The sequence below is a fragment of the Cebidichthys violaceus genome, unplaced genomic scaffold (genome assembly GCF_023349555.1).
Source record: "Cebidichthys violaceus isolate CVI_PGR_0920_01 unplaced genomic scaffold, fCebVio1.0.p SCAF_6, whole genome shotgun sequence".
In the NCBI taxonomy this organism is placed as follows: domain Eukaryota; kingdom Metazoa; phylum Chordata; class Actinopteri; order Perciformes; family Stichaeidae; genus Cebidichthys; species Cebidichthys violaceus.
The window spans coordinates 6,947,454-7,065,329 of NW_027176816.1; the positions used below are offsets into that span (position 1 = coordinate 6,947,454).

At 41.7% G+C, this 117,876-nt stretch overlaps 3 protein-coding genes across 10 annotated transcripts; all 3 read right to left on the bottom strand.

Annotated features, from left to right (window-relative positions):
- Positions 1–11,494: 11,494 nt before the first annotated feature.
- scn8aa (sodium channel, voltage gated, type VIII, alpha subunit a) lies at positions 11,495–55,693 on the bottom strand. Of its 7 annotated transcripts, none has more exons than XM_068733461.1 (28): positions 55,451–55,693; positions 54,968–55,024; positions 52,509–52,842; positions 47,256–47,374; positions 45,704–45,793; positions 45,402–45,530; positions 44,426–44,517; positions 41,281–41,481; positions 40,942–41,005; positions 40,627–40,768; positions 38,668–38,874; positions 38,298–38,579; positions 36,792–37,106; positions 35,123–35,258; positions 34,648–34,886; positions 33,274–33,447; positions 32,675–33,031; positions 32,046–32,519; positions 31,187–31,304; positions 30,775–30,929; positions 28,540–28,713; positions 23,484–23,606; positions 18,470–18,754; positions 18,082–18,135; positions 17,482–17,619; positions 17,277–17,381; positions 16,884–17,154; positions 11,495–16,767 (listed from the first exon to the last, which is right to left on the bottom strand). In XM_068733461.1, the coding sequence occupies exons 3-28, from the start codon at positions 52,785–52,787 to the stop codon at positions 15,608–15,610; spliced, it is 5,883 nt and encodes a 1,960-aa protein (XP_068589562.1). In that variant the 5' UTR covers positions 52,788–52,842; positions 54,968–55,024; positions 55,451–55,693; the 3' UTR covers positions 11,495–15,607. The 7 variants fall into 7 exon arrangements, with proteins under 7 accessions (XP_068589562.1, XP_068589563.1, XP_068589564.1 ...); XM_068733462.1 differs by lacking the exon at positions 55,451–55,693 and adding an exon at positions 55,147–55,407; XM_068733463.1 differs by lacking the exon at positions 54,968–55,024.
- A 3,530-nt stretch (positions 55,694–59,223) lies between these two features.
- Positions 59,224–96,640, bottom strand: dip2ba (disco-interacting protein 2 homolog Ba). 2 transcript variants are annotated; one of them, XM_068733467.1, is made up of 39 exons: positions 96,413–96,640; positions 80,219–80,290; positions 78,776–78,931; positions 78,502–78,627; positions 78,039–78,281; positions 77,821–77,949; positions 76,924–77,043; positions 76,456–76,653; positions 76,068–76,159; positions 75,882–75,992; positions 75,433–75,556; positions 75,088–75,197; positions 74,574–74,676; positions 74,190–74,254; positions 73,992–74,085; positions 73,098–73,217; positions 72,885–72,999; positions 72,389–72,528; positions 72,120–72,256; positions 71,667–71,747; positions 71,376–71,503; positions 70,892–71,006; positions 70,322–70,523; positions 70,124–70,236; positions 69,627–69,650; positions 67,768–67,848; positions 67,411–67,534; positions 67,104–67,225; positions 65,704–65,815; positions 65,205–65,314; positions 64,930–65,060; positions 64,613–64,781; positions 64,046–64,216; positions 63,703–63,764; positions 63,529–63,586; positions 63,331–63,405; positions 63,066–63,240; positions 62,715–62,838; positions 59,224–62,589 (listed from the first exon to the last, which is right to left on the bottom strand). In XM_068733467.1, the coding sequence occupies exons 1-39, from the start codon at positions 96,495–96,497 to the stop codon at positions 62,337–62,339; spliced, it is 4,770 nt and encodes a 1,589-aa protein (XP_068589568.1). In that variant the 5' UTR covers positions 96,498–96,640; the 3' UTR covers positions 59,224–62,336. The 2 variants fall into 2 exon arrangements, with proteins under 2 accessions (XP_068589568.1, XP_068589570.1); XM_068733469.1 differs by lacking the exon at positions 69,627–69,650.
- A 2,295-nt stretch (positions 96,641–98,935) lies between these two features.
- Positions 98,936–116,591, bottom strand: atf7a (activating transcription factor 7a). The gene is made up of 12 exons (XM_068733178.1): positions 116,544–116,591; positions 111,453–111,524; positions 108,050–108,146; positions 107,706–107,818; positions 107,131–107,295; positions 106,886–107,034; positions 105,356–105,449; positions 105,142–105,261; positions 103,054–103,203; positions 102,568–102,756; positions 101,963–102,068; positions 98,936–101,849 (listed from the first exon to the last, which is right to left on the bottom strand). The coding sequence occupies exons 2-12, from the start codon at positions 111,498–111,500 to the stop codon at positions 101,617–101,619; spliced, it is 1,464 nt and encodes a 487-aa protein (XP_068589279.1). The 5' UTR covers positions 111,501–111,524; positions 116,544–116,591; the 3' UTR covers positions 98,936–101,616.
- Between the last annotated feature and the right edge of the window lie 1,285 nt (positions 116,592–117,876).

Below are 117,876 nucleotides of genomic sequence, written 5' to 3' on the forward strand. Positions count from 1 at the left end.
GTTCATTATGACTAAGGCTGGGTGATATTCAATATTCTAGGTAATAGAAAGCTATCCATAGAATGTTTTCTGAAAATGCAATAAATAGATTTTATGAATTAACCACGTGGTAAAGTATATTTTTGTCTACTCCTGTGTGAATGAAAAACTACTAAAAGAACTGAATATTTTCTCATTTTATTAAAAACTTAGGTACAAAATGATCAGCTATTCTGAGAAATTTGAGTTAGTGTGTGCTTTCTATCAATTTAGACAAAGTAATTGGGTATCACAATATATGATTTCATCACAATATAATTCCATTAAAAGACAATAAATTATATTGAATTGTAGCAACTACACATATAAGCAGAATATTCTAACACAGACACTTAAAGAGAAACTGCACCGATTTAACACATCATAGTCCGTTTACAGGTCTTGGGGAGTTCTTCTGCATTGCTGCATACAGCGTTTTGTGGCTCCAGAGAGAGCTGCATGGAATCTGATGGACTGCCTCAAGTTACGATTCAAAATCAACAATCTCTTTCTTTTACATTCACGTAAACAACTGAGTGAAACACTATGAATGGCTTTCAGGAGATGCTCCCTGAAAATGTGTGCCATTATTGAACAATATCATGTATTTCCCCTCAACTACATACTTTGTCTTGGTCAGACAAACTAGGTCTGATTGAGCATCAACCTGACCCTCAGTCAGAGGTGACTTCAAAAGAAAGACTTTCTTCAAGTAATTTACTTTGACACATTAATCTATGTGTTTCATATTTTTGTATGTAAGTGACAGTGATGTCAGTAGTATTGTCTGACTTTTCACCTCCACCCTAACTGCTGAAAACAGATCTGTTTGTGCCCGTCCTGTTGTTGAGTAGTCTAACTTTTTATCCCTGGGGCTCTTTTTACTTTCTTTTTAAAGCTCAACTAACTACCATTTGTTCATCTCTCTTCTTCACTGTCACATGTGGCTCCACATAAGTGCATAATTGAAACACCCATTTTTCTGTAATGACTGTCAGGTTGATGTCAACTGAGAAGCAACATTAGTGTCATACGTGTTTCTCAACCCACTCATGTTAAGAGCCACGTCTGGTGTCACAGCTGAAGGCTCAGAGCCAAAAACACAAGAGAAGGAGCTGCCCACAAAGAGTATTTATTCTTCCTAACTACCCTCCATAACCTGGTGGGTCTGACCTTCAAACCAGTGGTGAAAAAACACATGACATATGGCCTAGCCTGCCTGTCCACAGGGCGACCCTAGATCGGGCCAACAGACCCCAGGGTAAAGTCAAATGAATGCATGTAAACATTTAGCCCCCTGCGCACTGTGCCGTGATCCCCTGCATGGGCTTAGGTGACCCCAGTCAACATCAATCAGATTGAACACAATGGGAAGAGGCACACGGGGCAAAAAAACGGGGTCAACCGCACTTTAAATAAGCAGACATGTATGGCATTGTGGAAGCAGATCGGTCCTGTTCTCCTGGTCATGGGTAAGCTGGGCACTCCTGCTCCCTCAACCGCAAGCGGCAATTATGAGGAACCCTCAATGCATGAGCTTTAGCGATGAGTGGATAATCTACTTGGGCGGATTTAAGACTAATCTGCCATTTCTGTTGTCCAAATCAAATCACAATAGGATACATATAGGGCTTGTGCACTGATATTATGATTTCAAAGTATGGACAGAAGGAGGCCGACTCACAGAATGGCCAGGGGAGTTTTGTAAGGATTTGGCAGGAATATGATATACGTAACAACAAGATGAAGGGCTTTTTGGGATTTAGTTTAGATAGCCCAACTGGTGTAATGGTATTTTTTACGTAGTATATATATATTAGTATATGTTTTTACTTAGTATACATTTCTATTGAGTATATTAGTATATGTTTTTACTTAGTATACATTTCTATTGAGTATATTAGTATATGTTTTTACTTAGTATACATTTCTATTGAGTATATTAGTATATTGTATGCATGCATAAGTACTTCTGCTCTGAACTTTGTTGAACTGCACCACTGTGTCTTTGTTGTGGGAAAGAAGTATTCTCTCTTGCCTGTTCACATAGATAACTGTGTTTTGAGACTGTTGTATGAGAATATCCCAGCGCCAAAGCCTTTGGGCCTCTTGTTTTGGTTGCTGGCCGTTTGTTTTGCTTGTTGTTCCTATCAGTCTGAGACCAAAAGTCTGAGACCGAAATGTCTGTAACATTGGCCATCGGCCCCCACCTTTGCTCATTCTGCATAAAGAAAGCTTGTTCATTTTTTTCGAGGTTCTTCCTCACTGAGACTGTACGCATCCTGATGTGATGATTGAACCTTTTCTGCGCAGAAAATAAATATACAGAAGGGAACCTCTGGTCTTTGGTATTCTTTATTTCAGCAGCAAAAGACTCACGCAAAGCGGGTACAGGATATTTTTTTCCACGACACTGGTCACCGCTTCTCCAAGAGCCCAGTACAAATTGTACGATGACAGTCCATAACCTCTTTCATACCGCTTAGCCAATCTCTACCTCCCAGGAACATACATCAAGTAAACAGACAGGGAATGACTGTTTTGACATTGGCAGGGACAGTATTGCCATATTTATCTGCCTTTTGATATAAGAACTATCAGCAGAGTAGATCACGTCTTCGCCGCTGTAACATGCTGCAGTTATGTTGTCATGCTGAGGTTTCAATCCACAACTGCGCCAGAGCAACAAAACCACAGAGCTAATGACAGTTAGCAAACACTAACTCCTGTGATCCTCTCTGACTGTCAGCAGGAGCAGTGACTCTGTGAAAGAAAGCACTGTGTCTGCATGGACATAAACACATGGAATCATACGCACACGTTCCCACACGTGTAAAAAAAAAAAAAAAAAAGATGTACACAAACGGCACGCTAGATGGTGTGTGTCCTCCGATGCAGGTGGCTGTCAGTTAAAATCTCTCGCTCTGAGAGCCCTGGCCCCTCATTTCATTACCACTCCTCCTCTCTGCCAGACACTTACAATCCCATTACCTTGTACAGCTCAGCTGTGAGCCTCCCTACACAGACACAAACACATTGATCCAATATCTGAACCAGCAAACCACAAGGGCAGACACAAGACATCCCAGGTTCACAACCACACAATCAACAGGAAAGGAAGTGCAAACGTCTTCAAAGCTAATTCAAATGAGTTATATCACTCACATTTTGTGTTACAAGAGGATTTTACTTGTGATTAACGGCCTCAGACAGAAGATTACTGCCATACTTTTGGGGTGCTGGGAATGAATGACACAGAATTAACTATTTCTTACTCTTTCCCCACTCCTGTTTCATGACAGGCAGATGTTTTCAAACATTCAAATCATAAAGACTGAATCAAAAAATGTATTCTCTTAAAATTCAGTGAGATGAACATTCAAACTGTTCTGAAACACCCTCCCTTGCTCTCTCTTCGCCCCAAGAAAATGACTTGAGGCTATGAAAAAGTACGATGCAATCACTTGGTGTCTGAGGTTTGAGACCACAGTTGTCCACAAGCATTTTTCTAAACTGCTTTAAATAGACTTCCTCGGCTGTACCACAACCATATCCACCCAAGCCGACTGCTCCACCACACCCTCCACCTCTTCCCCCAGCGGAAAAAAGGCCCGACTCCATGCTGCAGTAGCTTTTTGTTGAGTATTTAAGTTATAAGGAAGGAAGAAATCAAAGACCACCAGGTCTGTCTTCCATATGCATTTGCAGGGAAATGAAAAAAAGAGGACAAAAAGATGGAGTAAAGGAAAAGGGAAATGGGAGGCAACAACATTTAGTCGGGATGCGGAGAAAAATTCACAACTAAAGTGAGCTGCTGTGTTCTTGCAGGCTTCCTTAGGTCTCTCCCTCCTCCCCACCCCCGCTACCGTCTCTGCTTTCTCCGTCAGGGCCGAGCGTCCATGCCCCGAGTGCGCTCGCTGGAGCACAAGGCCCTTCAAGAATGGAGCCCATTCAACAGCCTGCCTACAGATGCTCGCCAAAACAGTCCTCCAGGCTACAGCAGGGAGCAGAAGAGGGGAGAGAGCAGGAAAGGGAGATAGGAATCTGATAGCCTATCATTAACAGACCAAATAAATGGAAGGAAAAATCTCAGGCTAAAACACTGCCCTCATGTTTATAGGTGATAGCCTTATTGTTTTGTCTCCTGTGGTGTTTCAAAGACCTGCTATGCCTCGCCAGAGAAGGTGTTTATTGTTGCAGATAAATTGTTTAATGTGTAGCATCCACTGTGGTTCACAGACCCTCAAACCCCAAGTGAGGCACGATCCACATAAGAGCACTGCATGAGAGTTTCTCTTCGATGTAAAGTAAGCTTACATCTTATGTAACATCCACCCTGTTGATCGGTACATTATTTGTCTTTTCATTCAGATGTAGTTTATAATAATGAGAAAAATGCAGTTTGTGTCTTGCGACTGTGGTTACCATCTGAAACAACATTTTTCCAGAAAATGAACTTAATGAACAGGATCAAGCTCAGCAGAACACTTCACTCGCTGACTCTGATGCTGCATCAAAGATCTCCCCCTTACCTAGCTGTCACGTGATGCGCGGTAAAGGAGTCCCCGTGTAATAGAAAAGGCACGGATCAATGCAATATTAATGTATCAATCAGCACCAAGTTACCAAGCAGCAGCTGAGAGAACAGCAGTGCAGCTCATGTAAGCATGACCCTCAGCTATATGATCCATGCACTGAACTCCCTATCTTGTTAGAGATAATATATATATAACGAATATAGACTCAAACATTTATACCCCTCCTCCCCGGAGGTAATGCCGGAGGAGAATAGTGAGTATGAGTTGAGAAGTCAGTGTGTGTGTGTGTGTGTGTGTGTGTGTGTGTGTGTGTGTGTGTGTGTGTGTGTGTGTGTGTGTGTGTGTGTGTATTTGTGTGTGTATTCCTGCAAGGACATTCCTCATTAATACTATATGACTGCATCATCCCAACATGCCACCAGCTTCTTTAACTGACCAAAATGGCCAAATACTTGCCTCTTCCATCAGCGCCTTTATCTCATGTCAGGCATCTCAAAGTCTTTGTACCTTTTAGGCTGCAGATACAAGAGCAGAGTTTCTCATGCTTCAGGTTTGGCACCCACATCAGATAGATTGAAAAGTGGACAAGATTGTCGAAAATTTTCTTGATGGATTTTTGTTTGTTTCCTTTTTTACAACAGTAAATTAAATGTATCAATATTTATATCTGCAGCTACCATCATAATCTGACAATATAAATGATAATTAAATAATGATTAATATTTGAAAGGTTATTACAATTGCTGGGGTTATAAGAATTTGAGATTTAAAATAAACAAGGCGTTAGTCTAGAAAAGGGTTGAGCAACTCTACACTGGAGGTCTTATTGAAAGGCTCCTCAACGTGATAGCTTAGAGACCTCAGTGCTGTGCTGTGCTCAAGTCTGACACCTAGTGGCCAATGCATGGAAGTACGCCACATACAGACACTTGCAAAGATTTAAAGCAAGAATTGAAAATATCTATGAGGTATGTCAATCAAATAAATAAAGAGGTGACTGTCTTTCGTCAGAAAATGATCTAGAGCTTGTAGCATATTTTTCTCCTGGTGTTCAGACAGCAATGAGTGCCTTGACAAGATCTGAACAACTGTTAACCATTTAACTTTAACAAGACCAAGTTGATGGTTTAAGTTGTTGATAGATAAATTGAGATGGAAAAGTCAAGGTGAATAGTCAGGTGTAGCAACTGCCCTGACAGGCTAACCTGTGAAGATTGGAGAAATTATAGCTAACCTTATATTATCTTGGAAATTACCTAGATTATGACTTCTGCTAAAGTGTTTGTGTATTCTGAACAGAGAATTCACACAAACCAGAGAGTCATTTGCAAAGATCAGAAATAGTGAAAATGTATTGAAAATATGTTGCAAAAATAAACCCACTTACCCACTCAAGAAACCACAAGAATTAGGTCATTTCAACTTTCTGCAACTTCTCATCGGACTAAACAGTATCAATTTCAACCATACAAACAAACAAAACCATGATGTGATGTACTAAAATTAAAAGTAAAATTATACATGCTTATTATGTATTGCAGAGTGAGACTCAGAGAGTGCAACTGAAATGTGAAGCCTGGTTTAGTCTTTTGATTTGAACGTTAACTTGTGAAGGGTCTGCATGGTAACACAAGCACATTGGGCTAGCCTGCTAACAGTGCGTACTTACATGGATCAGCTGGGTGGAGTGAGGTTAGATGTCATCTCAGTTATGTACTCTGCTGAACCTGTTCATCAGAATCCCGTCCTGAAACAACGTTCATAGCAGTCATCCACTGAGGCACAGGCTAGCTGTGGCAAAGTCAATAGTGCCACCTGGCTTACGAACACAACACTAGACATACCTACCACAAAGCAACAGTTTTTGTTTCCTCCCCTACAATTTAAATAACGTTGAACTGGAATTATAAACGGCTTAATATAAGCAAACGTTACGGTTCAAGCTAAAGCTAATTAGCTAGCTAAAGTCCCATGTGTCTGTGCGGGTCGGTGTTGTTGTCAATAGTTCTGGTTCCTTTTGCGTTCATCGCAATTGATTTGTATACAACAAAATATCTGTGACAACTTATAAGCTACAAGAGTTTACAATATGCATTTGTTAATGTAAATATTTGCAATTTTGACCATATTTGAAAGACTTAATTATCCACGACTTGTTTTGCTATATTTGCTGTTAATGTTACCTATCAGGTCAACTATTGCAAAACAAATGCAGAAAAAACGACATATTTATCTCATTAAAAACAAAAGACACACTGCCTGTTAGATAAGTAGGCCTACAGGTGAGCTGGTGGGGAAGAAGTGGCCCATGGGACAAAGAAGGGTCTGATGGGACAAGATGGAGCTTTCTCAACCTATTCCCTCTGTCGAGAAAAGGCCTGATTCCAATATTATTCAATATTTAGGTTATAAGGAAGAACGAAATCAAACCCTTCCTGTTCTGGTCTAAGATGGCACAAGACCACCTGCTGGTCTCAGTCATCAGTATCACAGATGAGGCTAAGCTGAGTTTCTTACATCAGGCCCCATCCTGGCCTTGAAATAGCTTCATAAATTGTCCTTTGTATGAGAATATCAGATGATGAAATCACTGCTAAAAAAAAATAAAAAGCAATATGTTGCATTTCATCAATACATCAACTAAACATTGTAGTTTGTAATAAATTAAATAAAAACTACATAACAGTTTTATGTTTTACTGTAAGGTTCTTACTAGACTAAATATCTACTCTAGTATTCTCAAATGTTCATCCAAATATCAGCCTGGAAGACACTGTAGCTGAATATACTCAATGGCTTATATTTCAAATATAAAAAAGTGAACATTACAGTTTAGGAGTCATTGTCTTGACGTCAGACACCACAACACCATTTCTTTACACCTGCTACCGTCTGAAGAAGTGAGAGTGGGCTCTGACATTTGAACTCTTCAGAGAGCACATGTCAAACATCATCCTAGTTCAGATCATCTTTGATTCAGACCCCCCTAATGAGGAAGAGGATCATCGGATGTGGGAGGTGACCTACAGTAGATGTCACACCCGGACACCTGATGTCTTTATAAGATGACAGTTATCAGTACTTGCAGTTTTGTCCACTCTCAGTTTTTCTTTAAAGTGTAGAGGGGTTTGTCTGTGGCTTCATCAATATTTCACTGCATGTGCTCCAGACAAGCAAGTACTCACTTCATTGGACACGTGTCACTGTCAAAGTTCCCGAAGGTGAGTTGTTTTTTTTACTTCTTAAGAAATGCAATGTTTTTGTATCTGATTGAGGAGGATAAACAGTGTGTTTGTGCTCTTGGTTATGTGTTGACTAGGCGACCCAAGGATGAGCCTACACGTGTGGTATATGTTGGTCCTTTTTCTCTGTCCGGGTACTAAAGAGATGGTTATCGACAAAACCAGACCAACAAGGTGTGTATTCAGTCTCTACCTGTAGAATTAAATACTGGGATGTTCAGACCTTAAGCAGCACTTTAGCAGATTTTATATGATTCCACAAAATAGAGGCATTCTGATAAATAAATATTTGACAGAAAATGACAGATCCAATAAATTTACTGTAGCCATTTCTACTGGAAAAAAACTAAATAAATATACTCAATTCTGTGAAATCTCTATATAAAAAATGCGACGTGACATTTAGCACTGAAATCGACTGTGAATTAAATGACTTACCCTCATCAACACCGCTTTTCTTAGATGGCATTCCTATCAGATGGAAAAAGGACGAAACATTATCCGAAACCTGAAAAGGCATTCAGAAGGGACGTTCACCAGCGACTTCACCCACTATCTTGATAAGATGAAGGCAAAAGATTTTGTGGAGTGGCTGGCTAGCATCAAACGAAAAGGGTGAGCTGAAAAGCAACATTTATACCATTATATACTGTCAAGCAGTTACAATGTTTGAGAAGCATATTAGCATAATATTTCCCCTTTTAAAGAGCGACTAAACATACCTGTGTAATTTTCCATCAAAATAAAAACGGTTCACATGTTGTGTCAGTATTTTAGATTGGATGCATGTTGTTTTTTTGTTTGACTTCAATTCCTTACATTTTTACCTGCAGGTGTCATGAAGAACTGCTCTGCCTTGCAGCAGAAGTTTAAAACAGCCCAGATTACATGTATTGAAGGCTTAATCCTTCTTTACGTCATCCAGCAGCATAAAAGAAGAAAAACGTAGAAAATATTGGTCAGTTTTTTTAATTTTATTTATTCTTCAATAAAAAGTACATTTCGCACTTTGCTGTTCCAAAATAAGCAATAAAGTTGTTGTTTTTTTATCTCATCTTGCATGTTATTTAGAAATGTCCATCTATGGGCTTATTGTTATTTAAAATGCAGTCATATTCAGATTCCAACACCTTACAGAGAATGCAGGCTTTATTTATTTGTTTGCCTCTTATTTAGATTTTCTCTGCAGTATGAATAAACTAAGATGCAAAATGAAAAAAATAACTTAAGATAATCGATTTAGGGTCTTTTTCTGAATGCATTGTGAATTCACGTGTATGTTTTCCATGTTGTGATGCACACAATTGTAAAATGAAATAAAATTTTAGAATAAAATGTTTTGTATTGGCATTGGAGATTGATCATAGGTGCTGTCTTATCTATGCTATCCAAATTAAATGAAAAGATGGAGCAGTATTTAGTGATCTGTATTAAAAAAGGATACATTTGATACATGTATCTGACCAGAGGTAGGTGCTGTTGTTCAGCAAATCAGAAGAGTCAGCCAGCCTAACACCTCAGTGTTCAACACAGGCCGAATTTGGGAATCTAAAAAAAAGGCAGTGTGTGGGTGTAAAGGCATCTGTTTGGTTTGTTTTTGCAGTACAGACTGTATATAGCATGCACTTTGTTCACACAAATATACATTGTTGCACAATATGGTTATGCAATCAGGCAAGCAGATAACACTGCAAGTAATGGAGTTAATGTTTAGAATAAAGGAGAGCTGGTGGATTTAAGGTAGGTGGAGAGAAACTGTGGGCTATTACTGGTGTGGTGGTGGTGTCAATAATGAATTGGTCGGGGGTTATTTATGTGTCTCATTGAGAAATGTGTGTTGTATGAAAGTGCAACTGTGTCTGTTTGTGTGTGTGTGTGTGTGTGTGTGTGTGTGTGTGTGGGGGGGGGGGGGGGTGGGGGGGGTCTTGGCTTCTGTCCATAGCCATGATTAAGAGCTCCCTCTTTTGGGCTCCAGAGGGAGACCTGGGGAGGAGGGGAGGGAGAAAAGGAGAAAAGGAGGGAACGCCAGCAGAGCACCGAAGACAACCCTCTGATCTCAGTGAAGGGTTGAAATGGGACCAGATAGTGGGAAACCCCCCTTTTACTGCCGGCTATTTGCACTTACTGCCTGTCTGACATTTACCAACAGGGCTGCAGCAAAATGGGACGGAGCATCCTAGCGTTGCATAGCAATGGATGAAGACTCCTTGTAAATTATGTAAAGCTCTCATTAGTGATTAAAGGACTATAATAATATTCAGTGTCGCTATCGTGTGTATAAAAAGCCAAAGCCTCGCTTTAAAAAAAGCTAATGCTGGCGCAGGAAAACTGAGACACGTTTAATCGTTATATTTAGCCACGTTCAGATCTAACCACAGAGAAACCACATGCTATGTGGCAACATTAGAAGGAAGGGAGGTGGAGTGAGAGGAAAGCGAGGAGGGGAGGAGTGTAGGTGTGGCTGTCTAAGAATTAGGTCGAGCTGCTCCGCACACTAAATACAAATATTACGGCTGGGTTAAATTCACGACAACTTGCGCTGTCATCTTTCCATCCGACCCCACCCAAGGACCCTCAGAGCCGGGCACCGTCGGTCCCGGGAGCACCACCAGCACCGGGAACATCTCCTCCGCATAGCGCGCAGCTACATTGGCTGCTGTTGTGGTTTACCCACGCTCAGATGCCGTTAACGAGCCTAAATTTTGGTTCGATTTTTTATTTATTTTTTTGAGCGTGGGAGCCGGTCTCCTAGGCAGCCGTGCATGGGCACAAACTGATGGCGGCACTGGGCCAAACTGGGAGTGTGCTGCTGACTCAGCCTCGACTGCTGCATTCATTTATCTGCACTGCAGTGCTCCACCACCTCCCTTCCCCATCTTTTTTCCTTACCTCCCCCCTCCCCTCCCGAGTCTCTCTCTCCCTTTCCACCTCACTGCACTCTCACACAACCATCCTGGAGCAGCGACACGATTTGGAGACGGGTGTCGCGAGTCAATAAGGAGCAGGTTTCCTATTTGCTTTCATGTGTAGATGATAGATAGCAGAGAGTCACATAGATTTGAAAATATCACACAAAAGTGAAGTCAAAATGAGTCCATGTGACTTGAAGGAGGGAGAGGAGCTAGGGGAGACAACATTTTGTGGTGTGACAAAAAAAGGAAAGGGAGGGTAGTCCATAGAGAATGTTCCATCTATTCAGTGTCTGAGGACAACTCCATGCATCATTTAAATACAACTCCACCTACTCTTCAAAAAGGGTTTCTTATCCACAAACAGATCAATATCGCCCAACATGGCTATTTCAGCCCTGTTCTCGTGCGGTTATCAGAGTGACAACTGTAATATAATACCTCTAGGCTATTTACTTTACAGTAGACCACAAACAAGTACATCACAGTACAGATGGACTGCATAATAATGGGGCTATAGTGCGTCTTCTGCCTGTGAGAGGAAAGTTAACATGGGGCTCTTAACAAATTCAATAAGTCCATTACATTTGAAAGGCTGCCTTTCATGACCCGGTTACCACAGTGCCACTCAGCTCCATTTCACAGGATGTTTTGTAATCCACTTGCAACCACAACAGTAAAATGATCTGCACAAAATGAATGGAGACCACTCATTAAACTGGACACAATGAATCTGAAATGAGCCTGAAGGAAAGTAGGGATTGTAAATGGAAAACCAACAAACGGGTTGTAACTGGAAGGCTGCTTTATTGGTAATAAAAAGGTTCGTGCTCAAATGAAGACAATCTTTCATATACTGTATTCTTACCAAGAGTCCAAGTGGTTGTGCAACACACCATCATATTGTACTGTATATCCTCTTTTGTCATGGTGTCAAATGATAACAACAGTTTGAAAAGCACTTTTAAATTTTTCAGCAAAAAGAAAAAAAAGCCCATAATAAACCATGCTAAAAAAGAATGAGTCCTATAATCAAATATTGATACAAAAATAAATTTCAGATGGAGTCAGAAACATTGAAGAACTAAAACAGAAATATAGAAGGCAAGCTGCTTTTTCACAAGCCAAGTGGGTGACACACATAGCACTAAGAACAGGACATTTTTGAGTTAGCTGTTTTTCTGTTAACATCACACACTGTTGAATATTAAAATGAAGTGGGGTGTCTGGATGATCCTCCGGCAGTATTTCTGACTCGACATCCCTGATAAATGTTGTGCTCACCCCCGAACCTCCACCCTCCACAGTTTGGACAGTTTTGTTTCTTTTATTTTTTCAGTGTGAAATTGACATCCAAATTTGCAGAAAAAGCAGAAAAAAGGCACATGCCATTGAGTGGAACACCGGAAACAAACTCATTCAACGAAAGAAACGTGAGGATGAGAAGCAAGTACATGTTTGTATGCATGTTGAGCTGTAATGGCACTGATGTGTGGGTATGGGAAAAAGGCCCTGGGGGTAGGAACCATCTCAGGGAAGAGTTCACTGGTAAAGTTGGTGGGCAGTGAGGAGTCACCTGTGTGTGTGTTTGTGTCCGTGACTGTGGGTGTGTCCTGTATACTCAGTGAAGGTGACAGATATGACAGTAAGTGAGAAATGTGCTGGTAACATTATCCTTTCATCATGATCAGGCTACAATCCATGGCAAGCAGTTCCAGTAACATCGCACATGAGCTATTCCCCAACATAGAAGGGTGCTGGAAACAACCAGTTTTAGACATCCACTGAACGTGTTGCACATAAATCAAATGTGACAAACAGTGTTCTTCTGTTTTATGTATATACATATAGACATATATGTATACATGTATATATCTTTTGTATTATATAATATCTATATTTCATTCAATTTCCGTCAACAAAGTGAAAAGTGTCTCAAAAAATCCAAAAGGTAACAAATGTGACAAAGGGCATAGCTGGAAGCCATTCTATATTATTGTTATTATTCATTTTTTGATTATTAGTAGTAACAATTTTAAAATTCCTTATTTACAAAAAACACAACAAAGCATGCCAATAAAATAAAAGAATATAATACAATATTTATAATTTCTCTCAAAAAGTTCGTTCTTTTTCAGCAATTGTGCCATTTACATCATAGCCTGCACTGTACATATATATGTTTTTGTGTTTTCTTTTTTGACTTTTTTTTTGCTCTTTTTTTTTTTTTTTTTCAAGTGTGAATGTATCATTCTAAAACATTACATCCAAGATGAACATGGATAAATTGGATGACATTACCCACTCCTGTGGTTCTCATTGGGAATGTATTTGGTTTCAGTGTGCAGCAGCCAAACTGATTTGGAGACCTCATATTGTAAACAGACCTCAGTTATTGTTACAGACAGGGGCTTCTGGTACAGGCAGTGTTAAACACACCAAATGGCAATATTGGTGTGGCGAAGGATGTCAGATTTATGTCCAGTCATCCACTTATAAATAGGACCATCACTCCTGTGTAGAAAAAGAAATGGCAGAAACACCTAAGGAGGCAGTTGTGTCTCGTCTACCACTTGACCTCAAGCCTCAGGTTTTTTTTATGAAAAACACCCACAAAGCTTATTATACAACATAGCTGCGTCGATGGGAGGCCTGCTGATGGATAATCTTGGCAAGTGTTTGCATTTCTACCTTCATCTCTGGCTAATTATTTTTGAAGCGGGTGACAGTACTTGAAAGCCTGCAAGTATGTGAAAAGATGGTGCGAGTCTGGGTCTAACACCACACAGTGTTTAAGAGGTCCCACAAAAGCACAATGATACACTGACAAACATGGGACTTTCAGCACTCCGACTCAGACCAAAGCACTGTTCTCTTCTTCTACTCTTCCTTTTGTTTCCTGTTGTCATGGCAGTCAACCTAAAACCCTGAAGGGAGGGGCTCTATCTATGTATTGGTCCACGTTTGAGTTATTTATCATCCGTCCACCTCCCTGAAATATTAGACAAAATCTCTTTGATTCTACAGTCCAAAACCACAAGCCCTTCATAGCCATCCACCTTTCATACATGCTAGGCACGACAAGGCATGTCCGTGGGACAATTCTCTGCTAACTCTGCTGTTTCAGATGGTCAGTGTCACTCTCACTGATCGAATCCTTTTCTGAGGATGATTGCATCACAAGGACATCAGAGAAAGACTTCAAAGGCTTTTTTTTCTAAAGCTGGCAACTCAAATTGTCCAAAAAAGCACGACCTAAAACATCATTCACTGGGAAATTCTGATGTGGTCTGACAGAGTACAAAAGAGGAACTTAAAATGAATGAATCATCTATCTAAATGCAGTTTCAGTTTTTTCCACTAGCCCAAAACAAATCAACAAAAAGAGCATCAAAACAAAAAATAAAACCATTTTTTTCCGTCCCTACACCTAGAACTACAGCAGTAGAGGGGCTACCTATTGACACTTGAGCACACTAGACCCTCACTGGTGCCAGTTATGGATTCCTTGGCATGAAACATCACCTGCTCTCACTGACGAAACAGGGACCACAGATACGTAAGGAAAGTAACTGTATGACGGATGTAAGTAAACAAAGAGATATAAGCCCCAGATTTGGCAACTGCCATGGCCCTCCAAATCTGTGCATCCTCATTGTGAGGATATTCTCTTTCCTAATACTCATACACTCCACACTCTTTCTATACTACTAACATTCAGAGCAGCAAAAAAAAACTTTTCTAGTTTGTGTTGTTGGCTGATCTGACTGAGACTCTGCCTCTGAGTGCTTACATCCTTCATTCACCTGATATTTCAATGAAGGGCTGAATTAAAAGATTCATCAATTGAAAAGCAAAACTAGTGAAGGGCAGGATCATATGACTATCATTCCCCCAATGTCCTATAAATCATTATCCAGAATCTTCATCTTCAATTGTACTTAATTCCACAGTGGACAGCTTCAAACTAGTCAAGCCACTGCAGTGGTCTGAGAATTAGTGTCTTGTGGGACTATGAATACTCATGCATGATTCCTGATCAAAACATGCCTTCATGCAAGTAATTTCTATGCATTGAACGAGCACAATAATTATCATTTATCTGGAACTCGGCGTGAGCAAGTCTCCCTCAGCCCAAGTCAAAACAATGACTAATGACCACTACCCAGTCAGTGTGAAAGCCCATGTAGAATGTGTCTTTTACAATGTCAGTACAGTATAACAAAGAGGGTATGAAAAGACTAGTGAAATGGGTTAAATGTTATCTTTTTTTGCTGCTCAAATAATGTAAAGATGCAAGTACACTCCACACAAACAAACAAAAAAAACGTTTTCAACGGTTCTGGGTTTCCCCTTCATTCCTAGCTAGTGTTTTCCTTCTTGGATAAAACTTGCTTGGTTGATTATTGTTTTCATCGTAATCAATATGGTAAACTGTGCTACAAACCCTCCTTTAGACTGCTAATACAGTTCTAGTGGGATCTGTATGATCCAGTCCCGTAGCATTGGAGCTTTGCTGCGTGGGTCCACACTCGGTGGTGGCAGGGATTTTGCAATTCTTCGATCATCTAGCAGAGATTTCTGTGCCTTGGCAGTTGGTCCCCAAAGAAATGTGTGTCACTGGCCAGCACACTGTAAGTCATTTTGTACTTGTTCCTCATTTCTATGAACTTGGTCATTATGCAGCAATGTTCCGTGGTAAACTGATTGTGTTTGGTTCAGCTGTCTTTTACGACATAAGAAACCACATTGCCTCAGTAGTATTGAGTCTGTAAACATTTTTTTTTTGTATGGTTTTTTTTTTCTTACTTGCAAATGATCACTTTTTCTACATTTTGTTGGGTTTGGGCTCAGAGTCTCATCTCCCTCTGTTTTATTGGATTTTGAGAGTCACTGAACCTTAACACTTGGATTCCCACTCATCTTTTTGGTTTTTGTCCTTCTCTTTCCTGGCCCACTCATCCTTTTTTTCGTCCTGCTTTTCCTTGTCAGGTTTGGTCACGCTGTCGTAGGAGGGGAGAGAGGCAGTGGATGGGGTGCTCTCCTTCTTCTCTTGGTTTGTCCCGCCATTCTCAAATTTGTTGTTAGTAAAAATGTGACGCTTGAAGATGATGCCGCGCCGGATGAGGTGGATGCGGTAGGCATTCTGGATAGTTCTGGCAGAGACATCCTCTTGTTTGCGGCGAAGAGTGGTGGTGATGGGTTCATACGACACCTTGGAGGGGTTGGCTGCCACAAAACGCTCCTCCATCTGTTGTCTCAGCATGTCCAACTCACCACTGTCACCCAGCACTCGCTTTGTGAAGGCAAACAGGATATCCAGGCAGTGAATACGATCGCCGCTCACCATGGGCATGTCCATGGCAATTAGTTCTATAGTGTTGGGCTTTGGCACACGAAGTGGGTGCTCCAGTGTGTCTGCAAAGTCAGACAGCTTGGCAAAAGTAATGAACTGAGAGGCAGTGGGGTCAAACTTCTCCCAGATCTCGTAGAAGGTCTCAAAGTCGTCCTCACTGAGTGGATCAGCACTTTCCTCTGTGGCCACGCTGAAGTTCTCCAGGATGATGGCAATGTACATGTTGACCACAATCAGGAAAGAAATTATGATATACATGACAAAAAAGAAGATTCCCACTGAGGGGTTACCACAGTCGCCCTTCACGTTTGTACCAGGGTTCTCCAAAGTGGGATCGCAGTCTGGTGGGTAGTTGAGAATCGGCAGTAGCAAGCCGTCCCATCCAGCTGACGTGGTGATCATGAACAGAATGATCATGCTGTTGCCAAAGGTCTCAAAGTTGTACAAGTCGTCAATTCCGGCTCCATGTTTTACGTAGCCAAAGTTAGACATGCCAAAGATGGAGAAGATGAACATGACCAGGAAGAGCAATAGGCCAATGTTGAACAGGGCTGGCAGTGACATCATCAGAGCAAAAAGTAAAGTCCGGATGCCCTTAGCTCCTTTGATTAGACGGAGTATACGGCCTATACGAGCCAACCTGATCACCCTGAAGAGGGTTGGTGACACAAAGTACTTCTCAATTATATCAGCCAGGAACATGCCTGAGAGAAAAGAAAGGAAAATAGACAGACGAAAGAAAGGGAATATCATCAGAAAACAACAGACTTGTTATTCTTTAGTTCCTTCCTTATTGCTTCGTGTCACTTCCCTCACTTACCGACAATAGACAGAATGACCACCACCACGTCAAAGATATTCCAACCATTGGTGAAGTAATAGTGGCGAAGGGCAAAAAGCTTTAGCAAGAACTCTGTGGTGAAGACGACAATAAAGATGAAGTTGACCCAGTAGAGGACGTTCTCTGTTTCGTCTGACTGATCATCTGTTTCAACCATCATGGTAACCATGTTGAGGCAGATGAGAATCATGATGGAGATGTCAAAGACCTGCTGTGTCACAAAGTCAAACACCATACCCTGGACCTTGTTCTACAAAGAGAGAGGACACAAAGAGGCAGATGAAGTTGAGATTTACTGAGGTTTCAACCAAAAGCATCATACTTTGAATAATCTGAACTCAAATAAAGTAACCCAGAGAAAAAAATATATACCTGTGGTCGAGGAATAGGTTTTTGTGGCTTTTTAGACCCCAGTTTTTTCATGGCATTGTAGTACTTTTTCTGTTCCTCTGTCATGAATATATCCTGACCTCCAAAGTAAAGGGATGAACAAATATTTGGTTATAATCACATTCTGACATTTAAACTGAAACTCCGAAAAGCAAAATAAAGGTTAAGGAGACAGAACGTGTCTTATCTTTTTCTTCTGCTGGTTGAAGTTGTCAATAATCACACCAATGAAGAGGTTGAGGGTGAAGAAGGACCCAAATATGATGAAAACCACAAAGTAGATGTACATGTAGATGTTGACTTCATAGTCGGGCTGGTCTTCCACCTAGGAGGGAGGCACAATGTTGAAGCAAGTGTGACTTATTAACCCAATTTTAAGAAACAATTTCACATTTCGGGAAATATGATTATTTACTTTCTTGAGTTAGATGAAAAGATCGATATCATTCTCATATCCATACAGTAAATATGAAGCTTTCAACAGCAGCATCTCCTAAGTTCACGTATTAACACCTATTTGCTTTTTCTGTACAAAAATCAAAGGCCCTGGTAAAGAAATGAACTCTTACTTGAAGTCAGTCGAGACTAGTCTAGTCTCTAAGCTAAGTTAAGTTAGCTAGCTGCTGGCAGTAGCTTCATACTCTTTTAATCTAACTCTCAGCAAGAAAGTGAACAAGTGTATGTCCCAGAATGTCAAACTCTTCCTTTAAGACCTGTGCATTAACAGTCTGGCATACAATGAGAGAAATATGCATTACAATATTTATTGAAGAAGCAATGAATGTACCTCTCTGGAATCCACAGCGGCGTACATAATGTCCATCCAACCTTTGAATGTGGCCTTTCAAAAGAGAGACATTACTAAATAAAATTGTAAAAAAACAAAATTGTAAATTGTAAATCAAAGAAACTCAAACCGAAACTGATGCATGTCCTGTAGTACAGCTTGTGCATGGAAAGAAACAAGTATATGAAGGAATGGAGAAACACCAAACAACAGTTTCAGAGTGCTGTGAAAGCAAATGGAGATTGAAGCAACAACAGACCCTCAGGTGAAGCACAGAATGAAAAGGAAAAAAACAGAAAGGTGCATCGGAAAATGAGAAAAGAAACCACGTTAACATGAAATAAGAACTGGAGTCAGAAAGAGAGGAGAGGAGGAGTGACACTCTCACCACTTGCAGCAGGGCCAAGTAGCCGGCTCCCACATTGTCAAAGTTGATCTTGACGTTCTTCCACCTGACCTCGGTAAAGTTTTGTTTCATGAGAGCCTCACACTGGGTCTTGTTGTTGACCACGTCGACGGAAAAGTATTCCTCTGATGTCTGATTGAAACAGTAGTAGTACTTGCCCGCAAACAAGTTCACCCCCATGATACTGAAAATCAGCCAAAAGATGAGGCAAACCAGCAACACATTCATAATGGAAGGGATGGCACCCACCAAGGCGTTGACTACCACCTAGACCAGACCAGGGAAGACAGGATATGACATGAAAACCAGGAAACAAACGCAGCTCTTTAAACCCCTCCGATAAGACACTACATACTGTTATGGCGTTACACTGAGTACTTTAAAGAATTGTTCAAGCTTTTGTTACAGGTGGCGATAAAAGCAGTAGTTCAATCCTATTGTGATTTAATGTAGTCAAAAATATACAAAGCCCACTACTGTGATTTACATACTGAAGTGTGGGAAATCAATAGGAGGAAGAGCTGCATGAGTCCATTTCTAGTTAGAGCAGCACTGATGTGACTCTGAGATGCTCTTTGATCTGTAGAAGCATGCATATAGAAGTGCTAAAGGGATACTCAATCTCACACACACACATGTACACACACACAAACACTCATACCAATATTTTTGAAAATCTATAAGAATCAAATGACTGATGTAAAATGTACAAAATACATAATTATTTGCGGGCATTTTGTGATTTCATAATTACATCCACAACACAGACTACTATTTTATGTTTTATACGTGGTAGAATAGTACATTGTGTTACACTGTACATGACATGAATGTCATTGACATGTAGTGTGTGGCACTAAATGTGCATGACAGTTCCTATGAATCTTATATGAAAAAAAACATAGTTCATGTACGGTAAATTATTAGAGCTATTGTACACTTTACAACATATTCAATCCTGATATTGTTTTTCATAAGGTGATAGACACTCATACACATACATACATTAAACACTCACGCATCCCAGTGGTTGTTCAATTTTTTTTATCTCCCCTAAGAATCACAAAACTGTTAAATGCTCCAGTTATTATTTCACCTTTACATATATTTCTGAAATAAATTTAAATCTCAAAATAACATGAAATAATAATGGGAGAATTTGACAGTGTTGTGAGAAATACAGTAGTTTAGGATTTAATATTTGGAGGAAATAGATGGGTATGTTTGTACGTATTTACTTAATAAAGCTTAAATGTCAGTAAAAAATGTATCACAGGTGTTTGCCATACCACTATGAAGTGTCCACTCTTACCACCCCAACCTTAGACAGTCAATATTCTTAATCTTACTGACCCTTTCCCATAACTAAGTTAAAAAAAATAACACAGCAATAAAATAGAAATCAATTTAAGTATAATAGTTCCCACCACCACCACCCTAAACTCTAGACCTTTCTAGCAATCCAATTTGACTTCCCGTAGATTTATTATAGCCAGTAATAAGCTCAGCACATAGTGAACCGCTCACTACCAGTGTTAGGCAGGCCGACCAGCAGCTCTCAGGCAGACAGCTGAGCATGCATGTCTTTGGCAGACTCGTTTTATGGAGCCATATTCCCTCCTCATTAAATACAGACAGGGAGGAGCTGTAGAGCAGGATTTTCTCAGCATGTACACAACCTCTACTGGCTGAATAAAAAAATTCTGCACACTGGTAAAATATTGTGTCTGATGTAAAATGCTAAAAGAAAATGACTTTAGGAGGATGTTTTTCAAATACAATTATAAGCCTAAAAAAACACTAATTCCTTCAGTGTTGCAATTGCACTTGCTGAGAAAATGACTCTTCGCTCAATCTGAGAAACAATTGAACCGCTTTCAAAAAGTCTGTTTAAAAAAAAATTAGGCCATGCTGTGTGGAAAGCATTCTCAGAAAGAGGGAAAATGGCTTTCAAAAATGCATAATGTGCATCGGCAGTTATAGTACATGCGTGTTACATGGTATTGTGCAATCTCAAGAACCGCTCAACTCAATATATAAATAAATAGAGAAATGTGTGGATAGAGAGATGGCGGCTAAAGAGATAACGGTTAAAACTTTGCTTGCTTGTGAGTCTGACGAGCCATTCTGATATTTACATGGTTTGTATGGGTGTCTGACAAATATCTACAGCCCAATTTTGCTGAACTCTTATAATATGAGTTGGCCTTCTCATTGTGAGGAAAGGCCATTAAAGTGATTGGGATTCAGAGGTTTCATCCAAAGGCCCCACGATGACTAATGCTTTAATAGATAAAACAATCAAAATTATTGTCATTTCAAAATCTTTGGTGCGACTTAAATGTCAGCAGGTTCGTCAGGAGAGAGGGGATTTACTGAAAGTGGGGTAAATATGGCTGGAGATGTTGTCATTCCTGTACAATGCATTGCTCAAAAAAAGTAAGACCGAGATTACAAAGCAGCATTATGAGGAAGAGAGCAAAGTTCGTAGTCAGAGCAGCCAATAAACATTGCATGTTAAGCAGTGTAATGTGTCCAACTGAAGCTGCACTGCTCTCTCGGCGCTGTTGAGTTGCGTTGGCCTCTACAATGCGTCGCACCGTAATACTCAACCAGCGAGGATATAAAGGTTTTCATCATTCTAATTCTCCAGAATCTCTTTTATATGGTGTCATCTCTCCATTCATGTAGTTCCCTATACATTTATTTATTGCGTTGACCTAAAATTTTCCATTTTCAGATCAAACAAAATGGTAACTCAATTGATGAACATATACATTAAAGTAGAAAATTGATACAGCAGGATCAAATTCTTTTATTTGTTTCCCTTTGCATGACTGGGCCACCCTCATCTCTCTTACCACTTACACCCAGTGAATGGGGTCATTCATAGGGGCACTGGTATTGGCATTATTACACTCTACTAAAGCAAATGTGCCATGATTTCCAACCCCAAAAATGACATAACAATTAACAGGTCTATTTCCTATCCCAAAATTAACAATCACACCTATAAAATGTCAGTGAGACATTCATGACAGCATCCATAAAGCCTATCCAGGGCCTAAAAGCATTGACGTCTGCTCATGTGCAACGGCATCACATTTTAGTCGCTGGATATCTAGCATGAATGAGACTCTTCAATAAATTTACAATCAGTGCACCCACTAGATTATTGCACAGGCCTTCTTCTCTTGCTGGTCTGTCATTTTTGGGACATTTTTGGGACATATAGTCATTAAAGGGGCAACACATTGTCGGGTTGAGAGTTTTGTCCGAACGCTGTAGTACAAGTCAACCTATGGGCCACCACCCACCCAGACCCAAAACTCAAAATCAGAGTTTAACTGGGCCTGTTGTTGCCTCCCAGTTTCACTTCCTGTGGGAGTGGAAGGCAACAGGAAGCCAGGGCCTGCTGTATGCACTACAGTATGTGGTGCCATGACATGACAGCATTAATGCCTTGAATGAAATGGCAGCCTAGCATATTTGCAAAGCTTCTGCCTGCATTCCCAAAGGAAAGATTATACATTAAGTGTTTAATATTGATGAATGAATTTACAGCAATAAACTGCCACCAGAATGGACTGTTAGAAGATCCATCGGTCAGATGGTACGACCCAAAGTGCTGCAGGTGGCAGAAGCTCAACAAATATTTTCCTCCCAAAGCCACAACACTGTGAGTGTGTGGTTTCTGTCTCAGTCCCTGATGTAGAAAGATCCTGGACAAGCAGGAGAGTGTGGTGACCCTCCAGCGGTCCGGCCCAGCCGAACCGTATCGAGGTGGAGTGAGTAGTGGAGGGATAACAGGGTGTGGAAGAAGAGGAGGGGGAAGGGTGGGGAGGTGTGGTTGCTGCACAGTGCTGCACATTTGGGGCTGAGGAGGAGGTTATGGAGGGGCAGAGGTGAAGAGAAGAAGCTCAAACTAGAAGACTAGGGAACCAGTCCAAGAGTAGTGAGTAGTAAAAGAGAATGAGATCAAGAGAGTTAGAGAGAGAGAGAGCGAGAGAGAGAGAGAGAGAGAGAGAGAGAGCGAGAGAGAGGGAGAGCGAGAGAGAGGGAGAGCGAGAAAGAGACAAGGGGGACTACGGGTGACAACAACCAGGTGCAACCTATTGCTACCACCAGTCACAAAGATAACCAATCAGATATTTTAGGAAGAGACAGCTGAAGCAACCAGAGGTCGCAAGTGATTTCGGCTCTGTAAACCACATCTATTACGAGTGGGACAGATTCCTCTGAGTGGTTGTTTGGCAGCTGTCCTGCATGCAAAGTTATGGTGTGACTGGTTGGGCAGAGGTTTTGGTGTCCTGCAGTTCCCTGGTTCCTGCTGGTTGTTCTCAATGCTAGATGCATTGGGATATGATGTGAGCTGGGGAGGGTTGGGGGTTATGGGAGGGTGGGGGGGGGGGGGCTGGGAGGGGGGGCCTGGGAGGGGGGGGGGGGGGGGGGGGTTCTTAATTAAAAGCAGTGGTTGAGAATCAGGCCAAATGAAGAGCTAACTGTTGATTTGAAAGCTATATGAAATGGCTTGTAAGTTTGCTTTGCTTTGACCAATTTCACATTCACTTTGGCCAATCAAGGAGAAACAAAGTAAGATGAAGTAACCAGAATTTCTAGTTTGTCACTAATGTGATGAGGCAGCTTTGTGATTTTGGGTAATTTTTATAATGACACAAATCAATTTCTGAATATTTGTTTTTGTTTTAAGAAATTCAATTGAAATGTATGTTGTTCTGCTGGCAATACAACTTTACTGTTACTTTACTCAGTCTCTCAGCTGCATCATGACTTGTTCCTTCGCTCTAAGAAAGGCATGGTACAGGATTGCGCATGGAAAGGTGACTTATTAGCTTTCATTTCCTGGTGGTAAAAACAATCCCCCCAAATTTTGGAGTTATTTGTCCTCTTAGTTTGTTTTTTAGATCAGTTCTAGCATGCTTTAAACTGTTGAATGGGCATGCGGAAGGATCAGCTGCTTAGCTTTGGATCTTACCCTCATCCCTTCAAAACGTGACAAGGCTCTGAGGGGTCTCAAGGCCCTTAGTGTCCTGAGTGATTTAATGGGCCCTAGATCGGAGTAGCCCAGCGCATTAGCTACAAGGCTGACTATAGACACCTACACAAAAACAGAGAAGCAAAAGAGGTTCCAAACTGTTAGAAGTGAGAATATTCACTAGGGAAGAGAGACGGCCCTGGCATAGGCGGAGAGTTGCTTGACATACACACATAAATCTATGCATGTATAATATTGCATTTATACATGTATACACTGAGAGAGAAGGTAAATGTTTAGTATAGGTCTTATGTGTGTAGTATTTTTAGTAGCAGTGCGCCATAGGGATTGTTTGTCTGTTATTTGGGGCAGTTGACGAGAAGTGAAAAGTCCTTTGTACCTGCAAGAAAATGTGTGGTTGAGAGAGAAAGAGAGGAGATAAGAGACATAAGACTCAAATAGAGGGTAAATTAGGCAGTAAAGAATGCAACATGATTTAGTAAAAATACAAGTGAAGGGGCTGGGAAAGCAGAGGAGTTGGGTAGGGAGGGAAGGAGAGAGGTTAACCTGTAGAAGCTGATAAAAACCCAACAGACTTGAGAGCCTTACCCTTGCCCCTCTAACATTGTCTCTCCATGTCGCTCTTGGGCTGAGGCATAAAATCCCATATAATTTAAGACAGACAAACTAATGGAACCTAAGAGAAAGAATACAAGTAAACATGTACAAGTGTGTCATTTTGTCATTTTCTTTCTCAGACATCAAATCAAATTGTCATACAGCATTTAGAGTCAAATAGGAGAGCCACAGTCACATGAACCACGCACAAGAAACGGGGATGGAGGTTAAGGGCAGACCGGATATAGTTATTAGCACTGGATGGCACTGAAAGGACAAAAATACACAGTCGAGTTACAAACAGTTGACAATAACAGCACACAACCTCAAAGAAACTGGTGCAGCCCCTCTTACATCTGGCAGCAGCCACAGAGGCATTGCTGCAGCCAAAGAACACTTCCTAGTGTGTTATCATTAGTTAAAAACACTCACTAAGTCCTTACATTATGTCATTCATTCCCAAAACTGTATATAATACCATTTACTGCAACATAGTAAATATGCAATACTCTTATCGCCATAATAAATCAATGTAAATTTAGGAGTTATGGTTTGAACACATATACAGAATTGCATTGTTAACAATAGAGGAAATGGACGATGGGGATTGCACTCAATAAGCTGCGCTAATGTTCTTCAAGGTGTTGTTAGAAGTGCAGGAAGGAATTAACCTTAATGAGGTCACCTTAAGTGTGTTAAGACGGCCATTACAGACTGTCTGCTCCACAGGGAAGCTTTGTAATGAAGGATTCTTTGGCTGAATGCAAATTAATCTAGATCAGGGGTCGGCAACCCGCGGTTCCAGAGCCGCATGCGGCTCTTCAGCCCCTCTGTTGCGGCTCCCTGAGTCTACATCCACACTAATAAAAAGTTTTAACAAACAAAAACGATCTCCGTCCACGCGGCGTTTCAGCATCGTTTTAGAAATGATCTTCGTCCAGACTACAAGCCTGAAAACGAATATCACGTGACTATTCACGTACATTGGGCACGCGGGTGGGGCTGGTGTAAACAGGAAGTAGATTGGTTGTTCAAAGCCGCTAACCTGACTTCAGATGGCCGCTCCGTAGGTCTGATAACTGGACACGCCGCTCGCTAATCACTCCAATAACAGCTGTTTCCTCCACAGACATGCAGACTTTAACTGAACAGCTGCTGCTAGTAAAGACAACAAGGTCAGCAACGCCTGTAATCAGTTGTCCATGTTAAATTAACCTGGTAGTCGATAGATAACCAAGGCTGTTGTTTGTGAATTTCCGGGTACGGGTCACGTGATAGGGGTGTCACGAATCAGGGAAGGACACGTCGTGACTGCTAAGAACCAATCAAGTAGTGAACGTGGGTGTCTACATCTACTGTGTCACTGAAAATAAAAAATGTTTTAATATTTTGTCAACTAAAATGTGACATCCTATTACGTCGCTGTCAAGCGCCTGACCCTCATGATTTGCAGACCCCCGCCCTCGGTAAACTATCAATGGATAAATCCAAAAAAAGAAAAGTCATTGAGGAAAATAGAGAGTTTAATTCTGCGTGGACGTATTTGTTTGCTTTCACTGCAAATGATGCCGGCTTACCTGTATGCTTGATATGTGCAAAAAATGTAATGTAGAAAGACAAGGCAAAATGGCTCTTTGGATAGTAAAGGTTGCAGACCCCTGATCTAGATGCAAAATGCAAGAGTGGGCAGTTATATTAGAATTAGGTCAAATAGAGAGAAATTTGCTTGTTCAAGTATCAGTGCATGATCACAGGAACTGCATCCTCAGGAAGTCTTTTAATTTTTTTTCTTCACTGCAATCCCAGTCTGGATGCTGGAGGGCTTAAACAGGGGGAGTACCAGTTCCTTACAAATAAGGAAAAATATCAACAGTGAACACATGTGAGCACCTCCAACCAGCCACCGACACCAACCGGTCAAACTCACCGCAAGAAGTACACAACATCCAAAGCTTACCAAAGTCACGGAGGGAGGTTTGTAACAGGCAAAATCTTCATTTTGACTGATGCCATTGTCCACATTAATTAAAAGAGACCAACTTTTCAACCATTTAAGGGTGGGATGCATCAAAACTATGGAAAGAACAGCAGATGTGGCAGCATGGATTCAGACTTCTTACTGTACACGTGAATGTTCATCGGGTCCAGGATGTCCAGGACAGGGCTTTACTTAGATATTGTTAAGTATTTATTCTTTGGCACAAAGCGCTTATTTAAATCAATAACCTTGCCTCTCGAATAAGTTTGCAGCTGTGCTGGTGGGAGACAGTAAAATAAAGATTTTGCCTTGATCTACACTACAGTGTTTGGGGTAATTGTCACCTTCAGCCTGACCCCTTGGAGAGCCCCCCTTAGGGGGGGCCTGGCCTCTGGCCCCCCGCTGGGCCAGCTGTGTGGTAGTGACCTCAGCGCCTCAACGTCCTTCTCACAGAGCTCTGCAAGGCAAGGCCAATGACATCTGGGGCTGTGATCCCATGATGACGACAGCACAAACCAAACAGAAATAAACCGAAATAAAATAAAAGGAAAAAACACAACAAAACAACGATAATAATCTGAGTGAAAAAGAAAGATGAATGGAGTATGATACCTATCACATTCACACACATCCTATCCTATCCTAGCTATTTTGTCGATTTGAACAGCCAATGTAAGATTCATATGGACTATTCCATCTATGATGTGAATTTTTATTCCTACAATGTAAGCAAAATATTGCAAATATATTACTTTGCAAATATCTGGTTGTGTTCTCCAGTTGCTATAGGCTGTAAACTGAACAACACAGTTGCTGACATTACATTTCTTGCCCTGTGCCATAATCAAATGGGTAACAGAAAGATACAGAAACACAAGGGCAATGAGGAGGAACACGCTCACACAAAGAGTCAAGCACATCCACAATCAAAAAGAATACAGGCCGGTCTAATGATGGTGCCCCCCCACCTTCTGAGTCCATGGCAATGATTTCACCTCACAACACAGGACGGCAGAGAGGCAGTCAGGCCCCAACACAACCCAGACTCATCAAGCACAAATCTTTCTTTATTTTTTTTTGGAGGGGGAGCGCTAGTGAAGACCAAACTTACCGCCGGCCGCCTGTCACCCACCATCATTACATCTCAGCACAATGTCACCACATACCTGAGGTTACACTTTCAAGAGGGAATGAAAGGAGAACAGGGAAAGAGGGGAGGAGGCGAGGAGGGTTGTCACTCTCCGTAACATGTTCACAACTTGGGAAACGTGGCGCCCTGCACTGTCCCAAGTGTTGGGCTTGACAACACACCTACAGGCAGGGATTCTACAATGGCAATAACCAGAATCAGCAAGGGGTGGTGTGTTTTTTATTTGCTACAGGCTCTATGTGTGCTGTATGTGTCAGCCATCACAATATGGTTTAAAAATAGCTGTGTACTGAATCTTTAGGAAGTCTTAATAAACTAATGTGTTATTGTAAGCTTTAAAAAACACTAAAATATCTAATGTGTGAATGTAGAAACTTAAGTGTGCATTGTCTATGGTATGTAATAAATGAATTGTTTGCTGCATGGAGTCTGGGATAAAGGAGCTTATAATACATCAACATGGCAACCTCTGGCCATTGATAGGAGTCCATTCATGGGTATTGGCTGAGGTGTTGGACACTGCGGAGAGGTGGTTAGTTCAAGGAGAAAGACAGAAATCAGGGAAATTCCTATTCTATCCCAATTTTGCCAGCATTTATGTAAAATACAACTGCTTTAAGTTTATAGCTACAAAAACGGTCGTCTAATTTTTTCCAGTCTAAGATTATAGTCAAAATAAGATTAAAACGTGGTGATATATATAACTAACAAAGAATAGATTGAAGAATTTTTCCCATTCCAGTCTTTCAATCTTGAATGACACAAGGAGCAGAGAAGTACACAGAGAGAGAGGACATAGGCACATATCAAACATCTTACAGGTCAGAGACACAGACAAAGACCTTTAACACGCTGCATTGCTCTGAGCATGATTGAATATGGTTGTAATATGGTTGTAATCAATAGGCTTGTTTATTGATTGACTCATTCTTGAAATAGACAGACTGAAGTTCTGTCTTGTAAAACACTGAACCAAAAAAGAGGCTTCTTACTGTAAACAACATGCCCTCTCACCTAATGCAGGCCATTAAGCAGATATTCAATTATTAACCTGACCACTCAGACCTAACCACACCCAACAGACAATTATAGGGGCAACACTTATAACAACATCATATCCTGCGTCCATATAGTATAAGCAAAAGACAAATTCTTACAGCAGAAATTAGCCTTAGCTCTGCTGCTTAATAGACTGTGTTTATCTTTGTACCAGTGTGTTGCTGCTGTACCAGTGTGTGGTGGAAGACGAAATAACTGCTCTTCTTCTCTAATCTACTTCACACAATACAGGAAACAAGAGCTGGACTTACATCCACAATGAAGAAATCCAGCCAACACCAGGCATTGGTGAAATACTTGACAAAACCGTAGGCGACCCATTTAAGCAACATCTCCAGGATGAAGATGTAGGTGAAAACCCTGTCGGCGTATTCCAAAATGATCCGAATGGTCTTCCTCTGCTCGATGTACACATCCTCAAAGGCCTGTAGAGAAACAGGAAACATTTGTCAGCCACGACAAAAACGGAAATATTACACCTAATGATATAATTCCACTCATGAAATTGTATACAGCACTATAGTCCGCTCATTGCTGATCGCTAACGGGGATTTACTGAATAAAAAATATTTTCTGTGTGAAATATTCCACAGTTAATAGGGGTCGGGGAAAGAAATTGATACAGCATAGTATGATGATATTTTGTGAGGCAATATTGTATCGATATACAAACGCCAAGTATCGATCTTTTATGATATAAACATTAATATTGCTGCCGATCTCTGAACATATGAGACATACAGCTTTTGAACTGCCCGTGGGAAGAATGAACACAACATATTCTGTCCATTTTTGGTTAAAGGCTCTGGTTTCCTTGTCCAATTTTCTCTTTTTGGAGCACACCATGTGAAAAATAACAACTCTGACCCAAGAATCTCTCCAACTGTATGGTCTTTCTCCCTGTCTCTCCCTTGTTTGTGTACATGTCACTGGAGTTGCGATGCTTATCGGAATACACATATGTGATTGGCCGAGATGCATCACGTGAGATGGTTTACAACGCATGTAATTGGTCGGTGTGTTTCGTGAACCGCTGAACGAGTGCCATAAAGCCTGGAAAATTTGCTCTGCTTAAAATAGAAGCACTCCGTCAAAATGTAATAATTGTCAATTATCTATCGGTTATAAGTCCAGGGTCCAGATACAATGGCGTCTGGGTATGGGCCGCAGTCCACCTAATAGTGTCCCCTGCTGTAAACATTTCAGAAGATCCAAGACTCCAGCCTTATATCCGCTACAAAGTGTCTTAAATCAGCAGTGAAGGAGCATTTTGGATTAAGAAAATTACCAGTTTGTCATGTGAACCCTGGATTAATTACACAATTTAAGCATCATAGCGTAAAAAAAAGTTTTACTGCTGATGGTTATCTGCCTAGATTAAGTATAAATATGTGATCTGGAGATTGTCATTAATGCTTTCTAGTCGCTAGTCTGATATTGATACATGTGAATAACAAAACCTTGTTGAAATCAGCAGGAGAGCTTGTAACGTTAGTAATGTTGACAGCAACAGCCGTTAAGTATGGAGCAGAGCCGTATGGAGGTTCCATTGTGTTACACTGTGGTACATTCAAGCTTCATTCGGCAAAAATTTGTTTTGTACGAAAGTAAATTATTACGTGATGATGATGTGTTCAAATGTCTTGTAAAATTTAGTTTTTGGTGTGAAACTCCAATAAATCCTGTTGTTTGAAGGAGATTATTTTTATGGAAACATGAATAGATATTAGAGAGGGAATTATGACCTATTTAACTTCCTAACACAAGCTCTAAGCAGCTTATAATACATCACTAAAATTACTAATGAAAAGATCTTATATTTTCTAATCATTTGTCAATCAATTGTGTGTTTTTATGCAAAATCACCACTATAGATGACTTAAATAAAGTAAAAGGAAATAGTTGATGATAATAATATTTTAGTTCATTCGCTATAGGTCTTTAGAAATGGACTGAAGTGAGATTAACCGAGTGAAAACTTTATATTATTAGATAAAACAAATCTTGATAAACTGCATAATTTGCAGTTGAAAATAGATAATAAATATATTGCAGTATATTGTATTGCATATTGCAAAATGTTTAAAATCACAATAATATCATATCATGACTTAAGTATGGTGATAATATCGTATCGAGGGGCCTCTGGTGATTCCCACCCCTAAAGGCTAATGTAGATTTGCAGCAGTCTTTGACTGCTTTGATTTCACATGTTTGAGAACAAGGCCCCACTCCAACAACAGGAATAGATCCCACATTTGATAAACGGTAGTCCATTAATCACAGGCGCTCCTGGCCCCTCCCCCAACCGTGCTGCTCGGAGACTGAGAAACAAACCATCACTGCCATAATATAGACACACACTAGTGCCTGTAAAGTACCTCCATTTTTAATGAGTCATCTTTATTCAATCTGTATCCAGTTTGTATTATATACAGCTATATGTTTAATTTTTTTATAAACAGACCTGTAGAAGGCCTCCTTACCAGGGCACCGCTACTGAGGAGGATCATGAAGATGATGAGGGTCTCAAACCAGTTGTGCTCCACAATCAGGTAGCAGGTTTTTCGCAGGAACCACCACCTCTTCCACCAGCCCGTAGTAATGTCAACGGCACAGCACTTATACTTGGCTACACATCCTGAGGACACACAGGAGGAGAAACGGCATTTGATATGGTTAGATAAGTTACATTCCTGTGTTTAGAATTCAAATTCAAGTCTTTACATTGATATATGGGTTTTTGAGGAATAAATAAATAAGAGTCTCTATGGGTGAGTGATCCTTCATAAAGAAACTGTCCTTTACCCGTATCATTGCCCTATCATTTTCAATGAGCTCAAGGGAGTCTCTGTGCTATGGTTTGTAGGTAATGGGTGCCTTGGGAGCATCTCATACCATCTGTCCAACACGCTTCTGGTTCCATGTATTCCTCCACCGGCTCCACCACCACCACCTCCTCCACGTCTGGCTTGATGTCAATAGTGCTGCCCTCCGACGAACTGGTGTCATCCAGCTGCAGAAATGCAGACAAATAAGCACGAACACACACAGACACAGATCCAGACACACAAAGAAACAAAGGCACAACATTTCAGTGATTCAGAAAAATATCTGTTTTTATGGCATGGCTAAGGAACTGCTAATTATGAAGATAGCTGGACTCATAAGGAGCAGTCTGGACCTGTCAGGAAATGCTAATTTCATGGTACCCTATTCCCAATTTGTGTTGGCTCAGTCTATAAAAGGAAAACACTTTGAGGACTACTAGATAAGAGTGGTATTTTTTCCATATTGAAATGGACATTATAACAATCTTGAACATCACATATTATTCACTTATACACTGACATGGAATATCAAATGGCAGATCATCTGCTCTGAAAGTTTTCTTAATGCATTCTATCAAAAGACATACATCAGCAGATATCCATTTCATCTGCACTGCCTGCTTGCTCCAGCCACTCTATATGACTCTATTGAGTAATGGAGTTATGTTAATGTCTGAACAGTGTAGAGTAGCCAGCCACACCCATGGCTTTACTGTCCTGAGAGAGGAAATTGCACGGTGTAGAGGAGTTGAGGCTTATAAAAACAATATCTACATGTTGTTATTCTAAAAGTAAAATAAATTAATTATTAAGTTTTGTTGTTAAGTATGCTGCAGATTTCAGTCTGTTTTTCTAATATTGCCTGTTTGAATACTTGTGTGATAAACTATTAGAAGTGAATAATATGATGTAATCCTCAAACTGACCTCTTTGCTGTTCTCGTTTTCTGACTCGCTGCTGAAGTCCTCTGTGTTGAGGTTTTCAAAATCAGACTCTCCCACAGCTATGGGCACGCAGACGGTCAGGTTTGGGTTGTGGATGAACGACATGTGGTCCTCATCGATCATATACTTGCCCACACTACTGCCAATACCGCTGGTGGTGCCGTTACCATTCTTGGCATAGTCCAGGTCACGGTTGATGTCCACCCCGGTGTGGTTAGCAATGCAGTTGAGCTTCTTGTCATACATGTCATCCAAAGGCTTCTGCTCGTCCTCCATCTGTGGTTTCTTCAGCAGACTGGCCATCAATATCCGCATCTTCGCTTTTATCCATGCAATGCCTATCTTGATACGCCTGACGGATATCTGCAGGTTGTTGGGCTCACCGTCGTCATCTGTCGCAGCCAAGTTGTCAGCACTGAATGAGCTCAGCAGCAAGGCAAGGAACAGGTTCAACACCTTTGGACACAAAATGAGAAATCAGTAACTGGATGTCGAGCGCTAATTTTTCCATCTCTGACCACATCATAATTATTTAAAGATGGGTTGGAGAGCCAACAGTCTGCTGTTTCTCTAAAAGAATAAATGCGCACCCTTAAAGTCTGGACACTCACCACCAGGTTACCGATAACCATGACCATCATGAAGACAATGAGGCACATGCCCTGACCCGCCACCTCCATGCAGTCCCACATGGTCTCAATCCATTCACCGCACAGCACCCGGAAGACGATCAGGAAGGAGTGGAAGAAGTCATTCATGTGCCAGCGGGGCAACTCACAGTCAAGAGAGATTTTACACACACAGTCTTTGTAGCTCTTGCCAAACAGCTGCATGCCCACCACAGCAAAGATGAAGACGATGATGGCCAGCACCAGAGTCAGGTTCCCCAAGGCTCCCACAGAGTTACCAATGATCTTGATCAGCATGTTGAGGGTAGGCCATGACTTGGCCAGCTTAAACACTCTCAGCTGAATGGGGTGGGTGGAAAGAGTAAGAGGCATATGAATTAGTCACACAACATTTTAGCTTTGCTAACTTGCTGCTTCACTTCAGGGAAGTAAAAACAGTACAAACATACAGGTATGTTGCCTGCAAGCACACACAGTGAATAAAGTAAATCTCTAAGCAACACAATTTGCATATTCCAAATGTTAAGATGCTAACTCCACATGCTTTCTTTATTAAGAGAGGAACTAATATGAGCATTTACCAATCGGAATGACCGCAGCACAGACAGGCCCTCAACGTCAGCCAGAGCCAGCTCCACTAAACTCAGCGTCACAATGAAACCGTCAAAACAGTTCCAGGCCTCCTGGAAGTAGTAATATGGATCCATAGCCACAAGCTTGAAAAGCATCTCCCCTGCAAATATCCCAGTGAATACCTGGCAGGTTGGAAAGGAAACAGATTTGAACAAATGGATTTGGCTCAACACCATATTTCACAAGAGATGTGAGAATGTGAAATATGATGGGTGGTGAAGTTTGTGATAGATATATTGTGATCCATTATCTGAGTTGTGTGCATTATACATGTTAAAGAAAAATATAAATTATCCCTATGGTAACTGCATGCTAATGAATTACCAGTTGGATAAATCGAATTATTCAAAGAGGCAGCACATCTAGCGTTGGTGTTGTGTGCGCATGTGTCAGCTGTATTCAGTAAAGGTGAAATGGCACTTCTGTGGTCTCTTAACAGCCCTAATAAATTATTGAGGTTATCCTCAATTATAGAAGTTGTATAATAAATAAACACACATGTATGTCTGTACATATATATGTGTGTGCGTGTGTGTGTTTGTGTGTGTGTGTGTGTGTGTGTGTGTGTGTGTGTGTGTGTGTGTGTGTGTGTGTGTTTGTGTGTCTAAGACAATGACTCATTGCATGAAAGTGATGGACAAATTTCCACCTATGCCACACAATGGCCTTTTCTAGTAAATGACTCTGAAACACAAATGGCAAAAAGCACATCTCTGCGCTGTTTCAATGTAAATGAATACCTTTCCAAAAGTGTGTATCCAAACACACACTACACATTGAGACTTGTGTCATTTGTGACACATCTCGTTTTAGGATAATGGAACAACATATATTAACAAATGTGATACTGAAAAGTAAACAATCATGGTGCCAGAGCTGAGATTTACTCAATGTTAAAGTGAAAATGGCCAGGTTGCGTTATCCAAGCCATGATTCAGGCACCATTTTAGAGCAGCTCATCAATCAAGCTCCATGAAATATTAATGCAGGCCTCCCACTAGTCAGCAAACCTGCAGAGAGGCAGGCTGGTCCCACTGAAACAAACAGCAGCTCAACACAACCAGAGGAGAGAAAGAGAGATAGCAGGAGAAGACAAGGGAACATGTGTGTGTGTGTGAAGAAATGAGAAATGCATGGATGCAAGAAAACAGCAGGGGGTTTGAGAATGTTTTTTTTTTCCTTTCAACTCTGAATCAGCAATGAAAGAGCTGTCAATTACGGTCCTAAAAATAACAGCTCCCTGTGAGCTGCAAAACAGAAGCAGAGGAGATTCTTAACCGGGGAATCAGAAAAAAAATGGAACAAAAAGATTTGCCACTCACCAGATTGCCTACAGACAGCATGTCTTCAAAGGCAGGGGTCATGGGGTAGTGCTCCATGGCCATGAAGAGGGTGTTGAGCACGATACAGATGGTGATGGCTAAGTCCACGAAGGGGTCCATGACAATCAGGTTCACAATCTCCTTGATCTTAATCCACTTGGGGGAGCACTCCCAGATCAGGAATGTGTTAGAAAACTTATACCAGCATGGCGGACAGTTTCGCTGAGACTCCTCCAGTTCTGAAGACATAGCGCGGATCACACATCAAAACCAAACATACCTGCGTGCTTGAGCATTCCACATGCAATGGTATCAAATTATAGACAAAATTGTATGCATTGTATGTATCTGGTACTGTTGGATATGCAAAGCAGATAAGCAGGAAATTCATGTCAAACTAATCAACCAATGAGAGCAGCCCTAGTTAAAGAATAATGAGAGAGCAGGTTAAATAGCTGGGTTAAAGTGGCAGTACCCTCCACTAGTGTGTTGGTAATGACGCTCATGACACTGTTGGCCCGCTCTTTCCGCCCAAAGGAGGTATTGAGCTGGTCCACAGACACCATCAGGGAGCCCGACAGCTTCTTCTTCACCTCAACCTCAGTAGTCGGCTGTCAGGGGGAGAGGAAGAATCAAGCACCCATGGAGAGGACATGAACACCATCCCGAATCACCACCGGTGGCCGGCGGAGGGAAGTGCACAACAGCATTGGCAGGAAAAAGTAGTTGATGATCAGATTTTTGGGGTGGGGGCATGTTTAAATCTTTTCTATATCAATGCTGGTTTCAAGGAAGATGTGTGTATGCTGTAAATGCATGCAGGTCTCAGCCAAAGTGGGAGTAGTGGTCTCGGGCTACTTGACCTAATTGTGTTTGAATGTAATTAGCTCATCCCGATTAAATAATAAATGGATTGTGCGATATTGTGCAAGGAGAACTGCCTCTGCATGAATGCATTTTCAGTCCTGACATGCAATAATGGAGGCTTTGCTGCCATTGCAATATAATCATTAGGTTATATATATAAAAAGGACTCCCAAATCTGGTCATTATAATGATACTTGCAAATTGATGCTACTGTATCTTCCTACTTTGAAACCATACAACTTATATTGCAACCATCAAGTCAAGAGCACTGTAAAGAGATCATATGGAGGCAGATAGTTCAGATCCATCCAGTTGTCATGCATGAGCATGCTCCAAGTCAAAGAGAAGGAGAGGAAATTACAGACACCATAGTCATTGTTCTGCTGTTTATGTCATGCTTGTTCTAATTTTGGATTTAAATCTACCATGCTAAGTAAAATGAGGCAAAGCTAATTCATTAATGTTGACCAGGGAGATTTTGGAAAACAGAGAAAGGTAAAGACAGACAAGGACAGCAGCCCTCCTTTTTTCTTGAATTATATATGTCTACGGTCTGATAGGATGGTGAGTGTTACGTGTGAATCTGCTTTGGGATATTAACAGTGTATAAGTGAAGCAGAATAAATGTCTGTGGCTCTATAGTGCTGGTCCCCTCTGTTTCCTCGGCCTCCTACTGTAGATCTACCCACACAGGCTAGCATAGGACCTGGATGCCTGGAGGAGGAACACATCAACACACTAGAGCATGTTAACTCATCATTGTATGCTGTTTGTTCACACAAATTGTGTTTCATTACACGAGTGTGTTAAACAGGAACTTGATGACACACCACACAGGAAGTTCTGTATTATATTAATCAAGCTTTGATGTTTGTGCCAATGCATGAAGGTTAATAGTATCATGTCTGTTTAATTAGTGCCTGTGTAAAAGTGTGAATAGGGTGCATATATCAATACGTTTTTTGATATGAACATTCAAAACAACATTCATCGTTCAAATCAAACAACAAAATTGCCTGGAAGTCACTGATAGACCCAGTTTCACTAACTATCAGGTTGGCTATAGTATATTCACTATAAAACATATCTATTTCTCCATCCTTTGTCTACTGTCGGAGGGCAGCATACATTGTTGGGGGAGGGGAGGCGCGAGTGCTTAGCCAAGAGATACATACGGACTTGCAAAGATGACAGAGTAGAAGATAGAGAGCAAGAAAGAAAATAAACGGACGAGAGGGGGGCCATGCCTAGTCAGGTCTACTAATGGACTTCCTTACACTGTCGTCAGTAGCTGCCTTATCTATTTTCACCTCAGGCAGAAGGCGTCCACCGGGCCCAGGGCCGATGAGCGACACCACGCCGTTGCAATCCACCGTGCTGTTCCTCTTCCCGTGAAAGCCACTGTAGCTGTTCCGCCGATAAGGGCTGAACAGGGAGCCGCGGCGCTCCTCGCACTCCTCCACCGTGCTGTGTTCATCGTCGGCAAACTCGTTCTCCGAACCCACGTCCTTACTGCGGCCCTTGAAACTGAAGATGCTGCTCTTGCTGTTGTGGCGGGACAGGAAAGGCGAGCCGGGTATGCTGAGGAGGGACTGGGGGTAGAAGAAGGATGTGGAGAGGAGACATTTGTGTGACTGATGTAGCACAGGGTGTTTCAGAATCACAATTGATTGCACCATAATTTTGATGCTGTTTGTCATCAGTTCTGGAGGTCATGATGAAAAGCAACATCTGTGGCTTGTGGGAAATGTCATTCAACCAGGACACTTTTCCCTAAGGAGGCATATTCTATTGGAGCAATCATGTGACTTAATAAACAAGAGGAAAATACATAATTAGGTCAGTGATATCCTACAATGTCAAGGTCACACACAAACACACAGGACAGAGATACAGGCAGCTGAAACAACATGGAGAGGAACATGAGTCATGACAACATCAATCTGAGCTGCTGCTAGAATTGATCCAAATATTATTATAGCTGCACGCAGAGTATGCTAGCTAAATTGGAGATTTGTTTTACATCAATCCTCTGTTAATAGGGCCAGTATGCCTTATCTTATTTGGTAAGTCCTGCACTGTAAAACACATTATAAGAGCCAGTGGAGCCCTAGTGGGGCCTATGCAAAGCTGCAGGATTGCGCCCTTTGAAACATTCATGTAATCACTGTGAATAATTCAGAACCTGGACATGTGTTTCTATATCTCTGGCCACTATATGCTCCTCTATATGTGAGTTCGTGCAACACCACACTGTACAATAGCAGCACTCTCAATCTAAAATATTCCTCACCTGACAGTCAAAAGGTACACAGCCACATTTAAAGCCACATTTTTTCACTGACATTTATTTTTTATTCACAAGAGATAAAAAGCATCTCTATTCCAATTCTGTGGCTCTGATGTTATGGTATCTTGTTTGGTTTCTTTTTGTGTTTGATACTAGTAATTATCACTGAGCCTCAAAAAAACTAAAGGATCAGTTTACCTAAACTATAAGTGGTATCTAGACATGCAGATAGTTTCACTTTTATTTGCTTAGGGTTTTGTCTGGGAGATTTATGCCAGCAACCAATTGCTATGGAAGTAAGTAGAATTCCATGTGTGGAACTCAAAGCATTCAAAAAGCACACTGAAAAAGTTGCAGGGAAATTTCCAATTATCTGCACATTAAACAGTGAAATAGATGTTTGTGCAAGTGTTTTTCAACTGACCCTTCAAATGATGCTGAATTGATGCTGATGGCTTAACACATCCAGACACATTATCCTTGTTTTCCTCACCTGGTTCATAATGGAAGACTTTCGACCCAGGCGATTATCAGGGAAACGGAAGCGGCTCCTCTTGCTGCCGTCGTCCGACTCTGACTTGACAAACTTCTCACTGTCGCCTTTCTCCTTCTCCTGCTCTTTCTGCCGCCACTTCTTCTTACGATTACGTCGCTCTTTTGCACTCTTGGAGCTGAGCTTTGACATCTCAGAGGAACTGCATGACAGACGCCCTCCTCCATCGTCCTCCACTGCGTCCTCCGACACTGTACCCGCAGAGGTTGCCATGGCAGCCACCTGCAAAGAAACAAACATCAAGAAAGTCAGAACAAAGAAATAACATGACTAAGGAATAATGTTGTGCTCTATTCTGCAGAGGGCAGACCTGGGCATCTTCCTGTTGTTTCTTGAGCTGCTCCAGCATGGCCTTGAATTCCTCCTCTTTCTGAATAGCCTCTTCCATGGTGGCCTGGTTCTGCTCCTCGTAGGCCATGGCCACCACAGCCAAGATCAGATTCACCAAGTAGAACGAGCCCACGAAGATCACCAACACAAAGAAGATCATGTAGGTCTTCCCTGCCGCCCTCAGTGTCTGTTGGGAGGCAATGCAGCAGATGTGAGGGTAGAGGGGATAGAACAGCAGAGACATTCATGACATCTGATACTCAACCTAAACCCCTGAGTCAAGCACATCTTTCACAGTGACTCATCAGAAATAAACAGAGTCAGCTGTTGGTGGGGAAAAGAGAAAGGGCACAAAGGCCTGATTGGGCATTTCTGGGTACAAAAAATCAACTCAGTGTAAAAGTCTGTGACTTCCTACAAATAAATGCCAGTGCTAATATGCTCAAATTACTTTGACTATCATCTCGTACAATGATGAATCGATACAAAACCATCTGTTCTTGGTCCACACAGGAATAATCGTATACCCTGTGCTCGTTAAGGTTCTCAGCAAAAGCCCTAGGTTGTGCTGTTCATCGGGGAGAGCCATGAGATAAGCATTTTGACCTACTTTTCCATGCACACTATGCCAGCCAGCGCACAGCCAAACAATTTCTGTGGACTGGGATGCTATCCCCAGTAGAGATGGTAAGTGAGGAGCCTGAGCTGCAGAGGCACAGCAGAACAAATGAGAACATTCTGGAAAAATCTTGAAAATGTTGTGTTTTTTTATTGTTAGTAGATGATGGTAGCCTTCATTTTAATACAGGAATCTATAAGTAAATAGAAATGTTCCTCATTTTGTTTTATTCACAAAAATATTCAATAGGTCCTTAGTGAAACAGAAGGACCCCACATTTAAATTGTATCATTCACCAGCCTCCTTTGGTTCCCCTTTCTAGAGGCAAACTATTGTCATCAGGGAGCAGAGCAAAAAAGAGAGGGCCTACTGGGATAGAAAAGTGAATTTACCTTAAACTTAAGTTATGAATGTAGTTAACATGTAGTGCTGGGAAGTGTATTCAACACATTTCTAAGAGAAGTAAAAATGATTGTCTTTTAGTCCCAGACCAAATCCCATGTGGGCAGGTTAAAAAGTCCTCAGTTGATGAGATGCTCTGCCACATTAATTTCATTTAATTTTTGACAAAGAAACAGTCAACATCCTTCCCAAACCCAGCTGCATAATCATGATTCTGAAGATAGACTACACAATAGAAGTGAGAGCCTGTAGTTGGGAGCTGAATGTCAAAGATAGGAGCACAAATAGAAGTATGAGCTGCAATGCTCCCATCAGGTCTCATCTCCCTCATTGGTCATACTGTAATCCTGAGCTGTTAATATTTCATACTTCCTTCCTTTTACTCTGCCGCGCTATGTGGAGGCAGGAGTGTGTCCACAGACTTTGTGTGGAACAGGCTGACAGATAGGATAGAAGTGGCCTGACTACTGTATGCAGATGAGGTGAGTCAAAGTGGGAACAAGGGAAAAATTAGAGGCAGAATGATCCACCTTTTTCTGTCTGAAAGGTGCAGTTGCAGCTTTCACATAAACAGTATGCACGACAACACGCATTAGAATGAAGAACCAATGGAGGGGCTGAGCTTGGATCAGTCTTTTCTGCAGGGAAACCCAAGACTCACAGGATATCTACTACCTAATCTTTGCAGTAATATGAAGCAAAGATGAAGCAAAAGCAGCAAATATTTGGCATTTTTGCTAAAAAAAAGAAATCACTTACTTTCATTGCTTTTCTACTGATCAACCAATCAATTAATCAACTAATCATTTCAGCATCACTATGCAAAATTACTGTTTAAAGGCAGTGGTATTTGAGAACTTGTATGTGTTGTATATGCCTCCTATGAAAAAGTTTAACTTTTTGACACATTAGCTTTACCAGCATGTAAAGGTTTTCCCAGAAGTCCTGTGTCATGAGTCGGAAGAGAGCCAGGAAGGCCCAGCCGAAGCTGTCAAAGCTGGTGTAGCCGTAGTTTGGATTCCTCCCAGCTTTCATGCATGTGTAGCCCTCCGGGCAGCGGCTGAGGGGTGGTGAAAGAGGAAAAAGAGAGAGAGAGAGAACGGGGCACCAGGCCCGAAAATGACTCAGCACTATTTACTTATAATGTAATCTGACTTCAGGCACATAGAGGAGCTACAGCAGGTCTTTGTGAGGATCGGCAGCATTCAGAAGAGGGGAGAGAAGGCAACTCACCCAGAGTCGGAGCTGTTCCCACAGAGAAGAGCATCCAACTGGCCAGGCAGGAAGTAGAAATTGGCTGGAGAATAAACAAACAGCCATAATGAGTCATTTCGCTCACATTCTGACGCAGCCACAGTTGTTTATTTTGCATCGGTCTGTAAATCCATTTAGACCAATTTCTGACTTCAGCTTGCACATACATTTTCAATTCAGCGCAGTTCATTTAAAACCAACTCTTTTTGTCTACCCGGTGCCAAAATTACATATTGTTTTGTCGTTCCAGCATATGGGCTGACTCATACTCTTAGATCGCTGCCAGCTCACCATCAGCGAAGCCTGATCTCTACTTACTGTCGTTCATGATGTACTCTTTCCAGTCGAAGTTCTTGGTGGTGATGTTGATTGGCCAGATTACACACTTGTGGCGCAGGTTGCCCATGAAGAGCTGGAGACCGATGAGGGCAAAGACGCTCAGGCAGAAGACAGTCAGGATCATCACATCCGAAAGCTTCTTCACAGACTGGATCAAAGCGCCCACAATGGTCTTCAGGCCTGGAGGACAGTCACGTACATAAACCACACAGGTGATGCAGGAGATGCTGATACCACAGGTATGAATCTTTGGAGTATCTACTTCTACTACAAAAGTTTGTAACTAATACTGCTAATATGTTCATCCCTTTTAGGGATCTATCACTGGGAAATATCCAGTTTTGACTGGATTGAGGTCGAAAGCTGGGAGTGGCAAAACTGTCCTGCTTTCATATTAAATTTTATGAAATATATATTTATTACATTTGTTTTATACATATTTATTACAAGTGTAACATTTACACCTAAATGTTAATTTGTTATTGTGCTGACCATCTGAACGAAGGTTGGGATTTCTATGAATTAAACTTAAAGATTTAAATTGTTTTACATATAGGTAGTAATACATTTTGGACAAACTGACAGATTACAAACATAACATCTCTAGAAACAAAACAAACAGGAAATATTTAGGAGCCTTCCCACTCCTTTCAGATTTATCCAGACAGAAAATATTGTAACAGATATGAAATCAAAAAGACTGTTTAACGGAAGAAATTTGTATTTCATTGCCAATGATGGACAAAGTGAACAAGAGGGGGAAGACTGTAGAAAAGTGAGAGGAAATCCATAAGGAAGAGAGCACAGCAGCACAAAGAGGGGCCATGAGAAGGACAGAGGCACAGGCAGGGGGGCTGGAAACCACATGCAGGTCATTTAAACTCCAAGGCTGAACAGGAACTACTCAATGCCAGTGCCAGTGTGGGCACTTTCTTGAACTGTCTTGTATAAGGTGTCATTAGGAAAGCACTGACTCCCCATGCCATGACCCTGCAGTCTGTCTCATTCACATCTTCGCTAAAACAAAATTGTTTTACCTTCTGGAACAGGCATCCTCGCTCTGGCAGTGTTTACATGGGTCCACAAGGAACGTGCTCTCTACAGGTACAGTGGGCTTTACCAGCTGTACATACTGTATCTTCTTGCAAAATATGGTCTAAACTATTCATAAAGGATTACACATTTGGAAAATCTAAGTAAAAACAAAATTTGCTTGGCAAAGTCAATTAAGAAAAGCATTGAAATCAAAACAACTTTTCTTATCTAGAAGTACATGACAGGATTTTATCGAGCAAAATAAATTAACAAAGTATATTCAAATATCAATTGTGGTATTATATTAAAATGCCCACATAACTTGTTTTTATCTTCTGAAATCATGCCCGCCCTTGCACATGAACTATTCTCAGACAAACTAAAACTTCCTTATAAAAGCTACATTTTCTCCACTCCAGTGCTACAGTCCTTCATGAATTATTGGAATAGTTAAAGGAATAGTTCAACATTTTGAGAAATGCGCTTATTCACCCTCTGGCAGAGAATTAGATGAGCAGACTGGAAACAGTTAGCCTGGCTCTGCCCAAAGGCAACAAAATCAGCCTAACAGAACCTCAAAAGCTCACTAATTAATATGCTATATGTTGTTTGTATGTAATTCGTACAAAAACAGAAGTGTAAACACAGCAGCTCAAAGTTTTACAGGGTGCTATGTGTTTCTGCAGCCAAGATATAGTCCGGCACATAACCCATCTCAAAAGAGTAACTGACATTTTGACGCTTTAGTATTTGTACAAATTAAACAAAGATCTACCAGCTCTTAGAAGAGCTGGTTTCCAAAGGATTTTACCTTTGGACGTAGGCTGGCTAGCTGTTTCCAGTTTCCAGTCTTTGTGATAAGCTAAGCTAACCGGCAGCTGGCCATCCAGAAATGAGTGGTATCGATCTTTTTATCTAACTATCTGCCAGAAAGCGAGTAAACATATATAAAAAAATGTCAAACTATTCCCTTAAATACAGTTCAAATCCAAAAGTCATCCCCTTTTTGTTTGCACTTAAAGGATTTCCTTTTCCATATTTCCGAATGAATATGCTGTTAAAAAAAAGCCGTCCGCGGTGGTTCTTTTGAGTAAGCACGACATCTGTTCCACATCCTCTATCAATAGATAGAGAGATGTGTGGTCAGTGTCACTCAAAAAGGTCAAGGGGTTATTCAACCATCCCATCTGCGTCCCCAACCTCTGCAATGTGAGCACACAGTTTCTTTTTCTGTGCAGTATATCATTCAAGTAGGTCGTAAAAAAGAGAAAGGAAAAGAAAATCAATAATCAAACTAAAAAACAAAGAGAAGGCAAATCAAACTTTCAATGCCATTTATCAGCCAAGCTCTTGGTAGGCTAATATTGTAAAAGCAAGTGACTGAAAAGCATCATGCAGCATAAGAGATATGTTCACAAGCTAGGCTTGGCAGTCTTCATACATAAATAATCGGTGTATTCTGTGGGATCTCTCTAAGAGCTATGCCATTTATCATATGAACATCAACGTACAGTATACAAGGTTTGTTTTTTATCCCAAAAAACATGGAATCCTTTATTTCCAATTAAATCACTAGTTGTAAATATGCAACAAAATTACTGATCTTTTAATTCAACTTGAAGGATTTCTGGCAATTTGAAGTTTCAGAAGGCTATGATCTATTCTTAGCTGATAAATATACCATGTATATTCACCTGATTTTTTTGTTTTTTCCTTAAAATGAGAAGATTCTATCAACAATTGTCTTTGCTACAGAACAGGGCATTTGCATATTCTTAAAGCTGGTGATAAAGGAGTGAGTTAAAGCTATTTCTGAAGAGAAACACAGCTGCCTTGGAAACGGGCCTCATAATGAGAGTGCTACTGGGGCAGAAGAGAGTGCAGACACTTTGGAGGGCCCTAGAGGAGACTGCAAAGCCTATCAAAAATGTATTAGTACCATTTTTGATAATTTTGGAGGAAAAATAAATCAAAAAATGGTTGTCTCCAATTCTTTTGTTGTTGCTTAAATCATAATTGTAATCATAATAATAGTGAGTAGAAAAGAAAGGGTGAGAGGATCAGCCTTAGTGTTTAAACTGAGTCTCACCTGGAATGACAGAGATAGTTTTCAATGCTCGGAGAACTCTGAATGTTCTCAGCGCAGATACATTGCCCAGGTCCACAAACTCTGTTATATATCTGAAACAGGGGAAGGATCACACACAGAACAAACACGATGACAATAACCACACACGCCAAGAGCACAACACCACCGAACCAGGAGGAAACGACGCCACTCACAGAGCCTGTCCACTGAGGAGAAGGGTGGAAGGTAAAAGGAAAGAAAGACACACACACCTAACACCGACCCCGCCCAACCATCCCCCGCCCCATCCTGTCTTACCTGGAATTACAGAAATAGTTTTCAATGCCCTCAACACCCTGAACGTGCGCAGAGCTGAGACATTGCCTAGGTTTACAAACTCTGTTATATACCTGCAGGATCAAACCACAGTTACAACAGCTTGTTATTTACATGAAGATATGAGGTGGAAAGGTACATTCACACACAGATGGGCTATGTGACAGCTCTACAAAGAATGGAGATGTATTCTACATGGTGGGAATCATTAATGAGTATGTATTTTGTCATATGGAGGCAGGTAAATCTGTATTATAAATACTGGGTGATATATAGTCGACGGGGAACTCTGGGCCTTAAATTGAATGTTGCAGACTGAAAGAGAAAAGGTGAATGAGAGGGAGAGTTTGATGACAAGAGGAAGATAAATCAGATGAATGGGATTGAGGTGTGGGCGTTGTCAGTGAGGCCGCAGAGTGTCGGATGGAAACCTTCAAATTCCAAAAGAGAAAATCTCAGATCAATGGAGGAAACACAGAAGATGGGTTATCAGACAGAAAGAAAGGAAAAAGCAAGAAAGACAGAAAGATGAACAACCATCTGTAGCACAGAAAGCTCAATTTCTTAACCCACCCTCTTTAACAAAACAATGGCAATATTTGTGAACGTGATTTCATTTCTATAATCCACTGACAGTCTGAATCACAAGAGAGATACTTACGCCATCGAAATGACCATGAAATCCAGCCAGTTCCATGGATCTCTAAGGAATGTAAACCCGTCTATACAGAATCCTCGTGCGCAGATTTTTACAAGAGACTCAAATGTATAAATTCCTGTGAATGTGTACCTGTAAGGAAAAGAATGTTGACAGAATCAGTTCACCAGGCTGAAAAAGCTCACTCACATCTATAAGTCTGAACCCTTAGAGGCTGTTTAAAAAATAGGGATAAGTACAGGATACATTTGGCAGTTAGCATGCATTTAATGTGTTGGGTGAATATATATTAAATGTGTACTTACTCTACTTGTTTTGACCACTCGGGAGGATCACTAAAGGTCATGAATATACAGTTGGTCAAAATAGTACACATAATGATCATGCTGAAAAGAGTGAGGAGCATGTTAAGGAAAATATGGATTATTGAAGCAATCACAAACATCATAAACCTCATCAAACCTCATTGAAAATGTAAAACAGCAATATAAAATATCTACAGTAGCTACAGTATGTATCTAATGTGATTTCTGTGGTCCAGTGAACCTCAACATCCCTCAATGCAAAGTGTTAATGTCATAAAACCTTCTCATAGCACTTAACAGGAGCTGGTTTTGTGTGCTCGCAACCACATGGGCCATTATTTTATCCATGAAATATTTAAATGGTATATATTTAGTGGAAATAAAATGGCATGAACAAAGCAATAAGATGTTTTAAAGCGGCAAGGGTTTCAGTGCAGAGAGGAAACAAGGAAAACCTCAGTTGGCTTTAAGCCTACATGAAGCCAGAGGTTCGTAATAGCTGTGGCTTGGGGCTAAGAATAGGAGGAAATTAGCTAAATAGAGGGACAAAGCAATAATAAGCATTGCTCAAAGTAAAAAAGGGTTTACTTTTTGTTATCAGTATTGCTGTTTCCCCAACAGTCACAAAGGGAAAATATCTACATTGCAAATAAATGTACATCTATCATGGTGGGAGGTGGAGAAAGCAAAAATGCTGTTAAAATTTGTCACCACATTATTACATCTTTCTTTTGTTATACTTCCAAATTTGGAAAGTTATTGTTCTGAGGATGTTTTGATAAAAATTGCTCTTGAATATTTTTTGCTTCCTTAATGTATGCTTTGATATTTTATTACATTGTAGTGCAATTTCCGTAATTAACAAGATATAAACTGAGACAATGTCAGCTGAAATAAAGTAATCTTTTAAAATAAAGATAATGCTGTTGTGTACAAACATACAGCACATGCATCGAATAAATATGTGATTTACTCCTGTTGGTATTTTATTGTAACAAAAGTATTTTGTTGTCGCTTGGTGTTTTTGTATTAAAATCCTGCTCTTCTTCTCTCTTTTGCTCTTTTCCTGTAGCATAAACTTATGATATTTTTGATGACCTATCATTAGCATTAGCTCGGGGGTGGTAACATTAGTTGCCAGCAGAAATATATCATGGTAGGAGGAGTGTGTTTGGATCTCAGTTGGAAAAAACTTCCTTTTTCAAGAATATGGCTGAGGTCTAGCGTTTCTACCTTGTCCTGGATGTGCGTTACATAACGGACGCCAACTGCCGTTTCACTGTGACTCAAGTTGTGACTGTGGTAAAAGTAGATATGCTGTCATTCATTTATCGTCGGACATGGTAGCTGTAAAGCCTGACGATAGCATTGTTGACATGCTATTAGTTCCTACCTAACGTCATACCAATTGTCTTCAGCTTCTCCTGTGGTTACAGTCACAGGAAACATCAATTGCAGTATGAGCAGAAAGACAGAACATATCATCATGAATAATACACATGAACAGGAAACTCTTTTGTCTTTGCCGTTAAGACACCATTTCAAAGGATATGCATGTATCAAAATTTTAATAGCTACTCGCCTAACCGGATTTAAAGGACTTATGAAGTACAAGGCAGGTGTGGCACTAAAACGGAAGATTGTCTTCCCTCTATTTAGCACTATAAATGTCTGTGGAGAGAGAGAGAGAGAGAGAGAGAGAGAGAGAGAGAGAGAGAGAGACACAGACAGAGACAGAGAGAGAGAGAGTATTAATCACTTAACAGTCAGATAAAAATACACATTTCAGCAAATTCACAATAAAACATTCACCATAAGGAACTGAATTTGATTCAAAAACAAATATGTCATCCTTTTTCTATATAGGAAGCTGCTTCTTTGCATACATATATCTTAGTATACATTAGTCATATACATATGTAGATAATATGTAAAAGATAATATGTGCATTTGCTCATAATGTAAGTTGTGCATATTCTATCACATAAAATGATCTGAACACATTTGAACAGAGTAAAAAATGGCTGCCAGGATGCTTCTGATGTTGGTATGTTGTCCCAGTCACTCAGTGCCGCCCTGCACATTACAGCTTTGGTGGTTTCAAGCGAAGGAAACAAGCAAAACCGAGAGGGGCGGACAAGCCTCTTTCTGTGGATAACCTCGTAATTGTTTAAATAAAACATGGCAATTTGCATGAAACTTTAATGAGATTGTGTGCATTTGCAGAAGTGATATGGGCCCTTGTGCTTTTAACAAGGCAACCCTCACTACATTAAGCCCTGCAGAGCTACCAACTCACTGCTGAAGGCTGGAGACAGTGGAGGCAAAAGAAAGAAGAGGAGACGGAATAATGGGAAGGGAGACGTACAGTAAGAGGCCTCATGGTCACATGACTGCATGTCATTTGTGCACTTCTAACAGAAATTAGGCACATGTGTAAAATGTTGTTAACAAGAAACGTAAACATCTTAAGAGAGGAGCATGGAACCGAAACGAGGAGGCTTTCTTCCCGGAGGACAAGACACAGTTCTGTCACATGACCTCCCAGATATTAATTTGACAACTCAGAACAAGCCAGTACAAGCTAGATATTACTCTCTAGTTACTATTATAGGTCAGAGCAGCAGCCTCTCCCAAGTGCTAATACTTTCAAATATACTTTAAACATTCCCAGTCTGCACCATGGTCACCCGTAATGACACCCATGGATGTGTCCCAGTTGCCGGTGGCATGATGTTTCTGTTAAATACAACCATTTCACACATATGTTGTGTACTAATGCATGACAAATATACACATAAACCCATGCACAAGCACATACACGACCTGACTTGTGCACACAAACCAGAATGCACAAAGCTCAAAAATGAACAAGCTAGGTTTATATCCACACACACACACATGACTGCTATATATGCCGGGAGTCTTTTTTTGTAACGCATGACTAAACTGCTGCAAAGCTACTGAAAATTTCATAATCCAGAGCTGAGCAAAGAGGAGAGCAGGGGAGAGGAGAGGGAAGGCAGAAAAAACGGGGGGAGATGGAGAGTGAATGAAGCAGGCAGGCAGGCAACAACTGTGGCAGCAGCAGGCTGAGGAGAAGCAGGGCGGAGGGAGCCAGAGCGAGGGAGCTGGGCAGAAGACGAAGAAGAGGGTGGGTGGGGGGATGGGCGGGAGACAGAGAGAGGGGGAGAGAGAGCGGCTTCAACACAGACGCTCCAGCCATCAGGCATAGCTGCAGCATCTGCATCCACGAGGGCCACAGCAGCAATTCAAAGAGCCCCTTTCTTTCCGCCCGTGTGGTAAATGGTAAATGGAGTGCATTTTATGGCCCCAGAGTCTCACATTCTCACACACATACACACACACACACACACACACACACACACACACACACACACATTAATGCAGCTGTGGCATAGGTCTCAGCTGCCGTGCTAGTTGCTAACCTGCTCATGTTTTCCCTGTTACTGCCATTTTACATCCACAAAGTCTGGTATCTTTGTGGGAGAAAATATGACTTTCTATGTATGTGCAACGATCTGGACACATGCTGATATGCTCCCTACACCACGATCTACATATTATGTTCTTGAAGATTAAATGCGCTCTATCATTACTTTATCATGGTCCTTCACAGTCATCTTTGACTTTTGAGATAATATCACTGTAATTATTCATCTTTAATCCACACAAAGGAGGACAGATGAGCAGATATTGCTGGTGGGGAAAAGCATTTATGTCCCTGATTTTACTTGAAATAAAAATGTTAGCACATCTCGTGAAGCTCTTTTTTATTTTTTGCACCTTCAGGTCTTCCCCCAGCAAAAACACACTTCAGTGAGTCTGGCTACAGCAAGAAGGAGAGCAAGTGTGCTCATGCATCCCTGCACATATCGTCCATTTCATTCCTGTCCTCACTTCATCTCTCCCTCCCTCTCTATCTCTCGTCACCTTCTCCTTGAAAATGATCTGTTCCGCCGGCCTCCTGCATTGACACCGGGCTCAATGTGGCCTGGCTCAGCTCAGCGTGGCATGGCCCTGCTCCGACCTCCAGCCAAGTAGGGAGGGCTGAACGCCAGCCTGCCAGCCCTCTGTACCAGCTATGAGACAATCTAAAGAGGCCACAACTGAACATTTATGAAGAGGAAGATGAACTGCTTTCCTTTACAGTTATTCCCCCGCCCTCCCCTAGGAGAAATGCATCCAGAACCTCTCAGTGACAAAGACATACAGCGCAACGTTCCTCCATCAAGGTCACCACCTGATCTGACGTCACGGCTGCTCAAGCTGCCAGAACCAAAGAAGAATCGGCTTTGGCATTAGAACATGACTAGATCGAGGGCCATAATTAGATTAGATTAGAAGCTGAGAGGACTGCTGGTAGAGCAGCAGAGACGAGGAGCCAAACGCAAGACGCACAAAGAGCCATGCATGACTCGCATTCATCTGTGGCAGTAATGCATGGACGTGTGTGGAGAAGAAGAAAAGTGAGTTGTGTGTCAGTCAGTCAGTGAGTTTTTCAACAGTCCCACGTATCGATGGAAATGTTTATGTCATCTGAATCGTGTCTCCTCCTTGTGCACTGGACTGGAAGGTTACATAACAGTCAGCGTGCACGGTGTAAAGACAGGGAGGTATGAGACAGTAGCAGATGGAGAGACAGATACCGTGTATCTGAAAGCGCGCGCGCGCACACACGCACACACACACACACACACACACACACACACACACACACACACACACACACACACACACACCACACACACACACACACACACACACACACACACACACACACACACACATATACCACACACACACAATATCAAACAAATCCGTTGAGCTAATGATGATGACTAAACAGATTCTCACAAGCTTGTTTTTTTTCAGGTAGGACCTGCTATATTTTAATATACACTGTGTGGACAGGCACTGAGTTATACAACACCACCAAAGTGCAGCAGCATTTAAAAGAATATGTGATTGGAGGAGACCATTTTGAATAGAAATGCCAATTTTGTTACATAATTCTTTGTTAAAAATAGAGCCCAAATGACGTTACCACGGTAGAAGATTTTGGCCTTACTCTCAGTCCTGTTTATAAACACAGCAGCATTAAACTGACCTCAGTACACTTAATGAATGCCTAAGTAAAGATGGCCATTTTATGATAAGATTTCTTGCTTACTTCTAAAGAAACAAAAGGGTTCCTACTGTTAAACACAGAATACAGAAGCACTACTTTGCGTAGATGGCTCAGATTTTCAAAAATGGCTGCAAATTTCAAGAAAGTTTTTAACTTTCCTGAGCCTTATATGTTTTATCATTTTTATTCGGAGGCCGTCTGGTCCGACAAGCGCAAGACACAGTGATCTGACATAAATACAGTCTCCTTTAACAGTTTTGGTTGACAGGTACACATGATGGGGATATTCAGGGTTTCTCAAGGTCATCCCGCCGTCCTCACACTGAGCGTCAGGGCTGACAGAAATCCCAGAGAGACACGCGTCTCATCGAAAACAAGTCCTCTCAGCCTGCTGCTGCCGCTTTTCTCTCCTGCCACAAATTTTATTTCTTTAGCAATTAGGAAAGTCTGTCATGTGGAACAACTGTCTTTCAACAGTTACTGCTTCTGACCTTTTCCCCAAAGCCCTGCGAGCACATCGGAGATACAGCAACGGCCCACTCAACAGCTCGAGAGCTCGACGACTCTCACACTCCCCAAAGGTCTTCAAGTAGGGAAACATAATTACATCCTGCAACCTAATCATGAAATTAAAATAACTGCAAACGCAGCACACACACGTAAGCCAACCGTCACAAACCAAACAACGTCTCGTCTTTGTCTGAGTTTCCAGCCATAATGTATGACTCACCTCTACGTCATGAGGCTACTCATCTACTGACCATTGTGTGAGAAATGAATTAGTACGTTTGGACTCGACTGATATAGTAGAACACCTGTCTATCTACGTAAGCATCAAAATTGGTGTGTATGCTGACTAATTATATGATATATACTATCACCAGGACCACATGTGCACTACGTTCTTGTTGCCGTCCCATTTCAATGACAACCATCTTGATCTTAATATGTTCTAAATAATGTCCTTGTTTGGCCATCTACCAAGATGCCACACAAGCAAATAAATAACTATGACTAATGAAATAGAAATGACCAATCTGAAAAACCACACCTCAACTGACTTTGCTATCAAAATTAAGAGCGGCACAAGAGACGAGTTGTGATGTAATGCAATGTAATCCTATTCTGGCAATATAGAGCTAGAATTATAGATGCTTGGCACGTATACAGTTTTAATTTGAGAGTTTGGACACCTGAGTTAGAGGGACAAATAGCATTCGTAAATAGGACTGGGTATCTATGGAGATTTTGTGATACCAATACTTGAGAAATATGGATTTTTTTAATACACATTTTTTTTTTCAGTGACCAAAAGAGGCCAAAGTTCTTTAAAGATACACTTTATCTAACCACAAGCTGCCTGCAAAAGAAAATTTGAAGACAATGTAATTTAAACAATAAGTAAACAACACTTTGAATCTGACCAGACATTAGATGCCAGCTTTTGATACTCTTACTACATTTTGGATTGTAATAGAAAGTAGTGAGGTTTGACACCCAGTCCTAGTCAGAAACATCCTTTGCTTTAAACAACTCTACTACATGTGGGTTGATAACATCACTACGCATGATGTGTGTGTGTGTGTGTGTGTGTGTGTGTGTGTGTGTGTGTGTGTGTGTGTGTGTGTGTGTGTGTGTGTGTTGCAAACTCACTCTCTGAGACTTCAGGTAGAATGGGTCCAGATCCTCCAGTGGTACCGCCACCAGTCCCTTAGGGATGTCCCCATAGATGAAGGGAAGGCTCTTCCCAGCCTCCAGGTCGCTGTTGGGCTTGGGCTTGTTCTCGTCATCATCATCGCGGTAGCTGTTGTCCTGCTTGGCTGGCTTCTTGTTCTTCTCCTCATTGATGCGCAGCTCAATAGTCGCAAAAGATTCCAAAGTAAACTTCTTGAAGCTGTCAGGTCCTGGCGGTGGAATAAGGGGTGCAGCCATGTTTTCATCCTGCAGCTACCTGGTCTTTAGATTTGTACCATCCACAGTAGCAGCTCTGCAGGAGGTGCAGACAAGAGGAAAAGTTAACCAAAATTCCACAATATTTTTCTTAAAGACCTATCACCTGGGATGTTGAACAAGTGAACATTATAATCTAAATTTAGCTATAAAATATAACTTTTCGGCCATGATCCTAGACTTTTTCTGGGAGCATAGAAAGATGTTTGGAACAAGTGACCAAATGCATAAGGTCAGGTCACAAACACCCAAATGCATGCATGTTTATGAAGTTTTGGTGTTAAAAGTAGAGAAAATCCAAAATATGTAATATGTAAATTAAAATGATTTCATCCCACTGATATAGATAACCTAAAGTACTACACAAAGTGGCTATCTGAATGTTGTATCCTGGCCAAATTATCTATTTATAATAATTCCAGTTATTAAATTGCTTGGTTTTCCTTTATCCAAATCAATGTCGATAAGAAATCCCAGGCAATAAATAGCAGCCCAGAGCAAAAGACTACAACAGGGAGACATCCTGATTGGATAGTTGAGAACACCATGATAGTGTTCTCTACAATGTTTGTACATTTGTCAATCCACCAGAAGCGCTGAGGATTTTTTGAATAGCTGTTGAAACGCTAACAGAAGTCCCAGTGTACGTAACGGATGTATAACTGAGTGGAGCCTTTTTCCAGCACACTGAGATGTAAAAGGGTATGATGGTTACATGACAACTTTTCAAGCTGCAGGACATTTCAGGGTCAATATACTAATGTGAGGCAGTGCTGGAGGAAAGATGAGGGAGCAGAGAGGAGTTCAGTGGGAACACAGCCACACCTGAACTTAGTCATTGACTAATTTAAAGATGGCTGCTATTTGATTTTGTGGCACATTTTCAACATTTAATTTCACCCTTAATCCTTATGTCCTTACACACAAACCTTTGTTTTTCAGCCTAAATAAGGAGAGCACTACATCACCCCTATCTGAATCACAAGGCCTGTCACTTTCCTGCTTGCATAACACAATATAATTAAACATGCGCGACATGTAGAGCAGATATCACACAGCAAAGACTCCACTCCATATCGGTGGAAAAAAAACACATGAAAACATGCAGCCAGGGAGCCAAGACGTCTGTTTTAAAATGGACCCCGGAACCTCGCAGTGTCTGAGCCTTCTGTTGCTCTGCTGGCGCTGTCCACTTCAGCACCACACGAGCGCGCGCGCACACACACAAACACACACATGCATATGCACGAAGCATACATGCAGGGTTGATAGAGAGAGACAAACATAACCGCTCTGACTGGAAAACCGTTTTGCTAGAGAAAAAAAAACCTTCTAGCTGAGCTCTCCCCTCGACGCCCGTATAGGCCTGCAGTTTATCCTCCCATTCTCCTCACTGTCAGTAAGTCATGGTGACAACACTCGTCTTGTTGTGTCTCAGTCTCGTGGGTTGCACATTGCTTACATTCACGCAGGCACATATTATTTATTTGTTTTAACATCTTTGCAGTTCTCATCTTCAGAGACTCAGGGAGACAGACTTGTTAACCGAACCTGGTAATTAGGAAGGAGGGCCCGTGGACACCATTGCGTGCCTTTGTTTCTTAATGTATTTCATTGACTAGAGAAGTGCCGCTCGGCCACCGAAAGAAGCAGGAGGTTATACATGCGCATAGAAATGGGCTGCTACAACCAAATTGGCCAAAGCAATATTGCTGCAGTGGGTGGTTTGTATGTTGAAATTGTCACGCTGTGGTAAACGCAACGGTGGATTTGTCAAAGTCGATGTGTGATGTCGATGTATCCAAATAAATCAAAGCGTTTTGTCGCTCTTGTTATTCAGCAAACAAAAAAAGAAGCCAAATTAGATTATTTCTGAGATATTCGGTGCGTTTTTTGCGCGTTGCCTTGAAAGGATCCGCACCACACCCGCGAAGCCATGTCGCCTGTCAAATCAATGTAGGCTCTATCTGGGCGCAAGACATCCCAGAGTATGGAGCACAACACCGGCATAAAAAACACACACACACACGGTCTTAAAATGAGGTTGAACATAACAAATAAGACGATTAGAGAACAGTTACGATGCTGCCACGCCAAAAATCACCTGGAGGAATGTACATTTCTTGGCTAATGATGGTGGAAGGAAGGATCGGGCTACTCACATAGCATCGAAGTCGTATGGTGTTTCAAGAGCACCATCCTGTAATCCAGAGTGTAGACTATATAAAAACAAAAAATAGAGACCAAAATATGAAGAAGAAAAAATCTTTAGTTTTGTGGCTTTTGGGGGAGGTGGGGGGCTGGAGCAGACAGACGGCGCCCTACCTGGAGCCTAACCTACCAGACATGTTCTCTATCAAAGGTCTAAGCGATGCCTCAGATGCTGGACAAACAGTGAATCCGATCAATTCCTTTGCGATCGACATCAACTGTTTGATACGTGTATGTATTCGTGCTCTGGTCCAGCTGATAGATGCTCAGCACGCGCAGACTCCCCCCCTCCCAAAAAAAAGAAGAAGATGCGAGGCAGTGTGCAGCTCTGCGACATTTACGCAAAGATACCGACAGCGAGAAATGATACCGTCACCGAAAAAAAAAAACATATGAACCGTTTTCTCAAACGACTATAAATAGAGGATACTCACTTTGTATGCGTTACAATAAATCAGGAAAGCCGTTGCAGAAGTGCAGATGTGGAAAAGATTGGGGAGAAACTGCGGTTGTCGCCATATTGCTGCTGCTATCTTCCCCCTCAGGGCGAGCAGTTTCCCTGCATAATTGATGACTCTCAGCAGAATGTAAGGGAGTGTCGGCAAGAGGGTTTCGTGAAAAACGTAAAGGTCATGGCAGCCTCTAAGACTCTAAGACTCAACGTATTAGTTCAGAAAATACACATCTCTCTCCGGGCTCGGAGATGAGCGTGGATGAGACTGCACAGAAATGCGCGAGGTTCTTTCTGACAAAACGCATCGGCTCACTTTGTGTTCAGTGTGGTGAGTTTGTAAAGCATTTTGCTCTCAGGCTTTTGGGCATTTCAGTCAGAGACAACGTCCACGAGGTACCTCTGATACCTGTTTTGAATACATCATAAGTTAAAATCATATTAGGTGACTGCAAATACGAATAAACGTTTACTTCGTCAAGTGCATTTATAACAATGTAAACTAATTTGATTCCATAATTTTGAAACTCAAAATCGGGACTCGGGATCCCCCAGTCAGAGCTGGCTGATGTGGCAAAAGGGAAGTTTGGGGTCCCCTGCTGGAGCTGATCCCGGATAAGCGGTTGAAGATGAGATGAGAATTTTGAAACTCAAAGTAATTGCCAACTATTTTAATGTATAGCCTCTGCATCACTCTGCTCTTTAATATAACAAATTAAATTATGCAAATAGGCAGTTTTTAATTTATTAATCTGCCAAATTTTGTTGTCTTTCAATCAGAGGGTTGGTGGTTCGATTCCCAGCTCCTGCTCTGCTAGTCTCATGTCAATGTGTCCTTGAGCAAGACACTTAACCCCAAAATTGCTCCCGTAGCAACACGGTGTGTAGATAGAACTGACGCTTTGGATAAAAGCGTCTGCTAAATGACTGTAAAGTAATGTAATGTCGTGTCTGTGTGTGGTGTTTGCGAGTGTGTAAATGAATGAAAGGTCTAACTGAATAAAAATGAATGTTTTGGTCCTATAATGTAACTCACCTTAACCTTTACTTACTGAAGATGAGAAGCTGACTCTTTCTTCTATCTGAATAACATTTAAAATGACACTATGTGACTTTTAAAAAATACAATTAACATAACATCCAAATAAAACAGCCTTGTTCAGGAGTTTTGCTTGACGGCCTTACTTGGCTCTTAGCTAATGGTAGCTAATGTTAGCAAACGTACAGTATAGTTAGTTAGCCTAGCTACATGTTATTGTGCTGGTTTTATGACTGTACTTGTGCTAGTGTTACGCTACATGTTAGCATGTAACATTAAACGTTGAAAGGTTGTAGGTCAAAAGTAAAACAAGAGGTAAACCTACCAGACAGCAGCCATGTTTGTTGTTTCCTGCTTGTGGTCCTCGACAGAGCCAAAGTCAGAAACAAGAATTAATTTGTGTCATTAAACAAAAACAAAAAAAGAAGTGTCCATACTTGCGTCATCTTTTTTTTGGTTTCTGGTATGTACAGCCACTTTTGTTAAAAGTCAATCACATCATCACAAGTTCCCACAACTTCAATTCATGTATTCAAATTCCTTGTTGTGTCAAACAGCCTAAAAACCAAAGATATATGTTTTATAATGATATAAACAGAGAAAAGCAATGAATCGTCACATTTGAGAAAGTGACACCGGAGAATTTGGGGCTTTTTTTTCCTTGCTGTGGACCTATTTTCTGTTGATTGACTACTTGATTAATTGGCTAATTGTATCAGAACTAATTTAGTCATTCTCTGTCAGAAAAGGCTCACGCACCTCAAATGCAGCTACCATCACACCACTGCACCCAACTAAGTAAAAACCAGGATGTCATTTCAAATATTACATATAATATAGTGTGTGTGTGTGTGTGTGTGTGTGTGTGTGTGTGTGTGTGTGTGTGTGTGTGTGTGTGTGTGTGTTTGTTTGTGAAGCTGTGGGCTTGGGACTTGGCCTTGGCAGGTCAGCCTCCAGATCCAGTCGAGGCACCACTGCGGCAGGACAATTGTCAGCAGCCTCGCGGTGCTCACTGCAACACACTGCTTCCACAAATACCTGTGAGTACAACCTGCTCTGACTGACCTGCACTCAGTCACATATATAACTCATTCTGGAGGTCATGATAACAAATGTTAAACACAGACAAATGTACAAGGAACAACAATCACAAGACTTAGGTAACAGGGATGTGACGTATACATCACACGTCATCTTGATTTACCATGTGTGTCCTGGGTGCAACCAGAGGTCCATGTGAGCAGGTGTCTAATTGTGTTATTTTAAACAGGTTCAAGCTCAGTATTTTTAACAGTGAAGGTTTTATACGTTGTGAAGAAGCAATAAAACGTGTGTTAAATGTAATGACAGACAGAGAAGCTGGTGTGCACATCACAAATGACCTGGAACAAACTGCACAGTTAGAGTTTCAGACTAAGATATGCTGCTGGGATTCGGCCTAGTTTCACCCAACGTTGTAGCTGTGTGATTTCCATTTACTTTTTACAGAAGTGTTCATGTTTGACATTTTCTCCTTCTCTCAACGTGTGTGTTGGAGAGTGTAAGTGTATGTACATGTATATCTGTTTGTTCATCAAGATGTTAAACATATATTGTCAAATACCAGTTGTTTTTCATCTCCTTTCCCACCACACATGAACAAGAGGTACAGTACAGTACGAACATGTACATTAAAAGGATGCCAGTTCACAGTAACTAATGAAACCAACCTTTGTTTGACAGCTGGCTTAGTTTGTAAAATCATAAACAGTCAGATGTATTCTGCTCTGTGTCCAGAAGTATCAGCGATTTCCGTGTGGTGTCAGGACTTCATGTGTTATCCGCTCCAGGACATCAAACCCAGATCCGCTCCATCAGTAAAGTCACAATGCATCAGGACAACAATGACTTCACGTCTGACAACGATGTGACACTCATGATCCTCAGCTCTCCTTTCAACTTCACTGACCACGTCCAGCCTGTCTGCACTCCTCATAACGTGACTCATGAGTTCATCCACAACTTCAGCCACTGTTTCACCACTGGATGGGGGAGCGCCTATTACAGAGGTCGGTTTAAAAACTTGCCGGCTTCTGTGACTAACACAGATTCACTGCAAAGGCGACAGGTACCACTTTATAACAAGACACATTAACCTTTACTGAACCAAGACGTCCTTTGGAAGAGATTTAGTATTGTGCATTTTATCTAAACATAAAATATTTACCATGTATTATCATAATACAATACATTTAATAGTATCACCATACAATACATTTAATACATAGGGAGAAAATATCTATAACTGACAACAATTTGAACTACACAAAAACAGCTCAAGCATTAAGGTACTGCAAACATATGTACTGAGAGCAAAGAAAGTAACATTTTCAGTCAAACAGTTGTTACTGATTTGTAGTAAATAGGATCAATAAAACCTGCAAAACCACTGATGTTGTGAAGAACCTGTCAGACAATTAATAAAGATACCCTTTAGTATTATTAAAGGACAATTTATTTTTTATTAAAATATGAAGTGAGAAGTTCAAATTATGTTTAATATGTTAATAAACTGTGCTGGGATGACATCACAGAGGGAGTCAATCCAATTTCATGGGATGAACCAGTGAGACTGCCCCCTGGTGGAAGGAAGAGGACATTTTTCTGTTTGTGCAGCAGCTGCTTCCTGAAGCTTCCAGAAATGTTGGGAGGGAAAAAAAGAAAGAAGGCACTAGAAATTCTGACAAAGGATTTTTTTTTTTATTTGACATGAAACACATCCAATGACAGTGTGACAGTGTTTTTTGTCAAGTAAGACATGTTAGAAGTTATCGCACCATTGACTAGTTCAGAATGTCTTTGCTGCAGCTCGACGATGCATAGTGAACAGACAGTTGTTGAGGTATACATTGTGGGCCCTTGAGGTTTTCTTTTGTGTGAAAGATCCTAATTCCATTACCTCACATGTACATTTACAGTTTGTGCTTAGAATAACTTTGGAGGTTTGAAACGCACGCCATTCCTCACAACTGGACGACTAAAATAAATATTAAAATGGAAAATGGTGGATATGTCGAGTTGCTTTGTCCATGTTGAGTTGCCTGTTAGAGGGTTTTCATCAGATCTCAGAGCTGATGAAAACTGGTGATGATGAACAATTTCAGAACCGAGCAGAGAGTGAAATGTTGGCATGGAAAAAGAATGACTTATTTTCACACAAAAAGGGCATCCAGGAAGAAAACGTCTTCGTTATGACATTGGAGGAAAGAAAAGTCAACTTTCCCTTATTGAATAGCACCAACGTCTATTGAAAAAGGCTTGAAGGCCAACATGACATTATAAAACTTTATTAAAACTTGTCGAAGTGAAACAGTAGCAACAAAGCAATTATCACACAGCAGCTCAGAAGCTCTCAAGTGCCCCAAATACTGGCTCGCCTACATGTCATCAGTGTGCAGTCACTGATGACAAGTGGTTTACTGACGTGTTGTGCTTTATGTCAAAGCTGCTTTTAAAATCAATGTTTGCAGAAATTGTGCCGTTTTAAAGAAAGACTAGATCAGGAAAATATTGATGAAACCCCTATAAAACATATCTGATTCCAAATAATTAAAATACAGTGGTGGCGACATTAAAAAAAAGAAGAAAAAAAAAAAAAAGTTCATTATTTTGGGATCATTTTCTTACAAAAGACAAACTTTGTTGCACCAGTAAAGCCAAGTATCACTGTTGAACTGGACACACACACACACACACACACACACACACACACACACACACACACACACACACACACACACACACACACACACACACACACACACACACACACACACACACACACACACACACACACTCCCTCAAGCACACAAAATGATATTGGAAAAGTGCACATTGTTCCTGCCAAAAATAATCTGAAACCTTTTTTTTCTTCTCTTTTGCAATGTGAAACCATTAAATTAACAATGCAGAAAAATGCTGTCAAGTATGAAAGATCAGTCAAGTTTTTATCGACAAAGTTCATATCCATGTACACATTAACACCAGTAATAATTGACCTCTAAAATACAGTATACAGACAACATCATCACCCTCATTTATTACCTCCATATTTTATATAGAAAGGAAGATTCTGCCATTTTTTAAATCACGGGTTCCTTATTGATTGTTAATTCCTAATTTATTTTATTTCAGTGTTACAGACATTCAGAAAGAATTGGTTTAAATGGTAACGATGAAATGAGAGTCAGGACCGCAAAGGTTTTCGCAAAAAGAAGTAGACACCCCCCCTTTCCTCTAAAACATGAGTTATAAACTGGCGTCTGATTCCACGAGTGAAAAATGGTGGAATAGTCCTTTAAATACACTAATAGTACAGCTAGAAATGAGGGATTAAACATAAAAAGTACTGAATTCCACAAGTTTAGTAAGGCAAAGTTCTGTCCTCATTCTTGATATCTTATGTATTCAAAGTTGGATCGTCCGTAATCATTAATGTCACCGTGATGAAAAGGCACTGACTTGCCTTCTGATGATCTACGTTTATCTAGTCGACTGTGACGCTAACATTAAGTGAAAGATGCTCTTTGCTTTAACGCGGGAATCTACACACAGACTGAAAGCTAGCGGCTCACTTCAGTTCAAGCCATGAAACTGGTAAATTATCCTCAACTCAAGGTTCACTCACCTGTTATGGAGCTTTCACTTGTATCACACAGTCCTCGTTAGTCTGTGATAAATGCACAAACTCCACCTTTTAGTTAAGACTACTAACCAACCCACTGCTGTGTGACTCCATGGTTTGTTACAGGGTTTTTCTTTTTTTTCTGGCCTGCATATTGTCATTGACTGCATTCAAAATTAGCATGCGCACCTAAACACCAGGTATAGCTTCTTCTTCTTCTGAAAATCTGTGCATTTAAAAAATGGTATTAGTACTTCACAATCATAAGAACTATCTAACGGACTGACTCACACCAAAATGTTTCTGCCCATCAAAGATAATATCCGGGTTTGTATGTTTAAGAAGAAAGTCTTTCTTTTCCCACACCAACAAAGGATTCAAGTGTATTTTTTAGGACATTTTGTAACGCGTGAAGGCCAACAGCACGTCTCCAGTATGTGATGGGAGCGGAGAGCCACGGTGCACCTGGTAGAGGAAGGTAATCTGTCAGGACCACCCCCCCCGTAGGGCTGCACTCACTGGTGGCACTGTTTAATACTGATGTGGATTTGCTCTCATGAAAGCAGCAAACATGGGGGGGTGTCCCTTTGAGACAGGAAGCGGACTCAGAGGTGCAAGGACTTAAAGTGCAAGAGGATGAATGTTCCAGCTCCTCTCAACAGTTTCAGTGCGCCATCCTGCCTTCAAGAATCAATGGGGGGTTTAAAAAAAAAAAAAAAAAAGCACACGAGGATGAAGAGTTCAGGATGAAAACCAAGGAATGGAAGGAGGGTGAAAGTAACTAAAAAAAACGTCTTTAAAAACATGAATTGGAGCCATGAGGGAGAAGTGGGATGCACGGAGAGAATGAAGATTAAATTTCCTCCATTTGACAAGTGGATTTACTATCAGGAGGACGGAAAATATCCGCCCCCCCTCAGTAGATCTCAGTGAACCAGGGCTGCAGCGATTGAGCAGGTGGAAGCAAAGAAGAAATGGTTTCTGAAGGGGAAGCGCGTTCTCGTTACAGTACTCGAACTGGACTTGCATTCCCTCATTGTTTGGTGTTGTGAATGTGTATCTGAGCTTTAACATCAGGGTTTCTACTGAATGCGCCCCGCGGTCCTTCTCCTCACGTCCGTTCTCGGAGCCTGGCTCAGTTTTTCTGCATTTTCATCAGTCGGTGAATCACATGTTGTAGGCCACGTAGATGGGGTCCAGTTGGTCTGCCAGGAAGGAGTCTCGCAGGTGCATCCTCTGCTTCTCTCCTCTGGAGTTGATTGGGATCACCCCAGGGTCCACGATGACCACTACCCCGACGATGAGGTGGTGCTCCTCAAGGACCACGTTGGTGACGAGGGGCACCAGGTCCAAGGCCTCCTGCTCCGAGCCGCTCAGCTCCGCCACCACCACCAGCAGGTTGGTCCACGTAAACACAGCACTGAGGAGGAGGAGGTGTTCAGTCACATGCCTTCTGTGTTACTGTGTGAACTACAGGCTACAGTCTTTCTCATTGAGTGGAGAAGAAGAACATAGTCGTGAAAGTGACCAATTGAATAACCTCACCTTTCTGCGATGCAGCGGTGGGCTCGGGACACCGATGTCTCGATGTCGATGGGGTGATAGCGTAGCCCCCTTAATTCCAACGTTTCATCAAGAGAGCCCACCACAAACAAGGCATCATGACGATCTGTGGCGTAGATGAACAAAGGTATTTGACTATTAATAGTTATGGACTTAACTAGGGTTAGATGATATGAAAACATATAGTGAAAAACCCTAAGCATAAGGGACTAGTATTATATAAATTCATAATGATAGCTTATGTTATCGATATCGTCCCCCTCAAGACAGAAAGGCCAAAAGAAAGGCAAAATGGAAGTGAATGAAGTCCACTTGTTTCAAATGTCCTCTCACCTCCGCTCGCATCCAGTAGCTCGGTCCTCTTGATGAAGCCCAGATAGCCTGTCCTGGCCCACAGCGTGTGGGGCTCCCCAAAGCTGAGTTTGGTGTTGAAGTGATCTGCCTGCAGGCTCTCCTCCCCGTAGATGGTGTAGTAGCCACTGGCACTGTGAGGGCTGGTCACCCAGATCTGAACCGGCACAAAACAAAAAGTTTGTAAGTTTCACAGTCAATCCAAAATGTCAGCATCCGATGATCCTCTGTGCCTCTATCCACTCACCTCCCCAAGATGTGAATCTCCCAGCGGGCCTCTGGTCTCCGGGTTGACTATGATGACCCTCACTCCTGGTAGGATCTAAGAAGAGAACATAAAGGGAGAGTTTAGCTTGAGAGATTATGCAACCACTTCCAATCTCTCTCTGGGTATGTGGCCTGTGAGAGCATCACAGAGTCTTTTTAGCCAATAATCAATACTTACAGTGCCAGACTCCATGAGGGGAAGACTCTGTGGCGCTCCTCGTTCCACCAGCCTCACCCTAAAAGGACAAGGCAAAAAGACAACCTGTCAATTATTCTGTTCAATCTGACCGACACACCATGTTTGTTTTTACCAGTCGGATCATGTGACGATAGCAGTTGTTTCCAGTCTTACCTGTCGTGTCGCAGCGACTTCATGTCAACATAGACGGTGGAGGGGTCTGGTCCAGCAGTGCCCTGAGGATGCAGAGCGGAAAATGAATACTCTGGAATGTAAGAAAACTGCTTTTTGCCTCATTTATCATTCAGTAATACATAAGGTTGATTAAAAAAAACATATTTCTGTAGCGTAGAATAAAGAAAAATGCACATGGTAAGTAAAAATGTGACAAAAATAACTGGGGGTAATTTTTCAAGATTAAACACTGTAGACTGAAAAATGTATACGACACCCTTGGATTAGTTTAATTAGGGAGCAAGTGGTTAGATAACTCAGTGTATGTCCATATGAAACTAACCTGCAGGCAGATGGCCAGGTTGACCCGGGAGCCGAAGGCGGTGCTGACGGCACGCGCCGAAAGGCCGAGATCTTTAAAGAGCTTGGAGAAGGACTGCGTGAGAGCGAGGCGAGGACGCTCCTCTGCTATCACCACACAGCTCCGCACACACGACAGGTTCAGACCACGGGCCTGGAGACACACACACAGCTAAAGATTATTCACACTTCTAACAGTTAAGTGTAGACTGAGCATGACACAAACATGAGCTTGGACATTTTTAACCAAAGTGAATTGAGATGTTGAGCTATGCTGAACCACAAGTACCAGATTTATGACTTAAGACACTAAATTCCACATGCCGTTAATACTTACTCCATTTAATAAGTATGCAATTAATCCATAAGTAGACTTGCAGCTTGGTTTGTTTCCAAAAAATAAATGAAAAACTGCGACTTCCAAATTTACACAGGTATTTATTAGTTACCTTAACAGCAGATAAGATTCTTGTGCAACCAATGCCACTGTGTTGTCGTTAAAGTAGTGACAGAAATGACATTTCAAAAGGGGTATGAGTGTGATTCTGACCTTCAGCATCTCTGTCTGGGTTCCCAAGCCTTTGGTGCAGAGCTCCATGACCGAGTAGGAGCAGAAGGTGTCTCTGATCTTGTACTGACTGAGCGTGCTCAGCCACAGAGGCAGCGAGCTCTCCAGCTCCAGGGGAGGGATAAGGATGGACTGGTGACCTGAGTAAACACTGGGCCAAAAACACACTGGCTACAGAAACAATACCACATTTACAGGAACAGCATTCTATGTGTACTACGATATTCAGTGTGAGTGTGTGTGTGTGTGTGTGTGTGTGTGTGTGTGTGTGTGTTTGTGTGCGTGCGTGCGTGTTTTACCTGGAGAGGCACCACAGGACAAAGCCCAGGCCACAGTATGGGTCCAAGCAGATGGCTATTTGGCGTGAGGAGTAGAGCTCACACTGTAGCTTAATGGAGCGGCACAGAGTGCTGATTGCAGCATGAGACATCTACCAAGAAATAAACTCGTAAAAACACTGTATGCCGTCATCAAACTCACACAATAAGAGCAAATCTGCTTTATCTAAGTCCCTCTGGCTGAAGCAATTGCTTCACGTTACATGCAATATGCATGATTAGTGAGAGTAATTTACCTTGACTCCGGTCAACATGCCAGTGGTGGACACACTGAAGTCCAGGTAGGCCAGCATCTCAGCTGTAGGTGGTTTATAAATGTTCGGAGGCCGCTTTCTGGGGAGATCATCTGTGAGAAGAGGGAAGTGGATTTTTGTTATTTTCTCACTGGACAAAATAAATCACACACTTGCAACTGTCTTACTGTTGGTGTTATTGTTTGCTATTGGGAATGCGTGAATGCGTTGCAACCTGGTAATTGCTCCATGTTTTTGTATTTGTCATATGCAGCATCACTCTGTTGCATCTTGCTGAAAATATATTTAGGACTACAGGGAATAGCTATATTTATATATTTACAGTAGGTTTCCCCAACATAGTCAAAGTTAGACAAAGTACAAACAGGACACCTTGTGGTCAGAAGGGGAACACGTTTTGTAGTCTCAAGTTTTTTGTGCTAAATCTGAGCGCTCCCAAAGATGTGTAATAACAACTGTGGTCAGCTGCTTAATTAAGCACCTGTATCGATGATCGTGGGCCACGTCTTGATGTTGACGCTGGCAGCAGCCTCCCTGGACCTGAGGATCCTCATAAGAGGCTGAGTGGTGAGGATGCAGGCTGCTTTGCTCACCTGAAACACCAAACAAACATATAAAGGAGTTCATCCAAGGATATAAAATACAAGGCTTTAACAGTGACCTCTGGTCCAAATCCTCCTTTCGAGGCATCGCTCATATAAAAAGGCATTTAATCATTGTTATACTTTATTGATCCCTGAGGTGAAATTCCATTTTATTTGCTTCCCTCCAGGGAAATCACTTATAGGGATCGACATCAGAGATGCTTCACTGGATCTGTTGGGACTCGGTTACTTCTTTATGGCACTTTGACAATTATAATAGATCGCTCTAGTGGTTCCTGAGAGCGATGTAATATTGACAAATTAAAGCGGTAAATAGGGTAAAACAAGTAACTAATAGATATTGTCATGAATCTTCCACAGTTGATTACTTACATGAAGACAATTATTTTTTTATACAACAAGTTTTCTGAAAATGTCAAAAAAAAAATTTGCAAATTAGCATTATCTTATCAAATATTTGGCAATTTGCATACATTTCTAAAACCGATATTTGGACATTGGATAAAGCCAGGTTCAAAATGTAGTTTTGTTTCATTTTGTTGACACATTAGAGTGACAGGTTTTTACAGAGGGGCTTTTGGAAATCTCTTTGCATCACTCACATAAATCACATAAATTATAAAATACTGTCAACAGCTATTTAAAAACGTCTATTCTCGACATGTTTTTAGTGTTGTATAAATCAGGCTGTGAATGATATATCAACAAACCCCTCTGTAGAAACCATCAGATTATAATTAGGAATTCAACTGGAAAGTTTGATGAATGTAAGTGCAAATGAAGTGGAGTGTTCTGCTCAGATTATGACAAAAAAATAATTTTGAGAAAACTGCCTATATGTAATGATATTACAGGTGAATAGGGTAAAAACTTGAACTAATATATATCACCATGAAACTTCCCCTGTTAATTACTTAGATTAAGACAATAACTTTTTGTATTACAAAGTTTTGGAAATGAGGCATTATCGAAAGCTCAATTTTGGTGAATTTAGGAGAACTCTACAGAACAAAGTAGTAAAATAATCACCTAAATGTGTATTTTGGATGTTTTCTTGAAAAAAAAAGACCTAATAGCCCAAAATGTATTAGAGCAGTGCATAAACAACAACATCTTTGCCTAATGGAACAGAGATGGAACAAATGCAAACGTATTCGTAATACTTGTTGTACTTAGATAATACACAAATTACTCTATTGTGCTTTGGTAATGGTTGATTGAACAAATCTGTGTAACAGAAGCACTATTAATTAGAAAACCAGTGGTGTGCACTCACATCGATGATCATGCGGACAGTGGGGAGAGTAGCAGCCAGGTTCTGTGGGTGAGGCGGCCTCACCGTCACAGGGATCACCCCCGCATAGAGACAGCCATAGAAGGCAGCTATCAGGTCAATACCTGCAGAAACAAGAGCAAGACAGCAACCTTGTGAACTGAAACACAGGCACATTAAACAGCTACTTGTTCACTGTATATCAAATAGTAAAACAAGGATCATCTACAATGATGAGGGGTGTGTGTGTGTGTGTGTGTGTGTGTGTGTGTGTGTGTGTGTGTGTGTGTGTGTGTGTGTGTGTGTTTACCTGGGGGATAAAGCAGCACCACATTGTCTCCTGTGTTGAGGCCTCCTCTCTCCATTAGGGTAGCTGTGATTTTCTCTGCTCTCTTGTGCAGCTGAGCACAAGTAGCGGTGCATACTGCCACCCCCTACAGAGAAAAGAGAGGAAGTACAGCTGAACTCACCCAACAAAATAAAGCACTGCTAGAACCATTATCAAAGTAAAAGAAAGACAGAAAATGATTTCTGTGTTACCATTAACATATGCGTATGTGTGTGTGTGTGTGTGTGTGTGTGTGTGTGTGTGTGTGTGTGTGTGTGTGTGTGTGTGTGTGTGTGTGTGTGTGTGTGTGTGTGTGTGTGTGTGTGTGTGTGTGTGTACCTTGGCATTGAGCAGCACATATAGGATGTGGTCCGGGTCAGTTTGAGCTCTCCATTGAAGAGCTTCAGACAAAAACTGGTGCTGGTAAAGAGAGTGATTAATGGTGGATTGACTTAATACATGTATTGCACACACAAAACAAAACAAAAAACAAAGCTACATCTGTAGCAAATAATAATCCATTACAAAATGATCCAACAGATAACACATAAAAGCTAGTCAACATAGTGGCACTTTATATATGATCCAACCAACAGCCAAAAATAAAGGGATCTCAGTGACAACAGATATATTTATTCAATTCAAACAGACTTTGTGTGGAATAGAGAAAAGAAAATCTCTTCGGTGACCTCTCACACAGAGGCACACAACAGGTAACTCAGTATGTCTATAGAATATTTGAGTGCAGGGTCATGCTGAGACCATCTGCAACTCAAGCCACTAACAAGCTTTGGGCTGTTAAAACAAAGGGTCATGACAACTTTGAGAAGATTTTTAGTGCCTCAGTGAACTATTTCTTTGGCAAAAATGCATCAAGGGAAGAATCCAAAAGCATTTTTTTTTTTAGAATTAAAACCTAATTAAATTCTAAATGCATATTATACAGATTTCTATTAATATTAATGCTTTTACTATTCATATCACTCTAATAAATTCACTGCTGCTGCTATTATTAGTGGTTATAATTTGTATGTATTAATCTGCTATTATTAGTGGTACTACTGCTATCACTGCTCTCATTAGATGTATCATTTCTGTCATATGGATCGACTATTATGTAATTTTATTGTGCTATTCATTCTGACCACATGACGTCTATGGCACCCTCCTCAGTTGCTCTCCCTGGGGTTTCTTCCTTTTCTTTTTCCAGTTTTTCCTTATCCGATGCGTAGGTCCAAGGACGGAGGATGTCGTAAGTTGTACAGATTGTACTCTGAGGCAAATTTGTGATTTGTGACATTGGGCGAAATAAGATTGAATTGAATATTAGCCTCTCGATAAGTAGTCTCAATACGCTGAGGAACTGACCAGTGCACAGGATTGAAAAAGACAAGACAGAAAGTCTGTTGAAGGCAGACGCCAATTAAAGCTAACACATAAAGTAACAAAAAAAGTTCACAGTACGATGTTCTCTGGACAAACAGACACAATTTACAGCGGTGTCATATTAATATCACTGGCCGAAGTCATCCTCTGTGTCACTCTCTCTCTCTTTCTCTCAGTCAGACAACAGCTCGTGCTCGGGTCAACAATGAATCAGGAGTCACATCATGCAGACCGTCCGCCCTGAGCACTCATCAAGCCATGCTACACATGGGAGCATCACAGTGAACACAGCGAGCAGAGGTGCACACGACAATGTTCCTAATAATACTTTTATGGGGGTTTATTATCATTATGCGTAGCAGTACATGATAAGATGGTCTTCAAAGGTCATATATGGTAGCAGACTGTTTATAACCACTTGCTTAAAGTCTCCATGACTTACTTAAAAAGAAGGACAATGAACTTTCATTCACTTAGATGAATGTCACTTAATTTACTGCTGAGCTTTAGGTTTGGTAGAGCTAATAGGCTGCTGGCAAACTCCCATCTTAAAAAGGTGATAGCAGATAGTCTGTTATGGGACACTGATGAATGTAAAGTGACATTTAACTTGATTCTTAGTGTATTTCTGTATATTAGTTTAAGTGTGTGGACCCCTGCTGGCCAAGGAACCAGCCTGGACAGTCATCTCTGTGCGTCGGGCCAAAGCTGCTGCTGGTGGCCATTGGGCTGTTGCGGCTGCAAAAGCACATCTGACTGACAGAAGCAGGAGAAGCAAAGACAGGTGGGGGCCCGGCTAGATAGAGCCTTACCATCATGGTGGGCCACATACAGAGCTAAAGCCCAACCCAAGCAAAGTTAAAAGGTAGAACAACAGAGATTTAGGATCAGACATCAGCATCCTTTTTCCCCCGACTGTTACAGGGTCATCTTTAAGTTGGTAAACACATTCAGAGCATTTACAGTTTAATTTAAATAGATTCATGTTTACAAATTATTATGGATTATAGATATATAGTAGATTACAAAAGTCTTGGTTTGTCTGAACAACAGTCCAACACATGGAGGTTATTCAGTTTACGATAATCTTAAAACAACTTCACAAATTTGGCTTTTTTGCATAATATTGTGTGTAATATACAGTGACTAGTAATAGCAACAGTATAAAGTTTATACATTTAGTCTTAAAGTCCAGGTTTTAAACTGTTGAAAAAGAGTGGTCCATTTTCATGATTCCATAATTAAACTTCTGTATATTATTCTGTCAGTGAGGTCAAAGTGGGGTTCAGGTTTGCATTGCAAACAGTACCTTTCGGATCAGATCCTGGTCCTCCACCACACCCAGCTCTCTGCCTGTAGCCTGGGCGATCCGCTTCCCTGCTACCAAGTTGCCGACCAGCATAGAAGCAGGGCCGACATCCACTGAACAGATCAAAGACAAGTGTATTCAGTGACAACATTGAATTAGTCTTTGCCATGATGTTATATGTGGTCTAGGGTGGACTACCTGGCTGTTTCTGGCGTGGCTTGGGCATGTTGGTAACACAGGTGTGCGGGCACAAGAGGATATTACAGGGGTGCAGGTTTCCCTCCAGGAAGTTCTGCTTGGTTTCACAGATGTGGATGCCTCCAAGGGGCGTCTTTGGGAGGGTGTTGGCCGGGACGAGCGCGAGGCAGTACAGGCCTACCTGGTGGATACTGTCGATGGCCTGTGAAGAAAATAGGTTATTGTTTAACGATTGCAAAGTTAACACGGTTATTACAAACTCTTATTTTACCCATCGTGCCTTTGAAAAGCACATCAGATCAAAGCAGCAACAATCGACACAACAAAATACATTACATCATCCAGTGCATTAACAAGGCAGCATTGTGGTCATGCACTACAGTTAATTGTAGCAACTGCAGCTAGCAGTGACCACTTCCTTTATTTTAAGTTTAAAATCATTAAAGAGATAAAGGTCTCAAGTGTAAGCTTGGTGTGCAGATCGTTCCAGACCAAGGACCGAAGTGGAACAAGCTTGTTTTGCCAGCCTCTGTACTGATAGGAGGAACTTTGCTTTGCGTGTGTTTTTACCTGCAGTACTCGACTCATCCACTGGAAGCTGTCTTCCTCACTGGCATCAGGCCGCTGCTCTGCCACAATCACTATCCTCTCATCATAAAACACCGTCACTGAGAACACAGCGATCCTGCATGAATGACAACAGAGAAATGAGCGCGTGCGCGCGCGTGCGCGCACACACACACACACACACACACACACACACACACACACACACACACACACACACACACACACACACACACACACACACACACACACACACACACAAAAACAGGGAGAGGCTGCAGTTTCGTTGTATAACATGCAATGACAAATAAAGAAATCTAATCTAAGTGTGTTCAAAAGATTGTTCAGTTTGGAGGGATATACAACACTGTAAATATTTAAAAAATATCACAAAATTATTATTCATATGCATCCATGCACCAGTATGTGGTGGACTTGTACACAAACGCAAAGCACACTGGCTCACAAGAAGCAGTCAGTGACTCACCGCCCCCTGTAAACTGTTTTGACAGGCTCCACTGCCAGCGCGGTGGCCACCAGGTCGTCTGCGTTGTGGCGTCGCCCACTCACCATCAGCAGCCCCTCGATCTTCCCCACAACAAACACCAGACTGCCCTGTGGAGCAAACAGTTCAACTCAGTAAGGAAAACCAAAGTCTCGGTTTATTTCTTCTTTTTAATTTCCGAAAGGGAAGTCTTTATTTCAGTGTGTGTGTGTGTGTGTGTGTGTGTGTGTGTGTGTGTGTGTGTGTGTGTGTGTGTATGTGTGTGTGTCTTACCGGTCCTACAAATCCAAGCAGACCAGTCCGGGAGAAGGGAATTTCTCCTATGGGCGCTCCGGCTTGGTTGACGGGGATCACCTACAATTTAGCAGATAAATCAAAGATTTGACTCAAATGCATACAGTAAAACTCACCCTGACATTATATGTTAATCAAAATATATTATATTAATTATAATTGGGATACCACTTAAGAGTTTAGATTAGAGGTGATTAATTGTCTACAAATATTCAATTAAAAAAATGTAATACACAAAAATACACCCAAGGGCTAGTGAGAATAATTGGGAGGATACGGAATAAAGACAATGCAACAGTTTCATGAAGACTGTGGCTCCATCTAGTGGATCATTTAAGCATGTGTTCTTACCCATCCATCCATTTTCTAAACCAGTTTATACTGTGAAGAGTGTAGTGGGACAGAAGCTGATCCCAGCACACACTGACATACCTCAAATGTGTTTTTGGTGACACCAGGCAGGCCGTAGTACATGGTGCCTCCAGCCCGAGAGTTGATAACAATCTCTCCTATTTCATCCGTCTTGCACAGCTGAGGAGGCCCATCGGGTTTCACAATGCACATCAGAGCTGAAACACAATAACCGATCACAGCATTATGTATGTGTAAGTACCTGAATTCTTATAAAGGTAAGATAAAGAAAGAATGCACAGTAAATGGGGCAGCTGCTATGCCAATTAAAGTCAACTCTGGTGGCTAACCTCCAGGCATGATGTGGCCCACATCCTGAACAGTGAGAGCAGAGTTTTTGTCCTCTGTGTTCACCCTGATCACCCCGTGGCTCAGTCCGCCCATGGACAGGATGGCTCTGGCTGGTAGTGGAGCTCCTCGTGCACCAGGTCTGCAGGGAAAGCACAAGGAGAAGTGATGGTGTGAGGGAAAGAATAATAATGGGTCAAGCCGGGAGGTAGCAGAAAGGTAATACATTGTTGAAGTCTGCTGACAAACAAAACAAGTCTCAATGTGCAGTGGTTTCAGTGGTTTTATCTTGAACAAGGCAGGACATGTAAGGACAGATGAACTAAGAAAAGTATGATTCCATGTCAATACAAAAAGAAATCCCCCCTCCTTAATTTTAAGACCCACTAAATATAAGTGACTTAATGGTGAGCATTGTGTGAAAAGCAAAACTAGTTTTGCCTGCAAACAGTATCAGAGCGTCTCATCCCGGTGCATGTGAGTATGCAGAGGTTGTACCTGCGTATGGCCACAGTCAGAGCCTCAGGAGAGGTGGCACATGGACAGATCACCTCGGGCTTCAGACCGTGAGACTGAAACACATTCAGGAAGGCATCACACGACGACACGGACCCTGATAACAAACAAATGGGATAAAACACAGGTTGAAATAGTCATACATATAAGTTCATACCACAGTAGTTCTTTATTACAAGGAGCCATGTCACTCACATGGGTTTGCTCCATCAGCCACAATAAGCATACGGATGGAGGACAGGCTGCTGTCCCTCTGGTCCTTGTGGGCCATCATGGCCCAGTGGAGGTCCCGGCACTTCACCAAGGCCACACGTGCTGTCATAGGGGAAGAGGAATGTTATATGTGGTGTACTTACAGTTTGATTCATCAATTATGTGTACATTTTGTGTACTGATTCTGCTCGACTTTTGCTGCCATGTTCCAATAATATTCAACATATTGATCTTCAACGTAGTCATCATGTTTAAGTGTCTACCAGGGTGGGCGGATTGATACAAAAATATTGATACTACAGATACCTGCGTTGCCGTTTTAACGATATATTCTAGTGTAAATAGAATCTAAAAAAAAAGATTGCATTTCATCAAAGAGTAGAACTTTCTTTTTAATATTTGGTTGTACTCTTTGCTTCACATGGCCAACAAATGGTGGCTGAACCAAGGAGGATCATGTTTTAAGCTATTTCACAGCTGTGAATGATGGCGGAGGGTCAAAGCTGTCAATATATTTTCAACAAATAAATGTTTGCACTTTGTTTATAAAAAAAAAAAAAACATGTGCACATTCAATTTACAGTAAAAAAAATAAAATATTTTTGTTATTTGTCTTGTGCTGTGTTTTAACAAGCCTGTCATTAAGTAATTAACAATGGAAAGCAACATGTAAGTACAAAAGCCACTTTTAATTATAAAAAGTATCGGTATCTGCAATTCTGGCCATGTATTTTTTGGTATCGGATCAAAAAAACATTCTGCGGTAATGCCCACCACTGGCATCTACTTTTATCATTTGAAAATGTACAAAATCTATCAAAAAATAAAACTATACATATATGGAATATAAAAGTAAGATTGGACATTGGCGGAAACCTTTGTGAATGTGGACCCTCTGCACCCAGGACATGGGACATGCTTTCATGACAGCATATGGCACTGTGATGGTGTGGATTCTGTTCATGACACTCTAGAAAAAACACACATATTGTCAATGTCACCTAGTGCTACAAACCAAAGTTAAAAAGGTGAACTAGTCTGAGTATACAGTACAAATTGTTGCATCCAGCTCACCGTTAAGACGCCATGCCACATGCCCATATCCTTCTTGCAGTCCAACACGTTGACCAGTGTCTCCCCTAAGACAGAAAACACAAAGACACGTCAGCGAGGATGTGTGCAATCAACAGCTAACTGTGTGAAAGATGCATTATCTTGGTAACTCAAACAATTTACATTTGTGGTCCATTAGAGTGCATATTCTCCCTAATCACGATCCTCAGCTAATCTTCTCCAAGGCGCTTCTCTGCTGAAGAGCTCAAGAGCTGAGCACTGTTTAACTTGTAAAAATCATTTAGTTCATCATCCTTACTCGTCCCTTCTCATCCTCACACACAGAAAGAGGGTTAGCGTAGGAGAGGCAGAGAAGCAGCAGTGGTGTAAGTTACTAGCTCTGACCTTCACAGTAGTTACAGGCTTGCGTCAGGGCTTGACAGTGGGTCAGCATGGAGATCTTGGAAACAGCAACTCCCATCACCGTTCCCTCCTTGCTTGCTTTGTACTGGTGGAAGAGACACACACACACACACACACACACACACATTTAACAAAGTTAAATAAGCATAATACCTGGAAACACACCAATAATAATAATCAAAAAAACATTTCAAATAAAGTGCATGTATAGCACTTTCTTTCAAACTTCTTTCTTTACAAAGGAGAAAGGTATTAATACAAGAAATCATAGTAGAGATTTAAAAATATTTTGAGTCAACAAAAAAAAAAAAAAGCACAATAAAACGCATAGGACAATATTAAACTGTAAGGGGATTATATGTTTTTCAAAGTCGTTTAAAAGATAACATGTCATTTACTTTCCCAAGTTTCTCATGCAGGACGGATGCAGGAAAATCAATAAAATTTTGTGGGCTAACCGGAGTAGAAAACTGTGACTGTATGCTCTGAAGAGTACCTCTATGTAGGCAGTGTCTGTGTTGGCGGTGGGGATGTGAGGCTGCCAGTCTTTGGACGGTTTGGTCAGATACTTGGTGTCTGTCACTACCCATTTCATCCTCGGCCATCCTGGTAAACATAATCACAAAGAAACACACAGAAATATTTGAGCTGACACAAGGCAAGAAAAAAGAAGTGTTTAGGTACACTCATTTGGAGCCGATTCTCTACAAGCAGAGTGACAACACATCCACCCGTTCACACACTGAAGCCCTTAATTGGTTATTCCCTTTAATGAGTGTGTACTCTAATGGCTCCCAAAGAAACAGACAGAGATGACAATGGTGCATTTGGGCTGACTGACCTTTGAACTGGATGATCTCTCCGTTAGGTGTCTTGGGCAGCCCTTTGAGACACACCTCGCTGGTCAGGGCCAGACTAACACCACAGCTGCCCAATAGGAAGCCAATCTGTTGGCTGCCTGCATCCTATGGAAAGGGACAAGGGACAAAAGACTTATGACACACATGGAGGGGCTAGTATACAAATACTGTGGCAATTAAAAACCACTCGAGCTGTCAATATATTGGTTTTGCAAATAATCCATATTTAAATATGACTATATGAGCAATGAGGCTTTATATTTACCATACAAAACGTGATGATTGGAGGCACATACATGGCATCATAGTGTAGTTAGTAAATAAAATAGCTTCTCATTTACATTTGACATAGTTTAAGTGCCACGAAATTCAGAAAAACTAAGACTGATTTGTATTTCTCAGTGATCGCCATAGAGAGCAACATCGTTACCTGTCGTGACAATGGTACCTCAATGGGCACAGGGATGACCTCAGCTAACAGGCAGCCATAAAACGCCACCCAGAACATGGCGGGGTCGCTGTTGGGATACACCAGTGCCACCTGTGAAACAAACAAAAGTTATTTTCCGCGCTCCTTAATACTTTACGTACAGAGTGGCGACTGAGAGACTCTTACCCGATCTCCAGGTTGTAGGACAGGTTCTGTCTTGGTGCCCAGTTTATTCAGCAGTGTGTAGGCCAATTTCAGACTGCGGCTCCATAGTTTTCCTGTGGAAAAAAAAAAGCCAATGATGATTTTAAAATATCCTGTTTATTTGTTTATTTACCATGTTGTATAACTGAACCAGGATAGTTCAAGTACACAACCCACTGTAGCTCCTGCAGGAAATGTACTGCACATGTAGGTGGTATTCTGCTCAAGCCAGCACATATTCATTTTCTCAAACCAGCTCATATGCAAGACATAACTCTCACATTTACATTTGGTGGACACAATATCATGAACATTAACTTTGTCGTTTACAGTCTACGTTATCCTTGCTACGGGCGGAGGTGGTGCTCACCGTATGTGAGTGTGTAGAGGGGCTTGCCGGTGATGTCCAGAGCAGTCAGGGCAGGGCTCTTGGCCTGGGTGGCCCCCCAGCGGGCCAGGGCAGCCTGCAGAGCAGGGGGCCAGTTACTGACAACTCCGAGGGGCTCCCCCTTCACCGGGATGATTTGACGTCCCTCTGGCTTCGGGGTGTTGGGGTCAGGCTGGGGCACTGGACAACAGCAGAGGTACGGATAAGAGGGGGAGACAATAGATGATTAGGAGAAGCCTTCAGCATGTAACAATATGTTGCAATATAGTGTAGTTAGGTTCAAATATAGAGATATTGTTGAACAGACCACGTAGGAAGGTGAAACTCAAGCTTGATAAACGTGCTCACGTGACTAAGTGAGTGCGTATACCTGCGATTATTTCAGTTCAACACATTTTTTTTTATTACAAAAAGACAAACATAATGCATAAGCACACTTTGTTGTCTCACCTTCTACAATTTCCTCAGAGTCATCTAGGAAGAATTCGCTGAGTGGTGGTCTTTTCGGCCGTTTGAGTGTGTTCAACAGCTGCTGGATCTTAGTGGACACCCTGCTGTTGACAGGCACGCCTGGACAAACAACAAGGCAACAGCCACAGTGAGAAACAACCCAAATAACACAAGCACACACCCACTCATGCAATTCTATTGTATCACAAATACTAATCTACTTTATCACTCGCACTCTCACACAGAACCCTCGGCACTAGCACGCAGTCGGGATCAGATTCAGCAGCAGGAAGGAGTCAAAAGGGAAATTGGTAGGAGACACAGATTGGACCATCTTTAGGGAAAATCAAGTATAGGAGGTTCTCTACGTCTAAACCTATGACACGAGACAGATATAGAGACAGCGAGACAGACACCAGGCTGGAAAGCAAGCTGATTTGGGGCTCTTCAGCGTCCCTCCCCCTTCCCCTCCCCCGATTTCGATTTATATTACCTTTGCTTTTTCCTTTTTTAAATGAAAGTCAAGACAGGGACAGGATTAATGGACCCAAAAGAAAGAACAAAACATATCTGTGATTAGCAACATTCACAACACAGTGAAATGAGGATAATGTTGAACAAGGGCAGATGGTTTATTGATTTGAACTCTCCAATCAGTTTCGTCACTGCAATGCTGTGAGCCACACACTCAACGCAAGACAGAAAACGTCACTTAAGTGCCATGATTAGCACATGAAATAGGTTTGACCTCCAATCTGAAGAAGATCGATAGCCAGATGACAGTAACCAAGTTCAACATGTAGAAAACTACTGTGATTTTTCTACTTTTTTTTAGTGGAAATGTACACCGACACCACCTCCGGACTTTTATAAAGATCTTGGCTTGAGTGAGTGTACCGTCAGCAGTCTCGATCATGCTGGAGCGGCTCTGCCCACGGCTCATGCCCCGGACGGCTGGAGGCAGGTCCACCCTGGACCCTCTCTCCTGGGGAGTGGAGGATGTCACATCTGGGGGGACGCTGTTTTCTGGAAGAAAAGAGAATGTGAGAGTCATGACTGGGAACAACAGCCAACAAACACTGTTATTATTGGAGCTATTTGTCAGTGAAGTTTACCAATGCGTGTGATGGCCAGTATATCAGCCAACAAGGAAGCAGCAGGTTGGGGCTGTGGCTGGGGCTGTGGCTGGGCCTTGGGCTCTCCATGGGAGAGGGTGGAAGACGCAGATGAGGACGTGGAGGAGCTTTGGACTGAGCGGTTGATCCAGTAATCGGGGCTCTGCAGGCTCTGAGCTAGCACTGCACTGAGAGCTGCCTTCCTGCGCAGTGAGCCCTCATCCTCTGATGCAGAAGATGTGTCTGATGGGAAGAGAAAATCCTGAATATTTAGATGTCTTTTACACTATTTTGCCCCAAAGAACACATTTATAATTGTCTAGCCCTCCTTGAAAAGGGTATCAATAGGTAGAAGTCAGCTACAGAGCTGCATCCCTACAGTTGGCAGGGATACAATTACGTGTTGAGACACGTAATTTTCCAGAGGGACAGCTACCCACTGGGTGTGATAAATCTAGTTTACCTGGAGGTGTGCAGGTATCTATGGGAGACTGGACAAAGGCTGAGCGTCTCTTGGTGGGCATGGGTAGCGCCATCTTCTCTTCTTTGTGTTTGGCCAGTGCTGCCTGCACAGCCTCTGTATGGATGTCTATATTAACAGCAAGAAAAAAAACAGAGAGGGACAAATAAGTGAGGTAGACAAACAGAACAAAAGAGAAAAATATATTGAAAAGAGTAAGTTGATATTTATTTAATGATTTTGTTAAAGTGTGTGTTTTTTTATGTACGCTGTTTACCTGATCTGTAGCGGTCGTCCCTGGCCCCTCCACTGCGGTGTGCGCGGTGGTGTCTGGAGGCTGAAGATGTGGAGGGGCCCGGGGCCTCAGGACTTGGGCTGGGGTCAGCACTGTGACCGGGGGAAAGCTGTACATCTGGCAGAGACAGATCCACGTCTACGGAAAAGAAGCAGGTATGTGCAAAGTCAACGAAAACACACGTAGGGCAACAAAGAAACACAATCTTTCGGAACGTTGCACACTCTTGCTTCACATAATGCCATTACAGCTTCGTGTAGGCATAAATATTATATTAAACTCAGAGAAGTTCTCTAAATTTAGCCTCGCTACAGAGCCTCTGAGCATGAAGTGAAATAAGGACATGTACTTGACGGATGTTACTTATACTGTTAACGCAGTACATGAAACTAGGCTAGATTCAGGCAACTATATTTTTAGTCAACTCCTCTCAGAGGGCCTGGGCAACACAGTCCCTGTGTGGACTATGGTTCAGAGGAATAAGGACGCCGGGTGGGACGGGTGCAGGAGGAGGAGGTGACCTTAGCAGCTCCAAAGCTTCCCAATACCTGCCTTGACATCCAGGGTGAACCCACTAACAACCAAGCTAATTTAATTAAATACTAAATATAGAAATTATCCATATGGGATTTAGATTCCTGCAGTCCTTTTTCAATTCCCTGTGTGCGTACTCACTTCACATGTATCGTGTGGTAGCTCAAGCCAAAACAGGCCAAGGTTAAACTAGCAGGAAAGGAAGTTAAGTATTCCTCTTTTTAAAATGAGCTTACAGTGACACATCAAGAAAAATCTTTCGTGCCAATGCTAATGTGGTGCAATTCTTCCTGAGGAAGCTCCACACCCTCATGTGAGTCAGCTGAACATATCATCTTACCAACGAGGTGACCGGCTCACAGTTGTACTGTGAAACTCTGGTACTTCTCTACTTATGTGACTGCTTGACAATGGTAAATTGGTTCACCTCTGAGCCACACAGTGGTTCTGGGTTATTCTGTGGGTTTTCTACAGCGCTGCCATTTTTAGAGAAGTTGTTTGATGTTACTCTATGCTTTGTTATCAACTGTGCAATTCCAATTTTAGCCACTAGAGTGCCACAGAAAGCCAGAAATTCTCTTTGACAGTTTGGACAAAGAGAATTACAGTCACACTGGATATTCAGTGATGCTGAAAAACTTAAACCATACTGTTCTTTCTATGTAATTCTCCAGACAGATGGGGGGAGGACCATTAGCTCCAATGATACGTCCAGCTTAGCAAACTCACGACTTGATGAGTACTTGTGATGCAATTACTTTAAGTTTCCGCATCTCAGAATGACCAGCACCAAAATGCTGACAGGAAGATGAAGATCACGCAGGGAAGAGAGAAAGAGTGCTTAGAAGTGGAATAAGGAAAAGCAAAGAGCAGAAGAAGAGTTGGCCTTACTTGGCAAATGGGGGACATATGGGGCCAGCAGTTTGGCTCTCTTCTTCTCATAGCCCTTCTGCGTGATGTCACCTAGGAGAGAGAACAGCGACGCCACACCGTTATGTTAGTCATAATTATCACGCAAACACCGTACAACTGCGCACACAGACACACACAAACATAAACCAGATGAAGTACACACAACACTCCTCTGACACACACACACACAAACACACTAATAGCTAATACGTGAGCCGGGGTTGAGTCATAATAACAATCCTTTAAACCAGATCTACTAAACTACACATGTTGACGGCTCAGTCCATTTGCAACTAGGCAAGGAGATAACGCCATTGTTTAGCCTTACATTAGCCCCAGTGAATAAACATGATGAGTGCACAAAAACCTCCTCCAGGCAGCGAAACCCAAATATGATTACGGCAACTAGCAGATAACCAAGCGTGGCAGAGAACAATGGCAAATCTGAGGGCTATCGGGAACATTTGGGATAGCAAGCGGAGCAAAAAGGAAGCCATGTGAGCCGGTTTCACATGGGACTCTGCGATTTATCTCCTTCACCCCCCCCCCCCCTTTTTCCCACTGTAAACTCAGCCCCACCCCTTCCTCATTCGGCCTTGGACTCCCACTGCTACCAGAGTTTGTTGGAGAGCAACAGAGGCAAGCCAAAGTCTACTTAACCGGGACCCCAAAACACACAGTCAAACATGCATGCAAGACACACCTTATACAGGTCAGTAACACACATACCACACACACACTCCCCTTGTATACACAAACAAACCCCACTACTGCAAACTCTCTCAGTTATTCTTCTTCCTGTGTGTCCAGTGATAAGACAACCATATGCTATGTCAAGTGCAAATGTGATAAAGGACCGCTCAGCCTCAATCCCGGCACCTTCTCCACACTTTGACCAGCGACGACAAGGAAACCAGACAACTCGGAGGACGAGAAAATCAAAGATAACAGGGAGGAGAGGGTAGTGGGCGATGAGGTGATAAACACACGGTGAGAGTCACTGGCAGAAGCCAGAGCGAACACAGATCGGTGAGTGTATGAAACAACAATGGAAAGAAAATGGGGGGGGGGGGGGGGGGGGCAAAGTTCAACAGCAGATTGGAGGGTGGTGGGCTGGATAAGCCGGCACTGGGGTGGGGAGTCCCATGTGTGGGTCAGATTGTGTGTGTTAAAGCATTCTCACACTCCGGTCACTATCTGGTGTTTGCCTGGAAAAACAACTGAATCAAAAAAACAAAACAAAAAGAAGCTCCTTTTAGGATTGAGTATGTAGATTGGCAGTGTTCGAGTTTAACAGACTTCTATTTCAGATCCTTCCCATGCAGGAAATTCTTGAAGTTTCACAACACTGTGAAATCATGGGAAACGGGGGGGAAGAGGGAGGGAGCGGAGGGAATACACATTGTTTACAGAGAAGAAAAAAACAGCAGAAGTCAGAGACAGTTTGAGAGAGCGCACGCGTGTGATTAAATGCTGAGTGCTTTGTCATTCTCTGCTTACTGGTAGAATAGATATAAACACACTTCAATCAATGCAGATGCAGATGCAGATGCATGGATTTAAGTGTGCATTTTATACCACTTTGAGCTTTTTGATAGTTCCAGCACCTTATTTAAGACAAAGCCGGGTGAAGCGCTGGTTACCCTGGATCATTCTCTGCATAAGAAAGCTCAAATGGGGTGACCAGCAGTCAGCTCTGCCTTCATGCCTGGGTACACACACTGGCCTTACATTTAGTTGCGATGAAAAACACAGCAGCAAATGTCCGTTCCAGTCACTTTTTCTTAGTTTGTCCTTCTCTTAGGCCCGGGCTACGGGCTAGGAAAACACTCGCAGACAGACATGCAAATACAGCAATCAGCAGCAGATTGATTGTGCTGGACTGGAACGTCATTGTTGTTGGGAGATGGGGTTCTGTCAAGCCTAGTCCTGGTGTCACAAGTGGTGCCCGGAGGGGAGGAAGGGAGGGATGGAAAGATGGAGGGAGGGAGGGTCATTAACACAGACAGAGCAGAGTCTGTATTAGTGTGAGGGCATAACAACAGGCGTGGACTGGCACGACCACACTGGCTTTGTAGCCGGCAGTGGGCAGAGACACCGAGGGCTCTGGGTTTGAAAGAGTGACTCTGACAGCTGCTTCAAAACAGAGGCAAAGCTGTATGTTTTGAGAGCAAGAATGTGGTGTTTTGAGTGCGAGCATGAGTAAAACAGTACAGTGACTCTCTCTGTGTGTGTGTGTGTGTGTGTGTGTGTGTGTGTGTGTGTGTGTGTGTGTGTGTGTGTGTGTGTGTGTGTGTGTGTGTGTGTATATGTATAATTTGAGGTCGGGGGACAGGATATGAGCGTTACCCCACCCTGGGTATGCGCTGCCAAAATCGTCTCCCTGTGTCTGTCTGGAGAAGGAGGAATGTGCTGATCGGAGAACATCATGCTAACAGAGAGGGCCAACTGGACAGGACAGCTCGCCCACTGGCCAAAAACTCCTCTGAGGTGCAGGAAGAAACAATATTTGTGTGTGTGTACATGTGTGTGTATACACAGCTGCTGCAGGTTAAGGGGTGCTACAGTACGCTACAGGAGTGAATGCTAACTGAGCCCGGAGCAGAGTTGCATTACAAGCCTCCTCTGTGAGATGTGTGTCAGTGTGTCAAACCGGGATCATGTGCGTTTTTGTTGTCCGGGTCAACATTGTAGTAATAGTAGAGGCAGGTTTAGAGAAGCGTGTGTAAAAAATGTCTCTTCGACGTATAAATTCAGTGACAACGGTCATCTACTTTCTGTAAGCAATCATCGTGATCCTTCCTCCTGTCACACAGGCGTTATTAAAGTGTGTCTTCATCAAGTTGGTTGTGTAAACAGGGCCGACCAATGTGGCCGTTTCAGAGCTTGTTCGAGTGAAGATGACGGTGACCCTCTGACTCTTCCATTAAACTACTGCTGTTGACCTCTGACCTCAGCATGAGCCAAACAGAGGGCTGATCCTCTCACAGCTGACAGCAGAGGGGATAAACACACGCATAACCAGCATTCCCTGTCACACCGATAATTATCGTAGAGAGCTACATTATGACAGAGAGGGATTTTACAGTACAAGTCGTGAATCCAGGCATTATGAGGCCAGTTTTAATCTGCACTGGCATTCTCCAGCACATTAACAGCCTTTTGTGTTTGTGCTGTTCGCTCACCGTCAAATATATCTTTTAAGATGTATACAAATCTGCTGCTAAATTCTTGTTAATTCTGGTTTTCACAAGTGACTTTTTAAAATTTAAGCATATATGTGCTTGTTCCAACTTTGCCTTGAAAGAGTAATTTTCAAACTTCCCGAGATGGATTAATTAAACTGGTGGGTCTATGATATTAGGGGCCCACTACATTCAGATTATGGTTTACGTGAAAGGAATCTATCTGAAGCATTAGCTGTCCAGATGCAATAGTACTTCAAGGGTACTAACATTATTGTCTTAGTTGTTTCCATTGGCTTCTCCAAGCAGCTGATATGTTGAATCATATGACACACACAATCTCGCTGACACACTTAAAATGTTGTTTCTTAGGTCTCTATTAACAATGGACTGAATATTTGGCCTTCTCAAACAAACCTACAGAGAAACACAAAACCACATCAATGGTGAATAAATGATGAGTAATGAACAGCACACAGTCGGAGAGGGCTGGGAAGGAAAGACTGAGTTATGGTTATATACACACGCTGTGCGTGGGGGGGCTACACAATGAAACTCCTAACCCGAAGCACCTAAAACCAAGACTCCAGGTCATTCCTCAATATGTGAAATTAATATTGGAATTTGAAAGGATTTTTTTTTGGTTGGGGTTAATAATCTGAACAAACACTTTCCAGCTGCCACTATCAGCAAACAGCACTTTGGCAGAAGTCTCAGACGTCTACACAAAACTCCAACAACAAAGCCAGTGTGCTTCCCGGCTATTCTTTCAATCAGAGTAACACTTGCTGCCAACTTCTATACTGCGACGCAGTGCTCCTTTTACTTCTTAACTGATATGACTTGACTCGTGAAAAACTGTTTTCAATTTTAGAAAATGCTTCTTTCCCATCTGTTTTGTGGTCAGAGGACATTTTCTTACATTTTAAAGCCCACTAGCAATTTGAAAAAGCAGGAGTGAAAGAACCTTTAGTTGTTTTTAAAGTATGCGGAAGCACCCTGGGTTATAGATGAAAACACTCCCAACAGGGAACCAAAACGATACGAACGAAGAGCCAGCACGGTATCCAGGGGGTTTCAATACCAGTCAGAGGTCTCTGCTGGGCTAATGTTTCCTCTCATAGACAGAGTGATGAGCTATTAGTTGATGCCATCAGACAGGAGAGAGTGTAGACTCTACTGAACACCTGCCCATCCACCAACCTGCCCAACACACACAGGAACAATCAGATCAAAGCCAGTAAAGTACAGCAGAGGTGTTGTGGATACTAAATAGCTTCAGGAATCAGCTGATTAGCTCCCAGCACCCTCAACGTCAGTAAGATCGCATACGAACAAAAGACACTGAGCCAGTTTTCCGCTTCTGGATGTGGCAACAACATGGATATTTTTATCTCACTTAATATGGTTTGTCGCTTTCTGTTAATTTTGCAAGCAAAGACCACCTCCTCCTTGCGCGCGCACACACACACACACACACACACACACACACACACACACACACACACACACACACACACACACACACACACACACACACCACCCCCCCACCCCCCCCCCCACCCCCCCCCCACCCCCTGGTGGAGTACTGTAATTACTGTGGTCAGATTATCTGGAGGCATCCAGCTCCGGTTAGAAGCAACATGACTGTTTCTGTCGCCCACCATTTCCTCTTGCCTCATAGTATCAGTTCCTCTCCCTGCAGGCTCACACAGGTTACTGAAAAACACATGACTGTACGCAAAGACAAAGTCAATGAGAAGAACTACCTACATTACACAGATAGATAAATAAATGTTGTGAGAATCTCCCAGCGTTCACACTTTTGGGTTTTATCCTTATCTGCAATCTGAGATTACATTGACCCTAACAGATTACACCGCTCCGTCTGGACATTAGTGTGGACTTCAAAAGGATAGCTGACATAAATGTCTGAAGTGAGGCTGTCCTCCAAGCCCGTAACGTAGAACTATTTTCTAACTCTGAGGTCATGGTCGGGTTTTTAGCCAGCGATACAAAGCCGTCTTTGTTTGTCAGTGGTTTATTGTCTTGTGATAAATGAGATGCTAAAATGCAACGCTGTTACAACTCAATCTCACGAGATAGCAACAAGAGAGAGACGGTCTCGTGTAGGGTCTTGGTGAGCACATGACAGCGAGAGGACACACAGAGCAAAACCACAAACAGAAATTCTCACACAAAACAGTGACAGTACTTACATTTACATACCAAAACACACAAACACAGGGGCTGAGAGAGGAACCAACGTCACCCACAGGATCGTATTTATAGAGCAGAAACACAAAAACAACGAGCAGGCTGTGCTGAGCACACGGGTAAATAGCACTCGGCAGGAAATGCAAATGACTGAGTCTGACACCAAGGCCATTTCATGGCACCTGGACATTAGTTTAAGTAGATGTTACAAGTTCATCTCCATAGCTCATGCTCTTCAAAGGAAGCAATTAAGACAAGAAGAAAAATAGTAAATTGACATACCCCAGATTTGCATTCTCATATACGATTTATTCTTTAATTTTTCATTTTAATACTGTGAACTGGCGCTGAAACAATTTGTCAAGAAACATTTCATCGTTTCATCTTAAAATTTAGAGGATTCGCTCCTTATCTTTGTCTTAGGTGATGGTAAATTGAGAACCTGCAATGAGCATTTTTCACATTTTATAGACTAACAACGAATTTATTATTAAAGATAATAAAAAGCCAATTTATTGATACATGAAAATCATCATTAGTTGGAGCCCCACTGTGAACACTGGTTTGATCAGGTTGTATGCATTTTAAGACTTGTTTTGTCAATTGTCATCTTCACAGTATCAAAACAAATGCAGAGAATTTTGTTAATTTATCATTTTCAATACATAAAACAAAATGTAAATGACCAATCTGTATTAGGTTGGTTGGTTGAAAATGACCAGAAGACTGAACAGGCCTCCACAGCCTTGACTGTGTCTGTTGGGACTCAGCAGCTGAATCACAGTTATCAAATATCAGCAACAATCAGGTCTCAGCCGAGGGGATCATTTGTTCATGTCTGGAAAGAGATTGAAACATTTATACAAAGGCCTCTCCACTCCAGGACCAATGTTTTCCACTCCAGCAGTTTTCCAAAAGCAGGCCTACAATTCCTCCGGGACCCAGTTAGCCCCATGCGGGGGTTTTCTGGCAGACACGGAGGATGAAGTAATCTCTAGATGGAAGAAGAAATCTTCTTGTGAAAAACTTAAAAGAGAAGAATAAGCAGACTGAGATCTGCATGTTGTCACAGATCGGTTCAATTGGAAAAACTCCAATGTGGTGTAACAGCTGATGATCAAAGATGTGTAACACCTGTGTTCGCCATCGCAGAAGGTAACGAGTTAAGGGAGTGAGCAGCACAGCGGATGTAACAAAAGGTGTGTAGGTGGTACCGAAAAATCTAAGTGAAACCATGTCAGAGGCACTGGCAGGAAAACAGCAAGGTGGGGCTTAGAGGAAACTAGAGTATAAGATGAAGACAAAGACTCACAAGTACATAACACATCAAAGTCACAATCACATATTCCTTCAGCAAAGCCTCACAAACACCTTCATCACTGTAAGACACACGTCATGCATACAAACAAGCACACGGACACACACATGCTGGCCAATTTGAAAATCAAACTCAAACACCTAATCGTTTCATCACATTAGACCTTCCTGTACGGGATGAAAACACTTCAGCTCGATTGTGTTACTAGGGTCAAAATAAAGACTGGGCTATATCCACAATCAGACTGGACAGTTAGCATCCTGGAGTTGTTTTTGCCAAATAAATAAAACTAATGTTCCTTCCAAGCTTTTAAAGCATTCATATTCTGTTTGAGTGCAGACTGAGCACTGCCCTACTTCCTCCATTACTTATAATACATTGTGCATTTCATATTGGCAGAGACAGCACTCTTGAGCCAGCTGTGTGAGTAAAGTGGAGTTGTGAGCCAGGGTTCAGTAACAGCATTGAGAAAGCCAAACTAAAAATGTCTTCCATAATCCAAGGCATATCACTGATGCCTGACTCCTTACCTTACATCACAATTTGACAATCACCTCTCATCAGTGCTGCTCATCTTTCCATATATACTTTCACACACTGATTTGGGTGACAGTATTTCCCAACAACAGATGTGCTGTATAATCAGTGATAAGCTGTTTTATAGAAACTCAGAGGAGCACATGACTTCATCAAAGTGATAAGACTGGTGAGCAACTGCAGACGGTTCAGAGCCGACGTCAGACAACGGAGGTCAGACAAGTGGGTCGTATGTTAGTACCAGTAGAAGGTTAAAGTATTTAGTTCTCCAGTCGGGCTGCCTTTAATCACACCTTAATGAGCTGTTAGATAGCAGATTGCATGTGTGTTGTATCACTGTGGGTGCACACCTGAGTGAGACTACCTAAAGTCAGAGGCCAAATCCCAAATCGATTCCATGTCAGATTAGCTAGCTCCCCTGCCGCTCACTACATCATCTGTCACTATGCATGAAAAATTGCTTTAGAATAATAGTGATTGGAGCGCATTAGTAGCCGGGTGGTCACAGTGCACGCCATCTAACCACAGTGTCCTGGGTTTGATTCCAGCCTTGGGTCCTTTGCTGCATTCCATACAGTTCTCTCTCTCGCTCTCCACCATAAGCACTGTAATAATAGGATTAAGTAGTCAGCATTAATATTATTAGTAGCACCTGTGCTTTTTTTGTACTATGACAAGTTAAAACTGTCTGGTGTGAGAAAAAGGCCTATTCCGCTGTATAACTCGACCTGTGCAAGTCATTTTGTCACTTTCTCTTCTAGCTTGTTTATTTTAAGTGTAACCAGGTCAGTAGGGCGACTCGGACTTCATTCATCGCGCTGTAAATAACAACAGAGGAGACACTTATGTAGACCGAGGCGTCCTGGCTGGTTACCTGCATGACGGACCAGTGTTTTCGGCATTGCTGGTCTCCAGAGTGTGCTGAGCAGTGAAAGCGAGTCAGCGGTATCGGGTTGCACTGTGGTGGTGTAGTAGTTCAGAGTGATACAGGGGTTAGAAGTGTGCAACAGACCTGGTTCACTGAGACTTACACATCAACTGAATTGACATCTGTCTGTTCTGTCGTCCACATGTTGTCCAACACCTGCCATACAAACTGAGCTTGGCTTAGCAACACCCTGTCTATGTCTCATCTCTCGTAGACATATGCACCAATGATGCTCCTTCACTGCTTAATTGCTCATGGGTGATGGGTTAAAATAGGACATTAATATAGGAGGGATTTTAACCAGGCAGCTGACTCATTAAATCCCTATTATGAGCTCATAACAAGAAAGGGGGGTGGCCTGTGAGAAACACTCCCATCCTGAGGTGTTGAGTCTATAGCTGACACTAAAACCACTCTTCACTCTGTGGACAGCTCATGGTTCCTGACCTCCCACTGCCGCCCACCGCTCACAGTCATTAAACAGCCTGTCATCATGATGGGCATCTTTCGCCGCGCTGAAAGTGTGGGGACGTTCAGCAAGTGTAAAAGAAAATGTGGTGTAAAATTGGTCTGTCAAAGCTCTAGAATACACAAACCTTTTTGCGTCAGTGAAAACACTTCACATGGAAGTGAAGGTGCGAGGTTCCAGGGTGATGTTAGTGAGGCGGTGTTAGCAACAAGCTACTCGCTACAACAAAGGCAGGTTAGGGGATTAGGTGGGGGAGTACTGACTGAAGGAAAGGTGAGAGACTTAAAAGTGCAGCAATTAAAAGCTGGTTTGTTCCGGATCCGGAAAACACTAATAAATGATCGCCATGTTTTTTTGGAGGGAACGCAGTCTTACAGGCACACTCTATGCTTTCTATGTAACCACAATTATTCCAAAATGGCTGAGTGGTTTTAGAAAACGATGTACAAATGTACAGTAGTATGAACATAGTTGTGTAGAGTCAGACATGACGTTCTCACACACAGTTTAAAGAGAAAGCTTTGATGGATAATCTTAGGATATAACTTTAATTCTAAAGGCTGTTTCATCACAATCACAGCCAGCTGATTATAATAACATCCAAACAGCAGTCATCAGTGTGTCGTCAGCATCTGTGGGAGCATGTAGCACAACACACACCTGCTGTAGATCGAAGGCCTCCCACTGATACAGGAGTGTGTCGATACACTGTCACTACTGGCTTATTTTAGGCCCCACAAACCATCTAAACAGAGTTAAATTCAATGCTAGTATGACTAAATGTAGTCCAATATTCATAACAACAGTAATGACTATATAGATCACACTTAACAGCAAACAACCAAAAAGCAAATCTCCAGGAAAAGACTGTCGCTGTTATTCTAAATATTAACCTAATGCGTCCATTCAGGGCTATGAACATACAATACATACAACATTGTCCGTGCTATTGACAGTTGAGGACTAAGAGGTTGAAGCCCCACCCATTCGATGTGTTTTCATGGCATTTGTTTTAGTTGAATTAAAGGGGTCGACGACTTCAAGCCAAGCTCCAACACAATGTGTTCTGAGGGGCCAAGAGTGGAGATACACATCAGCTTCCTCTACTTCTTCCTGCTGCTACTTTTTTTGATAACCCTTTGGCTCCGCACAAGAATAAAGGAAGAGAACTATTCAAATGTAGGGCACCAATCCAAAAAGAAAAGAAATACAACTACCCAATAAGTGACCGACGGAGAGAGCAGTTGACCTTTTGGAAACTTTCATTGTACACATACAGTAGGACTGCTTTACCCCTGAGCTCTGGTTTCCCATCAGCCCTTCCTGTGACGCAGGCCTGCGCTCTCATATATAGAAACTGACCAGCTGCTGAGAAAATACCCTGTGTTCTACAAAGGCTGTAATGATGAGCTGATCAGCTGAAGAGCCCAAATAAGAGACAGAAAGGGACTTTTAGCGACATGATTTACAACAGACAACAGATTTATGGTCAGAGCTCTGGTCATTTACCCAGTCATAGTTACTAATGTTTTATTACTAAAAAGGGAAAACAATGTCTTTAATGATCCAAATATCAGAAACATCCCTTTAGCCTCCTTTAAAGGACCCCTCTATTCTAAATCTAATACAAACCATGTTGACATTTACAGTGACATAATAGTAACATGACCAAATATTCACTTAGATGAAGTACTTAAACTCATAGCAACATTTCACCAGTAATAATGTTAAGTATGCACAATCTTTAGGCAACATTCTAAGAACATCTAAAAGCACCGGTATGATGCTTTAACAATTAGCAGACCTATAGCAACTCTCACCATGAGTCAGACAGCCGGCTGATTGGCCGAAGGAGGGCCGTTCTCATTTGGCCGCGGTATTTCCCACACAACCCACGGACGTAACAGTGACCCACATGTAGCAGCCAAAGCATCTAGCGGTTGGATGTGCAAGTGTTTGCTACTGGCTGCCTGTCTACTAGCCAGGAACATTAGCCTCAGCGAGAGAGAAATGCACACAATTAGGACTGACTCCTTGGGACTTCGAGAGGGTGGCCTCCGCTGCAAATAATGGCGGAGCTTTTGTGTCAAAGAGACGCTTGTTTTCTCCTCCTCAGGCATGAAAGCGAATTTGTCTTGCCAGCCAGGTCTATTTATATTCACAAGAGCATTCTTCAGCATTAACACAGTCACATGGCCCGCCAGGCAGCGGATAGCCCTGGCAATACATTTGAGGGACTTTGCATCAGCTCCCACAGTCTGACAACAACAAAAAGACACAACAAGATTTCTGTTTTGCTATCAATGAGTTCGTCATTTTAGCCTAGGAGGCTATAAATCAGTCAATATTTTGTGGTGTGTCACAGCCTGGGCCCCTGACTGAATGACTGCAGGCCACAAAAGCTCAGAGCAGTTGCGCAACGCAACGTCAGAGAGGAAGCGTCACCGTCACCGTCAGCCCAACTGGGATTACAGGTCGGTCAAGCGGTGAATCAAGGTGGTTCTTGTACACAGATGGGGATCAAACTGGGGTTTGATATCACGAAAATCCCCAGTCATTCTTTACTTACGATGAGTCACAGTTTGCATCAAAACTGAGTAAACAGCCCGGTGAGACAAGAGGCTAAAACAGGTTCTCTCACTTTGTGCTGGATGGATGTGCCCCGAGAGAAGAGAGGACACGCCTAAATACAGTGACTCACGGATTTACAACAAGCAGGACAACTGTTGCAGTACAACAAACTGTAAAGTACATAGGTAGGCTACAATATCACGTCAATAGATGAAGGATAGTACTGAGTGTAATAGACTGTAGGTAACTACATTAACTTGTCTACACAGGTTCAAGCGTGTAAATGTGATTAAAAACAAATACAAATAGTTTTGTTTCACCAGATGAACTTCAATACATAAGAGTGGGAGAGTTAATTTCATGGAACATCAGTCTGAAGGTTTTATATGTAATACTGCATACATTTAGCATACGCTAGCTGCCATATTGCCAAGCCCTGCCTGACACCACATGTGAGCTAGTTCAACAAGTTGAGCATCTTCTACAGCAGAAAGAGATGTGCCGGTCTGGAGGGGGGATGAGTGGGATGTCAATACATCTCTTGGCTCTAATTCAAAAAAGGAGGCCGGTTGGCTTTTTTTTTTTTTTCTTCCTATGCATGCCTCAACTTCTACCAGGGCAGCGTAAAGAAGTCACGCTTACCAACCACACACACCCACACCGCTCTGTGAGGGCGTCCTGATATTTAATGAGAACATGTGAATAATTCAGACTACAACAGGTCTGGAGGAGGAGGAAGAGGGAATGCAGCCATCATTAACTATTCACAGTATAACAGTATTACAACACAAATTTGAACGCGCAAACAAACACACTAACACACATTAAGAAAGACCTTTGCCAAGACAACCATCTGCTTGGACCTGAGGCCCTGGCTCCGCAGCTACAAGGAAGATGATTTGTCCATTTTTTGGGATTCTTGACTTATTGGGCACTAACAGAAGAATAGCCAAACATCTATATCTCTCTACAACAGAGAAATAACACACTGCTCAAAGCTCATTTAAATGCAGGGAGAAATTATAGTGGCAGGTTTTAAGTTCAACAAATCAATTTCACTGTTTATCATCAATCTTTAACAATGATTCTGTTACAAAACGCTCATGAGGAGGTGTCGTAGTTCACAGTTGTTACTATGTCTAAATGCATAAGAAGATCCTTTTTTTATTACAGCATTGTGTTCCAGTAAAACACTACAAAACACACAGGAAGTAGTCAAGTAGTCTGTAACTGCGATGTTCCTGATTTGCTTTGTCTGGGGACATTTGTTGCATGTCATCATCCCCTTTCCACTTGTTTCTAGTGTCTCTAGATGGTCAATTCAGGTGACGTGTTCTAACATTTGGTAGAGCTTGTTGCAAAAAAAAAAAGCATGTTGTATCAGGCCTGCAAGAGCCAAATGCTGCGAAATTATTTTAATTTGAGAAAAGATTTCAGCTTTTCAATCAGCGTGAAAGACCCTTATTCCTCTTTTAGACCTCCAGCTTGTAAACAAGAGCTCTGCACCACATGAGCTTCAGTTTGAGGAAGTATATCACACGTCTGTAAATCGGTCTCAAAATAAGCACTTTGTCCAACTATTGACCAAAACAACAGTTTGCTGTGTGTCCTGTTAACACAGAGAGATACAAGATATCCTTTCACAGTCTTCCTCCCTGGTTGGGAAGATAGTCTTCCTCAAGGATCCATCAGTCTTCGTCCTGCAAGTCGTCACTGGTGACTCGGGTCAGGAAGATGGATGGCTGATACAGATTGGGTCCATATCTGTGCAGTCATCCTCTGCCGTCTCTCTTCATACAAAACTGAGCCAAGCCTGCTTCTGTTGCATCTGAAAGCTGGCTGGCTGGTTAACTGGCCTAGAAAGGAAGCAACTGGTAACAATCTGGTCTCTCTGTCTGCACACACTGATCCCAGATGCTAACAAAGAGTAAAACGTTATCGCTTCATAAACACAGACAAGCATGTGCACCAGAGTCAGTGTTCCTGAGTATTAAAAGAAGACTTCATTTCAAGTTGTATTTTAATGGCAAAACTTGCCGATGACCACCAGCTACTAACTCACCGACGAAAAACTAATCTGTGTTGAATTCTGCTTGTGTCAGTAACATCAGACTTCTGTACAACATGCCGGACACATGGTGCGGGATGTCAACCAGGTAGGCTGGTTCCAGGGAAGAACCAGACATGACCTTCTCCCGCTGGCTGGCTCAGCTGAGAGATTGCACGGTGAAAATGGTGAACCCGTTCCCTCAGTAGTAGTACACACACACACACTACACGTCATCTTGTCAAGTATGACCAGTCACCAACCCCTCCCTACTCATCCTATAAAAAGGCAGCTAATTCCAACGTGCACACAAAGACTGGGTTCAGCTGAATGGCCTAAATGGCAGCGGAGCTCCTGGCCACGGCGGCTCAGACCAGCTGAATGGTCCTCATTGTGTCCCCATGGTCACAGGGGGCTAGCAGAACTGGGTTGTTTTTTAAGAGGCCATTTGGCAGGCCTGTGTTCTTATTCGAGCAACGCAGGAGCAGGCATTTCCACTTGGTTCAGAGGAGCACTTTGTTATGGAGCCAGAAAAATTGCCCATAAAGGTGATGGCATGCCGCAGTCCTGAAGGGGAGAGCTGGCTTACATACACATGAATTTAAAATATTGCAAACCTTAAAAATGTTTGGCTATCATTGCTAGGTGAGACAACGATTTACTCAACTACATTCAATACTACTGCAATCCAGAAAGCATTCAGCGGCTGTGTCGTCAGACAACCAATATGTGGAAAACATACAATGAGTAAACATGGCCGCCTCAAGTCTCATATGTTCCTCAACAAGATAGTGTCTTCATAACAGTTCCTGATGACAACTACATTACCACATGAGAGAGACCAAAATAAGTGATGTTTTTTACTGTAATCTATCACCACAAGCACATTTAGTGTCAGACTTGATGATTTCAAATACATATTCAGTAAATCAGTGCCTCTTAGTGCCTGGTTGGCATCTAAAATATGTGCTCATCAACAAAGGGGTGGATAAAATCCTATGGATTGTGATGTAATATATTTCCTGGAAAAATAAATGGACAAAGTAATAATGTTTAAAAAAAATAAAATAAATAAAACTTGACAGAAATGTCTTTTTCTGGCTAATCCAGCTAATTAAATACCTTCTTCACAGTATGGCAAAAGCCATCATTGGCCACAATACTATGAGCGATGCTAAAGGGATAGTTACTACAGTATAAATAATGTATAAACAATATGGCAAAATCATAGCAGACAAAATTAAATCTATCTATCTAAATTACACACACACACACACACACACACACACACACACACTATAAATGTCCTATGATGTAACTGTGGTAAATGGTCAGCCTGTAAGTTTAAACCCTTTGTAATAAATGGCATAAAACATCCCAAAAGCAATATATAAGCTTTCAATATTGGCTGACATAAGCTATAAAAAGGCATCAATTATACACCCACTCTATTATTCTTACAATTAACAGTAATTAGCTTGTAAATATGCATTCATACATTTTTTTTATGGCAGTATGACACGTAATAAAACTGTCAATTGCAAACAAACCATGTCTTACGGTCTCATTACAGGCATGATTGGAATGTTTGATCTACATTTGTATTAAGAGTCTTGCACAAATGAATATCAAATACTGGGTATCAGTTTCAGAAAACATATCACACACTCCTAAAATAACCAGATGTCCATCAGCGCGGATAAGTCGACACATAGCGGTCGCCTCGGCTGGAAGAATGTAGCCCAGGTGCCGTGCAGGAGGACAAGGGGGATGCTGTCATTGGGATGTGACAGTGGGTGTCAATGGGTATAGAGCAGGACAGGGGCTAACAGCTGCCCTCGGGGGGGGGGGGGGGGGTTGATTGCACTACGCTTTGGATGAATGAATGGTTGAGATATTTGCAAACTACACTAAATAGACACATCCATCACTCACCTAAATCCACAAGGGCAGGGCAGAGCAGACATGGCGTACACCTGACACAGGTCTCACACAGGATTGAGGGGAGTGAAATCCATGACTAGCGGCGCACGTGGGTGAACCTATAATTTACAGTTATAGCAGGTTCACGCAGGTGTGTAAGGCTCTGTGTGTACATCTTGTTGATCACTGAAGTCACACGCTATGTTAATTACTGACAGTCATTCATAACAGTCTGCGTCTTTATATGACAACAGAGCAGATGATGACTGAGAGCCCCGTCATTACACCTCAACACTGGTCACAGTGACTCACACCTTTTACTGCAATAAAACATTTTTTTTTCAGCTGAAACCTGAACACTGGAGTACAAAGATAGTAAATCATGTTCAACTGGACTGGAAGCCATCAAGTGTTCACAGACGAATTAAAAATTCCCACCATATGAAGAAGTACAACCAAGATGACAGGAGTAGGGTCAAGCAGTGATAGCCAGACCTTGCCTCTGGCCATCCAGACAGCCACACACACACACACACACACACACACACACACACACACACACACACACACACACACACACACACCTTTGGTTTTTGACATTCAATAAGTAAGCAAATGAGGAGTTTTAGTACAGAAACGAGTCTTTAAATCGACGTTTTGCTTTGAATGGTTTGAGATAAAGCAGACACGAGGAAATGGATGGGAGCCTTTCTCTTCCTCCTGCTGCTTAGCATGCACTGCTAGCTCGCGTGCCCACATTCTGTTAGCACAGAATAAGCTAGCTTTAGAGCCTGACGTGAGCTCTCAGTCAAGTATTAAAAACTGTTAAGTAGAATAAAGGGAGGACATGTACTGGTTTAATCGATGCTGGTTAGCACGAGACAGCTGAGACACATAGCTAGCTTGAAAATCTGCTATAGCATCCCCCCCAACACACACACATACACACACACATCAGCCCCCCCTCCCCTCCTTTACCTTCAGACAGCTCCAGATCCAACTCCGCCACTTGGTCTCTAACCTCTTTGGGTAGGGCGGACAGATCCACGCCGCGGTCTGCCATGACTTCGCCGATAAACACGAGTGTCGTCTGGTTGAAAAGGAAGCAGCCCGTAGAAAAAAAATAAAATAAAACGCCTTCCCTCAAGACACAAAACAAGCATCAGAGTGGGAGAGACGGTCCATCCGCACGGCTTGCCCCTCCGCCATAATGGGAAAACTCACCAACGGCAACGAGGGGTCACGTGACTGCTTTTACCTCGCCTGTACGGTAGTTCACTGCGTCCCAGAGAAAAACATACACACCGAAACTGTTGCTCCCCCTGGCGTCTCACTGGCAGAAACACACACACACACACACACACACACACACACACACACACACTTTTTACTTACATAGCGCTGCACAATTTCATCCTGTTACCCTCACTCTCATTTAACTTCCAGTGGATCTTGGGCCCCTTCAGGGAATCCCTATGGGTTCGCACACAGAAAAAAGTTGAACTTAATTATTTGGCAAGATAATAAAAGTGCGTGTAAAGATTATTCACCTTTACAACTAGGCTGTGGCTTGCAAAGGTGGAAAAACAACCAGAATATTTTACTTAAACCCGGATTAGGAATTAGGAAACTGCCCAGGGGCCCCAGACGGTACCAGGTTCACTGTGTGGTACTTTGATTAATTGCACACAATAGTAGTTGGCAAATAATAATATTAACTAATCATTTCAGCTAGACTGTTATGGACACACTAACTGATGGACACTTAAAGACTCATTTTAGCCCCATAGCAGGTCCATCTGACCCTTGTCCTACTTGAGATGAAGTACCTAACTTCATGAAAAAATACTTACAAAAAGCCAATGTGGCATCGTGATTGTAACCATTATAAAAAATAAACATACCCTTCCAACCACTTCCTCTGCAATTAAGGGCTGCTTACAAAAAGTTACGATCGTGTTTTCCTCATAAGAAACATGGACATTGTCTTATAAGGACAACAAGCTTCAAAGCAAACTTGACATAACAGCATAATTGTAGGCCCCTGTGTCACTTCTGTGACTTGAGTACAGTATAAAAACATCAACTTAAAAGCAGGGCCATAACAAGGATATAAAAAATACTGCGTCAAGAGTCCAGCCTCTAAATACACACCACCGCTACTCAGAAAACGTTATATATTTTCTACAGGTTGTCGTATTTTGTGTTTCTACAAGACCATGTTTACATGCTGTTAAAAAAACTGGTAATTTTTCTCGTACTTGTATTCCCCTGGGGTCCATGTTTACATCTTGTCAGCTGGTGTCATTCGAATATACTGCAAGCACAAAGAAACTGGGACACATTCAGAATGTTTGCGTTTAAATGGTATAAATATTGTAGTCGACTATGTGTTGAATCGACGTAAGGAGCCTAATTCGACTTCCAATCTCACAGTCTAATCGTCGCTGAGGGAAAATGTGGTTATGAAATAAAGGATCATACATCATTCATAAATAACATGGCTATTTCAGAGTTCTGTCTATATTCTCATCATACATCATATACATTTAGAATTTATGAACGTTTTTCTGTCAGTGTGCTACAATGAGGAAAATTAAACTAGGACCAAAAGTTCTATTTACAACCACGAAAAGCAAGCTGGACAAGAAAGCTTGTGTCTCTGTCTATTGATCTCCACTACGTGTCAGTAAAAAACTACACACACAACAGTGCAGTCCATTATTGAGAAACAACAAGCGATAGTAGGCTAACATGTATCTCAGCCAATAATGTTGTTGATATTATTTTTCTGTAGATACACAAAGCTTAGACTACGTACGTAATTAGTTGGGGACACTCCTACTTGTGTAGTTGTGACATTACAACTTGTTTAAAGGCACCATCTCTGAATAAGGGCGGTGTGAGTTTCATGGATTGAGTGTTTCATATTTATAAAGCACTTAGACCTGAGGAAGCGAGAAAAACTCACTTTTTACAATATTTTACCTTTATAGTAGATGAATCATTTCATCTATCGGTCAAGAAGTTGTCTAATTTAAACACTTTGAGTGTTAAAAACAACAACTACAATCAGTCTATATGATAAGGTGAACATTTTTAATTGTAGAATATAGCCTCAGGCTGCTACAAACCCCAAAGTCCCAGAAACATACAGAGGACATGACCTCTGTGTCCTCGCATTAGCTACGGCCCTGCTTCAAAGAGTGCTTTAAAACTACAACAAATATTATAGTAAAGGAACCATAGTACTTATAATGAGTTATTTTGCCCCTCTCTATGTAGTCATTAATCACAATATAATCATGAAGGTCCATGGACACTGGGTACAGACAACTATAATACAGTGTCCCAACATACAGCATATTCACCGTCTTTCTTATCACTTTCACCAAAAACTCACTTTCTCCAGTTATGTGAGATTACAGCAAATTTAGAAAAAAACATATTTTCGCTGTTGTGAAACTAAACTGACAACAAACAAACCAAACTTTGTAAATGTTCATTAAGTATGTAGTTTCTTTAATTAAAACTGCAGCACTGTAAGTGTTCATAGTATTCCACTTGGACATGCATGGAAAAGTAAATATATTCATATAGTACAGATATGTACAGTACAAGGACAATTTTCGAAATTATCAGTCCAACAATGGGAGTGTGAAAAACCATTAATATACTATGCAACTTTCACATTGTATTTTTCATTAAATTGCTCTTTTCACAACAATATGCCAAAAGACTTTGTTAGTTGACCAATTAAAAAATAAGTTAGAAGGACAGTCAAAAGACACGACCAAATTCATCTTTAAAGATATAACAAAATCACTTTTTGAAAGAGGACTAATGATGTTTTTTCTGTAGAAAACCAAACAAACAAAAAATAAATCTCTGTGTTAAAGAAATTAGTTTCTATATCCATCAGTACAATCAGAAGCGTTATGACAAGGGTTGTATAGTGCTGAAAATAGCACACAACACAAGAAAACAAGAAATGACAGAAAAGGTGCCAAGGACATGAATTACATGAAAGCTAAATACGGTTTGACTTTTCATTTCATATGAACAATCGTCTATAAGGGACTGCCAGCCAAATATAGTGCCAGCTCTGAAGCACAACAACATGTCAGGGTCTCCCGAGGGACCGTAGGACTAAAGGTTCAGTCAAAGGTGAAAGGTTTTAAAGTTTGCTGAGCAGATTCCCATTAATGAGTACAGTACAGATAGGAGACATATGCTTTTTAAAAAAGGATCTGATACCTCTGAAAAAGACCGCGAGAACTGCAAAAACTGTAAATGAACAGAAGTACAAAGCAACAATAAACTTGCATTATTTTAGTGCATAAAGACATGCCCTCCTGTAAATGGACAGGTATCTTGTTTTTTGAAATATCACATCTTGCAAATATATGATCCTATCAGACAAAGGGAAAGACATACAAGAAGAAAAACAAGGAAAGCAAACTGCTTGTTTAGGTGTTTATGAAAAAATATACTGAACTCTTTTCTCCCTCAGTGAAGATGTCTTTGCTGAGTCTCTCCACCAGATGACAGGCAAGCATCGGATCGTTTAACGTCACTGAACAGACTCATGGTTTAATTAACCATTCATTTTAAAGGCTTTGAGGAATCTCCAATGAGTAAATCATGTTCCTCATCAATAGATTTTTATTTGATGAAATTGACAAATTGATACAAATACATGATTTAAAGCTCCATTGTTTTTCACAGAGCAAATCTGCGTGTTTTTTCGATGTTATCGGAGGCACCAATGTGATCTTAAGGCAAAACCATCAGACATTGTATGTGAGACTGAGTGTAAGTGCAAGTAACAAGCAGGGATGTACTGTCACTATGATGTCTGAGTCACAAAATAACAGTAAGGCGATTTACTTCCTGTCCCCAGAACAAGTAGGAGGTGGTCTTTGGAGATTGAGATATCTGATTTGTGGTCAGTATGGCTTAGTTTAGGTTTGGTAGAGAGCAGGGTGACTGGGTTCATCGCACTTCCAACGAGCAGCAAGGATGTGCAAACCATCCTGAGAAGTGTGAAAATAACAGTTACAGTAAGTCCAGGGGCCCACACAGAGAAACACAGTCACGAGAATAGTTTCATAGAAAATGGAAAAGGCATCCACTCACAAACCAATAAACAGCTAAACTGTCTGTTTTAGGGGAACGTAAGAAGGAGGGGAGAGGTTGAATTCCCTTCAGGTCAGAAGAAAACCTGTTGCTCAAACAAACTAATTTAAGATAATACAATGTCAATCCTTTTGGTTCTGGTTCTGTGGACTAATCTGGGACAATGTGCCAATTAATAACAAGTAAGTATATAGCTGCACATAGCTGTATCAAGAACATAACACCCTAATAGTCACATGCTAACAACCCAGCTATTAACGCATCAATTCAGGACTAGGCAAACCGCTATGTTGTGATGTACATAAATATATACGCACAAAGCTTATCACACACACAATCTATTCATTTTATCATAAAGGGGAGTAATTGAGGTAAGGTTTTTTGGGTCCATGTGGAGATCACCTTTTGGTGGAACAATTTACAAAAGGTTTGAGTGACTATTTGAGATCCGAGGGAGTATAGGGACGTGTGCTGTGATGGCATGTGTGGGTGTGTTCATGGCTAACAGGTCGGGGAGCACAAGGCACAATTCCCTGCTGAAAACAGTGTGAAGCCCCACGTGTGTTGTTTGGTATCTGATTTGATCGAGAATGTTTCTGCAACACCTAGCGTGTTAGAAGCTGTGCACATGTCCACGCGGGAAGTTCATGACGGCATACACTCGGAGCGACGCAGTCCTACAGTCCAGTGAAGAGAGTAAAAGGAAATTAGCGGGGAAGCACAGAGGGGGAAACGAGGATGGGTTAGGTTGGAGTCCAGCCCCTGTAGTCTATGGCAAAGTGAACAGGAAGCTCTCTCAAAAGTCTCAGTCCATTCTCAGAAGGCTGCTGCTGAGCTTCAGGCCACAGCTCGGTGGCTCCACAAGAGGGTCAGAGAGAGCAGAGGAGCACAGCGAAGGGCGAAGGGCAAAGGGCGAAGATGAGAAATTTGGACATCTACGTCGGGGGGAAAGTTAGGAGGGGGGGTTCCGCTGCTCTTTTTTATCCCTGGGTGATGGTTGTGAGCCAAGTCTGGGCGGTTGGTGGTGGTGGGGGCATCGCTCATCATCTGGCAGCCGATTGAGACTGTGCAGCCATGATAATGTGAGAGGGTCCACTCTCAGCCCTCTGCTGCTGACCCATTCCTGCCAGCACTGACATAGCCATGGCCTCAGCTGCTGCCCTTGAGCTCAGGCCGTTGTGCCCTGCAGAGGGGCTGTGTGCCAAAGAGCTGTGCTGGATCACCGGGGCAGGGGAGCCTGTGGGCTCGGAGGGGTCTCTCATGCTCTCTTCTGCAGCTGCACAGAAAAGAAGATGACACAAGGACAGATTTATACTTCAACTGGCAAAAGCATTTCCCTTTTAAGAGGCTACCATAGGAGTAATATGGCATCATTTTACAAAGGTTCACCTAAGTAGGCAGTCCTCTTCTGTAGGGTGGTCACAGGACAGTCCTTGTGGGCTAGCAGCAGCTGCTTTAAATGAGCCACCTCGTTCCGCAACAGAGACACTTCATTCTAAAGGATAAGAAAATAAGGACTTGCAACACTTTTCAATAGTTCATAGAAAATTCATATCATAGGTAGGCTTACAGTACACCCAAAAGAAAAAAAAATCATCCCTAACACTTGGCCATATTATTCAAAACAGAGAGACCTTGCAAACTTTTATTTCCCTAATGGAGTTGTATTGTTTTTTCAGCTCTAAAAGGGTAAAGAGTCTGGTTTCCACTACAGTACAGCTGGCAGTGGAGAAGTGGTCAAAAAAAAAGATAACCTGCAACTACCGGATAACACAAATATGTGAAACAAGTTGTAATGAGTCCCACAGTTTAAAACCCTGTAAATTTATTTGTAAAATATCCCCTTTCTGCCTGAAACTGATGGAAAACACCTTTCAAACTTCAACAAGAAAGCCTGTCAACTGTGCACAGTGAGTGTGACTATGCACAAACCAACACAGGCCTCCCACAGGCCACATTTCATCCCCGCCCACTCACTTGAGGCCCACACTCACCGACAGCGAGACGTTCAGGTTGCAGAGTTCCTCGGCCTTCTTCTCCAGAGAGCTGACCCAGTGTTTGCGTTTCTGTCTGCAGCGCGATGCGGCGGCCCGATTCCTCTCGAGGAACCGCTGCCTTCGCTCATCTGGGTCATCTTCTGCCGTCCGCCGCCGCCGCCCACCTGTAGGCTGTGCTGGAGATACCTAGAGGGAGAGCAGGGTCAGTGGGGAGAAGGAAACAGAGAGACGGGGGGAGGGGAGCGGAAGAAAGACAAGAAAGAAAAAGGGAAGTTTGAGTCACAGTTTCATTATTTTAGTCAGAGCACATTAGAGTCATCTCACTACAAGAAGTACAGCCCAGTTTTCTTGAACTAAAACAGTTATGCCATACATCAAACAAGGTCAGTTACTTTGGGGGTTTTTCCAAATTTAAGTAACATTGTTCTTGGACCTGAAAGTCACATTACAGTCCGGTCCTCGACTATAGACAACACGGTTTACCTGAGGTTGAGCAGGTGACGGAGCATCTGGATGTTGGACCAGCAGCTGGCTCTGCTCTGCCCTCTGAGGTACCATGGGGCTGCCGCCCATGGCCATGAAGCCCATGTTGTATCCTGACGGGCTCTGCTGGGACAGTGCTGCCTTCAGACGCTACAGCAAAACAATGACATGACCAAAATCAATAACAACAATACACAGCCCAAACCAACAGTATTAACAGCGTAATGTAAGCCTAAAAATGGCGTTATCTCCGCAGAAAAAATCTGATCACCGAAAAAGGCAAAGAAAGCAAGTTAAAGCAGTTAAGTTACACATTTTACATGCAATTCACCTGATTTCTGAAAGATCTTAGATATTTTAATAACATATTAAAATAAGCACCAGGTTTTACTGCCCTTTGCCTCAAAAAACACCTGCTTCTCTTGAGGAATGAATGTAAAAAGGAGCTGTAATTCTGCAGTCGTGTGCCCATGCTGACCTGACAGTGTCACACAGTTTTCAAGTTCAACTCTGGAGGATTAGTAGCTAATGTGAGCCAACTAAAGTTATATGTTCACAGAACAATTTTCAGATAATGTTGCTTTGTGATATGGTGACATTTTGACAACCATGATTTGGTAGTAAGAGTCCCATAGCTGTCTGAAATCACTCCTTAATGAATAGTTCATTAATTCTACTGTACGCTATTTCATTTACGTTTCAGAGTGTGAACATTTATGCACTATATAGTGCCCTCAAAAACTCTGCAATGGAATACAAAAAGTAGTAATTATGGCATGTATACTATTTTCTGAAAACAATCAAATGATGTAATGAAAATTATTGTCATTGCACCTATCAGTGATTAGTAAGTGTCCAAAATCTCAATTTACCGCTACAAGAGTAAAGTGTTTATTATTAAGGCGACAGTGGTTGAGTGAAACCATATCTATGTGTGTGACTGTGCCCAAAAACAGTTTGCACACCAACAAAACACCTCTATCCTTCATTTACACAAAGGATCATCCACTTGTGGCTGAAAGAGCAAGCAAGAGGTTCATTTGTGTATGTTGTGATACTGTAAACAATGACTACAGTTGAAGCATCTAACCGAACCGTTGGTGAGCATCTGTGGCCCTAGTTTCTGCAGTATGTCCTGCTCTGTTGGCATTTGTTAACCCTACTCTGCAGCTTATTGGACGATTCAGCACGTTGAATTGGCGTTAAAATCACTTTGGTTAGGTGTTCAGCTGAAGCAAATCTGTGCACAAGTAGAGAAACGGAAGTGAGGAAAGAAAGCGTTAAGATTGTAGGCAAACTCTGCTTTGCTACTGTCCTAAGGCTTCCGTTTCAACTTTTTGAATGACAAATACAGACTACCGCCACCGTATGGAGTGATTTCCTCTGACGCCGGCGCAGAACAAGCCCAAAGGAAGAGCGCCAGGCTTTGAAGCAAATTTTACAGAAAGGCCAAACAAAATTACAATTTCAGGGTCAGTCACGTGATGTCATTGGGCCCAAAAAGACTTTTTCCCATCGACTTAAATTTTGAAAGAGACGTCGCTTTTATTTGGTGAATCAACTTCTCAGTACGATCACTTGAATAGCCCTTATTTAAATCATTAGGTCATAAAGGTAAAAAGCACCTAATGCCGAATCCAGAGTTATTTTCCTTCAGTCATGTGAGGCCGAGGCTGGGAGGCAAGGTTAAACGAAACGCTAGTGCGCTTACTCTATGCGCTCATGGGTGAGGAGGATGGACGGAAGATCAGTGTTATTTTCTACTTAAAAAAGTCCAGCGCTGTTTATACATCCATGGAGCAGAACATACGTGCTAGTTGGCCGTTCACTGTGGTCTCTGCGGTGTGTTCAAGTGCTACTTTTTGGCCATGAAACCGGCCACGTGAGGCAACCCAACAGTCAGCCTCGGTCGCCGCGAGTTCTTTTGATGTTGGATTGGTATGCCTTAAGGGTTCGATAAACAAGCAACTGCAGTAAAAAGTCATATGATGAAGAAACTAAGTCAGTGCAGAGGAAGGCTGGAGGGTGAAGGTGGAGACAAATGGAACAGATAAAGAGATAAAAATAGAGAGCTAATCTGGTGCTGACCATCTTGGCCTCTGAGTGGATGCTGTAGCCAGAAGGGGAGTTTGAGCCGCTGCTGCTGCCTCCCAGAGGAGGACCGGGGATTCCAGGAATGTTGGGTACCATGCTCATGGTTCGGGCCAGCTGGAGACCAGATAAGATGCACAAACACACGTTTTCACAACTTCTTAGTTATAAAATTGACACTCAACATATTGAGAATGTCGGTCTGCCTTACATTTATGACGGAGGGTATCTGTACTGGACCAGGGAGCACAGGCACTGCCTGACCAGAGGGAAGCATCATCATGGGGTAGTGGCTGGTTGGTGAGCTAGACAGGCAGACAGGCAGGAACAGGAAGTTCAGTCATGTTTGTATGAATAACAATTTTATATGACAACGTTTTTATAACAAAGCAACTATCACCTTTTGGGAAAAAATGATCCACTTCAACCCCACAAAATCTGCACTTACATAAATAAATACTCATCCAAGCTGTGAATCATATGACGGCTCAAATCCACAGAAGTGCAGATCCAATATCACTCAAAATCACAAGTTTTCATTTAGATACATCATTTGTCTGATTAATGATGAGCAAATGTATAAAAGTGTGCAGCCACAAAAAACACGATGGCATTCTGGGTTTGGAGGGTTCACTCACAACATAGTGGAGGTTCAACATATTGTTGGGATCAGCAGATAGAGAATATGGGAAATGTGGACTACATTAAATGAAAAAGATGTTCTACTGAAGCAAAATAGCCATTTCAATAAACGATTAGAAAGAAAGACATTCCTTTGACCACTGCCTCTGTGAAGGAGGAAGTTCAGATTTCCAGTTTTGTAGAATACACTTTTTTCCCAGCTGTCCCCGGGAGTAATTTGAAGTATTTGTTTTTATGGTTCACATGAAGTCCTTGTCTGTCTCCTAAGATCCAGAGCCCACGGTCAGATGAAGTTTAGGTTTTCTTTAACAATATCTGAATTTATTCTAATGACGTATTTTAAAAATTGTTCCAGATAAGAGCAAGTCCAAAGCATATGAGGTACATCTCCATCACATGTTTTATATGTCTGAAAATCGGTTGAGGCTTTCTGGGACATTGTCTATGTGGACTGTAACAGGTTTTATTAAATATGTTGAATTGTATTTGTCTGTGTTTAGCTGAGATTAGCACAGCATGAGACATTTCAAGGATATTACACTAATGGTTATCAGTGTATTTGCATTCAAGATCCGATTTCTGATTAATCAATCGGCAAGATACTGTTTAGAACAATATAAATATAACACGTCTGACCTTATGTAGTGTACAAGTATTCACGAAGCTATTGCTTTTCAAACAGGGATTTTGGTGGAATATATGGAAAGCCTGCATAGCTGTTGCCGACCCAGTTTCTAATCTATAAATATCTAAATAAATAACAATTTGGTAGATTACATTTTTCATGTAATTGACGAATAAATCATCAACTGTTTTTATGCCATTATTAACACACATTTGTCAACGTTCCGTTTTTAATCAAGTGAGAGAATTTGGGATCTGAAGTAACGAGGTATTTAAGCCAATGGCAGTGTGGGCTTCTTGTCATGCAGCGAAGGAGTTTAAATGATGGGTGATAATTAAGAGAGCTTTCTTAGGAGAGGGAAGATACAGCTTTTAATGGAGCGCTGAAAATGTATTTTTTTAAAAGCGTTAAAGCTACCTAAGGCAAATCCGGTTTAAAGTGGTCATCAGAAGTCAGTAGAAGGACTTTACTCACCCCAGAGTTCGATTGGAAGGTGGTGCCTGTGTGATGACAGAGGTGGGTGACGGCATGGTGGGCTGAAGGGCATCGAAGCCCAAGTGTAGTGGGAGGGAACCTGGACGCACAATAGTCGGGGTGGGGGCCGAACTTCTGGGTGGTGTGTCCTTGGAGAATAGCAGTGAGGCGAGTACACCGTTTAGGATCCGCCCTCTTCTCTACACACTCATGTAATCACCCCCCCTCCTACCATTCTGTCCTACCTTTCCTTTAATCAGGGGCTCGTAGTAATTGTCTGAATCTCCAGAGTAGGAGTCAGGGCTGCTTGGAGGCGTTGAGTCAACCTCTACAGGTTCCTCTTCTTTCACCTTCACGTCGGACGCCGTCTGCATGCTCATGTCCACAGCCACAGAATTGGGAGCAGGGAGCTGAGGAGGACAGAGGAAGTGAGAGAGAGAGAGATGAAGAGTGTTAGTTCACATGACTTATCAAAGATAACAGACTAACAGACATTACATTGGAAAAGTAAGCTGGTATTTAGCACACAAAACCAAACAACCACAGAATCAGTTAACACTATTTTGTGCAATAAAACACGCTGATCTATTTAAATAAAATCATCTAAAAAAAGTTTTAATTAAACTGATAAAAGCACAAAGCAGGAATTTCTGAAAGCAATCATTTTTCACTTCAACACTTGAGGTAAGAAAGAAGGAAGTAGAAAGTTATTTTTCACAATGTGGGAATCTTACAGGAGATTCCATTGGTTTCTGTTAATAATAACAATAATAATAATACATAAAGGCATCAACACAGATGGAAACATTGGCTTTCTTACAGAGTTCTTTGCTCTCTTGTCATCGTCATCTTGTTCGAAGGAGCTGGCCAGCTCGTTGAACAGACCGACCTCCTCGCAATTCTTTAGGAAGCGGGTGGGAGTAGGTGTCTGGTCTGGTAAAAGGGAACGAATAGAGGTAATTATTCAAAGTATCGCTTTCACACTGCATTAAATATAGAAACCCATGTCACAAATGTGTCTTTGGAGCAGCTCTTGTTGAGATTGTGCTAATAGCGTTGGAACACACTGATGTTGAGGTATTCTACTGATGAACAGTCCGGGAGGGGATATTTAACAAAGAGGTAGAGTAATGCTGTGGTTTTGTTGAGAAGGTGAAACAGTACCTGCAATAATTACAGAGTCAGTCCTGGCTGGTCCAAATTTCAGTGTCATCTCATGCTTGTGTTTGTGTACAGCCAAGTGGTCCTCGTTGGTAAACCTCTGGAACAAGTGAACAAGAAGAAAAGAGGACAGATAAGTACATCATATGAAGAAGCCTACTGCTAATTGTCTATTTGTTCTGGTGGCTTGAGGAAATAGCCAATATAACATGAACCCAGATATCATATTGCGTAATTGAAATAATCACAGACAGATAATCTGTTGGAGAAACAGCCCAACACATGCAGCCTACACTGCACACACTTTGTGACAGGCCACACTGTCTTGTTGGTGTTCAGTTCCTTATGTCTAAAATCCCTGAATGGGCTCATCATAGCTGCAGGACATGGGCTCAAATATCTCTACACAAACTAGAATCATCTAGAAAAGAAAAAGGGCTTGTATGACAAATACAATTTGATTTTAACAGCATACAAATGACAAAAGACCAATGGTTGAAAATGTCTGAATTGATGAGGTCTAAAAACCAGCAATATGGCAATAATGGCAAAAGCAAATAAGCTGACACATCACATCAGATGCTATAAATGCAAGTGTAAGAAAACCTTGTTGTCAAACTAGTGTGTTAAAAAACCAATGAAGCTCGACTATGTTCCTTCCTATGTTCTATTTGCTGTCAGGTATCCACAGTGGAGGCTACAGGAGGTCTGGCACTCGGGCTGAAGAGTGCTCCGACAGCCATCGGCCCAGATGCGACGCTTCTTCTTTGGAAGAAGTGTCGGAGGTGAATCAGTCAGAGACGTAGGAGGAATAATCTTAGCTCTGGTACCGGCCTATTCACCATTCGCCGCAGCCTATTTTGGGAGTTGCGTTTGCAGTTGCGAGTTCATACGTGAGAGAGTGAAGTGGAAACACAGTCAAGTGTCAGGGGGCTTATTTTTAGCTTCACCAATACAACTACATGTCTCATTTGTCTCTTTCCCCTGAACAAGGCGGCTGGATCTTGCAGAGGAAACTATCTCCAACTAATCTCCCTGTAGGAGATACTGGCAGTTGGGATGTCCCCTCCCCACAAAGTAGATGCTGGGTATTATATTATAAAATGGGGTAGCTATTGTTGTTGTTGTTGTTGTTGTTTGTTGTCAACTTGGTAAAAGGAATACCCGGAGCAAAGCCAGGAGTCAGTCATCCGTGTTCTATTATGGGCATGATTCAGACTTTCCTGGTAGACAACTGTTGCTTGTAAAGGGCAGGAGCAAAACAGTATTGGGACATGAGGCGCTTGTGCCTTAATGTACACAAATAAATATCAAAGATGATAAATATAAAAGTAGCACGTGTCTCAGCGTCATAACAATTTGTACAATGATACCTAAGCTGATATAATATGTAAGACTGGGTATTTAACCTCAATACTTTTTTGGTACAAACCAAAAGGTATTGAAAACTGTCAAGTACTAAATGTTTTCAATCAAATGCATTTGCTATTTCTCTGGTCAGATAGTTCCTGATTTAAACAAATTGTTTCCAATTTAGACTGTTTTGCATTCAGGTCAGTTCCTAGTCCGATAGCTTGTGTCTAGACAATATTTAAAGCTGCACTAATCAATATATTTACGTTACCCATGGATCAAAATGTATGTTGGACCAGGGCTTCATACTGCAACCTGTGCAAATTTCACGTTGTCGCGTTTATGTAAGTGCATTATGATCATTATCATTGGTGCTCCCGCCCTATGTAGAGTGCGTGTACGTAAGTCAAGTCAATTAAATGTTTATGGAGCACAAAATCACAACAGAAGCTATCTAATGACACTTTTTATATAGAGCCGTCTAGACCAGACTCTTTAATGTACAAAGTCCCAACATTCCACCATGAGGAAGCACAAAGATAAACTCCCCTTTAACAGAACCGGGCTTTATGTTGAAGGCCATCTGCCTTGACCGGTTGAGTTGAGAAAGAGAGAGAAGAGTAGAACTCTTGGAAACTTTTTAAAAAGTAGCACTTTCAACCACAATGGCGAACGCAGAACCTGGGCTGTGGTACAAAGGGAAAGCTATGCAGTGTATTGTAGGCAAAGGTCATTGATTAATACCATGTTGTACCAAAACAGGAGGCAACCAAATCATGTGCTACCAGTGAAAAAGTTAGTCTGGAGCTCTGGCGTGTATTGTGAAGCAGGTCGCTTGTTGGTTCAGTCCCATTGCTCTTGTCAACTCTGATTTCAGCTGCAGTTTGCAGCTTTTTTCTGCAAAACAAAGTGTGCACTACCTGCCTGGCATCAAACTGCAGACACACACACACTCAGGAGTCCAAAACAGAGTGAATGTTAGATTTACGTTTGTCACATGAACAGACACGTGACTCCAAATGAACGATTATGTTGCTCTATGTAAACAGGCAACTGTTTGCCAACAAGACCGCCGTGACATCTATGCCACAGCTAGAGACCTGCACCGTCATCAACGTCACTTTGCCTCTGTTGTTTTAACTGCCAACTAAATTAATAATGATATCTACAAATAAAAAATGCAGAGCATTTACATCACATAAACTTGTCAAAGAAAATCTAAAATGTTTAGGGAATTGGTCCCTAGGTGTCCATAATGTTCCGAGATTAAAATAACCAAACAAATCATAATTTAATCATCAAACACGCACATGTTTCACTGCTTTACATGCCTGTTGTTCCAACCGCAAATCCCATGTACAACAGATCGCTTCTGATCAGAGAATGGAAGATGGCTTATGAATCACAAATGTTTCTTAAACCACATAAAACACTTTCTTCCTCCAGACCCCAGGAGAGATAATCCATCACTAGCTCTGAGGACATCACACCCGGCTGAACACAGGACCAGACAGATAATTCAGCACATGAGACATGACGTTTCCTTTGTTGAATAATCATGAGTCCTAGAACACACTTTTATTTGCTATGATATAAGGCTCAGACAATGCACCATGCTACTGGCATGTGAGAGCACTATTGGCACTCAGCTGAGTCACGGCCACGGCTCAAACCTGTGTCTGCAGGCGCTAGAAGTCAACAGTGACAGGTCAGAGCAATAACTGATTACTCACTGGAGCTTCCAGTGAGTCACTGTTGAAGGAGACAGTATTGTCTCACAAGACAGCGTGCTAGCTAGAATGCTATTTGAAGTCTTTTCAGGGATTTTTTTAAAGTTCTCTCATTGTATATGTGAAGTTTTATCCCAGTCAAATCAAGTGCCTTTTGAGGTACTATATCTTTTCTCCTTTAAATTCTTTTAGAGGTAAAATACATTCAATTATGATTAGTTACAGTCAGCTGCTGGAGAGTACTAATGCAAGGGCAAAAATATCCCACAGCACCACACACATGCACACACCTGGAAGCCAGGACAAGGAGGGGTAAGACTTACCTGTCCACAGCCAGAAGCACTGCACACAAAAGGTCGGTCGTCCCCCATTTTTGCGAAGAGCTTGCAGTGTAACTGTGGGAGAGGAGAAGAGGAGAACATTGCTGCTGCTTTTCTCGATTCGTGAAGTCCTGAAAATAACAAAACGGGGATGCTGTGGCTTGTAGTCTTTAGTCTGAGCAGGAAGCTGAATGCTATTTAAAAATAACCCTGGCAAAGGAGGAAAACATGCACAGAGGCAGCGAGACCAAGTTTCCCTGGTGATACTTCCTTCACACAGAGGGGGCTTCTGGTTGGCGAATGAGAAGCCGTTTACACGAGAGAGAACGATGGCTACCGTTCACACAAAGACCCCTCCCTCTCCTTCTGTCTCATTTTCCCTCACTTCCAATCCCTCCTTCTCCCATCACCACTCCCTCTCCTCACCTCTCTAGCACCTCCCAACATGTTACCTCCTCGCACCCCTCATTCACCCGTCATCTCCAGCCACTTTCTGTGAACTCTCACGTGACTCCACAGCACAGATATATTGAAATGACCTGACAGTGTACCTCACTTGTACTTATTAAATAAAAGCGTTTCCTGTGTTGAGATGCAAGAATTATTCATAGAGTATTTAAGTTCAGTCCAGACAACCTTTAAACTATTGCCATTATTTTATTTATTATTTATTACTGAACTTTGAATAATATGAGTTACATAATTTAAAGAAATATTACATTGATGTATATCCAACGTCTAATAGTGCGTAAATATACTGCTGCTATAATAGGGCTGAACGGTATGATCACAAATCTTTACCATAATAAATTGTCATATCTAAAATGATCAATGATAATCATTTTCAAACACATCCCCTACATTAGATTTCCATGTCTTGTTGTCTCACTTCTGATTTGTCCTGATTCATTACAGTATGATCACTTTCAGTTTCAGATCCTGGACTTTGGGCTAACTGGTTGTTATTCTGATTTTCAGTATATAATTTTTTTTTTTTTAAATCTTTGAAAACTGCATTAAGAGTACTTTGGTAGATACAATATTTATTACATCAGTAATTCAATAAATTAACTAAATTTTCCAGCCCTATGATGTAAAAACATAACATGAACGATTTCATTTGGGTGCTAATACATCATCAACATTTGTTAACACTGTAATAACAGATGCACTTCCAAAGCTTTCCACAGGACTACAAACCAAACACCACATCCATCTCTCCCCGAGTAATGCTAATGTCAAGAGTTAAATATGCACATGCTTATGTTTGGTTTCTCCTCCTGTTGTGTCTGAAGCTGAAGTGACATAAACTAAAGCTGTGGGAGGCTCACTGCTTCTATCAGCCGTCTCCACAGAGGAGAATAACTCCACACACACACACACACACACACACACACACACACACACACACACACACACACACACACACACACACACCTCCCTTCACCAAACCACCCTGAGCAACACTCCATGTGAAGACAAACTGTGAAGTTTAGACAACTAACTTGGTCAATGAATTTAAATCAGGGAATTGAAGGTGGGATGGTGATGGACAAAGGCTCATTAATGTTTTAGCACTCTCAACCTGCCCAAAGTGACTTCTGGCAGCTATTACACAACACTGTCTACAACTACCAACATGCACTGCACCTTTATATGTACACATGTAGAAACCTTTCAATAAACAAAATCCACTGACTACTGCAATACTCATAAAAGGTTTCGCTAAAACACATTCATGAGCTGATGAGCAGGATGGTGTTCTACCTTAATAATTTAATACTACCCACTTCAAGATTTACATCTTAGATTTAGCTTCCTAAATTTTAACTTTGCCTATGACGATACGACAGCTGCTGAACTTCTGTGTTGTTCTGACTTGTTTTAAAGCTTGTTTAATCACGTTCATTACATCAAATTTCATATGTGCTGCTATTCCACAAACTGGAAAGCGAGTCGGTTTAACATGTTTAGTATTGTAGCTGAGTCACAGACCACATTAACCTCTGTTGTACCTACTACACGGATTGAGCATGTAGCCTCACATTATTGAGTGGGACAGATTATTCATTATGTTGGCGAGGCATAAATGTCTGAAAGTTTTCCCAGTGCTGAAGTCAGTATATTTTCCTCCTTCCTCCCCTCTATTTCTCCCTTCGCCGAGGACAGCTGCCTCTGAGCCAACACATGATTACTGAAGCCGTGCGCCGAAATGCAATGCTCTCCCATGACGCCAGCCCAGTAACAGGCCTAACCGTTGTGTCTCTCAGTCTTCATGGAGGGAAGGGGGCCCGTCCCTCTCTGTGCAGATCAGATGGCCGATAAAGAGGAGCAGTCTGATTTTTCTTCCAGACCTCCCATGCTCTGGAGAAAGGCAACAGGTTGGTGACAGGGCCCTCGCACAGTGTTCCCAATCCGCTGAGTCTATTTGGGCAGAGATGTGTCTGCAAACGAGATGCTCCGTCTAGCTCGTTATACCGAGGGTGTGGACCGTGTGGGGAAATGGACACATCTGGCGTGAGGAGTGGGAACAGATTTCAGAGTTTACATCTTACTAACGACATGCTAGACATTAACTTGGCCGGCGGGCACAGACACGAAAAAGTGGGATTTGATTTTGTGGGAAGTCCACCATATATTTCAGACGACGGGTGGAAAATACCATTTGTTTTCATAGCTGCCCCGACCAATCTCTTAACCCTGATTAAAACTGATGTGTTGAATCTTTTCTTCAGCATCTATTGCTTGGCTTCGTGATAAGTCCATCTCTCTTGAATGAAATCTTCAAAAACTGCAGCACTATCTGTAATCCTCCGCTAAATTCACATAAATACATAAAGAAATTTTGCTGGTAATTTACGACTTTCACTGTCAGTAGTGTCTCACAGAGAATAAACTCTGAAGGTAATTAATGAGTTGACAGTATAAAGTTTTACTACACTCAGACTTAAACTCTGTGAGACACAATAAATCAGTCTGCTAGTAACATTAGTGATGCACATCATTGATATTCATTACAGGCATGGATATCAAGTTCACCTATTTTGCCTCCTTTCATCCAAGGTGACATGCAAGCAGTCAAAGTGTCCTAATTCCTGTCCCTCTCATTGAGCTGCTGCCAAAGTCCCACCGTTAACTTGGATTTCTCCGACTCAGCAGGTGTAGGGGAATGAGTCGCAGCTATAATCAGCCACAGCCATCTAGTGTTTGATGCAGCCTGCTAGGAAACTGACTAAACAAACCGTATTAATAGCTCGTACTGCAGCCATAACTCTGGAATCTGAGGCTTGAATTGCCAGAGGGTAGGGGAGACCCCACAAAAAGAAAAAAAAAGTACAGGAGGGGGAGGTAGAGAGCGAAATGGTGAAATAGCAAAAAGTCGGTAAGTGATCAATCAATTGAAGGATCAAGGATATTTGCTGGATTACATGTTTGGTCCTGTAAATGTGGGCTGTGAGCTCCAGAGATCTCGGCTGTCCCTGGACGTGTGCAACAGCCAATATGTATTTATGTAAGCAGAGTGAACCCGAGATTTGGTAAATGGAACAAATGAAATTCTATATCTTTGTCTGCATAACTAACAAGGCCTTAAAGCTAAATCCATGCGGAGCAAGCAGACAATGCAGGAAAATACACGATGGACTGAGCCAGAGCTGTTTTCTAAAATTAAATCAAAAACACTGTGCTGAAATTATTCTTGGTCTGCAACTTTTATAAACACTTGCCGAGAGGTTTTGGCTCTAATTCAAAAAAAGAAGACCGTGTCACTTGATGTTTTGGAGTCTGAAGCCTGCTCAGCCTCTGGTGCAGACATTAATTTAACTAAACCCTTTATGCTCAATACTCTACAACATTGTAAATCTAATACTGAATCAACAAACTAACAATAAAATGGACACACTTTAAATTACTGGCATCTCAGCCAAAGTCACAAACATATGCATACAGGCTCAACATATATATTTTAAACATGAAATATATTCACCATATGTAATAAAAGTGGTAGTGTTTAAGTTGCAGCAAAAAAAAACCCATTTCTGTTGCATAAAAAAATTAAAACTTATATAATTACTAAGAGTGGGTCAAGATGCTTGGTTGGACTAAACAGGCTGCAGTTTTCTCTGGTGTAACTCTATGTGATGGAATGAGGTACAACTCAGCCAAAAACATGACCTACATTCCTAATGAAGGTGTTGACATGCATGGGGATGCGGATCCTGGGGCGTTCAACAGCTCAAATTGCAATACTATGGATATCATTATTACGAGAGACTTTGGCTTCTTTTAGTGGCTCTTCTTGCCCAGACCGAGATTATCATCACAGTTTATTGTGCCGCCAAAAAAACAGACAAGGCAAATGTTTTTCGTGTGGTTTCGGCCATTTAAAAAAGACGGCGATGTCAAACAGAAATCCAAAAGTTCTGAAAACGTTTAGTTCCTTCTTCCATACAACGCAGACTGACCTGAAAAAAAGTTAAGTCTTTTTCAGCCTTCATTACCGTCTGGCGACAGACAGGGCACACGTAGCCCCGCCTTTTCCCGTAACAAGACCACCTTTTCTCTTCAGCCATTGGCTGTGAAGCGCGTCAGTCAACAGACTCTAACGTACGCGACGCTTAGGACCCTGTCAATAACACTGGTTAGATGAATCGGATTGGTTAAAACCCCGAAATCAACTTTCAGTATCCACGAAAAACTAATGGCTAGCTGGTGTGGCTAACGTTAACAACAGGCCGAAGGCACGTTCAAGATGTGTAATAACAGCGCTACTACCAGCTTCAACGATGACAACGAACATACATCAACATTAATGTAGTCGCAGTGAACTGGTGTAACATTATTATAAAGGCGTTAACAGTCAAATTCACAAAAACAGAAAACGTTAGCAGTGAAGTTAAGTTAGCGGACTGACACTTGAGTGCAAAGCGAGACAGTAGTGGGTCCGAATGAAACAGTTTAGACAATTAAATACGCGGAGAGTTTTGGCGACAACAAACACCGAAACTGGCGAGCCAAACGCTACTTTGTCATAGTTTAGTATAGTGGACTTATCTATGGTGAATATAAAGCGTAATAAAGTGTTTACAAACTCACCCTTGCACCCCTCTCTGTGGCTCCCCTCTCCTCTCCTCTCTCTTGGAATTTGACACTCCCCTCGACGTCAAGTTATCACGAGAGTTCATATCAGATCTCGTAGCCATATGTTAAGAAATGGATCCAGACTGTTAAGAGGAGAAGCTTCTGGTTTTCAGACGAGTCTCCCTGAGGTTGGACTTCACATATATATACGGGAACATATTACGTCTGTCAGTGTAGACGCTGGATATAAATAAGCAAGTTGTGCCCTCAACATGTGGTAGACCTGTCTTAAACTACCCTATTAAAATGTGTAACTCTATCTAAAAACTATCAGGGCGCCATATTTGGTAGCAGCCATTAATGCATATTATGTTATGTAAACATTGAGATTCAAAATCAAAGTACAGAATTTTAGTGGTCAAAAAATATACACATAACAAACTAAACAGACACTTTACATACACACAACATATATACTGAATTGGAAGCTCATCTTAATTTTTAAAACTTCTATGTCGACATTGAGAAAAACTTTAGTGCTGTACATCAAGGCAACCCATACACATACAAAGTATATAAGTGTTGAAGACTAAACTAAAGTGATTTAAAAGTCCACTATGAAATACAAAATAACAAATTTCATGCTATATTACAATTAAGTAGAATAATTTAACAGTGAAAAAAGGTAATTATTCTGTATATTTGTCTTTATGATTAAAGAATCCCCCCTAATAATCAATCACTAATTACAAAATGATCTCTATGAATTGGATGGGTGTGTGGTGTTTTTGTGTGACTGCATATAAGAACATGTGGTTCAAGATTAAGATATTTTATATTGATATTGAACTTTTTCTTATGAAGCTAATTAGAAGTTTAGCTTGTCATTGAAGGAGTTTTTCCTTATCCAAATAAAGGGTCTAAGAAGGATGTCATGCAAATTGTAAAGCCTCTTAAGGCTAATTTGTGTTATTGTGATATTGATTTAAATTATTTCCAAGTCAGCCCCAGGTGGAGTGCTGCTGTACACGAAGGATGACTATTGTTACGATGTAGTTACTTAGTAAAAGTTACAGTTAAATGATAATGATATTTGTTTCCCTTTTTAATAAAATCTTTGTTTTGTTGACTGTTATAATGTGTCACAACTCACGTGATAAAAGCAAATAATTGAAACTATTGTATGAAGACATGAACATTGAAAATGAGGGGGGTCTTTTCCCCTCTTACTGTGGTTTCCTTCCTGATATTCTGAACCTATTCTCTCTCCTTGAAGGTGGACATCCTGATTGTTGCAGTAAAAGGCAACATTGTGTACAAGCCTAAAACAATAGGCCAAAATATATGT

Bases quoted from the DNA above. Each gene is read 5' to 3' on its own strand.
- dip2ba (XM_068733467.1), bottom strand. From the start codon at position 96,497: ATGGCAGACCGCGGCGTGGATCTGTCCGCCCTACCCAAAGAGGTTAGA. The intron at 65,816-67,103 runs GTGAGTGCACAC...TTGGTGTTTCAG, and splicing joins CTGTCCGCATGATCATCGAT to GTGAGCAAAGCAGCCTGCAT. The intron at 63,587-63,702 runs GTAAGACTGGAA...TTGTCCTTTTAG, and splicing joins AAGTCGCTGCGACACGACAG to GGTGAGGCTGGTGGAACGAG.
- scn8aa (XM_068733463.1), bottom strand. From the start codon at position 52,787: ATGGCTGCACCCCTTATTCCACCGCCAGGACCTGACAGCTTCAAGAAG. The intron at 37,107-38,297 runs GTGAGGAAAACA...TTCTACCCCCAG, and splicing joins AGTCTTCCATTATGAACCAG to TCCCTCCTCAGCATACCCGG. The intron at 28,714-30,774 runs GTAAGGAGGCCT...GTTTCTCTACAG, and splicing joins TCCTCAGTAGCGGTGCCCTG to GCCTTTGAGGATGTGTACAT.
- atf7a (XM_068733178.1), bottom strand. From the start codon at position 111,500: ATGGGGGACGACCGACCTTTTGTGTGCAGTGCTTCTGGCTGTGGACAG. The intron at 107,035-107,130 runs GTAGGACAGAAT...CTATTCTCCAAG, and splicing joins AGCCCCTGATTAAAGGAAAG to GACACACCACCCAGAAGTTC. The intron at 102,069-102,567 runs GTGAGTGTGGGC...CTTATCCTTTAG, and splicing joins ACCTGAACGTCTCGCTGTCG to AATGAAGTGTCTCTGTTGCG.